Source organism: Podarcis melisellensis (assembly GCF_964234715.1).
Source record: "Podarcis melisellensis genome assembly, chromosome: 6".
Lineage (NCBI taxonomy): Eukaryota > Metazoa > Chordata > Lepidosauria > Squamata > Lacertidae > Podarcis > Podarcis melisellensis.
In genome coordinates this window covers 76,602,100-76,746,278 of record NC_138538.1, presented here as the reverse complement: position 1 = coordinate 76,746,278, position 144,179 = coordinate 76,602,100, and the positions used below count along the sequence as shown (strand labels likewise).

The 144,179-nt window shown below is 43.3% G+C and overlaps 1 protein-coding gene and 2 long non-coding RNA genes across 7 annotated transcripts in view; 2 read left to right on the top strand and 1 right to left on the bottom strand.

Moving 5' to 3' along the window:
* Nucleotides 1-14,860, top strand: part of COL11A1 (collagen type XI alpha 1 chain) — a 257,537-nt gene extending 242,677 nt beyond the window's left edge. For all 4 annotated transcript variants that reach the window (XM_081916017.1, XM_081916015.1, XM_081916016.1 and 1 more), the window contains 5 exons: nt 1,102-1,351; nt 4,476-4,588; nt 7,278-7,346; nt 10,806-11,039; nt 14,169-14,860. In XM_081916017.1, coding sequence (XP_081772143.1) covers nt 1,102-1,351; nt 4,476-4,588; nt 7,278-7,346; nt 10,806-11,039; nt 14,169-14,315 — 813 coding nt within the window. In that variant the 3' untranslated portion in view covers nt 14,316-14,860. The remainder of the gene's footprint in view (nt 1-1,101; nt 1,352-4,475; nt 4,589-7,277; nt 7,347-10,805; nt 11,040-14,168) is intronic.
* Nucleotides 14,861-68,181: 53,321 nt separating this feature from the next.
* LOC309372470 lies at nt 68,182-133,346 on the bottom strand. Of its 2 annotated transcripts, XR_014169515.1 has the most exons (4): nt 133,149-133,346; nt 128,913-129,028; nt 102,024-102,147; nt 68,182-68,895 (listed from the first exon to the last, which is right to left on the bottom strand). It is a non-coding gene; the product is annotated as an uncharacterized lncRNA (long non-coding RNA). The 2 variants fall into 2 exon arrangements; XR_014169516.1 differs by lacking the exons at nt 128,913-129,028; nt 133,149-133,346 and adding an exon at nt 102,493-102,570.
* LOC309372476 lies at nt 109,774-116,501 on the top strand. Its single transcript, XR_014169522.1, has 2 exons — nt 109,774-110,021; nt 116,019-116,501. It is a non-coding gene; the product is annotated as an uncharacterized lncRNA (long non-coding RNA).
* Nucleotides 133,347-144,179: the final 10,833 nt, after the last annotated feature.

Sequence of the window (144,179 nt, the reverse complement as noted above, 5' to 3'; positions counted from 1 at the left end):
CATGTGGAGCTTGCAGTCTCGGAAGATTTCTCCCTCTCCCTCTTTGCAATTATTGACATTTTAAACCCAACATTTAAATTGGCTTTTATAAGTTACACTAATAGGTAATCTGTCAATGTCCACATTTCCATGTGTGAATATTTGATCAGGCCTACTTGAAGCACATATTTCATAGTCAAATGCTGCAGCAGTAATATCAGGCTAAGTTATCAAATTGGTGTGAAATAAAGGATGCACTGATTTTCTGATACGCAGCATTGACTCTGGCCTGATTTTTAAGTGCAACTTGTTTGTAAATACAAAACAGCAATTACCCTCATCAGCTCTTTGTCTATGGAATTAATGTGTGACACAGACCAAATGCAACTCATCTGTCAGTTACAATAATTTTAATAATCATAAGTATTAGCTATGGAAGCCAAACAGTGACTTAGTAAAACTCCTGTCTGTCTGTCTGTCTGTCTGTCTGTCTGTCTCTGCAAATACAAGGGAGTTGCCAGGCCACAATATGTAGCTGTTGGGCTTTCCTTCTCCTCTTCCTCCTCCTTCTCCTATATTTATTTTTTACGCCACCTTTTTCCCGGATAGGACTGAAGGCAGCTCAGTGGGCCACAAGTATAAACGAGTGAGCCATTATATCTCGGAAATAAGCCAAAGCATTTTATTTTTTTAGTAGCAAGAAAAATAAACCACCAGAAAGTAGCTTGGTCCTGTTCTGAATGAGTCCATGTTGAAAACTGTACCCTCCAGCTATACAAAGCTGTTGACCAACAGAGAAAGTGGAGGTTTTGAGGCCTCCCCCTTCCCTTAGCTGTCAGAGGCTTAACATGAGACAAAGGTACTTCTTTTGCCACCTGAATGTGGAAGTTTGAAGGGCCAAAAATCAGAAGGGGGAAGCCAGTCCCCTGCAGAGAACCCCTGGGAACCCTCTGTGTGGCTTCCAACTGCCACCTTGATGCCGCAGTCTTGCTTTTAAGAGGATTTTGTTTTCACGCCCTGAATCCAAGTGAATAGCTCAATATCCCTTAGGCTTTTTACCCAATTTTGTGTGACTTTCTAAAAAAAGTGGCAGAGAAAGGTCATTGCTTTTGCTTTCCCCAGGGCCCTCCGGGCGAGGTGATTCAACCTTTGCCAATCCAGTCACCCAAAAAGACCAGAAGATCTCCAGATGCCATGATGTCCGATGCAGCCGACAGCATCCTGGATTACACCGACGGCATGGAGGAGATCTTTGGCTCACTTAACTCTCTGAAGCAGGACATTGAGCACATGAAATACCCAATGGGGACTCAGAACAACCCAGCCCGAACATGCAAGGATCTCCAGCTCTGTCACCCAGACTTCCCAGATGGTATGTTAATGTTACATGACAAAAGGCAAATGCGCTGAAGTTGTGATTTGCTAAACTATAATGTCAGGTCATTTATTCTAGTTATATGGCTAATAAAGCCTCTAAAAAGAACTAAATAAAATGCCTATTAAATCCATTCATGCAGGGTTTTTTTTTTAAAAAAAAAGCCCTTAGTACTTTAGCACCACCTGAAGAAACTTTGTTTTTGAGCGGGGGCACGGGGACTGTTAGCTTGTTTATTGGTGGACGAGGGAGGATGGCATCTCCCCTTATGAAATATTTGCTGAAGAAGTAAAAATAATTCACCTTTACTGTGCAGGAAAAGTGCTACGTGGTACTGTGAATATCAATTTGTTTTAAATAGCATGATCAAAGACAGACACTCCAAGTGTTCAGGGATTATAACTGCACACAATGGTGATAAAGGAGGAGAATGCAAAACTTGGTGGCATGGCTGAAGAGCAATTTCAGAAGAGGAAAGGGGATTGTGTACTTAGCAGGGATTGTTGCCATTGGTTGCCCAGACATTATCACGGGGCATCTGCAGAGAGGTCTTCCGAGACCAGCTAAAGGTGGGAGATGGTGGGAGCTTGGTGGTAGTGGTGGTGATGATGAGATAATTACCACATGAGTAATAATTATCAGCTTTGTTCCTGCTTCAGCTGAGGCAAAGGTTTTGTTGGGCCCATGAGAAAGGCATTAACAAACTCAATAGGGTGAGCAACCCCCTAAACTCAGCCTTGTAATTTCCCTGGAACCACTAAAATGGCTGAGTGGGAAGAATGGATAAGAAAGATGGTGGACTAACTTTGGCAAAGTTAGCAGGCCAAAATAAGAAAACCGAATGAGGATTGTTTTGTGGGAGAATGGAAGAATGATGATCTCGTAAGCAGGATTGCAACTATGAGAAACAGAAGGAATTAGAGATTATTAAATTGTTAAAACAAAAAAAATTCCTTCCAGTAGCACCTTAAAGACCAACTAAGTTAGTTCTTGGTATGAGCTTTCGTGTGTATCTGAAGAAGTGTGCATGCACACGAAAGCTCATACCAAGAACTAACTTAGTTGCTCTTTAAGGTGCTACTGGAAAGAATTTTTTTTTGTTTTGACTATGGCAGACCAACACGGCTATCTATCTGTAACTATTAAATTGTTGTTATGGTCCAAGAGACAGAAGATAGGGTGTGGCAAAGGGGGAGAAATGGAAAACACCATGGAAAACGGGATGGGAAGTCAACAAAAGAAAAGAAAAGAAATATTCTGTATTGGAGTGTATATGTGAAAATGTAATAAAATATAACAGAAAAAAACGGCTGAGTGGGCCAGGATTGACATGCAGGGGTTAGGCAGTGACCATAAGAAGACTTGGCATATGTCCCAAAGCAGCTTACAGAAAAAATAAAACATACTCAATTTAAAAAGCATAGTAGAACCATAGAGCAACATTCATGATGCAAAGGTTTCCTGAAACAATGCTGTTTTAAGCTGAGATCTGAAACTTAGCAGAGACGGTGTCTGCCTGATTTCTAGTGGGAAGGAATTGCAAAGAGTAGGGTCTCCTACACTGAAGGTATTGTATGTTTCCTTCTTGACATGAATCATACTTCTGGTTTATGAGGGACCAACTCATGGTTCTCCCCCAGATCATATCTGTGATTGACATGGGACAGTCAGGCAAGGCAGTCATTAAGATATCCTGAGCCCAAGTTGTTCAAGGCTTTGAACCTGGTCCAAGGAGCAGATTGGAAGCCGGTGCAGGTCTCTAACAGCAGTAAAATATGCTGGCAGTAGTCTGTTCCCATCACCGGTCCATCCTCAGATTTCTGCACCAGCTGTAGCTGAAGCTTCCAGACCCAACAACAGCCCCACATTAAACAGCAAATATATACAGTACTTGCATTTAAATAGCATTTATATCACTAATATTTACTACGTTCGGCTGCAGTAGGTTTTAGAGCAATAGAAAACAGGCCATGTTGTTCAAGAGGAATCTGATTTATAATTCTCTGTCTTAGCTGGAATTTTCTTTAACCCTATGGCAAGGCTTAAATGAAGAGACTAGCATTCACGCTGCCTTTCTGCTTTCATATCCCTTTTATCATGTGATGTTTCCCCCCTTTTATCAAGTATATTTTAGTTACTGTATAGAACATGTTCGTTTCATTGCAAAGAAAAAAGAGATGTGGTCTTGAGGAAGAATTAAGCAGGTCTTATGAGAAGCTGCATAAAGCGAACAGAGCTGGCAGTTCATAATAATCACCACACAAAAATTCAAACAGTTTTATTGCTTATTGACCCAGTTTTAGGTTTTGATAGCCTCAAAGGCAATATCGTTTTTATTGTGTCAAAGCTGCACTTGTACCTGAAGGGTGATATTTCCTTCAGACTCAGCTTCCCCCCTCTTCCACTTTACTCTTTGTACCTTTCTGTTGGATCTGCACCACTTCTTGTTAAGGATATCATATGGTTGCTTATTTACCCATGTCAAAAATCCCTTGTCCATAGAAAGCTAGCACATCAGGGAGCATCTAGCCTCCTTCCTGACATACAAGTTTTCTACATGCAGGGAGTATTCAAATACATGAGAACTATTCAAGAATGTGATTCCTCCTTTACATTCTAAAGAAGCACAGTCCTGGGAGAGCAAACCATATTTATAATTGTGTAAAGCAATTCTTGCTCATTACAGTGGTGCTGATTTATGCATGTATCGCAGATCTCCCTCCTCCTTCCCCCCTCAGGCTGTATGCCTGATAGAGGTTCGATTCTGGACCTGCTGTTCAACCTACTTAGCCGGTTTCTCACTTCACGGGTGCTGTGCCCCTGAGGAAAAAGTCTTTGTTGACCAGTATATTTGTCTGCTGTGGTTCTGACTCCCACGCAGTGTCGCTGTAAAGTCCTTCAAAAATGGTTGCCTATGTTTTCTGAAGCACAAGATAAATGTGCAAGCCTATATTGCGAGAACAGAAAATAATAGGGAGGGCATTTTATTCTGTTGAAAGGTACAAAATGTCTAATCTCATCACTGCATATTTTTTTTACAACCTCATTTAGATGGCAGTAAAGGCTGAACATCGGCTTAATGAATTATTGGAAGTAATTCCCCTTCTTCTTCATTTCACAGGAGAGTATTGGATTGATCCTAACCAGGGTTGTTCCGGGGACTCTTTCAAAGTGTACTGTAATTTCACAGCAGGAGGGGAAACTTGCATATATCCAGATAAGAAGTCAGAAGGAGTAAGTACCCATCTTCCCCGCATTTGTTGTTGACGGTTCCTACTGTGTTGCTTCAAGATTGTAACTAAAACGGGGGGGGGGGGGGAATCCTGTCACATTTTTGTTCATGTGCCTTTCCTTGCTGGATAATTACTCCATTACATTTACATAAATTTGAACAAAGCAGTGAAGTGATAATACTGTGTTAGCAGAGATCGGAGGCCCTCCCCAATCCCTCATGCAGCGCAGATGTAAGCTGACTGCACCTGCATGCCACAACATTTCTTTTCCTTCTCACACCACAGCTGTGTAGCCATTTCTAATGAGGGCATGAAGCTCAGGCTCCCTCCTGGAAAATAAAGTCATGTTTTTCTTTCAGTTTTTATTTTTCTTAACCCTTTCTGGAGGACCATTTCGGTGTGTGCATGCGAGCTGCTTCTTTGCTCCTTCTCACAGAAAGCGGGCGACAACTCTTCTTGCTCAGTCTCCTTGTCTGACTACAGTTTACATGGGGCATCTCCACACTCAAGCCCAAATCCTGCTGGAGGGATTCATGCACAGAATCAGATCTCTGCATTGCTTTGCTAAGGGTGGAAAGCTAATTTTATGTCTGGTCCAATGCGTTCACTCCTGGTTCTGTTCTGTTCCTACACTATTCCATAATTACTATTTTTTATTTTTTTAAATCTGCATGAAAGTTCACATTTTAATCTGTATTTAAATACAGAATTTTTAGTTTATCTCATAATCCACATTTTTATATATTATTATTTATTTTGACAAACTAATAACCATAAATAAATAAAAATGTGCACCACACCAATGAGGGCCATTCCATTGTAACTATCCAACCTCCCCAAATTTGAACACCTCTTGCAATGGCTTGACCCCTTTCTATTTTAACAGTACAAATTCTCTTAATGATAAATTAACACGTGTCATTAAGGTAAGATGGGGAATATGCAGGAGAAACGATTTTGAGGAGTTACATGTTTCTAAAGTTATCTTTTCTCCAAACATGATGTTCTTCTTGGATTGAGAGCCATGAGCACAAATTAAATGTGTGCCCAAAGGACTGTTGGGCAGGATAGACAACTTTGGCCATATCCAACAGGGCTGTTCTTCTCCTACTACGAAATATCAAGTATTGAAATCAGATTCTGTGGCTTCTCAAAATAAGATATCAAACATTGTCCAAAGCACACTCTGCTCCGTGAGCACAGGCTATGGGAAGTCTAGTTCTTCATTGGCAAAGCAACCAATTGCATCAGCTCTTAAGGCACAAGGGATCTACACCCTACTCCTGCTAATTAGCAAGCTAGACATCTACTTCTTCAGACTCAGACTTGTGCTCCAACTGGGACAGCTGGAGCAATAACGTGACCACACCCCTTCCAGCTCACTGAAACCCCCTCATCTGACATGGTGTGTGCAAGTAATAATAATAATAATAATAATAATTAATTAATAATTTATACCCTGCCCCTCTGGCTGGGTTTCCCCAGCCACTCTGGGCAGCTTCCAACAAAATAATAAAATACAATAATCTGTTAAACATTAAAAGCTTCCCTAAACAGGGCTGCCTTCAGGCGTCTTCTAAATGTTAGGTAATTGTTTATTTCCTTGACATCTGGTGGGAGGGCGTTCCACAGGGTGGGTGCCACTACCAAGAAGGGCCTCTGCCTAGTTCCCTGTAACTTGGCTTCTCGCAGTGAGGGAACCGCCAGAAGGCCCTTGGTGCTGGACCTCAGTGTGCAGGTAGAACGATGGGGGTGGAGACGCTCCTTCAGGTATACTGGACCGAGGCTGTTTAGGGCTTTAAAGGTCAGCACCAACACTTTGAATTGTACTCTTAAACCGTCAATTTCTGCTGTGTGGCAGCTCCAGCAGCTCCTGTGCTTTAAGCCCATCCTCGGAGACGGGGGGGGGGGGGGAGGATGGAGGAGATTCTAATGGCCCAACTTTCTTGGGGACTGTGCCTTCCAGCTCTGTGCTTTCCTACAGCTCTTCCCCCATCTCTGACTGCCTAGATTCTTCCTCTTATTCCACCTGCAGCCTCACGGGTGGCACAGAACCCCACATATTGCCGCCCCCTTCCCCTGGATCATCCTCCTGCTCCTTTGCCCACCCTTAGGACTCCTGCCTGTCCCTGATAAATATTCAGAGGATATGGGCAGTTCAATTCACAGAGGAGAAGTTGAAGGAGGAAATTCCATTGAAACTCCAAAGGGAAGCTCTAAGCATCTTCCATGAGGACCCAGGACATCTTCCCTAACAGGCACTGATCAGACTGAGACTGTACAGCTGAAATCTATGTTAGCTTTTAATGGTCCATCCCTCTACCTTGCAGGAAGACATAACTGTTTCAATTAGGATCACAAGACTATATAACATTTGAAGGGAGCCCAAGACCATCTGGGCAGACCCTCTGCCAAGAGACAAAGTACTTGCAACCGGTTTCCCACAGATCTGTCTGAACAATCCAATTAATGTATCTGGTTATTTAATATGTAATCTGAGAATTGGATATAAATTTCTATCTGCAGAACTGCAAATATGATTGGAACTAGGCACAGAGCCCAGGCGTTGTCGTCTTCTTTTTTTTAAAAAAAGGAGATTAATTTAGCAGTGTTTATGTAAAACTCTGTTAATTCCCACTCATTTCTTGCCGACATAATTAACACTTGCCGTATCTGATCTTCTCTTGCAGGTAAGGATTTCATCATGGCCAAAGGAGAATCCAGGAACCTGGTTTAGTGAATTTAAGAGAGGCAAGCTGGTAAGTCATAATTTCTTTACTCTGGAATTAATAGGCAACTGAGTCCATACTCGCGTGCCCAGATCCAGCAAAATCAGTCAGTGGGTGAAAAACATGCAGGTTTCCTTTACTGGGTCTGGCGCAAAAGACAATTGGCCATTTGCAACCACACCCAAGAATGAGACACAAAAAAATGAATTGAACTCAGGACACACAAACTCCAAACATCTCTCTGTGGAGGTGGGGCTCTGAAAGCACAGCACAAAATTAATCTCAATCAGTGTGCAAAAAACATGGTCTCTGCATGTAGGTTTACTTTTCTGGGAATTACACAAGATACAACACGCCAGGAACGTATTTGACATTTTGACTGCATCCCTTTTGATCCCCACCATGGGCAATCTACGTGCAAGTTTGTTCTGAGCGACTTTCATCGTCACATTCAGTCATTTGCCCGTAGTTTCCTTTCTGGTGCTCAGGGGTCAGGAGCAAAGTGTACGCAAGGAGCTCTCTGCTGCCTGCAAGGCCTCTTCTTTCCCTTGCTCGTAGTTGCAGCTGGTTTATATTATAGTCCACTCCATCTCCAGGACTTGGGGCAGATGACAGATCATCAGGCACAAGCTTTGCTGTATCTTTGGAGGAAACAAATTCCGCAGTTGAGGGACAGCTCCTGGGAGAATCTCTCTGTGCATCCTTGATATACAGATGGCAAAATCCAGAGCGTGTCTAACCTAGAGGCATTGAAAAAGAGCAGTGGGAAGGATTTCTTAATAAGCTGTTGCTGAGAACTTATCCAAAAATGCTGGCTTCCTGTTAGTGTTCTTGTGACAACTTAATGGAAGGGAGAGGAGTGAGGCAATGTGTAGGTGGGTCGCAGTGCAAGCATAGCAGTGGGAGCACTGGGTTGGAACTGCAGGCATGCCCACACCACACTAACTTCCCTGCCATGTTTGGCCTTCCACTACGCAGCAGCAACACTGCTGCAGAGAGACTCTAGCGTTGGAGCTTCAGTTTGCACTAAAGACACCCCTATACATTTTTTGCATGCAATGGCTCATATATTCAGTGTGCCCCCTGCATTTGTTTCCAGAAGAGTGCATTCCCAAAGCTTTCAGACTCAGGTATCAAGTGAATGAACCCTTTTTAGTGTTAGTCAGCACCTCATCGTGTTATCTGTGGACGCCTCAGTCTGCAAACCTGGTGGCGACTGCATGTAAACCCAAAGCTGACTGAATAAGGTTCCAGCTGGACCAATGCCGTATTTACATACAGTGGTACCTCGGGTTACAGACGCTTCAGGTTACAGAAACTTCAGGTTACAGAGTCCGCTAACCCAGAAAGAGTACCTCAGGTTAAGAACTTTGCTTCAGGATGAGAAATTGTGCAGCGGCAGCGGGAGGCCCCATTAGCTAAAGTGGTACCTCAGGTTAAGAACAATTTCAGGTTAAGAACAGACCTTCGGAATGAATTAAGTTCTTAACCAGAGGTACCACTGTATGAGCTAAACAAGCTATAGCCCCAAAAAATTTAAAGGGAAAAGAAACCTGGATGTACATTTCCAAAATATAAGATAAAAACAAACCTACATACAGAAGCAGTGTTTTGTGTTGTGTAGGCTCCTATGATGTAAGTAATGGGCCCCGCCTGCTAACCTGCTCCCTAAAATATCACTGTTTTGCTCATTTCTATATATATGGTGCCTACATTCTGCATGTGCAAATGGCTTTAGATACCTATTAGGTCCATAAATTACCATATAGCATGTATTCAACACAAAAAACAGTGACAATTTGTTGTTGACGAAGGACTGCTGGACATATAAAGGGCCCCATTACCTTCAGTAGCTTACCTCATCAAACCTAAATCCGGCCCTGAGCTGGACCTGTTCTTTAATATTATGTTGTGTAGTAGTAGGTTGAATTCTTGACAATGTTTTCATTGTTATGTCCTAAACAATTAATAGAAAAATGGACATATTTTACTAACTTCAGTAGCTACAAAGATGCATTCAAAGTTAGTTTCCAACACATGGTATACCGGTAAATCCTGAATTTAACAGTCAACTCTGAATGCAAATCTCAGTTGCTTAAATGGTAAGACGAAGCATATTTTAAAATGAAGGCAAATTTGGAGTTCTTTATTTCTTTTGGGGGGCGGCGAGACCAAAAATATTTTATATTGCATAAAACAATTTTCATCTTATTCCCAACAAAAAGCAACTGTTTTGTTTTCATGAGATTTTTTCCCACTTATTCTCTCAGCATAAGAAGCAATATTATTAAATTTCAAATAGGTATTCTGGTGAGGACTTTATTTTCACCATGTCCTTGCTGGAGAATGTATTGCTGGAGAATGTATTGCTGACTATCAAAACACATTCCCACTATAAAAGTTATTGAAAACATAGTACGGGTAAAAGAAATGCAGTACTAGTAAAACCTTTTTGCTTTTCTTCAGATGCTAAGTTCAGCTAAAGTGATGTACAAAAAACCTGCAACTGGTCTGAAGTGCTAATGAAAAAATTTTTTTGAGAACAAAACTATTTTATGATAAGCAGGAGTTTTGTGTGTGTGACACATACAGAACAGTATGTTGCTGAAGCTGAAATAGATGTTCAGATTTAAACTTCTTTGCAGCAGTTACTCCAACTTCAGGTTGCAAAACTTCAGTTAGCATGTTCAAGTATGTAATAATAATATTGTTATTTATACCCCAGCCACTCTGGAGGGTTTCCAGCACATATAAAAACATAATAAAACACCAGACATTAAAAGCTTTCAGATACAGGGAATGCAGAATGGCACTAGCAGGCACAAGTTAAGGTCTAAATAAATTTACCTCAGAATGTCCTTGCATGAAGAGAGCTAAAATGTCAAGGAGAAAGCAGGACCAATCAAAGGAGGTCCATTTCACCCAGGGCCTTAAACTAAGAGGAGAACCTAAGATTTTGAGACTTGTTAAGTTTCACAGCTTGTTTTCCTGCACATTGGACCCAAACGTGACACATTCTCACAGTTATAGAAGGCTAGAAAAGCATTATTACAAAATTCATTGTTGGAACCAACAATGGCATGACTGGTGTTTGAAGGAAGCACATAGCTGCACCTTTGACTTGGGGAAGCATCTAAACCAGGCCACAGAGTTGCAGCAAACCGAAGTTGTGTCTGTAGAATGACGTTTGTTTGTTTGTTGCAAGGTTGCAGGTCACCATTTGCATCGGTTTTCGGCTTCTGGTAATAGTTTGCGGCCCAAATGCGTAATCATGTAGCGCTGCCCAAAGAGGCTCTGTTTACTGATTCATAGCTTGACTGCATTCTTAATGGGACAGCAAACAGGATTGTGTCAGTTGATTTATAGGGAAGCCAGTTAATGTGTTTTTGTGTCAAGTGTAATCTTGTTTTGCACTTTAAAAGGAGAACCGACCACATGTTTATGCATCTGTTTCATGGGTCTGTATTTTCTTCTGTTTTTACTCCTCAGCTTTCCTATGTGGATGCTGAAGGCAATTCCATTAATATGGTCCAAATGACATTCCTTAAACTACTGAGTGCCTCTGCCCGACAGAACTTCACTTATAACTGCCATCAGTCAGTGGCATGGCATGACGTGTCTTCTGACAGCTATGACAAAGCACTGAGGTTCTTAGGCTCAAACGATGAAGAGATGTCTTATGACAACAATCCTTACATCAAAGTTCTTCACGATGGCTGTGCGGTAAGTATAAGCCCTCGATATGCTTTTCTGCTTCCCTAAGCTAACCTGCCACCTTAATCAGATGAGTTCAGTTTAATGCTATCATGCATGTCTCCCAAGACCTTTCTTTAAAAACAAAAACAAAACCATATTTCGTTTCTGTAGTTAGCTCTTCACCTGCGCAGTGTCGTCTCTTTTTAAAATAGCAATAATTAGAACACTTTTAAACTTGGGAAGACGGGAAAGTAATGTTAGCCCATAACTTAAGGAAAGACCAAAAGAATAAAATAAAATCAGACAGTAAGCTGTTCTATATGCACTGACAAGCCAAGTCACTGGAGAAAGAGGATTGAGATATAAGATAGTAATGGGAAAGCATTTGTACTCTACAGTGTGCTGCAGAAAAAGATGAATAAGAATAATGCTGCAAATGGAAGGCCCCCTTCTACCATTTTAATATAATTTCTCCCTAAAGCAGAAAATGCCAAGTGAAAGCAATACCAAAGCTTTCTTTCTTTTTTTATCTTATCCGATGAGCTGCCGTTTGAAGTGGCACTGAAATCTGATACGGATAGAATGGTATTAAGGAAAGTGTGTCTGAGAAGTTTCACAAGTATTGAGACGTTACTGACGTAACCTCAAGAAGCCTGTGGGTTTCATAACACTGGCTTGATGGCCATCCTTGTGATTCGCTTCTCCTTGACCCCTGGTTCTATTTATTCAGAACAATTTCCTTTTTAAATGTGTCCCTCCATTCTTTACCATCTCTGATGATCCCACAACCCACCCGCTTCACCAGTCTGCCCCCCTCACCCCATGGAAGAATGCCATTGCCCTAATGTTTGGCTTCTGGGCTTCACCCTAAGCATCTGGTTGGTCACTATGAGAAGAGAATGCTGGGCTAGATGGGCTCTTCCTTTGTCCTTACCCATGACTACACTGCCCCTGTCACCCACAGTCCTTCCTCTGCCCATCCTGTTTCCCCAGCTTCCATAATTTGCATTTTTAGCTGCAGCAGTGCCTGCATTTGGTGGGAACCGCAGACAGACATGGCAGCATGGTTCCTGGAGGAAGCAAGACGTCATCCTTCCTTTTCTGTCCCTCCACATTAGACCATGGTTGGGTGAGAAGGCAATTCATCTCCAGCACATTTGGCTTCCCCCACAAAATGAGTATAGCACATTATCTAACGTACCACATTGCTCAGAGAAAGACTGGGTGTGATAAATAGATACTAGTGATAGCCACTTGGAAATTTTTCCATAGTGGCAGTGTTTTTCAGTCAAAATGCAGGCTGTCATTTGAGCATTGGTTAAGATGTGCAAAAAAGTAGCATTTTTATGCATCAGCTTATTAAATGCATATGGGACACAGGTGGCGCTGTGGTCTAAACCACTGAGCCTAGGGCTTGCCGATCAGAAGGTCAGCAGTTTGAATCCTTGCGATGGGGTGAGCTCCCATTGCTCCGTCCCTGCTCCTGCCCACCTAGCAGTTTGAAAGCACGTCAAAGTGCAAGTAGATAAATAGGTACCGCTCCAGCGGGAAGGCAAACAGCGTTTCCATGCGCTGCTCTGGTTTCTCCAGAAGTGGCTTAGTCATGCTGGCCTCTTGACCCGGAAACTGTCTGCGGACAAATGCCGGCTCCCTCAGCCAGTAAAGTGAGATGAGCGCTGCAACACCAGAGTCATCCGCGACTGAAGCTAACAGTCTGACGCCCCTGAAAGTCCTATCTGCTTTTGCATTGCCAAGTTGCAGCTGTATCTCTTTGCCAGATGGTTAATGCCTACATTCTTGGTGTTGGTACTCTGTAACCCATAGCCTACTTGATTCTAGAGCATGGAAGTTGCCAGCTCATAGTGCCTTCAGATCCAGCCTTGGCAGCAATTAGGCTTGGGAGTGAGGTGGGGAAGCTCCCATTGGCAGTAAAGGAAGCTTTTCTGTAAGACTAATTACCATATGTGGAGCAATCTGAGGAGATCATAGTGCATGGGGAGGGGAGGTGTAATCCTTCCTTCCCCTGCTGTGACCCCCCCCCCCCTTTAAAAAGACCCACATGTACACAGCAGTTTGGTGCCATGGGAGCTTTTTTCCTAAGTCTCATCACCATTAATGCCTTGACTTACTTGGAATTCGAACGCCGCAAACCTGGAAGTAGGTGTTCCGGTTTGCGAAATTTTTCAGAATCCGAACTGTTCCATTTTGAGTGCCCCCGCTCCTGCTTGCACGGGAGTAAGAGCTGGATTGGGGCTTCTCACCTGGAGAGGTCCAGGCTCTGTCACACTTTTCCAGTCAGGGGTGTGTTCACCTCAACAGAGAAGTTTAAAGGAGCATCGGGTGGCGAAGGTGGAAACAACCTGACAGCTGCCTCAGCGGCGGTTTAGGGGCTCTCAGATGCAGCTGCCAGGCTGCCACCACCTTCGCCACCCCAGCAACTATTCCACCTGGCTGCCTTCAGGTGGTGCAGGTGCTCTGATACTGAGGCCCAGCCGCGAACCCCTCAATGGAAAGTGTGATGGAGCCTGCAGCTCCCCAGCTGAGCTGCCCCATCCAGCTCCTACTCGTGTGCAAGCAGGAGCAGGGGCGGGGATCTCTCAGCTGGGAAGCAGAGGCTTCGTGCTCCCCAGCTGAGCATTTAAAATTAAAACCGGAACTATCCAGGAAACCACAAAGCCAACAAACTTGCAACTCATGAAAGGGCAGCAACACAACAAATTGAAAAAAGGAAACCGGTAACCACAAATGAATCAAAATCACAAGAAAACACCACTGACCCGAACCCTAATTTTAATCCTTACCCTAACACCAACCCAATCCAAAAAGTTAACCCTAACCCTAACCCAGAAATGGTCCTGTTAGATAGTAAAATTCATGTTAAATTGCTGTTTTAGAGATTGTTTTTAAAAGTCTGGAACGGATTAATTCATTTTGCATTACTTTCTATGGAAAAGCACGCCTTGGTTTTGGAACGCTTTGGTTTTATAACGGACTTCTGAAACGGATTAAGTTTGAGAAGCAAGGTAGCACTGTATATAGCCCTTGACATAAGGAAGGTTCCCCAGCCCTATTACGGACAATCTAGGAGAAATTTACAGGTCTTTACTGCATTAAGTGACAACTTATTTTCATTTTGGTTTGTGTGTTTTTTTACAGACACGAAAAGGCTATGCAAAGACTGTTCTTGAAATTGATACTCCCAAAATTGACCAAGTGCCTATTTTTGATGTGATGATTAATGACTTTGGTGATCAGAATCAGAAGTTTGGATTTGAAATTGGCCCCGTCTGTTTCCTTGGTTAAGCTTAGAAACAAAGAGAAGATCGTCAACAAAGAAAAAATGCACCTTGGTGCTACCCACCAACCCCACTTGATGCCACATGCAAGTTTTGAATAAGAATGGAATAGAAAAATATGTCTCACTATGTATGTATGTCTTCTCTAGAAAACACCTGTTGCCCCAGTAGGACCAGATTCACATGACTTAAACTTGTTTGGCCCATTATGAAGGATCCTGCGGCAGAGACAGACAACGTGGGGTAAATTATCTGAAAATCCTCCAACATCCCATTCCGCCCCAACCCACCTGCCCCTCCCTTGATATTTTGGTGCTGTAAAATTGAATGTCATGGTGCTCCTTCCATTACAACATAAGAGGTGCTAAGAAGGTATGTTTAATAAACTGTAATTATTCTATGTACAGTACAACGCTGTCCTTTCTGTGTCCATTTCCAAAACTTGCATGTGTCCCTGAATCGCAACTGGCTCTTCTGTTATAATGATTTCAAAATTATGTTGTCAATACTACGTATGTATTATGAAAAAATAAAGTTGTAATTTCCAGTGAATCCAATCCCATTTTTTTTCTGATTAATAATATTAATATTAATAATAAAAAAAACCTTTGTATATATTGCTGTTCAAGAGCTCTGTTATTTGTAGTCACCAGGAAAAGCTCAGGTGGCAGAACTGGAAACATTTTAGTAACACACGTCTCTACTGTTACTGCTTTGTGAAAAAGAACTCCAAGAAGGAAAGTACCAATTGAGGTGCTGTTCCGTGGTGCTATACCTCAGACTTTTTTTCCTTTTCCTTTTCTGATGCCAGGGAATTTCAAGAATATATATATTGATATATGCCTAAAATAAGCAGGTTTTATGTTTGGGAATGGGAAACGTATGGTTAAAATGAAAATGTGATGCAGGGCCTCTTCTGATGCTACTTTTAGGGTGTGGGACAGCATTTCTCAACCTGTGGGTCCCCAGATGATGTTGAACTACAACTCCCATCACCCCTAGCTAGCAAGGCCAGAGCTCAGGGATGATGGGAGTTGTAGTCCAACAATATCTGGGGACCCACAGGTTGAGAACCACTGGTGTGGGAGCTGTTGGTGCATGAGATCTTCCTGTTCCTCTCTGGTAATATTGGGAGGCTGAGGCCATGTAGAAGGAGTCTATTCTGTGGCTCCTTGCTACATCAGTGTTACTGCTCATCCCCAAAACTGGAGCAACATGGCTATGTGGAGGAGCTGCCCCATGATCTCTCACGTGGAGAGATGTTACCAGAGCTAGGTGGAGAAGCATGCATGCTCTGCTTGCCATGCCCTACAGACAGCATCAAAAAGAGGCCCTCAAATAACCTGTCATGGGAGTCGTCTTCAGACATTCAGAAAAAAATATATGAGGCTCAAACTGGGGCAGGATGTGGGCATTAGGTGCATGTGGATCCACCTCCAAGCTTTCTGAAGGGGCCTTCTAAGTGTGTACATGCTTAGCAGACTCCTTGCAACGAGGAACCCTGAAAATGCAAGAAAGCTGAGAGGGGGAGCAGGTATTTCCAATGCACATAGAAACATCAGGGAAACAGCCAGTGTGCATGTCTAAAACACCCACCCACCCACCCCGACTGAGCCCACACGCATTATTTTTGAATACCCGGAGAAGCCTATGGCCATTCCGTTTCTTGTACCTCACCTGAATTTTGTCGCATACATACTGAAACCAGATTCTAAACCATTATTTATGGATTGTGTCCCCATCAGTTGTCTGATGGAATTACACCATTATATGTGAGCCAAGATTAATATTTCCTGCCCTGGACATCATTCAATATAAGAAGTCTCAGATTCTATCCTATCATCCCCATCAGTATTTATTTTCTTGAGTCCCAGTCGAGGAAAATTGGAGCCCAACAGAAAGCCGTATATCAAGAAAGTAAGATGGTGAGAGTCATCTACTCTCGGGTGTGTTTAGGATTGCCAATATTTATACCAGCTCCAGTAGATGTGTCTTTTAAGACGTTGATGAGCTTGATGAGCAGATATTAGCATGAAAAGCTTCACCTGTTGATTTCGGCAGACGCAGCTGCTTGTTAAAGGTGCTAGTAGACCAGGTCAAGTTATTGCTTGTGGGGTTGTTTTGGCCAATTGGTGCTGAATACTGTCAGTACTGATCATCCTTTCAGTGGTTTGCAGGAAGAGGAGGAGGAAGACCCCATGCACATGTTCCGTGTTCTGGATATGTATTCCTAGAATCTGTTACTCCCTCAGTAAAGGAGATGCAGGAGTAGAAATATGGGTCTACTCATGAATACCCTTTGCTGGATTGTGGCAAATTAAGTCCAGGTCATGTGATTCTACCTAGCTGCCAAGCAACCAACGAGGAAACAGCTAGCTATAGAACTTATTTTCTGGCCCAAACAGTCATAATTTGCTATGCATCCCCCACCCCACAACCACCCCGTGGCTAATTTACCCTGGCCTCAACACATTTTTCTCTCTCCAGGTAGTCAGACATAGATATTAACTTAAAAACGCAAATCCTTTTGTACTTATTTTTCATAATATATGTAAGACTTGAAAAATAAATGTTTGTTACTATTTCTTATATAAATTTGTTTAAATTAATTGATATCAGATTCAAGTAGCTCGTTTTCAGCTGTTTTTTTTAAATCATGCATACATTTTATATGTACAACAGATTTTAAAGTCAACAGTTTGCTGTTCAGAATTCCTTTTTTTAAAAAAAACCAAAGTTTGTAACTTTCACCTCAAAGAGGGAAAAATATACATTTTATCAATAAAATCAAGTCTTGTCTACCTGGACTGATCATTCTGTTTCTTAGACATATAGGAAACGTTATCTCTACTTCAGTAACACAGTGATATTCTGGTTCTACATAATCCATCACATGTACCAAGGAATACAGATCAAAAACATTCCTAAATATCACAGCAAAGGCAATTAAAAAAACAATAACCCTCAAAATCTCCAAATTCTCAGCTTCAAAACTGGAGTTTGGGTCTTTATTTTATTCCATCTGATTCTATCTGCTGTCTCCTCCTCACACCTGTCTCCCAAGTCAGTCAACATGGCCTACACAGATTCTCCCTCTTTAGCGGGTTGTGGCTTTTAAGCCATTTGTACACTGAGTAAAACTATACAATAAAATCATACAATTTTCTGCATGTAATTCACCTTCCAAGCCAAAAATGTGGGCTGTATGCACTGTTAGTCCTACAGAGTCAACCCATCGAGTATGGGTTGGTTTAGGGTTAATGAGCATGGCTAACTTAGGGTCATTATATTCAACAGGTCTACTCTGAGTACAGCTTTGTTGGCTACAACCCTCGATTTTCAGTGGTGCAGTTTCATTATGACAGCTACCAGCATACTTTCTGCAAGTACAGTGGTACCTCAGGTTAAGTACTTAATTCGTTCCAGAGGCTCGTACTTAAGCTGAAACTGTTCTTAACCTGAAGCACCACTTTAGCTAATGGGGCCTCCCACTGCTGCCGTGCCGCTGGAGCACGATTTCTGTTCTCATCCTGAAGCAAAGCTCTTAACTTGAAGCACTACTTCTGGGTTAGCAGAGTCCGTAACCTGAAGTATATGTAACCTGAAGTGTATGTAACCCCAGGTATAACTGTACAAGAGCTACATATTCTGATCCCATGATCCAGAGGTCTACCAGTGCTTAGATACACCTAGATTACTTAAAATCATAGAGGTGGAAAGGACCCTGGCGGTTATCTAGTCTAACCCCTGCAATGTAGGAATCTCATCTAAACAATCCATGACAGGTGGCCATCCAACCTCTACTTCACATTCATTCCACTGTTGAGGGGACAGCTTCCTAGATGCAAAAAGTTGCCGAGATAGTCTGGTCAAAATGCTGTGGAGATTAGACCAGCCTTCACCAACCTAGAGCCCTCTAGATGTTTTGGACAACAGCCCAAGCCAGCATGGGCAATAGCCAGGAATGATGGGAGTTGTAGTCGAAAAATATGGAAGGCAACAGGTTGGCAAAGACTGAACTAAATGGCCCATACACACACCCTCACCATTTTGTGGTACAGGTGACTGTGTTCTCCATCCACACACCTATATTAGTATGATACTTTTTCTCTGTTTAAGACCTAGACAAACCAATTAAACAATGTTCCTGGTCATGATGATAATCAACTGATTTTTTTAATTAAAAAAAACACAATTAATTGATTTTGTCCGCCATAAGGGTGGTCATCATTAAATTTCAGCAAGCTTGGTTGCTAACATAGCTTTTGGTCACAGTCTGGAAAACAAAATTGCATTGACTAAACCTGAAAGTGTCAGCAGAACTGTTTCACTTGCCAAAAAGAGATACTAGTTTGGGGTTTTTGGTTGTTTTTTTAAAGGCTTCAAAGTGGAATTGTTAATTCTTATTGAGAAATCCTGGCTTCATGAAATACTGTGTCAAAATTAAATTGACTTTTCCAGAGTTAGATGGAGCTTAATCCTTAACCTTTTCACAATGACTGGAATTAAGATTTTCACAATTATTAGAGGCGGCAGAGAAGCATTTTCAGCTGCGTAGCAGAAGAAAAATCATTAATGCTATTTTTATATCACCTTATATATTTTATTAACTCTCTCCGATTCAGAACCCTGTGCACTGCAATGTGTACCTGATGTTCTTCTGAAAGGATGGTTCTGGACTTGCTGCTGTGGGGGAGAAGGGTAGGAACAGATGAATCTATTTCACACTTTTATCCATAGCTCCTTTACATATGAGTAGCAAAGTAGCAATAAGTCAGGGTTCCATCATTACAAGCATTTCTGCTTGGGCAACAGGACCTCCTACCTCTCTCCCCACACCATGTGTGCAATCTCTTTTTTAGATGTCCTCTCAAACTTCCAGAGATGATTTGGGGAGAGTGGGGTGGTACTCAGGTGGGGAAAAGAGAGGGGGAAGTTATTTTACCCAAGCAGAAATTCCTTGGGCTGTTGGGATGCATTGCTTGGCTACTACCCTTCATTTCCACATAAATCTGCAAGGTTTTTTTTGGGGGGGGGAGGGAGGGGGTTACCAAAACACAGATTTAGGCTGCAGTCCTATTATGGGGGCAGGTGCAGAATCTGAAGATGGCCATGATATCCAAACCTTTGTCAGGTTCAAGATGGCAGAATGGGAGGTTCTAAGGGGGGGGGGAATCCATCCACTTCTAGGCTGGGTTTCTTCCCTCTACCCCCCAAAAAACATTTAGCCTTCCACTTAAAAATAGTAGGACAAAATGGGTAGAAAAAGAGAGATTTCGTTTGGGGGCATATCAGGGAATCAGGATAGCTTTGGATTCCAGCCATTTCCCACCCCTCCATGATGCTCCACCAAACTGTCCCAAACACACCTCCTTTGGGGATCTGCCCATGCCAAACATCTGCTGAGGCAATATTTTGGAGGTTAGTAGTTAAGAGGGGGAAAATCAGATATTGGATCTCCCTCTCCAGTGTGAGAATGTTGTTTCCAGTGCTGAAGAGGGGTGTCCAATTTATTCTATAGCTCCTGGAGTGACCCCACTGCCCTGGGAACATTGGCTTGCACTTCTGAGCTGGTCAGAAGATTCAGAGAAGTACAAAACAGCCATGGTCTGATCTGCAGATTCATCCAACAGGTAGAGAATGGGACATTTTGTATTGGGATTTTCAAAGTCTGAATCCCTGAACCATCCCCAAGGAGAGCATCTCCAAAGACACATCCCTAAAGCAACATTGAACGCTATTTTCCACTAAAGTGGGTGTAATGATCTTTCAGGGTAAAGGACCTCCATATTTACAATGGAGCTCCTCCCTGGGTAATGTTGATTTGGTCCAGATGATATGGTGACTGGCAAAGCTGAACCCAAGGCTGAAGTTCTATGTTTATATTTCTGATTAACATGTGTGTTTCCCATTTGAAACGAAAGTAGATATATACATATCGCTAGGTTACAAGATTGGCTTCAGTCTAATGGCTTTGAATTGTATACAGATCATCCTGTATATGGGGACTTCCTCTGCTCTTTTATGTATATGTTTCTGTTCCCTTCTAGAATCAAAGGGGACCTTGTAAACATGAGGATATCCTACTCAATGTTTGGAATATATTTGCAATACTCTAATTTTCATTTATTGCCCTGAAATGGTAAACCCCAGCTGAGACCAATATTTTAAGGATTAAACAATACCCCAGTTTGGAGTTTGGTTACAGTTCATTAAATTTAGATAGTAGCAAACACAGAGAGAGTAGAATTACAAAGCTTTACAAATTTAAACAAACCACAGAACGTCAAATGCAGAACACACTATGAAAACTCAAGAGACTAGAGGTAACTTTTCCTGTGCATTACAGAATGGTAATGATTATGACTACAAACAGCAAAAGATTCCAACATAAATAGGAGGGGGGATGGGACAAGAATGGGATGGATCCAAGTAAATCACATTAAGTTTACCCTGAGTACGATTTACAGTGGTAACTCGGGTTACAGACGCTTCAGCTTACAGTCTCCGCTAACCCAGAAATAGTACCTCAGGTTAAGAACTTTGCTTCAGGATGAGAACAGAAATCGCGTGGCGGTGGAGCGGCAGCAGCGGGAGGCCCCGTTAGCTAAAGTGATACCTCAGGTTAAGAACAGTTTCAGGTTAAGAATGGACCTCCAGAACGAATTAAGTTCTTAACCCAAGGTACCACTGTAAATGGCTTTGACCCAATATTGAAGCCCAATAGCTTAAGGGTGCTTAGGATTGGCTCAGTGGTGTCATATTAATAAATAGTTCATTGTTTAACTTGATACTCAGGGAATCTCAAGTACAGACTCCGCTAACTCAGAAATAATACCTTGGGTTAAGAACTTTGCTTCAGGGTGAGAACAGAAATCATGCTCCAGCGGCGCGGCAGCAGCAGGAGGCCCTATTAGCTAAAGTGGTGCTTCAGGTTAAGAACAGTTTCAGGTTAAGAACGGACCTCTGGAACGAATTAATACTTAACTCAAGGTACCACTGTATAGTTTTATTAGCATTGTATCCGGAAAGCATCCAGGAATTTAGGACCTGGGGCTCTTGTGGACCTAGGACTGGACTCCTCCCCTTTAGGGGCGATGGAGCTGTCCCTCAACACCAACCCTCAATTATCTATCTCCGTAAGAAACCACAGTGTATTGTGCTATCACCTATCTCAAACATCTTGGTGGGATGCCAGGGTTCCTAACTAACAGCCAAGGGTCTGGAAGGGTGGCGACTGACTCCTGTTGAACCGCAACAAACCAGACCCCCTCACCCATGATGTCCAAGCAAACAGTTACTAAATTGAGCAAGGCTTTCAACTACAGGAGATTTCTCCAAGTTCAGGTGGGGCTAGCCATTCAGACTGAGCCACAGCCCTAATTAAGAATCTATCTAGAGGTCTATCCTGCTGAAAACAGGTATGAGCTTCACGGGCTTGCATGTGAGTTGCCAGCCTGAGCTTCACTTGGAGCTGTCCAAGGTTCTGTCAAAATCAGAAGTCCTGCTGGAAAACTACGCTTGGGTTTGTCACACAGTTGTCACCACAGCCTGGAATTCAACACAGGTGCCTTAGGATAATTATAGTTAAGTTCAAACTACCTCCCACAAAATCACAAAGGATGGCTAGTTCTGACTGGTGATTATAGGGGTCCTTGATATAAGTGTGAAAAGAAATGAAAAATCATCCATAATAAAGAATCTCGCGTGGATTGGATGAGGGACTCCCCAAATTTATCTCCTTGCAAAACAGGGGGGGGAATGGGGGTGGGGGGATTCCCAATGTAATCCAAGGTCTGCCTCCCCACCCCCTTTAACCAGTGCCTAAACTAGGCAGAAACCACATTTTCTGGGAAAATAGCTCAGTGATAGAGCACATGCTTCACTGCGCACATAAGGTCCCTGGAAACTCTATTTTAAAGTAATAATCAGGAAGCAGATGGTGTCAAAGACCCCTCTTTGCCTGAGACCAGTCAGTCAGAATAGAGAATTCAGGGCTTGAGGGATCGATAGTCTGACCTAGTATTAGCAGCTTCTTATATTCCTATTTTATGAATATAAGTAGCTGCAGTAGTAGCAGCCATATTAAACAACAGCATCAATTTCCATTCATTTTAATCATTCATTTTAGTTTTCAGTGCAATCCTCTCACCTCTCCACACACAAACACTACGCCAGGCATTCCCAAACTGTTGTCCTCAACAAGGTGGTGTATCACATGTCTGAAGAACACTTTCAGCTTGAATTCAATTTGTAATACAATAAAGCACAACAGGAGAAATAAAACAAGCAATAAAAATATCATTATTATTTTTTAATCATACAGTGTCTAGCACATTACAATGGCTAAATCAGGCAGAAAAATCATTAAGTGGTCTGTCAAGACCCTCAGCAATTTTCAAATGGCCTATGGGGGGGAAATAAGTAGCACCGGATTACGTACATGTATACACAGGATCCTAAACAATCCTATTAAACAGCCAGGCCTATTGAGTTCAATGGGAATTACCTTAGCCGCAATCCTAACCAAGTCAGGAGTCCAACTTAATTCAGAGGCACTGAATTCAAGAGAGGGATTCAGCATTGCAGCTTTTGTCACATTCTGCGCAAGTGATTGATACTGACTAATGTCAAGCTTTGGAAAGCTCGGTTTATATTTCATGCAGTGTCACCATTTATATACTGACTTAGCTGCTTTTTAAAAAAATAACATTCTGATTGCCAGACATTACACTCCCTGGTGGCTGGGGGAAAAAAATGTTGCTCAGACTCATCTTGTATTTCCTCCATAGCGCCAAGCAGTGGGAGGATAATCATTCCAGCTACTTCGTGATTTTAAAACAAAAACATCTGTGCTGAGAAGCTGTAGTCAGATAACACAAAAATGAGAAATTAATCACTTGCCTAAGTATACTGTAAACAGAAGGCTGGGTAGAACATTTATCACCATTCTGCCTCCTGCTTACTTTAGGGGAGAGTGAGCTTAATTACTTTCCCAGTATTCCCTACCCCTTTCTAATAAAGAAAGAGAAGAAAGAAAAGTTTTCATTGGTTCTCAAATACTAGCCTTCCGTTTTGTCAATTAAATGTGGCAAGGGGAAATGATCCGGCTTTCTTTTGCTAAAATGATGCCCCTTGCTCTGGATACTGCAGTAGCCTGAACTACTTGGAGCACCCAGGAGTCATCAAATTGATGCTTCCTGCAGAAGGCAGCCAGCCTGGGTCCTTAAATAACAGTGAAAGCAGAGCTGTCACTGAGAGAGGAAGCTAAGGTATTACCATCTCAGTGGGGGAGGGACCAGGGCATGGAAAGTAAATTGCCTGCCAATTTAAAGAAGGAAGCTTGCTTGCTCCAAGTGCAAAATTGCCTAGAAATAGAAAGCTCTTTTAGATCATCCTTGCCAACAGTAGGGCTGTATTCCTAGGCACAGTTTTGGGAGAGCAGACTCATTGAATTCAGTGAGACTGACTCCTAGGACTCCACAAGAGTCTCGGATAGCTCAACAAAGGAATCACCACATGCCTCACCGATACAAAAATAAAATGATCCCAGGAGTATCCTAAAGAGATGGTAGGCTGGTGCAAAAGAGTGTGAATCAGGGTGCGTGTATGTGCACCCGCAAAGGTACATAACCTTTGGTAGCATGTGAAAGTTTGATAGCATGTGAACAAGAGTGATTGAATATTTATCACTGTTTTCTATGTTGCATGTGAAATGCCCAAAGGAAATTATCCAGAAACCACTAAATTAGACAAGAGTCCTCCTGAACTCAAATACAGATTTTCTTTTTTAAAAGCTTTAAATAATGCCTTAAAAACCACATCACAGCTTTCTTGATTATGTTATACAGACCAATTTGTATACTCATTTCCTCCCCACATTAAGCTAACTAATTATGGTCCCTGTGAGACATCCACAATCACGTACTCGTGAACCCATTGCCCAACCTGACTCCAGAGGCATACAATAGGACAAGGTCTGAGGGCCCTTGACCAGGGCCGGCCCTGCCATTGGGCAAAATGACGCAACAATCTCAAGTGGTGGGCATGGGGGTGAATTGGTGCCCCTCCCTCAATCCCACTGCTTGTCGCTCTGATGCCAGACCAGTACTCTGATCACAGGCAAGCCGGATGTGACGACACATTTTTATTCCCGTGACCTGAACCTAATAAGTGCCTTTCCGGATAAGGCAAATGCCAGCCTAGTCCAGAAATCTGTTCCCTCAGTGCCTATGGGAATGACATAAGCAGACAATGAGTAGGATAGCCCTCTCCACTCATGATCTCCAGCTCTTGCTATTCAGAGGGAAATTACTGGAGTACTGTGGTTGGACACATGGCCATCATGATTAGTGGCCTTTTATAGCAACCCCCCCCCCAAAAAAACACAATAAAAAGTGATGGTGCAATGGTCCATTACCTTCAGCCTTTCCTTCTCAACCACTTCAGACTGAGCTGGCCCACAGAATGGGAACGTTCAGAGTGAATAGTACATTCTCTGAAACTTACCCTGATAAGATAGCAATTACTGAGCTACAAGAGGCTTTGCAACCCCATCCTGCTACAGCTTCAGAAGCCTCATTCTTGTTAGATTAGATTTCTCAAAGACAGTTCATCTGAAAGTGTGGTTCAGCATTGCTTCGGTGTTGCTGAAAGGAATTCACAGACTCACACACCAGGAAGGCCTAAGTACATTTGTATGTGTATGGTTCAAAATGCACTTTCCTATTTATTTTAATATTTCAATACCCCTTTCTGTATTTATTTTGGTAAAGATTTCTAAAAGAAATACTGGCTGCTGCAGGCGTTCCTCTGCTCATATTCATTAAAACCGACAATTTGGTGTTATATTATTGCTTTTCTTCCATGTAATCCCCTCACATCCCAAACCTGCCTCTATCACAAGCGTCTAAGAGCTCATGAAAAATTACACTTAAAATTGCCCGTTCATTGTTTACTATGAGCAATTGCATTTTGCGGGAAACCTGATTCAATCAAACCAACGTGAAATACGAATACAATACTTTATCTAGTAACTGCTAAATGCCACCCCATGGCTTGATTTGGAATTGGGCTTGGGAAAAGGAGCTATCTTCCAAATAAATGCGAAAACAGCTTTATTTCTCCTGAGTCCAATTCCAAAATTTGGATCCTGCTGCTCTCCCAATTACATTATATGGAATATGACTGAGTCTAAAAACCTTAGGGGTGTTCAGGCCCCCAAAAAATTACCTTGTATTTGTGCTTGTGTAGTTTAAAAAAATTCTGATCTGCTCCCCACTGTTCTCTCCCCAATTTAATCTATGTCTCATTTTCTGAGCCATTACATATAAGATAAAGCTCTGTGTTCAATATATTGGGGAATCTAAACATGCTTTAACTTCCCCCTTTTTGGTCACAGTAGATGACATCTCCATAGAAGATTGACAATTTGAGCACAGCCAGATTGGTTTAAGCCTTCCAAATCCTCCCATTTTACAAAGGAGTTCTTTTTTAATAAAAAAAAGTGTACAAAAGATATGTATGCTAAAGGGGAGTGTACTTAAAACCCATACATTAGTGAAAAGAACATATAGTGCATTATATTAGGGAAATGTGTTTGCAAAAATCGTCTGAGGAGAAATACAAACTAAAGTAATGGATAAAGTACAGTGAGGTTAACTGGAAGTCAGTTTTACATTTCTTCTCTATAAGTTTTATAATTGTGTTCAGTATCAGGAGTATATATGATAATTATATTAATCTTGTTGTATCTTATAGTGTGGTGGTTTGTTTGATTTTTCTGTTATTTGTTTGATTGTATGTTTGTCTACTTGTATGTACATCTGTTTTCTCATACATGTATTTATTTTAAATTAATAAAGATATACTTTAAAAATAAAAAAATTAAAATAAAGTGATGGCAATTTTTTGTGAGGGCTTTTTATTTTAAAAATGAACTGATGCAGAAGTCTGGAGATTGTAACGTAAGATTGCAAAAAATGAGAAATTGAGAAAAATCAAAAGTTGCAGATCCACACATCTCTGTTGCACAATGGGCAGCGTGCAGTGGCGAGTCGTCCATGGGCTAGTGGGACGAGCCTAGTCCCCTTAATGCTCCTGGCAGGACACTTCCGTGTACCTGCTTAGTCAGTGTCTCCAGGCTCCATGTATGTGTGTGTGCACGCACCTCTCTCTCTCTCTCTCTCTCTCTCTCTCTCTCTCTCTCTCTCTCTCTCTCTCTGTGGCGTGGGGGGTGCAGGGGGGGCCAGCCGCACCGGGCGCAACATCTGGGGGTTAGGGTTAGGGGGCGCAAATCCATGGGTTAGGGGGTGCAAATCCATGGGTTAGGGGGCACAAATTACTTGCCTTGCCCCGGGTGCTGACAACCCATGCTACGCCACTGCGCTCTCTCTCTCTCTCTCTCTCTCTCTCTCTCTCTCTCTCTCTCTCTCTCTCTCCCCTCCTCCGCAAAACTGCAGGACCCTGTAGAGCAACACACACACATGAACAGGAAGTGGCTACTTCAATCAGAACTGCAGTCCCTTCATTTTTTTAAGGAAGAGCAGTCGGAAAGCCTAAAGTGCCTATGGGGTGGGGTGGAAAACAAGATCTGTGCAACCTGAATATCTCATTTCCTCCCTCCTCTCCTTCAGCCACTGTGTGCGAGTGTGAGTGTTTTGAAAGTGTGGTGTTTTAATATAAGAAACCCCCAGGCAGAGATGGGGAGGCCTGGGAAAAACTGAAAAAATTGGAGGAGGGACCCAGGTCCGCCCCTGTTTTTCCCCAAAGCAAATGGGGGGGGGGAATGTGTGGAATATTCAGACTATATCAAACTGTTTTTTTCCAATTTTTCTTGGGTGGAAACGGCTTTGGGAAAAATGAGAAAAATGGGGGGAAATCTGGTGTGTGTGTTTTTTCAATTTTCCTGAAGGATCAACAGCAATATGCAACAATCAACAACAACACAATCACAGAAAGGGAAATGGTGAAGAAAGGGAGGGGTGTTTAAAAATGGTTTTTTTAAATGGTGGGGGGGAATCCATACTTCTGCCTGGGGATGTCTTTTTCTAACAAACAAAAACAAAGCAAAGCCAAAGTTTCCTTCTTTTTGCAAGCTGCTAGGAACTGGTAAATTGACCGGCCGGGGAATGGACTTCCTTGATAGGCTGTGGATTCTCCTTCATTGAAGGCTTTTTGGCATCTGCAATAAATGCTTGAGTGGAGATTCCTGCCTTGCAGGCAGTTGGACTAGGTGATTCTTGGGGTTCCCAACTCTACATACAGTCCTAACTGTTGCCTTAAGAAAAAAATCACTGCATGCCGCTGGCAACATGCTGTGTGCCCCATGGGTGTACATTTCAAAGTTTGTGAACTAGACTGCCTTTATACTCCTGCCTTTAGCTGTTGTGATTTTTTTCCCCTGTTTGTTATTCTCCCTATGGCATGAGAACAGCATGACAACTCAGAGAAAGTGTGTATCTCCCACCTAGGGAGATGTACAAATTTCCGGCACCCCGCTCAATCGAGAATTCTCACATTTCCCAAGTAAGGAGAGATGGATGAATATGCCAGGAAACAGGAAGCAACACACATCCGTGCTTCCTGTTCCTTCCCCAGAATATTTACAGAGGGATGACAAAGGGAAGATTAAACTGCCAGACATAGCCTGGCCTTGATGCAATAATTTCCCAGCATTTCAGAGGATTAAATGTGTTTGGAAGTTTGCGCATGTGCCCTGCTTTTATGCTCTGCGTAATCTTTCTGGCGCCCGTGTCGTGAGAAGGTCTCGGTGAGAAAACAGCAGCTAGCTGGTGTGATTGCTCATTAAATTTAACGAGCAGGTTAGAATTAGCTACTATGGAAAATAAGATGAAAGCGAAATCACACCTTTGAAAACTGTGCTGGAAGTTGAATGAAACATATGCAAGACCAATTAGTCACATAATGACCTGTGAACAGTTTCATGGTGGCTAAAGACAAATTGGGGAATCCGCAGGAGACTTCCAGGCATGTTACTCAAGTGAAACACAATGGCAATTGTGGAAGAAATGATACATTTAACTCTAAAGCCATGAATATATTCTACTTCGTGGATTCACATATGTTTTGATGTTTCTTGTATGTGTTATCCTGGGTATCAGATAGCCATTCCTAGTTAATTACAGTCCTGATTTCGTCCGTATTTTCTCTTCTGCGAAGAGTTTGGGGCTGCGTATACACTATACTTTTAAAGCACATTTGAAACACATTTTCCCTTTCAAAGTACCCTGTGTACTATAGTTTGTTAAGGGTTGCTGGCAACTGTAATTCTGGGATGGATATACTACAGTGCCCAGAATTATTTAGGGGATAGATGTATTTCAAATGGGCTTTGAAAGGCGCAGTGTGTATGCAGCGTCAGCATGATTTTTTTAAAGGTTATTTATTTATTCATTCCAGTTATTTATCAATGGCTTCTCAGGGCTACACCCTCACAAGAGCAATGTACACGCAGAAATCAAAATGACATGAGGCAGAGTATGAAACACTGAAGGGATAGGGAAAAATAAACATGTAAGCAAGACTGAATTAGATCACCCAAACGCTTAAGAAATGGCAAAAGGTAAGCTTTTAAGGCCTTCCTGAATGCCAGCACTGAAGGGGCCAAAAGAACACCAACTGGGAGATAAATCCGCAGTTACAAACCCACCACTAAAAAGGCCCTGTCGCAGGATCTCTTTGATCAGTCTTTGCTGACCTGCTGCCTTCCAGACGTTTTGGAAAACAACAACTCTAAGAAACATCTATTTTCATTCTGTCTCCTTTTTCTCAGTTGATGGGTTTGGTAAGTTTAGATTCTGTACTTAACGGTTTTACATTTTCCCCTACCCACCATTTAAATCAGGGTCTCCCAAACTTTGGTCTCCAGCTGTTTTTAGACTACAACTCCCATCATCCCTAGCTAGCAGGACCAGTGATCAGAGATTATGGGGATTATAGTCCAAAAACAACTGGCGACCTAAGCTTGGGAAGCCCCGATTTAAATAATATTATACACAGCTGACTCTGGGCTTTTGTAGACACATTGGAAACAGGCCAATGGCCCATCTAGCAAAACATATTGTTCTCACAGTCACCAAACAGATGCCTTTGGGGTATCCTACTAGTACCTTCATTCCCACTCTGGTTTGGTTGGTGAGAAGCCCTGGTTGCTGAGAAGAAGCTTTTCATTTCCTCCTGATCCCTTATAGTACTTCTCTCTCTCTCCCTCTCTCTCTCTCTCTCTCTCTCTCTCTCTCTCTCTCTCTCTCTCATAAACATGCAAACTATTTTATGGTGGAACCACTTCCAGTGAATCTTTATCTCCAAACAGCTTTCCCTGAAGATTGGAGGTATACATAATATGGTATGGTAGAAGTTTAGTTCAGTAAACTTAATTTCCAAATTAATTGATGTTACAGCTCATCACCCATAGTAATGTTTCCAGAATCCTTCCCCCATTATCTTGCGCTGTCAAGTTAAATTTATCTTTTCGACATTGGAGTTGCTAAACAGTGTAAGAAGAGAAGAACAGGAGCTATATTAGCCAGAGGGAGGGAAGGGAGCCACACTATTACATTTAATGGTTCTGATTCTCTTTGCATTTCAGTCACTGTAGGTTGTTTTGCCATGAAAGCAGTCAATGGCTTCCCTGAAAATAAGAGTCAACTTTTTATTTGGCTAAGTGCTAATGAAATTTTAGGAGGAATTAACGATTCCCCAACTCGAACACACACAGACACAAGACATTTTGCTTCCAGAAATCACTTTAGAAACAACATGACAAGGGACTGCCGCCTAATACAAGAACTGAAACGACAGAACATGACCCTGCTAATATATGCCACATTTTGTATGTAACAGTTCCATCTCCCAGTGAAAATGAGGGTGACATCACCTGCCACAACCGTTCATCTCTAGTTGCGAGTTTAATTTGGGGTGATAGGGAGCTTGTGTAGACTTCCTCACCACCACAAAAAGCTAAAGTTTTGTTTCCTAGAAAAAGGAGCAGAATTAGTGTTGAGAAATGATAATGTTGAATTAAGAAACATGTGGGGTTTGAAGTCTAAGAGGGAGAAAGGTTTTGGGGAAAGGATATTAGAGCAGATGTGAAGCGCCATATTCTCAACCATAAAATTAAGCATACTTATTCTGGTAGCTTAAGAATAGGCATAGGCAAACTTGGCCCTCCAGAGGTTTTGAGACTACAATTCCCACCATCCCTGGTCACTGGTCCTGTTAGCTAGGGAAGATGGGAGATGTAGTCCCAAAACATCTGGAGGGTCAAGTTTGCCTATGCCTGTTTAAGAACAAAATCAAATGCATGGCAATAATCCCACACCCAACGAGCTGCACCTAGTAACATCCCCACCATTTGCCCAGCCTTCACCCTAAGGTCTCAGAATGGATTAAAACAATTAAAACACATTAGAAACAGTTTGAAACAACTGACAACCACAGAAATAAGGTGGGCAATAAAAATTTACAGCGTAGGTGTCAAAAGCCAGGGCATAGGGGTGCATCTTCAGCATTTACTGTACAATGAAGGTGCAGGGAGGCAGTTCCACAATTGAGCGGCTGTCACAGACAATGCTTCTTCAAAATCTGGCAGCTAGAGCTCTGATGGGAGCTAGGTTTTGGAAGCTTGTAACCATACTTGCTATAGCCTCTCTGGTTTCTAGTCTTTTTCTGGGCCCAATTCCAAATGTTGATATTTGCCTTTCAGTCCCTGAACAGCCAGGGACCAGGACATCTAAAGGACCGCACATGAGCCTGTGCACTCATTAGGGTTTGCTAGATAAGTTGTATCATAGCTAATTGGCTACGAAGCAGGAGAGAACCATCTCTGCAGCTATGTCTAGACCAGGGATTAGGAAGCTTTTGCCGTACAGTTGTGCTACAGCTGATCTAATGCTACTGATTTCATTTGTATTCTCCTCCACCATGGTTTCACTACAGAGTGCTTCATCCAATTTCTGAATAGTATTTTGAACATATTTTCCTTTCAAAATGTGCATTTATAAATGTATCTTTGAAAGTATGCATTTTAAAGCACAGTTTGAGACATTCCTTGAGCTGAGAACTGCTTGCAGCATGCAGAGGAAGGCAAAACATAATAAACAGCTGAGCTTTGATTTGCACCTGGGAGGTGTGGATCAGGCCAGTTCAAGCTGGAATCTGGAAAAATTGAACTCCTCAAGCACATTTAATGTATGTGCATGTGTGTATACACACAAGGAGAACATATTCTCTCTTTGAGAAAACCTGCTGTATTGAAAAGCAGGTTATATGTCCTCAAAACAATCCTAGCCTCACTTAAATGCCCTGTTGAATTCAATAGGACTTACTTGGTTAGGATTATGGAATTCAATAGGTAAACTTGGTTAGGATTATGCTGTCAATAAACAAAATGAGCCATGTGAGTACAGTGGTATGTCGGGTTACATACATTTCAGGCTACATACGCTTCAGGTTACAGACTCCGCTAACCCAGAAATAGTACCGCAGGTTAAGAACTTTGCTTCAGGATGAGAACAGAAATCGCGAGGTGGCGGCGCGACGGCAGTGGGAGGCCCCATTAGCTAAAGTGGTGCTTCAGGTTAAGAACAGTTTCAGGTTAAGAACGGACCTCCAGAACGAATTAAGTACTTAACCCGAGGTACCACTGTAAAGCCAATTACACTGATCTTTGTGACTGACAGTGTCAAATGACTGTGGGCTTTCACATGTTATAGCAGTTTCATCTGATGAACTCAGCAAAAGCTGCTCCCACAACACTCTTGCAGATATTAATATTGCGTAGTTTGAAGTGAATGGAAGCATAAGAACTGACTACTTTTGGAAACAAAGCATTATCCAGACCCATGAAATTATTATTCAAATTTTACAAGCAGAACTCTTCAAAATAAAACAGAAACATCAAATACCCATGCAATGTCTTGTGCTGTCCAGAACAGGCTCATCATCTTAGAAAATAATAAATAAGCCACAAGGTCTCTCTCTCCACAGCCTACATTCCGACCTCCAGGCTGCTCCCTCTCCCTTCAGGAGAGCTTCCTTTACATCCTCACTCCATGGAGTTTGGGAGCAAAAAAGGACAAAAGGCAACTAACTGCCTTTGGAAATGAAGATTTGCAACTCCATACCTTCACCACATGATCTAAGGTCACATGTTACATACCAGAGAACAACAATTAGATAATCACCAACAAGAGCTCAGAGTCTCTTAGAAAAACTGCTGTGGGAAAACCCCAATGTTAGCAACACACGTTTAGCCATTTTCCATTTTAAACCTTTATTAATACATATACGTTTTTCATTTCAATGTGAGTTAAATCAATTATGCTTAACAAACAGAATTGTGGTATGCAACTGAACCTCACTCCTTAATGGGGCTGGCTACTATTAAGGCTGTAACTCTGCACACACTTACTTGGGAGCAGCAGCTTCCCATGGAATCGCTCCCACAAAACATGAATAAAAACCAATACAGATAACAGACTGTGATAAGCACTTAAAAGGCTCTATGAAAAATATTGTGCTGGATGTTGTGCCTTTGAGCATATAGAGAGTATTTTGCTGTTCTGTGTTAAGCAAGAACAACTACATAGTCACTCATCTAGGATCAATGAGCAAGATTTCTCCCTGCGAGGGCGCTGCATCTAAGCACTTGTACCATGATATCTCTGTGTGCTTATATACATACACACTGGAGAAAAACCATGGTATCATTCTTGCTCATGCTCGTGTCTTCCAAGCTGAGACTTTACTAGACTGTCACTGAAAGAAGAATGATTTTGCTTTTTTAAACTTTCTGTGCATTGTCCTGGCAAACCTTACAGCAGGAGTTTCCCAAACTTGGGTCTCCAAGGCTGTTTTTGGACTACAACTCCCATCATCCCTAGCTAGCAGGACCAGTGGTCAGGGATGACAGGAATTGTAGTCCAGAAACAGCTGGAGACCCAGGTTTAGGAAACACTGCCTTACCACAATCCTTCAGGGTAGGTCAGTATTATCATCCCAGTTCTCCGTATTGGTGTGTGTGAAAGAGGACAAGCCTGAGAGGTCATGGATTACTGGTGGTTTATTTTTCTGACCCTCAAATTTTCGGTGCCTGTACAACCCCTCCAACAGGGAAATCCATATCAATGTGCAATAACAATGGAAAACAAAGCCATTTCCTTTTCTGGATGACTGTACTTGGTGCTGTGATTGTTCTTACAAATCACTTGCAAGGAGAACCATTGGGTGTAAATAAATAGACATTCTTTCCCCTCCGCAGGGCAATTTCAGGTGCTTAGAACAGCACAGGGTTTCAATGTTCTCTGGGAATCTCAGCTTATGCTGTTGTGCTTCCTCCACTTTGCTCCATCTTATGGGAAGCGGAGCATGAGGGGAGAATACGAGCCAGGCTGCTTATTTTGACAGTTGTGTCTCGGATGCACGCGGTGCCTTGACAGATGCTAATAAAGTCAATCAGCAGAACACATCTTCTTCCCAACCTTAAGGCTGTGGGCAATCAAAGAAACTCCAAACATCTGGCTCCCTTCTCCTGATTGCTGCGCCGGCTGATTTAGTGCACCAAACAGGCAACAATTAGTCAGTACAGCTTGTGTCAAAAGACCCATCACGTTCATTCAAATTAAGTCGGGATAAATTGAATCCAATTGGCATCCATGCATTCCTGTGTGCACTAATTTTAAAGAGGTTCCTGCTGCATCCCAAATTCCTGTTAGTTAAATGGAAGACAGATGCAACCTCTCACTCGATCTTTCTTTCAACACCTATAGATCGGAGGCACACATCCAAGAGACTAAGCCCCATAGATCTTATTGGGAATTGGCCCCAGAGGCTAAATAAAGCATTTGGACAAGCCTTCCTCCCGTGAGCCTGGAAGAGAAATGTTCTGGGCAGTCCTGTGTTTTTGTGGTCATGCACATTTAGCTCTCCAAGGATTAACTTTGGGGGCAGAAATGTCATCGTGAGGACAACAGTCGATGCTGTACATTTTAGGAGCTTAAGAGGGCACACCTTACATGCACTCACAAACATCCAACTTCAATATTTACACCGTATGCTGAACAGTAATAGAAAAGGGTTCATTTAAAAAGCAAACTTAATCACATGAGAATGGTACTGTTTCCCTAGCCCCAGTTTGGACATTGTTGTGGTTGGGCAACTGTCTGAAAACCACTTGCCATTTTGCAGATATGTGTGGGCATCAGTAGTCCTGGTTGTAGTTTGTGTGGCCTGTCTCTTTAAGAGGCATACCTGGTATGTCCCCTCTGTAGGAGTAGATGCTAGGAGATGATAAATTTATTAGATATTACCCTTCCTTCCTTCCTCACGTTTGTGAGTTCAGCAGAGTGCCATCCATTTGCAGCTTAAAAAGGGAAGTTTAGATAGGCTAGTTTTAGCCTTTTAGTTTAAGTAATCCAGGATTTGCTTTAAAGTAGACTGGATTTTCCTGGTGTTTTCCCCCCTTTTCTCTCTCCCCACCCCACAGTCAGTGTGGTAAAAGGTCAAAATGACATTTACTCACTCAGAATTTCTTGTTGAAGTGGAAAGAACAGACAACAGCAGCTTTGTTCAGGCAGGCTTAAAATGGCAATCTGGTTACAGAGCATACTTTAGACTAGTTTAAAATGGAGTCTGTGGCTCAGGCTTAGCAGATGTTCCGCGTTACTGAAATTAGGTGAAAGAGCAAAGAGCAAGTTCCTGGCCAGGTGAGGAAAATATATATGGCTACACACTCCCTGTCAGGGCAAAGCAGGAGTGGCTCTCAGAGTTCTCTCTAGAGAGGTTACCAGAAAAGTCTGTGAGCTTCAGCTCCTCTCATGTGCCTATCTAGCAGACATGCATTGTTGGTTTGACTGCATTGTAAATATCCCACATTTTCTCTGGATGTGATTCCTCCCTTAGTTAACTGGGAAGTACTTGTAGCCTTAGTCTTCTTTATGTAGCATGTCTTAACTACTTTGTTGCCTTGTGCATTGAAGATAACTTCTGAATAATAATAATAATAATAATAATAATAAATAAAGACAGTGGTGAGGAAACGCCTTATCTTTCCAGGTTGCCAGACACTCATCTCAGCTGAAGCTGATTCTATGTCATTAACTAAACAACAAAGGAGAAGTGGGCAGATATAGTGCTTTTCATGACCATAGCTCTGTGATGCTGCAGGAGGGCCAATATATTTAAGTTCTTTGGGGCAGGATCAGTCCTCTTGGACTCTTTAAAGGGCCATGCACACAGATGCTGTTAGCTACATGAATAAGTGATATTTATTTCTTCCTTCCATATTCCCTGGTGCTCCAATACCAAGAATTGGCCCTAGCACTGCAGTCTGGAAACTCCTGCCGCCAAAAGTCATAGGTAAGGAATGTCAAACAGGTTACAGAATCACAGAATTGTAGAGCTGAAAGGGACCGTGAGGGTCATTTAGCCCAAACCCCTGCAATGCAGGAATCTTTTTCACAAGGTGGGGCTCAAATCCATGAACCTGAGATTATGAGTCTCGTGCTGTACAGCGGTACCTCGGGTTAAGTACTTAATTCGTTCCAGAGGTCCGTACTTATCTCTGAAGCATCATTTTAGCTAATGGGGCCTCCTGCTGCTGCGCCGCCGCTGCACGATTTCTGTTCTCATCCTGAAGCAAAGTTTTTAACCTGAAGCACTATTTCTGGGTTAGCAGAGTCTGTAACCTGAAGTGTATGTAACCTGAAGCATATGTAACCCGAGGTACCACTGTACTGAGCGAGCTACTTGGGTACTTAGATTTTGTTGTTTCTTTCATTGGGGAATTTCATCCTCCCATTAAGACAGCATTTTTTCAGAGTGTTCCAGAAAACATATTCTGTTGTTGTTGTTGTTGTTGTTGTTGTTGTTGTTGTTGTTGTTGTTGTTGTTGTTGTTGTTGTTATATTTTATATGCCACTCATTTGACTAGGTTGTCCCAGCCATGCTGGGCAGCTCCCAACAGAATACAGTGGTACCTCGGGTTAAGTACTTAATTCATTCCGGAGGTCCGTTCTTAACCTGAAACTGTTCTTAACCTGAAGCACCACTTTAGCTAATGGGGCCTCCCACTGCTGCCACGCCGCCGGGGCACAATTTCTTTTCTCATCCTGAAGCAAAGTTCTTAATCCGAGATACTATTTCTGGGTTAGCGGAATCTGTAACCTGAAGTGCATGTAACCCGAGGTACCACTGTATTAAAAACACAAGAAAACATCAGCCATTAAAAACTTCCTTTGCTGCTCTCCTTGTCTCCATCTTTTTGTCTCCCTTTGTCTTCCCTCATCTCCCCAACTTGGAGGCCAGGAAGCTGCCTTGTCGGACCATTAGGCCAAGTCGGACCATTAGGCCATCCAACTTGGTATTACCCACACTGCCTGGTAGCATTTCTCCAGGGCTTCAGATAAGGGGCATTCCCAGCCCTGCCTGAAGATGGGGACTTTTTGCACGCAAAACAGATGCTCTACCATGGAGCTAAGGACTGCCTGCTGGCTGGGTTAGTGCCCTACTACATGAGTCTGCAGGCAGGAGGAGGAAACGGTCCAGGCAACCAGCAGAGCAACAGGAACCATGTCACCGGCATCTCCCACAATCACTTTTAAAGCGAAGCCGAGTATGTCCAGGAAGGGGCAATGGGTTGGTGTGTGAAGGGGCCCTTGTGGGGAATTCCAAAATCTGTTACAATCATTAGTTTGTGGGTTTGCCACAGTTCTCCATCATTAGCACATGTTGTACCCATTCTGAGTGTGTTGTCAAAGATGTCAAGAGGCAGCTGCTTGTTAGAAAGGGGGGGGGCACGCCGAGACTTGCATTCACTGTACAGAAGAAGCTAATGTGATGTTTTGTTTTTCCGAGGCAGCTTCTCGAGCCATACTAACAGCTTTGATTAGTTTTGTTTCTTTTAAACAACAGCAGCAGCAACAAAAACATTGACTCAGAAGCTATGAATCAGAAATTGGTTAGTGCTAGCAACAGGAACACAGTTCAGTTTCCCCCCCTTCTTTGTCATATTCGTTTTTTATAGCAAACCTGTCTAATTTGCACTTCTCAGTCAGTAGAGCATAAGATGGCTAATCTCAGGGTCGCGGGTTCAAGCCCTACCTTGGGCAAAAGATTCCTGCATTGCAGGGGGTGGACTAAATGGCCCTTAGGTTCCCTCCCACTACGATTCTATGATGCTAAACCAGTACACAAACTGAGATGCAGGTGGAATCTAGACACATTTTTTAAAATGTTTTTTTAAAGAAAAAAGTTTTTTAAAAATAGCTTGAATTTGCCATAAGCTCACCATCGCCATCTAGTGTCATGTTTGTATAATGCACTCAAAACGCGCTTAAAACGTTCTGTTTGCAGCTGTATAGCTGAGTCTGCAGTTATCCTTCCAAATTTGCACTTCAGCCAATTTTGTGAGACAGTTCTCCAAACACAGAATTTGTGTAAAAATAAAATAAAATCCAGACATCATGGGAAAGGGTACATGAAAATGCATATATTCATTAAGATAACTATTAAAGGGGAAATTGCTGATGCCAAAGTACAGGTGCTGAACTTGACAATAAATACAAAATTCAAATATATTTTCTTATCCTGTTTAAATGTTATGCTGTTTTCTTTACTCTTTCATAGCTGGCTTGCGGAGAAGTTGTGAAAACACAAATCCATCCCATTCTCCCACTTGCATCAGTTTCACCTCATACCCTGCCACCCACCCTTTGGCTTGTTTTTTATCACTGCACTGAGAAAAGGCTCCCCTTTTCCAGCACACATTCCATTCTGCAAATGAACAAACCATCTGTGCACCCAAGCAGTTGAGCTGCACACTTATCCAGTGATCCAGATGTAACAATTAATGAGGGTACCATCTGTCTACCTGTGTAAAAGGTAAAAAAAGGTAAAGAACCCCTGGACAGTTAAGTCCACTCAAAGGCGAGTATGGGGTGTGGAGCTCATCTTGCTTTTCAGGCCAAGGGAGCCAGCATTTGTCCACAGACAGCTTTCCGGGTCATGTGGCTAGCATGACTGAACCGCTTCTGGTGCTACAGAACACCATGACAGAAACCAGAGCGCACAAAAATGACATTTACCTTCCTGCCCCAGTGCTCTACTTGCTCTGGTGTGCTTTCGAACTGCTAGGTTGGCAGGAGCTGGGACTGAGCTCACCAGTCGTGGGGAATCAAACCGCCGACCTTCTGATCAGCAAGCCCAAGAGGCTCAGTGGTTTAGACCACAGCGCCACCCACATCCTTTTCTATGTACATTAGGGTTACTAGAGGTGCCCAGATTTGCAAATCTGTCCCCAGGAAACGTGGCAGTGGCAGCCTTAGCTGTCCGGAGCCAGCCTGGTAGCGCAGTTGGCTCTGGCTTGCTTCAGGAGCTGCCTGCCGCCGTGGCACCCACCATTTTTCCTTGCTGGAAGTTCCCATATGATGTGTTGTGCACAAGACACATTATATGGGACTTATGGTGAGGAAAAATGGCAGACGCCATGGCAGCAAGCAGCTCCTGAAGCTACCAGACTGGCACCGGGCTGCTGACTTGCTGCTGCCGCTGCCACTGCCAAAGGGGAACCAGGGATATCTGGCAGTACAGATCTCCTGCCCCCTTCCCCCTTTGTTTTCAATGATCGGGGGAGACTCGAGCGTTGCGGGTGGCTGGCCACTGCCCAATTTTTTATAAAACTCTGCGCATTTATGTTTCACAGGGTGCGAAAGAAGGGCTTTGCACCTTTAAACAATATGCATGTGTGCTTGGGCCCAGGGTCTTTTGCCTCACCATCCCCACTACTGACTCTGTTGCTACTCAGCTTAAAAAAAAAAAGTGTCCCAGGATACATTGGGGGGGGGGAACTGTTAACCATAATGTACATTGCAGGGGGTTGGACTAGATGATGTTTGGGGTCCCTTCCAACTCTACCATTCGATGACAACTTATACCTGTGTTTATTGGAACATCTGAACAAGGACATTGGGTTGTATTCACCACGGCACTAGGGAGAATGTTCCATCGCAGTACCTTGGATGTCTGGTGTGGGTGTGGCCCAAGAAAAGAAGCGCAGAAGCCGGTTTTCAGCCAGTGAAGAGGAATGAAACTCAAAAACAGAGGCCAGAAGCAACAAACTGAGAAACAGCGAAAGCAGCTGCTGCTGCTCTAATTGCACTAACTGACTATATGATGTAATTAACAGCAGTGAAACCTCCCCTCCCATTGCCGCTCTGATAATAAAACTGCCCCACCCTACTGTGCCTGGGATTTTTTTTAAAAAAGAAAAACCACACACAATGTGACAACTAATCACATCGTTAATATGTCCTGCGTAGGTTTACAACTTTAATGAATTTGTAGTGATGCAGGTTCCAAAATAAATAGATAAAACAGAGGCAGGGAATGAAACTAATTATTTCCTACCTATACTTCAGAAGGTAAGCAGATGTATTCCTTAACAGTGTTCCAAATCTCTTAGAATTACACTTGTGGAAATGAAGCGAGAGAGGCTATGGGCTTCGTAAAATCTTCCCCGGCCTATTTAGCTGAATCTTCCTTCTCTTATCTGCTATTTCTGCTTCTAGGGAATTCTGAGAGTCTGTTTTTTTAAAAAAATATTATTGGGAAGCCAATATTATTGGTCTACTCTAGGCCAAATGTGATGCTCACGCCATGTCCCCTCACTAAACATATGGCAATAAAATAAATTTGACTGAGTTGGTCTGAGTGATTACCCAAGAGTCAAATTAGGTTTTTACAGGCATGAGTGCTGTATAATGCTATTGGATGCAGTGAACCTTTCACTGTTTGGTTCTTAGGGAAGTAATGGTACGATAGGCAGCTCCGGCTAGCTCCTGTTCCTTCCTCAGAGTTCCTTTCTCAGAAGCAGAGTCTCGACTTCTAAGGAAGCCTTTTTTCCTTTGCCAAAGAACGACTTAACTGTAGACACTAAAGTGAAGACTTCAAACATGCCCACTGCAGCTTTTGACCTCTTCCATTTGAGCAGTATCTCCCGTGCTGTTCCACAAGGTGCTTCTGAAAGTCCCTTCCATTTCAGTAGTGAACTGTGGCAGAATGAGATGCTGTTCAAGAAACTGAAGGGATACTTTTACGGAGGCTTGGCTAGGCCATAGCTGTCAACTTTTCCCTTTTCTTGCAAGGAATCCTATTCGGAATAAGGGAATTTCCCTTAAAAAAAGGGAAATGTTGACAGCTATGGGCTAGGCTGGCTGTTAGTCATAATGGTAGCATGGAGTCAACATGTTCAATGGTGAAGTGTCACTGGGTATCAGATGATGGGAGAGCTACAGCCTCTGTCCCATTCCTGAGACATTATTGGAGGCTTGGAAAAGAGAATGCTGCACTAGATGACTCTTAAGTCTTCTCGTGAATGACTTCAGTAAAAGCCACTCTGTTACAAAGCTGGCCTGGGCTGGGTAGAGTGTGTAGGAGCATCTGGAGCTGTTGCCCATTGGTGTCTCAGCAGCATCAAGTTAACAGAATCAGAATAGGCATATTGGACTTCAGGTGTTCATGTGAGTCTACAGACATGGTGTGTATGAGACCTAGATACACTGGTATTCACACATGTGGGTTTTTGCAAACATGGGAGTTCAATGTGTGAATGTTGGGCAGGACCCAGAATGAATCTCAGTCCACCATTGGTGCCCCCCCCCCTATTTTTACAATGAAACAACCTCCCCAGCACCTCTTCTCTCCTAGCATGGTTTGGTAGTTAAGAGCGGTAGACTCGTAATCTGGTGAACTGGGTTCGTGTCCCCGCTCCTCCACATGCAGCTGCTGGGTGACCTTGGGCTAGTCACACTTCTCTGAAGTCTCTCAGACCCACTCACCTCACAGAGTGTTTGTTGTGGGGGAGGAAGGGAAAAGGAGAATGTTAGCTGCTTTGAGACTCCTTAGGGTAATGATAAAGAGGGATATCAAAACCAAATTCCTTCTCCTCCTCCGTAGTTTGCATAGTGCATTGTTTCCCAAGCTTGGGTCTCCAGCTGCTTTTGGACTACAGTTCCCACCATCCCTGACCACTGGTCTTGCTAGCTAGGGATCATGGGAGTTGTAGTCCAAAAACAGCCTTGGAGACCCAAGCTTGGGAAACACTGGAGTAGTAATTCCCCCCCAACCCAGCAAGCTACTTCTGTTGTAGCAGGGGGAAACTTTTTGAATATCCATCTTATGTTCTTAAACCCAAATGCAAATCTCCCTTGGATGCACAATGAATTAGTTGTGCAATCTATTGCATCCCTGCCAGTGGATGCTGCTGAATAACGGCAAAGGTGGCACTGCCCCACCAACCTCAGTCTTCCCCCATTTTCCTGCCTGCTTACTACCAGTCCAGAAGGTGGTGGCACTCCATATCAGCTTCCTCTTCTTCTTTAGTTCCTAACAGGAAGAAGGATGGAGATGAATCTAGCATTTGTCAGACATTGGTTTTGGCGCCGCCTACTGTTGGGACGCAGGTGGCGCTGTGGGTTAAAGCCTCAGCGCCTAGGACTTGCCGATCGAAAGGTCGGCGGTTCGAATCCCTGCGGCGGGGTGCGCTCCCGCTGCTCGGTCCCAGCGCCTGCCAACCTAGCAGTTCGAAAGCACCTCTGGGTGCAAGTAGATAAATAGGGACCGCTTACCAGCGGGAAGGTAAACGGCGTTTCCGTGTGCGGCTCTGGCTCACCAGAGCAGCGATGTCACGCTGGCCACGTGACCCGGAAGTGTCTCCGGACAGCGTTGGCCCCTGGCCTCTTAAGTGAGATGGGCGCACAACCCCAGAGTCTGTCAAGACTGGCCCTTACGGGCAGGGGTACTTTTACCTTTACCTTACTGTTGGGCTCCCTGCATTCCACCTTACCAATCCCAACCAGCATCAGTCTTTGTGTATAATCCAAGCAACCCTTGTGATCAGAGTGCCTGATGCATCTTAGGGTCTAGATCTGCAAGGCTGAATGGACCAGGTCAAAATCCAGCCTCTCTGAGCCAGCTGGCCTGCAGTATGTGTGGAAGGAGGACAGGTTCAAGCAAGAATTGGTAGCTGATTGGTGCAGCGAGACTATTTGTTTTCCCTTGTGCAGGTGGGCACCAACTGGGCAGAAAAAACCCCTCAGGTTGGAACCAGCCTTCTGAGTTGATGAGTTGTAGAGACTTTGGGGCTGCAACCTCTAAAAGAACTAACTGCCTTGAAACTGTACAGATGGTTAGCGCATCTGCTGCTGCCAAAATTGATTTAGAAAAAAAAATAGCTCCCTGAAAATGGATTTTTCCTTTTACTTTGTATCCCAGACTATCAGGCTTTTCCCTCCCAGGGCTTAAATCCTCTGGCTTTCCATCACAGAAGAGGGAGAGGAAGACCCATAGCTCGGTTTAAGAATACGTGTTCTGCTTACAGAAGATCTGGGGTCCAATCCTTGGTCTCTCTTGTGAAAACTTGAATAATAGGACTGTGCAAGACCTCAGCCCGAGACCTCAGAGAGTCCCTGTCAGTCATAAATAGAAAGTACTGGGTTGAGTCGATAGAAGGCAGTGTCAATATTCATAAGAACCACAGGCAACAGAAGCTGAAATGGCTCAGCTGAAAACAATTAACCTTTCAATCTGGATCTTCTACAAAACCTGTCTATTTTTAAAGCTAGATTGGCTCTGGTGAGTTAATGCAATAGGATGCATTCCAGACTCCTACATTTATTGAGAATCAGAAATAATGCCCCCCCCCAAAAAAAATCCCTCTTCCTTTCTAACAGTCAGAAGATCTTTTGTTTTATTACATTGTGTCATATCTCATATTTACTAAATCAGCTCCCTTCAATCAGCATACTTCAAATTACATCTCCATTGTGGCTTTTCAATATGTAGCCATATGGGATGTGGGTGGCACTGTGGGTTAAACCACAGAGCCTAGGACTTGCTGATCAGAAGGTTGGTGGTTCGAATCCCCACAACAGGGTGAGCTTCTGTTGTTTGGTCCCAGCTCCTGCCAACCTAGCAGTTCGAAAGCAAGTCAAAGTGCAAGTAGATAAATAGGTACCACTCCGGCGGGAAGGTAAACGGTGTTTCCGTGCGCTGCTCTGGTTCACCAGAAGCGGCCTAGTTATGCTGCCCACATGACCTGGAAGCTGTATGCCGGCTCCCTTGGCCAATAAAGCGAGATGAGTGCCACAACCCCAGAGTTGGCCATGACTGGACCTAATGGTCAGGGGTCCCTTTACCTTACTTAACCTAAATCAGTTAAAGGGCAAAGAAACAGATAAATGGTTTTTGTTGTTGGGGGCATCTGTATATTAATTTTCCTCCTTAACCCAGAAACAGTTTTCTGAGCATTTTGGACATTCCATATCTTTGGACACATATTTTCAGAATCTGCATTTTAAAATGTAATACAAGAGATCACCTTCTCATGAGCTGTTATTGAAAAAGTCCTCTTGATTCTCAAGTTGCCAAGAGTTGTATGGAAGACCCTGTGTTATACATGTCTGCAGGGACTCACCATGTATGCATACTTTGACATCTCCCATAACATTCAACAACATCTCCCATAATCCCTAGCCATTGGCCATGCTGACTGGGGCTGATGAGAGTTCCAACAACATCTGTAGGGCCACAAGTTCCCTATTCCTGCGGCAGACTCCTAATACAGGGATAGGCAAACTGGGCCCTCCAGATGTTTTTGGGACTACAATTCCCACCATCCCTAGCTAACAGGCCCAGTGGTCAGGGATGATGGGAATTACAGTCCCAAAACATCTGGAGGGCCTAGTTTGCCTATGCCTGATCTAATGAAACTGATTGGGAGAATGGACAAAACAAAGTACCATTTCACGTCAGGGATAATGAACTTGTAGACTTCACTTACCACACAAAACTGTCGGTCAACATTCACCCAGCTTTCATAGCTTTAACAGGTGATTAGACAAATGTATGGGTGATGGTTCTACCTGTGGCCAAGCAAAATGGATTCTCCAACTCTCCTTACCACGTCCAAAGAATGACAGTGGGCAATTGCTTTCAGGCTCTGCTTGTAAAGTTTCTCAGATACATGTGATTGACAGACAGAGTGCTGAACAAGATAGAGCAGTGGCGTAGTGTGGGGGTGCAGGGGGGGCCGGCCGCACCGGGCGCAACATCTGGGGGTTAGGGTTAGGGGGCGCAAATCCACGGGTTAGGGGCGCAAATCCATGGGTTAGGGGGCGCAAATTACTTGCCTTGCTGGCAACCCACGCTACGCCACTGAGATAGAGCAATCATCTGGATTCCCCTCGGTTTGTTTTAGGTTCTTACCGCAAGACAAATAGCGTGAAGGCATTAGAATTTTTTAAAATATATATCTAAAATTGGTATCCTGCTTTTGTATCCAAATGTTGCTCACTAGGATGAGTAACACAAGTGAGCAAATGATATGATGGAAAGGAGTTTCAATGAATACTCAGCATGTAATCAAGATTATTGTTGCAAAGGGGACAAGCTGTTTCAAAGAGTCTCTCCCCTAACATTCAGGAGTGTGGTGTGTGTGTGTGTTTTTTTTTTGGGGGGGAGAAGGGGACAAAAGCAAGCAGTGATAAAATGAAAGATGGGTGTGTTAATTATTTGGGGTGATTTCTATCACTGGTGATGATCCATACATGGAACACCACATGTAGTCCTATAGAGTCCAACCCTGTGCATTTTACTGAGGAAATTGGTGATTGATATGCATATTCATGCAGCGCGCACACACACACCTACATACAAGATTTTCAAGTGAAAAGCAACTCTAAAACAGCAAGGAATGCGTCTGAAATTTTCACAGCCAACGACTCATTCTCTGCTGGGGCTCTCAAGACGGGGATTATGTGACAGAGCCATTTAACTACATGAGCCTCTTAAAAGCTTGGGCAGTAAAGTTGTTCACTTGGCGGAGATACTAATAGGCCGAGAAGCCTTCGTGTTCAATTTTAGCACCTTCTGTCTCTCTCATTAGCACCTGACAAGGCCCTCTGCCACTCAGTGATTGCAGCAGGAACTGATTATAGCCACAGAAAGAGTATCCATCCTGCGCCTGCCTTTTCGTGGGCTAGTATGCTATATACTGCAGAAGTTGCTTTCTGATATGAACATCAAACAGCCGGAGCATAATCCCAAATTCCTGCAGTTATGCATTGACATCTTTAAAATCTCCTTTCTTCCATTGATCACACACAAACACACCGCCACCCTGGAATAAAGTCCTATGTCCTAATTCAGGGTTACTTGCATCAGAGTAAGACTAAGTTCATTATGCACATTGTACCCAGCTTTTCACAAATTTGTGGGATTGATTTGTAGAGTGTTCGATGACAGAATGGCTATAAGGAGGCATGGGGTCCAAGCATATTGCGGGTGTAGCAGTTTAGTCTGTTCTCTCTCATTGGGCACAGTGCTATTGTGGAAGGAAGCTTTACCTGATGGAGGGCAAATTTAATTGAAAGCAGCAACAACACAGAGGTAGGATATCTTTGGAGTAAATCGGAATCTTTTCATTGCATACTGTGCAAATAATTATCTGTCTTTTTGGAATGTTGTCTATGAGTTCTCTATGCATTGAGACGCCTCTTAAGAGATCCTAACCAAATCTGGTATGGTGGTTCCTGAGACTAAGGAGCAGGTTTTGGTCTATGTCTGGATAGAATCACGCACCATTTTGAATCAAGGTGGTGGGCCAAATCCGTCAAAGGAGCATTGATTTGGACACCTGTTAAGATGCCGTAACCCAATTCTGTATTGTGATTCCTGAGATGAAGAAGCAGGTTTTGGAATATGTTCACCTACCATTGGATACCATTTTGAATCAATATGGAAGACAAAATCTTTCAAAACGGCAGTGATTTTGACACCTGATTTCTGCACTGTTATACCAGGAATGCAAAATCTGGTAATATTAACCAATATAGGTAAAGGTGAAGGGACCCCTGACCGTTAGGTCCAGTCACAGACGACTCTGGGGTTGCAGCGCTCATATCGCTTTACTGGCTGAGGGAGTCGGTGTACAGCTTCCAGGTCATGTGGCCAGCATGACTAAGCCGCTTCTGGAGAACCAGAGCAGCGCACGGAAATGCCGTTTACCTTCCCGCTGGAGTGGTACCTATTTATCTACTTGCACTTTGATGTGCTTTCGAACTGCTAGGTTGGCAGGAGCTGGGACTGAGCAACGGGAGCTCACCCCATTGCCGACCTTCTGATCGGCAAGCCCTAGGCTCAGTGGCTTAGACCACAGCACCATCCGCGTCCCATTAACCAATATAGAATAGGTCAAATAAGTTCATGTAGAGTGAGATAAATATGTGTTTTGAGTTTTTTTAAAAAAGTTCTTTTTGTAAATAAATAATCTATTGTTCTGATTTAAATATTTACTTTAAAAAATAGTTGAAAAAAACAACTGCATATTTTCCCAGCATTTCTGTGATTGGAAAAGAAAAGAAAAAGAAACTGTTATAACCAAACGCATTTGTATGATCTGAAACTTGGAAAGGTGGAAACTGCTGTCCCAGGATCCCCAAAAGTTACCCTTGTTCTCTGCTCCTTCCCTGATAGCACTGCAATTGTATTTGTATAGCAGGAACAATTTTGGAATGGCGGGCCAGATCCATATCTGCCCTCAATTTCACGGTCAATCAGCTGGCATCATTCTTGCACCCGGTGATTGACAGGCACCTCATCCACCAGTCAAAGTCCACAGTGCTTCCCAAGCCCTATGCTTGGTGCTTCCTAAATGCTGAGCATAGGGCTGGCAAAGTTGCCCTCTTCAGTGACTGGTTGCCCAATTGAGTTCCCCATGGGGGACTCTGTCACACAGCTGATCTGGTAGCCTTGAAGACATTGCCCATCAGCTGGTGAGTGGTGACTTCAACCCTGCTTCCCACACAGATCTGTTATGCGATCTGTCATGGTAAACATGAAGCCCAACCCTTAATTGCCAGTCAAGCAAAAAGAGATGCTATCCCTGGCAAAATGTGGAAAGGTTTCCTGTTGGAGGATACTGCAAAACACACAGACAAGACCACCCATTCAATTCCTATCTGAATAAAGTTTGCATAAATTTGGCGTCCTGTTCATGGATAAACAAAGAACCATTCCAGAGATGTCAGTCAATAGTCTTTAAAAATGTTCTTTTATATATGAGAAAGGAACTGTTCTGTCTAGCGAAGGTGAAGATTTGCTTTGTGCCAAGTACTTTTGAGTCAGAGCTTCACCACATATGACAGGTAGAATTTTCCATCTTATTATCCTCAGCATTATAGAATCCATCAGAGAGAAAGAGATTTGACCTTCACCTCAAATGTGACAACCCTCAGCCGAATGGGATAAAATGTTATGTAATCTGAATATATATCTTCATTTTTGCTCGACAGATAAATGCCTTTTGTCCTTCCATCCAAGAATAATAATACTACAATCCATGTAAAATAAGATACAGGACTCCACTTTTTGTATTTTTCAACTATTTTTGAGTGCCATTCTTCTGCCGGGAAATATGATAAGTTAATGCCCTGGCAATTACTTATCAACCATGCAATCGTTACTGAATTGATGCCTAGATATTGCTAGACTTCAGCACTCATCAGCACCTGCTAGCATGACCAATGGTCAGGGATGTTGGGGGTTGTACTCCACAAACTAAAGAACTCTGTATGTGGTTTACAAAAATTCATTAACAGCAATGTACAAAAATTCAACACCTTCTGATACTTTAGTGTCTGAAATGATATTTACAATGCCAAAATAATGACAAACACAACTCCATATCTCAAAGCCAAACAGTCCAGATATTCCTGCAATGAGTCCAAGAGAATAACTCTCTATGTGTATAATGGAAAAGGTAAACGACCCCTGGATGGTTAAGTCCAGTCAAAGGCGACTATGGTTGCGGCACTCATCTCGCTTCCAGGCTGAGGGAGCCAGCATTTGTCCATAGACAGCTTTCTGGGTTATGTGGCCAGCATGACTAAACCGCTTCTGGAGCAACAGAACACTGTGAAAGAAACCAGAGCACATGGAAATACCATTTACCTTCCTGCTGCAGTGGTACCTATTTATCTACTCAAAGTAGCATGCTTTCGAACTGCTAGGTTGGCAGGAGCTGGGACAGAGCAATGGGAGCTCACCCTGTTGAAGGGATTCGAACCACCAACCTTGTGATCGGCAAGCCCAAGAGGCTCAGTGGTTTAGACCACAGCTTGTTGCTGGTGCGATTCTGATGGAACTCTGACAATGAGATAACTGGATTTCAATCTCTGTTTCGTGAATCTTCTTCTGGTTGGCCCCTGAAGGAACCATGCAATGACAATTCAATGCTCAACCAAATAGGTCAGCTCCAACCTTGAAAAGGCACTTCACTCTTTTTGAAAAGGCTGGTGGTCAGGGATGATGGGAATTGTACTCCAGCAGCTGCTGGAAGACCAGAAGTCTCCCATCTCTGGCTATCTCATCACCAGATTTGATTTTGGTCTGTGTTTGGAAACTATGGGACACCATTTTGAATCAAGATGGCAGGCCAAATTGTTTCAAGCTCTGCTGGTTTGGATACCTCTTAAGATACTGTAACTGTCATGCCCCTGCTTTAGGGATCATCTTCAAAGGATGAGAGTAAGACAGCACAGGGGGATTCAGAGCATTTGGGGGTCATGACAATCTCCTTCACGACACAGATGGCTTCTGTATGGAATTTTAGGTAGAGGCAGAGAAACATCTGACTCCAAGGGAGCAGCAGTGCAGGTCCAGTCAACTGCCTGATGATGAATGAGGGGGTAAGAGGAACCTGCTCCTCATGTGTAGACTAAACTCAGGCAATCCAGTTAGCCTGCAGTTAAGCTCTGCAGGCTCATAGGTAAAACATCAGTTTGGGAAGTGATTTTGAAATTGGCATGGTGAGAAACAGTGTCCCTCACCAGTGGCGAAGCTGCATGCTCTGGCACCGGGGACAGAGAGCAGGTGGGGGTGTGGCTGGCATGCATCCCGGGGGTGCGGCATGCTGCCCATGGGGCATGGTGTGCATCCCGTGGGCATGGTGTGCCTGTCGCAGGGGCTTGGCACCCGGGGACAGTGTGTGTGTGTGCGACGCATGTCCGGGGAGGCAGCTGTGATTGTACCCCCCGATGGTGCCAGGGGCGATGTGCTCCCCCGCCCCTGTTCCTCTGCCAGTGTCCCTCACTTTCTCTTTCTCTCCCTCACACACACCAACAGCTTCTTTTTTAAAAAAATGGAAGCCCTCCATCACTGCATTTCATTAAAAGAAAAAAAAAAGAAGGCATCAATCAATCCAGTCACAGATCTCCCATGTAATGTGTAATCAATGCCTGTATTTGAGCAGAGGTAGATACCTCACAACTCCAATATTTAGTATGGAGTACATCGTAGAATTTATTACTCACTGTCACATCAACTGATCTGTGATCTTTTTACTTAATCTATTTTAGCTGGCTTATGCCCGAAAGATAATAGAATTATAATATACTGAAAAAGGTCAAAGCTAATAAATATTGAGTTTAAGTTCTCCAGAAGTGGAAATTCTTAAGTACAAAACACCCAAGCATTGTTTGTTTGTTCACCAGATTTATAGACTGCCCTTCATTGCATAGTCATTGCAAAGTGCTTTCCAACGTAAACATACGAAACGTAATTCAGCCTGAAACCAAGCAATTGCAAATACCAAAGGGGAATCAAATATTAAACCTTTAGACGCAAAAAGGCAGCAGATCAGACACAGCTCAAACTTTAAGCATTGTTTAGAACCAGCGCAGGATCCATTCAGTGTTGACATACAAGTGTTCTGTACCACTGCACAATGAGTCGTGCCTGATGGTGGGACAATAATAAGGATAGGCCATCCAAATAGATATGCTTCATTTATCCATGTTCAAAATGGATTAGATTCCACATCAGGTTCATTCCGTGCATTTTCCTGCCGTCCTTTTACCCCTTGCTTGGCATTTTAGAAAAAACCCAACATTCAAATCAACAGAGCCGTATTTTTGAAGGCCTGTAGCAGCTTTCTTGCCAAAACTTTTTAAGTCTAATGGCTGTTTCCCAGCTGCTGAAAGAATTATCCCACCCCCTGTATTTATAGCCTTGTAAATATGCAGCCCTCTAGCAGACACACACCAAAGAACAATGAAGAGCAATTCACAAGGGCAGATCAACTCATCCTACCAGCCCCATAGGAATTCTTGTTGATGGATTTATCGCAACCATTTGTTAGTGTTGTTTTTGTATAACAACTGCATCTTCATACTAAAGAAACCCTGGAGAACAATACTGTACTGAAGACTACAGAATGAATGTTAATTGAGAGCTACTTATGAAGGTAGGTGTTTTTAATAGATCGGCTCTTTGAACATTTACTATCAATATGTCACATTAGGGGAAAGAATCAACTATAAGAAACATCTTATCATGAAGATCAATATTTCAGCATTTCCCCTCATCAGACTAGGCTTTTGTGATAATTAACATTCCACATGAGAATCTGCTCACTTTTTAGACTGCTGGGGTAGTAAATGAAAGTTGCTCACAAAATTTTGTACATAGGTTATATTTTTGTTGCCTTCTTCAATATGTATTATCCATCTCCTTCGAGTACGCAGACCAGCCAACTATTTGCATCTTGCCTGGTGGTAATGAAGCTACACTCTCTTAAAGCTGTCAAACTACAATTTATTAACAGGCTTGTGACAAAAGATTCCTAATTATCCAGGCTGAGTTAATTAAGAACGATGTGCTGCCCCGTATATCTTTATCTTTGTTCTACCTGTAAGACAAAAATGAGTTATTTAATCTCGATAATATATGGTTTGAAACTGAGGGAGTTGTAATCCATGTTGAGATGCTATAGAAAACAAGGGATCTACAATGCGGCGGGTAGGATAGGAGATGGATGGACTGTTATTGACTGTTGTGCTTTCCCCAACACTGGGATAATCACAATGGGATAAAACTGAGCAATGGCATGTGGTGAAATCTTTCATAGGGAAATAGGGCTAGAGGCACCAGCTTGCAAGGGTAATTGGACGGGAGAAGCTGGTGTGAGCATCGTGCCCCCTCCCCCAAGCCGGGCAGAGCTTCCCCAGCTTAGGAAAGAAGATGCTAGGGGAAGATTTAGGGTTCTAGCCTAGTCTGCCTAGTCCACTGACTGCACACCACTGAAACTGAGCATGAAAAACAAATGAGTGTCACTGGTACCTAACTCCTACTAAACTAGCAAAATGTAGAGAACTGTTACAGATACATGTTGGAAGTGTAAAGAGAAGGAAGGCACAATTTACCACATGTGGTGGAAGTGCAAAAAAAGCATATTGGGAAATGATTTATAATGAGTTGAAAACAATGTTTAAAATAACTTTTGTAAAAAAAAAAAAACCTGAAGCTTTCTTACTAGGAATTTTAGGTCCAGAAATACCTAAGGATCAGAAGAGACTATTTATGTATGCTACAACAGCTGCACGGATGCTACTTGCCCAAAGATGGAAGGAGAACAATTTACCTACAAAAAAAGAATGGCTGATAAAGATGATGGACTATGCCGAACAGGCGAAAATGACTTTGAAAATCAGAGATCAAGAGCACAATAAATTTAATAAAGAATGGAGAAATTTATTAAGTTACTTGAAAGGACACTGTACTGTAAACAATTGAAAACATTGGCAGGATTTTAAAAACACTTGTAATGAAGTGAGAATTATGATAAAAATTGAGATTTAAGAAAATATGGAGAATATGATACAATGCGGTTTGAAAAGAATATCTGGAGAAACCATGGAGAGGTAGAGGGAAGTTTGGCGATTCCGAGAATGAATTTTTAAAAATTAAAAAGGAAAGGAAAACAAATGAGTGTCTTTTTTCCAGTGACACAGTAGTAGTAAATTTGGCAGTGCATGAACACTTCATGACAACATCCCCGCTACCCCACCAAACAGCCATGCCCCGTTTAAGGCTGCACAGCAATGGGCAGATATGTATAATGCTTTGCCTTCTGTGGATCTGAAGCTGATAGAATTCTAGGTCAGTTTTGCTGGGTTAGGGCAACTAAAGTCATGTGTATACTTTCATTACCCTCCACACACATGGCCCAATTTAACAATCTCTGTTTTCATAATGGCTGCCTTTTCCAAATGCTGAGGAAAGAAAGAAAGAAAGAAAGAAAGAAAGAAAGAAAGAAAGAAAGAAAGAAAGAAAGAAAGAAAGAAAAGGTATTTCTCTCTGTTGCTGCTTTTGAGATGTCACCTACAATCATCGTCCCCTAACTTTGGCTTTGCTTTTACAAAATCTTCATAAATAACTAATACCCTTCCGCACATGTTTGCATTGCCTGAAGAAACTTTGTAACTGAAAGCGACACCGCCTTTGTTATGGATTCCTGATAATTATTTTATCAAAGTGCTTCGTCTTTATAATATCGGCTTCTCACACAATGGAGCACTGCTTGTTGTTTAACATAAATGAGTCCACGAGAGAGGCTGCGGAACAGTGAATGTTCCTCATTCGAAATTCTCTGGTTTGATATGAAAACACTGCAAACTAGTTGAAGACAAAATGAAAAATGCAGATCAGCAGAAGCTGCAGACTACAAAGATCAGGTTAAATAAGAACAATTTTTAAAAAACGCTATAAAATTGAAATGTATAAAACTTTGATCTAAGACCCTTGGAATTGTAATTCCCTTTTCACCTGTTGTTCACCCTTCTCCCTTTCACACAAGCCCCCCACGTCAGTGTTTGCCAGCATCTATGATGCTTTCACAGCTCTCTCACACAGGTGGGTTGCCCCTCTCAGTTCTGCAAGGAGAGGAAGAGCAGTGCCCACATCCCTTCCCACAATTATGATGTCCTCTTCCATTGAAGTGGAGACTTGCTGCCATGGAAGCATAGCCCAAGTTGCATAAGGGTGCAATTTCAAGCCCAGGTTGGGTACACTCTGGATTGAGAAAAGCAGGGTATGCATGGTCAGATTCACAAGAATCAGGTAGGGGGAAAAACAGCTCAAAGTCTGGAGGATTGTAAGGAAAAGAGCCCAGCAAATAGGTTCAGAGTTCCCTGGGTTCCTCATCAGGGAGATGAGACACGGAAGGCTTTGACAGGAGAGAGAGAAAGAAGGACATCATCAAATTGGATGATACATTCATCACCTCTTCAAAATTCCATGCAGAGCTAGCAAGAACACATAGCATCTTTTGGCAGCTGCTGGTGCCCTAACATCCCAGTATAGCCCGCCACTCTGTGGAGGCCCACCTGCTTCCCTCCATGTTCGCCCAATCATGTTAACTTTCCAAGAATGCCCCAGAACGCCACTATACTTGACACATTCTTGGAAATGTAAAAGGTTGCACTGATTGTAATGCTGGCTACTAACTGCTGCCACCAGCTAAGACTGCTGGAGGACCATCAGAGGATTGCCTCAAACCTGGAGCAGGCCCTGATCCACGCATGGGATTTTCCACTTCCTCACTTGTTTAAACTAACCACCCCTAGGGAGAGAACCCCCCTCCTCCATTTATGGAACAAAGAAAGATTTTCCTGCTGAAAATCACCCCCCACCACCACCAATTACTTATCCCTGTTATTTGCTGCAAATTCTTCATTGTAAGATTAAATTCAGACTTAGAATAGACCTGTTTGAAATCAGTGGGAATTAATTTATCCCCAGCTAAGTCCAATTCATTTCAGTGGGTCTCGTCTGTATATGAATGCTTGGATCCAAACCATGAAAAATAAATATAGGAAGTCTCTTATATTTCTATGATTATATTGTATATATTAAATAAGTAACTTCAAAGATGCAGTAGATAGATAGATAGATAGATAGATAGATAGATAGATAGATAAATAGATATGAATCCTCGATACAGGTGCATTTAGCATCATTGCTTAGTGTGACTCTTGGTCCTTGTCCTCGGTTCTTGAGACCCTGGAACGCTGTATATCCTGCCAAACTGGCCTCAGCCTCCATATTCCTTCTGCTCCAGAGTTGTCCTCACATTTCCAATGGGTTTTATTAATTTTTTTAAGGTTTCATTTTGAAGCTTTGTCAACACGTGCACTTTTATTTCTTCTAAAGCAGAAGGGCAACACTAAGTGAACAAATGAGGACACACGGGCCAGATGTGAAGTGGAAGTGAAGAGCAGAGGGAGAGAGCAGAATATTCATTGCGGGTCAAAGCAAGGGACGAGGAGAATTTGTCAAACTGGCCACAGCACGCAGCGGCATAAAACAAATGTGCTCCATCCAGCTGGTCTTTAGAAGAGCCACAAGTGTCGAGTGACAGCTGCTCTTCTGATTGAAGTGCTTGCTTTAAAAACGCCAGCTTCCACGCAATCATCCAGAAAAGAGTGGCCGTCAGGACAGAATGAGCCAGGAACTGCCAAACGCTAAACCTAAACTGGTGCCAGCCTGTAAACTCTTTACGGTAATTCCAAAAGGTCTAGTTCAAAATGGAATGTTCCACCTGGAAGCGTTTAGCATCATCTGGGCTGGCGTAATCCCATTGACTGTGCAAGTCGTTAGCTTTTTAAGTAGCGCTGCAGGTGGAAAGTCCGCTGTTTCTTGGACTCCCAACTAATCAATCACTATAAAGGAAAGGCAATAAATACTGAAAGAGAAATCTTCTTCCCCGGCCCTTACCTACAGTTGAGTAGACGACGGCACACGATCCCTAGGCCTGAAGACAAATGAAGGGGCTGCTTTGACAGAATTACAGCAATACCTCTTTGAAATGGATTTCTCTCTGACCTTGAGAATTTTGGCGTGACTAAGTTTTCTTTGTGTGTGTTTTTATTCCGTATCAAGACAGGCTTGTCTTAAACCTGTGATACTGAAAGGGGAGGAGAGATAAAAGGGAGTATGAGGCATATTTGAACATTAGAAGTGCGGGGGTGGGGAGGGAAGACTGCCAGGATGTGGAACAATCTGGCATCTCTTTGTTTAAATTTTGATGGCATTTGGCACCTTGGGGGGACGTCATCTGCTTTCCTGTGATGATGGCGAAACTGCCTCTCAAAGCTGGGGAGGGTTGTGACTCTTTTTGAAGCTTCTTTCCACCATGTCCACTCGTTTGAATGGCATCTTGGCATTTAATTATCTTCAGAAGTCGGAATCTCACACCTTGCCTCATTAATCAACAACCTGTGGTGGGTGATAAGAGCTCAGTTCTCCAAAAAGAAGCACCTCTGAGCTCAAGACAAGATCAATAGGTATCCTCCTCTCCCTTGGAAAGTGTGATGGGACGATGAGCTGCTTGTGCGTAAAATGCAAGTCCCTCAGAGTTTGATCAGGTTTTCAAACCTCTGCCTGTGACGGAGCCCCTCCAGCATGGCTGCGTCAATCACTAGTAGAATCCGAAAGTGGCTGCTTTCGGAATCTTTTCCAACATAAAAGCTCTTTAACGGAAACACGTCGTCTGGCCTCTCGGCGTGACAGTTTCCGGCGAGGTGTGGGTGTCCCTATAGGAGGTCCTGAGACCTCCCCACTGTTTTCGCTGGAAGTGTCTCTGAGCCATCCCTCCGACTCACTTTCCCTTGGAGTTCTTGCTCGCCCTCTACTGGTTCCCTCTTCCGCTGCTACTCCTCTCTCAACCTCAGTGAGCCTTTGCGCCCCCGGCGCTTTAGATGGCAGTTCCCTGACATCCACCTCCCCTCCAGGGCCCCCTTCACCCCCTCCCGTCTCCTCCCCTACTGGCGGTGAGGAGGTAAAACCCCTGAAAGAACCTCCCTCATCTTCCGACGTCGCGAACACTTCCCTCCACTTGTTGCTGTTCCTACTCTCTCGGTAATCTTCGTCATCGGAGTCCACTCCCTCTTCCAACTCCGACTCCGCGAACCCTTCCATTTCCTCTTCCTCATCGGTGGTGCCGAAATACTCCCTCCTAAACCTTGCTATCGGCTGAGGTTTCCTCGGGAACCTTTGGTGGAACGTTTCTGTTAAAACCTCGTCATTGACTTCCTCTGCACTTACCCAGGTGTTTTCTGACTCCGGTTCCCCTTCCCACGCCACCAAATACTCCACCTGATTTCCCTTCCACCTGGAATCGATGATTTCCGCTACATGGTTGCGGCGTTCCCTCTCTTCCAAGGCTGGTCCCCTGACGTACTCCCCTTCACGTCCCCCCCTGTATGGTGACAGTAACGACCTGTGGAACACTGGGTGCAATTTCATGTGGTTGGGTAATCGGAGTTTGAAAGCTACCGGGTTGACCTGCTGAATGACCTCAAAGGGTCCCAATCTTCTGGGCCTCAATTTCTTACAACCCCCTTTGAACGGCAACCCTTGGGTTGACAACCACACTTGATCCCCCACCCTTATGGTTTCACCTTCCCTTCTGTTCTTGTCTGCCTGCTTCTTATATTGTGCCTTAGCCCTTTCTAAGTTGAGCTGGAGCTGATGATGGATCGCTTCCATCTCTTCTACAAAATGTTCAGCCGCTGGGACGCTCCATCTCTCCCCTCCTTCCCCTGGAAATGCCCTGGGGTGACACCCGTAATTAGCCAAAAAGGGACTCATCCCTGTGGACACATTCTCCGCATTATTGTAGGCAAATTCTGCCAACGCCAACTTTTCGACCCAATCGTTCTCTCTGTCATTGACATAACACCTCAGATATTGTTGAAGAATGCCATTTGCTCTTTCCGCCTGCCCGTTGGTTTCAGGGTGCCGGGCAGTTGAAAAATTGACTTCCACGTGCAGCAAGCTCATGAGCTTCCTCCAGAACCTGGAAGTAAATTGTTTGCCGCGATCTGAGATCACCCTCAAGGGAGCCCCGTGCAACCTAAAGATGTGTTCTACAAACAACTTCGCTGTTTCTTCCGCTGTGACTGCATGTGAGCATGCTACAAAGTGGCACATCTTAGTTAACAGGTCTACTACTACCATGATGGCTGTTTTCCCCTTGGACTTTGGCAGATCCGTCATAAAATCTATTGATATCGCTTCCCAAGGCCGTTCTGGTGTGGGTAATGGTTCTAATAACCCTGCCGGCGCCCTTCTTTCCCCTTTGGCTCGCTGACATTGGTCACACCCTCTTACATACTCCCTTACATCTTCCCTCACCTTAGGCCACCAAAATTCCCTGGTAACCAACCACATGGTCTTGTGTTGTCCAAAATGTCCCGCCGTGGGGCTATCATGCAACTGCTTGAGTACTCTCCCCCTCAATTCACCTTCGGGTATATACAGTGCCCCTTTGTAATACAATGCCCCATTTCTTTCCTCAAAACCTCCGGGACTCTCGCCCTCCCCCCTGAGACCTCTGAGCTTATCCTGGGCATATTCATCATTTTCCGTTTCCTCTACCAGTTCTCGTTGCCCCACCAGCGCCGCCCCACACACCCAGCGGTCCTCAGGGATGACATGTCTCTCTTCGATCACCCCCTCCCCTTCCCAATACTCTGGTTTGCGTGAGAGCGCGTCCGCCCTGACGTTTTCTGGGCCTGGCACATAACAAATTTCAAAGTTGAATTTGGAGAATTCCTGTGCCCATCTCACTTGTCGTTGGTTGAGCACTCGAGCTGTTCTCCAATACTCTAAATTCTTGTGGTCGGTGCACACTTGCACCTTGTGTTGTGCCCCAATTAATAAATGTCTCCACCTCCGGAATGCTTCGTGAATGGCAAGTAGTTCCCTGTCATACACCGTGTAATTCCTCTCGGATTTATTCAGCTTCCGCGAGAAGAAGGCACACGGTCTCCACTCCGACACACTCCTCCCCGGTTGAAGAAGGACCGCCCCTACCGCCCGGTCGGATGCATCGGTTTCCACTCTCATGGGTTTTCGTAAATCCACATGCAGAAGTTGTTCTTCCGAGGCGAAAGCCCTTTTCAGTTCTTCAAAGGCTCGATCCGCCTCTACCGTCCAAACAAATTTCTTCTTGCTGCTGAGGCAGTCGGTGATGGGCGCCGTCAAGTGGGCAAAGTTCTTGATGAACTTCCGATAAAAGTTCCCAAACCCCAAGAATCTTTGCACGTCCTTCTTGGTCTTCGGTGTCTTCCATTCCAGTACCGCTTGGACCTTGCCTGGATCCATGGCCAATCCCTTGTCTGACAAGCGGTACCCCAGGAATTCCACCTCCTTGGTATGAAACTGGCACTTCTCCAGTTTCACCCACAGCTGGTTGGCTTGCAGCCTGCCCAACACTTCTCGAACGTCCCTCACATGCTGTTCCTCATCTTCCGAATACACCAACACGTCGTCTAAAAAGGCCACACAATTCTTGTAGAGCAAAGGTCCCAGAACGTGGTTTATAAAAGCTTGAAAACACGCGGAGCCCCCTTGTAGACCGAAGGGCATAACGAGGTATTCAAAGGCTCCCAAAGGGGTAAACATGGTGGTCTTCCATTCATCTCCCTTCCTTATGCGTATCAGATTGTACGCCCCCCGCAGGTCCAGCTTTGTAAAAATCTTTCCCTTCCTTACTCTGGTCAAAATGTCATCAATTCGGGGCATAGGGAAAGCCAGGGGCTCCGACACTGCATTGAGGGCCCTAAAGTCACACACCAGTCTCGGTTTGTCTGTGTTCTTTTTGTCCACAAAAAACACTGGGCTGCCCCCCACCGCTCGGGACTCTCTGATGAAACCTCGCTTCAGGTTTTTGTCAATGAACTCCCTCAGCTCCTGCATCTCCCTGTCTGACATGGCGTACAGCTTGCCTACTGGGAGTTGGGCCCCAGGGAGTAGGTTGATTTGACAGTCAAAGGGTCTATGCGGTGGCAGTTTGTCTGCTTCCCTTTCGCTGAATACGTTGCTCAGATCTGCGTATTGCGGGGGCACCTTCCCTTTGTCCATTACTTCCATCCCGGCTAGGGTGACTCTGTCTCCTCCCGAAACCTTCCCCTCCTTGCAGTGTTCTAGGCAATGCGCTGACCCAAAGGAGACCACCCTCTGATGCCAGCCCACTAGCGGATCGTGTAGCGCCAGCCAGCTCATCCCCAAAATGATGGGCGCTCCTCCCAGGATGGCCACATTAAACGCTATCTGTTCGGTGTGCCTTGCCACCCTCATTATCATCGGGACAGTCTGTTGGCTAACTTCTCCCCCCAACAGCTCTCTGCCGTCAATCGTAGTCACCTGCAAGGGGTTACTTAAAGGGATGGTCTGTATCTGATGCTCGGCTGCAAACTCCTTACTCATGAAATTACAGGAGCTGCCTGAATCCAAAAGCGCCTTGATCTTTAGTGGGTGTCCGTTTGGCAGTTCTAGTAACACCTCTATCACTAAAGCGGGTCTGGGAGGTTCCGGCGTGGGCACTTTCACTGCTCTTTGGCCTGGCTGCTGTGCCCCGACGGTGGCAGCCAGGCGTTGGCTTTTACTTGCTCCTTGCCTTCCTCTTCCTTTCCCCCAACAGCTCCTGCCATCCCTTGCCATTCCTTTCTTTGTGGGCAGACTCTGGCAAAGTGCCCTGGCTGTTGGCAGAGATAACATCTCTTGGCGCTCTTTCCCTCCTTCTTCCGCCCTTCACTGGGATTTGAAACTGCGCGCGCCCGCGCTGTTCCAACTTCCATCGGCTCTGCCGGCGGGAAAGGTGGCTCTGGAATGTCTGGAATGCGGAACTCCCTCCAACGGTCTCCTTTCCCTTCCCGCTTTTCCAAAGCCCTCGCCTCCTGGCGCGCTCCTATGGACAGCGCAGATTTGGTTAACTGATCCATAGACTCCGCCCTGGGCCCCCGGGAAAGCTCATCTTTGACGGTTGAAGAAAGCCCCTCTTCGAAAAGCATTTGGATGGGCTCCGCCGATAGGTCCCACCCCAATTTATGAATCAGCATAGTAAATTCAGTCCAGTACTCACGGACAGATCTGCTTCCTTGCTGGCAAGCCATTAACTGCCTTCGCACCACCCCCTGCTCAATATCGCTGGAAAACATCAGGTCCATGGCACGAAAAAACTTCCTCGTGTCCTTTAGGATCTCATTATTCGCTGCCATCAGGGGTCTAACCCAATCTTTCGCCCCGGATTCGAGATGGCCAATCACAAAAGCCACTCGCGATTCCTCGTCGGGGAAGTCATCAAACTGCAAGTTTAGAGCGTATTGCATCTCTGTTCTAAAGGCATGATAGTTCCTGGGATCCCCCCCGAATTTCTGCACCAATCCTGGTACCTTTCTGGCGAGCGGGGTGGTTTTCTCCTTTCCCTTTTCTGCATCCTGAGCCCTCCTCTCCTCAAGCCTCGCCGTTTGCAGCGCCAACTGGATCTCCAACGCCCTGTACCTTTCTTCCAGGCTTGGACCCCCTCCAGCTGCTCCTGCTCCTCCGGTTCCGGCTGGGTTGCTCATGATGCTTCTCCCTGCACAAGCTGGCTTTCGGTGACTTTCGGATTGCTGTGATGGGACGATGAGCTGCTTGTGCGTAAAATGCAAGTCCCTCAGAGTTTGATCAGGTTTTCAAACCTCTGCCTGTGACGGAGCCCCTCCAGCATGGCTGCGTCAATCACTAGTAGAATCCGAAAGTGGCTGCTTTCGGAATCTTTTCCAACATAAAAGCTCTTTAACGGAAACACGTCGTCTGGCCTCTCGGCGTGACAGTTTCCGGCGAGGTGTGGGTGTCCCTATAGGAGGTCCTGAGACCTCCCCACTGTTTTCGCTGGAAGTGTCTCTGAGCCATCCCTCCGACTCACTTTCCCTTGGAGTTCTTGCTCGCCCTCTACTGGTTCCCTCTTCCGCTGCTACTCCTCTCTCAACCTCAGTGAGCCTTTGCGCCCCCGGCGCTTTAGATGGCAGTTCCCTGACAGAAAGCTTCCAGAAGTTATTATGAAAAGTTATCAGGTTTAGCGTCTCATATTAGCAGTTAATTACAACTCACTGGGTGCGGCCTAGGGTTGCCATATTTCAAAAGGCAAAATGCTGGACACAAAAAGCTGTTGAGCTTTTTTAAGGCAATTGTCTGATAGCCATGCCGCTGCCACAAAGCCCGAGCCTAAGTCACAGCGTTAGTCACCAGAGCCTGAACCAGAGCCACCTGTGTGCATGCACACACACAAAAAAATTATAAACCCCAAACCCTGGACATTTGCTTGTAAAATTCCCCCCAGACGGGCATGTAGTACTCCCAAAAGAGGACATGTCCGGGAATTCCCAGACATATGGCGACTCATAGCAGAGCCACTATGCTAGCTTCCCAGCAGGCGGGTGTCAAGTACAGGAGTTTGCCTCTCCCTTCTGGTAGCTCACCAATAAGAATTAATGAGCATCTGGTAGATTTATAGACTTTTTATTACAGTATTGTGAACACAGATTGGCATCTCTCTCCAAGGATCGGGGTTGCTCATTCTGACTCCTCCCCCCCCCCCACAGCAAGTAGCACGCCAATGGGATGTCTCTCCTCCCCTGCGTCTCTTTGTTCTCTGATATGCTCAGACCTCCTAGTTCGGGGGGAGAGGGTTCCCCCCCACTCTATTGATGTATCGCCCAGCTGCTCCCTCCCTTCTGGTTGCTCAGCAACTAACTCAAAGCTGGGTAACTCTGTGTCTGCCTGTCTCTCTGCTTCTGGAAATGCTGAAAGCAAGGGGGGCAAATTGTCCCCCTCCTCTTCTGTTAGAAGCTGATCTCCCTGCCTTCCCCAATCCCCGTCTTCATAGTATTCTCTGACAGCGGGTCACTGTTGCTTACTGGGAAAGATGGGGAGGATTGGTAAGGTGGTGGTGGGGAGTTTGGCATGGTGCAAACACTCCAGTGGCACCAATGTGGTGTTCCTGCTGGTTCGTTTGCACCACACTGACCTGCCTGCTACCTGTTAGAATTCCTTCTCCATGATTGCAGTCATGGGATTGTTGTCTTTCACATGACGGTGTATGTTTTGACATAGTGGGAAGTGATGGAGACAGGATGTTTGTGTTGCTGTGTTCTGTGAAGTGGGACTATTGTCCTTTGTCCTTTCTCTTTGCTGTCTGATGCTAGAGAGAGAGGGAGCCATGTTGCAGTGCTCTGTGTGTGTTTATATGTAAATAAAGTAGATTAGCCAAAATGCTGAGTTGCTGAGGTCTGTTATGCAAGCTGAAAAGATTCTGCAGATCCCTAAGTGTGCTGATGTCAGTTGGCATCGGTCGCTGTGATGTTCGGGCGGAAGAAAGCTTTCGAAGCTTCCAAAAGACCAGGAGGGAGAGAACATGCCAGCCAGCCATGTGACTCCACCAGGGTCCCACTCGGGTGTAGGATGAGCTCCTTGCCCCTCACCCTCCCAGTAAGCAACAGCAAACAACCTACCAGGCAGCTAGTCTTGTGCAGCCCACCACCTGCTGAGCCTCTTCTGCTTCCATATTTGAAGCAAGTGCAGAGGCAATGGGTTGGATCCAGACTCAATAACACCAAATGTGAAATCAAAGTGAAATCAATGGGGCCTAACTTAGTCTAAAACTGTATATATGGGGGGAAAGTGAACACACAAATGCAAATATTACTGAAAATTGCATGCAAAAGTGCATTATATTAGAGGAAGTTGCTTTTGAAAAATAGATTGGGCCAAAGTGCATACACAAATATGTATACTAGGAGAAATGTGCATTTTTTTTTTCAAAAAATGCTGATTGGTTTTCTTTTTCCCCAATCTGTATCTATGTTGAATTTCAAACTGTTTTATACGTTTGCATTGTTGATCTTTTTTTTTTTACGGTTGTTGCATGGGTAGCAATAAATGAATAAATATATATAAGGACTTTTTTAAAAATTGCAAAATTGATGTGGAAATATGAAGAATGGAATTTAAGATTGGAAAAATAACAAATTGGCAGACTCATCCCTCCCTCCTTGGCAACCTCAAATATATTTGGTCCATCTACTGTATTGGGAGTAAGGCAAGAGGCTAAGGTGGAAACTCCTCTCTGATTCAGCAGGCTATGGAGTGTGGGAACGGAAGAGGAGGTTCAGCTTAATAATTTTCTTTCCCCCTCTTCCTCTCTCAAGACGGCTGACTTATCTGGGATCTCCTGAGGGAACTTCAAAGGTGGCTACCATGACATGTAACTTGAGAATGATACAGATTCACAACACAATTGTCGGTACCATAGCAAGAATCCTTATTTTACTTTACTTTTTAAAAAAGAAGTGCTTAGAAAGTTCTTAACAAAAAGTTCAAAAATCTTCATAAAGCAAACACAAACAAAAATATATCTATCTTTTCTGAAAACTGGACAGTTTTATCAGCCTTAATATTTTGGGTGCACAGCAAGATGATTTATTGGCATACAATGCTAGGAAAGATATGATCTGAATCCTTTTCATTTTGATGAAATTTACTTCCTCGTTGTTTCCTTTTCCATTTGTAAACTTAAATCTGTTTGCTTCCTGCTTACATTGGACAGAAAACATTCCTCACCATTGATACTGCTCATTTATGGTATACACACTCTTTCTCCCCCCAAAACCCAAAAGCAGTTTGATGCAACAATCTCTTAGTTGCATGACTTTTCACTACTCAGACCCTGTAAACTTTTGCGCATACAATCTCTGCAAAGCTGAAATAGATTGTAACTTCACAGAATTGCTTTCCTCCACCTTCCTTAACAGCAATATTACCAGAGACTTGCAGGGTAGATGAACGATTCTATTTCTTTCATGAGATTGCTTCACCGCAGAGGTAAATTTCCATTTTCAAGCATATGAAGACTTCCTATGCCACTGCCAGAGCTTGCAAAGGTCACTAGTGACACAGGAAAATCCCCAAATGCAGTTAGAAATAATGACTTGTCATGAATTAAATGAGAACAAGTGTAGTTCATGTTTAGGGGTGCAAGAAGGAATCCATTTCCATTCCAACCCATGTTTGCTGCATGTAGTGCTGTTTCTGTTCTGCTGCAGTTCTGCTTCCAACAAAAAACCCTGTTATTTGTACTGATGTTTGCTGTGGCAGAATCTTATATAATTAGTTACATAATAACTTTATTACTGTGCATTTCTAGGCAGAGCTGAGTTGACATGAGGCACAAAATGTTGAAGTGGAACCAGCATTTCCTTCCACGTGTTCTATCATCTGAAAAACAGGACTTAAATGTGGACCCAATTACTGTCTAGATCAGGGTTTCCCAAACTTGGGTGGATCTCCAGCTGTTTTTGGACTAAAGTTCCCTTTATTCCTGACAACTGGTCCTGTTAGCTAGGGGTGGTGGAAGTTATTGTCCAAAAACAGCTGGAGATCCAACCAAGTTTGGGAACTCTGGTCTCGATAGAGACCAGAAAAGGATGACAACATTATCATGTTTGGATAGGAGTCAAGAATGGAGTAATGAAGACCTTCAAATACCACAATATATTTTCAATACAGTGGTACCTCGGGTTACATATGCTTCAGGTTACATACGCTTCAGGTTACAGACTCCGCTAATCCAGAAATAGTGCTTCAGGTTAAGAACTTTGCTTCAGGATGAGAACAGAAATCGTGCTCCGGCAGCGCGGCAGCAGGAGGCCCCATTGGCTAAAGTGATGCTTCAGGTTAAGAACAGTTTCAGGTTAAGTACGGACCTCCGGAACGAATTAAGTACTTAACCTGAGGTACCACTGTACTGCAAAAGAATGGTTGGCTATCTGCTACCTAGCAAAAAACAAAACAAAACAAACATTCCAAACTATCAACCAACACCATCCCAAAACATTCAATACAACCATCTGGTAGTTATTCCTTCCCTGAATCTTAACTGCACTGTTGTGGGGAATCTCTTCATGATACAAAAAGTTCTGCAAGCTTCATAAACAAGACTCAACAGCCCTTGGGAGTGACCCCAAGAGCTAAGCAATAGGTGTTTGTAACCATCAGCAGGCTGGCTATTGAACGCCAGCTCACTAATTGACACACAGATGTTTTTGCCATCATACTGCCGAATGCCTTATTTCCCGGGATCTGCTGAAACAAACGCAATGTTCTGCAGTCACATAGGCAGTAGATACAGGAAGCTTTTTAATGAGGCTCCATTGGACCCTGGGCTTGCTGGTCATTAGGTCCAAAATCCCTCATGATCAATACTCTCTCTTCCAGTGTTTGCCTGGAGCTCTCTTGGTGAAGCTTGAGACACAGAAGTCTACTGCAGGACTGAGAAATTTTCATTTGTACATCAAGGGATATTGCCTAAGGATGTGCTTTTCAGTATATGAAGAAAGACTGAAGACGTAGGGAGGCCTCGTACCAGCAGGAGAGGATACTTGCACCTCCTGGGACAACAGCTGAACTAAAACCTTCTTAAGAAAACCTGCATCCATTAAATTTATCTCACTGATGTTTCCAGAACGAAGGAAACAATGTGTTGATTTGCTTGCGTTTGGAATTACTTTACTGTTGCTTTTCCTCTTATTTTCAGGTCTATATAATCTATGTGAAACACACAGAGGCTTCCTTTATACTTCAAGGCAATTATTTTACAACGGAACTACAGAGGAACTGGTCACAGTTATTTATTTTCCCCCACCACATGATGCTTCAAACTATTTTGCCACTCCAAAGGGAGACAGCTATATTTAAAATTGTGGCAACCACAGCTAGGAAGTTTCTGCTGCTATTCAAAAGAGCTGCATCCACTATTTCCTTTATTATTACAATACTTGTTGCTACACAGGGTTGAGGACGATTCTCAGGTCCACTTTGATACTGACAACCCCGAAGATTTCATCCAAATATTTGATGCTGGTGAATTTTGATGGCCATGCTACTATCAAAATTAAGAAGCTAGACCAATTTACACCCTTTCCCCCTCAAAAGTTTCCAGCCAGGGTCATACCTTAACAGAAACTATACCTAGAGTTGCCATGTTCTTTACTGCTGCTATTAATCCCCGTGGAAATGAATGGAATTTATGGCAGAAGGGGCAGAAGGATCTTATCGGCAAAAAGTCTCTAACCAAACCCGATTTATAATTACAAGCGGGTCTACCCTTGCAGCCATCTAAAGAATATTATTTATTAATTAAGAAATTAATTTTATCTTCCATTCAAAAGGCAATATCATGTTTCTAGATCTAATGAGCATTTTCTTTGCTACTGGCTACACTTTTATATACGTTTCCACCCTCCCACCTCTTCTCCACCTCTGGCAGGTAAATTAAACTTCTTTTTCTGTGTGCTAATCATTTTCATTTCCCTGGTACAAAGATTTCTTTCTCATTGTGTGCTTATTTTAACTACTGACATGTCTCCTTCTATTCATAAACCTCAAGATATTAGCTCTTCCTTGTCCTATCTGCTCCATTTCTCTATCCTTTTAGCTGGTCTAATAAGATTTCCAGTCTATCCGTGCAATAGTTATTTTTCCGTCTCTCTCTCTTTCTCCTCTAGAGATCTCACCCACTTCCTTTTGCCCAACTTTACGATGAACCTGCTTGCTAGTCATGTGGTCTGCTGTCTTGTCGCTAAGCCTTAGTTCCTGTTTTCTTTGTAAAAAAGGATTTCTTATCACGGTTTCAACTTCACTTTGATTTCTTCCTCTTTATGATAAAACTCCCCAAAATAATTTCCTGCTCCCTGCTCATCTTAAAACAAAATGCATAAAGAAACAAGTTCAAAGATATTACAGTGGTACCTTGGGTTACAGACACTTCGGGTTACAAACTCTGCTAACCAGGAAGTGGTTGCTCCAGGTTAAGAACTTTGCTCCAGGATAAGAATGGAAATTGTGCGCCAGCGGTGCAGCAGCAGCAGGAGGCCCCATTAGCGAAAGCACGCCTCAGGTTAAGAACCATTTCAGGTTAAAAATGGACCTTTGGAATGAATTAAGTTCATAACCTGAGGTACCACTGTAATAGAATAGATTCACTTAGAGCAGGGATGGAAACGCTCTGTGAGCCTATGGATATTGCTGGACTCCAAGCCCCATCAGCCCCTGCCAGCAGAGCAAATAGGAAGAGGTCATGTGACTTCCTATCCAGCTACATATGAAGGTCCACAACTTCCTCACCCCAAACTGAGATCTTATGCAGTAGGCATTTATACAAATTCTAGTTCTACAGGGCAATGTGCCAAGTGCACATTATGCTAACAAGACCATTCACTGTGTTTTACTTCCCTATATTAGAGCTTGTTTTCCTCTTAGTGGCCCATGTTCATCCACATCATGGACAGGAACCACATATCTTGACTGGTAGTGGCAGCTCCAGGAGTGGCAGGAGTGGCTGGCACAGGAGGTCTCTGCCATGCTGATGGTCCCTGACAGCGGTGGCACCGCCACTAACTGAGATGGGGCAATATGGTAGCAACATCAAGGCTGTGTGGTCTCCCAATGTGGTATTCCTGCCCATGTGACCACACAGCTGCAACCCTGTCTCCACCCTGCCCCCTCTATCCTGATAAGTGGCAGCATCGCCACTGTGAGGAGGGCATGTCACAATGGAGGACATGACCCTGTTACTTTAGCCATCTTGCTTAACAATTGGCATTGTTCCCCTTAACATTCATTTCTCAAATATATATTTCAGTGAGTTAAGCAGTTTTATTCAATTTATTTAGAAAAGATCTAGAACTGGCTTCATCCAGCACGGTGCATTTCTGGACAGGACAGGAAACACCTTGCAAACACACACACTTTTCAACATGGCAGGGTCACCAAGGGAAAACACTTCTGGCCTAGACTATGACTGCTTCCTCCCCCCCCCCACTTAATAGTTAAAAATAACCCCTCTCAACACCCTGTAGTAATCTGTACAGTGTTATGATGGACCACCCAAACATATTATTATTATTATTATTATTATTATTATTATTATTATTATTATTATTATTATTAAAATTGTACACTGACATCTATCTGTAGATCTCAGAACGGTTCACAACACAAAAATACAAGATAAAAACAACACAAAATACATAACAACAACAACAACAACAAACCAGTTATCTGCTCCTAGTGCATGTCTTTCTTTGACACATGTGGATTTTAGGAGTTTTGTGAGCGTTCAAGTAAATATGCTTGCAAAAGTGATGGTCCACACTTGAATGCTTGTGAGCAGGACTGAGATAAGTGGGCTATGTGCTTGCATGCTCCTCAGAATGCCACCACAAGTGCTTCTTCCTTTCCCTTCCCCAGGGTTCAGTAGCTTACCTTGAGGCACGGGGAAGAGGCAAGGAGGCCCCAGCAGAGCGTCATTCCCTTCCAAGGATGCAAATGGGACAACAACTCCCACAGTCCCTCATAGGGAACTGTGCTGCATGTGTCACTTTTACTAGGAGGAGAAAACCAGGGGCCCAATTCTTCACCAGTATTCCAAAAATCCAAAATAACAGTAAACCAGGAGGAGTCTAATTTGACAGACTACTCAGATGGTGTCTATAAAAAGTCTACAATCTATCTTTAAAATATAGGAATACAGTCAGAGACTGGGAATTGTTACAGAATGCCTTTCCTATGGAACGCTCTTGCTTTCTCTTGATAAGATAGAAACTTGCCTTCTTCTGAGACAGGTGGCTCACTCACCTTGAGCTTTTATTTTTCTCCATGTTTCGCTTCTGTGATATTTCAGTGCACAGGGGCATCTCAGGGCTTGCAGATCAGTTGAAGCAGCTAATCACAGTAGTGTTAAATCCGTTTGGCTTAGATCCTCCAGGTTATATGGAAGAGCCATGGCTCAGGTTCATCCTGTAGCTGTTCCAGGTAGAGCTGATGTCTGAAATCCTGGGAGCTCCTCTAGTCTGTGTAAACAATTTTGCATTGCTTATTCCATCTTGGCATGAAGTAGTGTCTTATGTAGAATAAGTAACCCTTACTTTCATCGTTCCCTTAGAAGAAATACTTTATTTCCAGCAGCATTTATACTTTAATCTCCCTTGGCTTTCTTATTCTTTCTCTTTTTTCCTTACAATTTCTTATATTCCCCCCCCCCCTTACCAGGAGCTGGCGAGAATTCACATTTAATTTGATTGATATGTGATTTTACTACTTGGGGGTATTTTTTTAAAAAAAACACAACATTTTTTCAATCCATCATGTGACTCTTCTGGCAAATACAAAGTTAGATAAAACTATATTAGATAATAAGAAACTCACATTCATCATACAGACTGATTTTTCAAAACACTGAGCTCTAACAAAAGCAAGCGCTATCCATCTTTGCCTGCTCTATAAATCTTCTCCCAAACATTGCCTCTCCCAGAGTAATTTTAAATGGAATCTAGCTAATTTCTCTTTCCTATCATCGTAGTGCTCTTATTGTCATGGCAACTAATAAGTGCTCAAACTTCAGGTCAAGGTTGATTGCTGAAGATGCTGTTTTGCAACCTGCTGAGCTGCTTTCCAACAGACTTCAAGTACAGACTCTCCATCTTGTTAATGATGTATGCATTCATTAACCAATATTTGGCAATATTAGTTAATCAAGGAACACATTACCCATGATTAAAGGAGTATCTGAATGTGTAATTATTGATGTGCAGAGTCAAGCCTGTATATCTGTTTTATGGAAAACCTTGAGCTAGACTAGACAGACCGCTTCTAAGTACTTAAGATTTTCCCCTTCCCCTCAAAGAAATAATTTGGGTTGCCTTGCCTAGCTAACTCCTAACCAAACTTCTTTCCAGGCCGTGATTTAATCCCTATCTGGCAGTCAAGCCCTGTTTGACAGTTTAACTTGAAATTCTCCACTCTCACCCAATTGGATGTTGCACCACCCAGCTATGGTTGGCTTCTGCATCTCCAGGAGGTTGACCCAAGGTCCGCCCGTCACACCTCGGCTTTTCCTGAGCCCACTTCACTTCCACTTGCTATGTGAATTGGTTACAAGAAGGGGCCAAACTGTGGGTTAAAGGAAGCTCTTGGAAATGGGTCTTGGAGACAGAATAAAGCAATTCTATAAGAACCTCTGCTTGTACCAAGACTGGGTATAATTCACAATTGCTGGGGCAATTCACTAAACAACTATTGATCCACTATTGGGGGGAGGGGTGTCAGTTGAATTAACAGAACAATCTGAACCACCCTGAGACCTTTGGGTATAGGGCAGTATAGAAAACAAACAAACCACAAATAGCGTTTTTTTAAAAAAAAAATCTTGAAAATTCAAAAAGTACATAATTATATGTTCATTAAACATGGTGAGATGTAAATAAGAGAGAGAGAAAGAAAAGGAGAAACAGAACCCATGTAGAAGGGAAAATAAAGGGGGAAACCCCAAAACTATATTTTACAAGGTTGATGTGACAGGTGTGTGTGTGTGTGTGTGTGTGTGTGTGTGTGTAGGCTCTGCTTACTCATATTTCTTATTAATTTGAGGACAGCGATATTCATTCAATGATAAGTGGTTTCCTAACGCTGCAAAGACAGTTTCTCAGAAGATCACAAACTCAATCATAAAAGCACCTTCTAATGGTCCCTTGTCATGTATCTAGTTGGTGTTTAACAGCCCCAGGAGTGGCCAAAGGAGAAAATACAGAAATAGTGCATTGAAAACAGTCTTGTGGAACAAATTATCTTTTAATTTACTAAGCAAGAGAGATCACAAACAGATAAAGCAGTTTGTAACTGACAGAAAGAAGTTCAAGGCAACTGACTGAGAATTGAGAATAAAAGGAAGTTAGGGTGGGGGAGGACAGAACAGGAAAGGACAAAAAGAACACATCACGTTTCCTTTGGCATCTATCCTTTCCAGACTGTTGGTTTTTCTACTCTGTTTAACCTGTACAGACCCAGGAAAATACAAGATAAGATCTCCTTAGCTCTGCGATCATTCTGGCACTGGGGAAGTTTCACTCAGGTTCAGCTTTCCAATCCACAGGTAGCTCTGCTGGTGGCTGCTAAGTCTGAAGGCCAATTTGGCCTTAGCCAAACGCATTTTTGCATTTAACTGTGCAAATTGCTGAAGATGCAAATGGCCTCAGCTAAGAAGCTTATCTCTATTGGAATCAGAACAAGTGTGGTAGGAGAATTTAATCCATTCCTCCCCTGTTGTGGTCCTGAAGGAAATCGCTCCCCTGTAGCTGGAATTTGCACTGGAAGCAAATCCCTTGTTGGTACCCGTAGAGGATTTTCTTCCAAGGCAAATAACTAGTTTCAGAGGAACAGTTTATCCCAGGACCACACCTGGAAGAGAAAAGGTTAATTTTAGGGTTGCTTTGGGGAGGGGGCAAAGTTGTTGAGTTGTGTTTTTTTTTTAGTTATGGGTTGCCATACGCCTGGATTTTCCCAGATATTTCAGTGGCCCGGACACTGTTTTCAACTATCGTATTCTGGCAACCCTGGTTAATTTACTCCTCCACACCCACTGTGAGCCTCATAATTATCAGCTGGTGCTCTCTGAGTATTCAAAAACTTGCATGTTAAAAACAAGGATGCATTTTACGTTGTATCTCATTTGGCCCATATTAGCTACAGTTAAACTTAGCCTAAATGATAAATCCATAGGGATTAAAGTGATCTATTTATGGGAAGGGCTAGTGTGCAAATTTGAGCAATTTCATGCTCTAAATTTTCTGCATGAACAGTGAACGTGTGGGTGGGGACAGGGGTACAGATGCAAGCCGAACCCACAACATCCTCTTAGGTGTTGCATCTGCCTCCGTTTGTGACCTTTCCTGTGTGGTGCTGGAAAGGTCTGCAGGGGAACTACATGTGTTTCCTTCCATGTGTAAAGAACTCTACTTTCATTTATGTGAACGTAAGTAGAAGCTGCCTGCAGACCTCCCCTCATTTGCGCTGCATGTCCCTGACCTTTCTTGTGTTGTGCAAGAATGGTCTGCAAGGTGCTTACTCAACACAGGAGAGGAAGAGGACTGAGGTGTGCATGCAGTGTAGATCAGGACATAAGGGGTGGATCCTGCTTGAGCACCCCAGCCCAGGCCCACATTTCCTGCATTCATCTGAAGACATCTAAAGTTTGATGCTAAAATGTGGCTGTCACCAAGCTTAGAAAGAATCTCTGAGAGCTCCCCTGACTTGGTTGAGTAGCCTTGGGATTGCAACTAGCCACATGCCCCCATACTGAAGCAAAGTTCTCTGGCCATAACTGGCTAGAATACCCTTTTTAAAAAAGGTGCCCATTTATTTCTGTATATTCGTTGCAAAGTTATATTTATACCCATTTTAAGGACTTGAAACGCTGCCTTCTTATTCCTCAACCGGCAAATTCTCTGCCCCCACCAGGAGTACATCGTACCAGGGTTTGTTTCAGGGGTCAGCAAACTTTTTCATCAGGGGGCTGGTCCACTGTCCCTCAGACCTTGTGGGGGGCTGGACTATATTTTTTTTTGGGGGGGGGTGAATGAATTCCTATGCCCCACAAATAACCCAGAGATGCATTTTAAATAAAAGGACACATTCTACTCATGTGAAAACACGCTGATTCCCGGACCATCCACGGGCCGGATTTAGAAGGCAATTGGGCCGGATCCGGCCCCCGGGCCTTAGTTTGCCTACCCATGGGTTATTTCATGAATCCCAGAGCTGAAACTGAAACTAGAGTCCGTCTCCTCCATAAAGGGTTGTGTTCTTTGCAGAATCCCTTGACTTTTTGCTCTTCAGCTCTCTGTTGGAGGGAACCAACTCCACAGAGACAGGATATTTACACTGCATTCTTAAACACACTTAGCTGGCGATAACTCTCTCTAAACTCAAGAAGACTTCTGAACAGACAGACATAGGATCATGTTATTAAAGATGGTAAAGGTAAAGGTAAAGGATCCCTGGATGGTTAAGTCCAGTCAAAGGTGACTATGGGGTTGCGGCACTCATCTCACTTTCAGCCGAGGGAGCCAGCATTAGTCCACAGACAGCTTTCCAAGTCATGTGGCCAGAATGACTAAACCACTTCTGGTGCAACGAAACACCGTGGCAGAAACCAGAGCGCACGGAAACGCTGTTTACCTTCCCGCAGCAGCAGTACCTATTTATCTACTTGCACTGGTGTGCTTTCAAACTGCTAGGTTGGGACAGAGCAATGGGAGCTCACCCCATCACGGAATTCAAACCACCGACCTGATTAGCAAGCCCAAGAGGCTCAGTGGTTTAGACCACAGTGCCACCCACATCATCATCATTTCATTCTGTATGGGACAATGACAATAAAGATTATCATATCGTATCATCATCATCATCATCATCATCATTATAAATGGCACCACACTGGCCACCCCATACACATATACGCAGACACACCTTCTGTTTTTCTCTCCATCAGGAGCCCTTGGTAGGTGGTTCTCTTGTGAATGCAATACAATATTTTGCAAGTGCTACAAAAACTAAATGGAACTTGGGGATCCCTTGTTCTAGGGTGGTAGCTCCGGGATCTGCTGCAGCCCCTTCCAAAGCTGCAGGAAGAGTGTTATGATAAAATTGCAGGTTGCAATGCTGACAAGCTAATGCCAACTGGAAGAAAACAAAACCAAGCAAAACTCCGTCCAACTGTGCGGGGGAAATATGTTGCAAAAATAACATCTGGCAACTTGATCTGGCAGGTGTTATGCATGGAGGCGCGAAGCCTTCCAGCTGCTCTACCTCCTGAAATACAACTCAAGACAATTTCTAGCACTGTTTTTAAAAGAAAGGTTTGGGTAGTAATTTATGAGCCAAGTGTAACTGGAGGGATACTAATTCCGAGATACCCAGGTCATACTTTATTTCCCTCAGGAAAGCAAAACTACTTGGGACAGTTTTATGGAATGTCATAATAACTAGTCCACAACGTTAATACATTCCACCTGGCTGGCTTCAAATCATGTTCAATGCTTCATGATTGCATCTTTATACTGGGCTGAGCCTATTGATGGCCTCAAAAGGCATATAAAACAGTAAGTAGATTTACCTGGGACTTTTTATTGTGCTGTACTTCACCTAGATCCATTTTTTCTATTTGTGGGCAGTTCCTTATGTGGACGTCAGTCAACTTGACACCCATAATAATACTTGATACTTTGTTAAATTCTCACGCGATCCTTTGATTTCTTGCCCACGTCATTCTTCAGACACCTCACCATAATATTCTTTGCTTGTTTCTGTAACTGCCGTAAGTGGGACTGACTACATATCTTCTGCACTCTGCTTGCAACAGTTAGGACTCAATTGATATTCAAGGGGTTTGCTTTCTTTCACTGCACTGAAATATCGCTATTTAACGATGACATGTGGGAACTGGCTCGTTTTTATTTTTTACTTTACAAAAGCAGGGAACCACCATGCTAATTTACACTGCCTTAACACAAGTTCTTTTTTTAAAAAACTTCGCTCTATTTCTTTGCCATGATAAGTTATTAAAAGCAAGCAAACTCATTTCTCTTTTGTGGCAGAGAAACATGTTAATGTGAAGCTATACTTCATTTGGCTTAAAAGATAATAAGAAACTCACTTCCAAAGCATTTTCTTTCTTTATGTCACAAAACTTCTACGCTCTAACTATGTCATCTTTGTCCTAAAACATCATTAGGCATCCGAGGTAACAGAAGAAAAGAAAGAAAGATGAATTGTTGGGCTGGCATTTTTTGGTGTGTGTGTGTGTGTGTGTGTGTGTGTGACTAAAAACTAGATTATTCTCGAAAAATTGGAATTTATCCAAACCCAATTCCTCAGGGCCATACTCAGGATCCCCCCTCCGTGGCAGGTGCGATCATGAGATTGGAAACCGGCAAGCCTTTAGGTATGTGGCCCTAAAAGCGAAGTTATGGCTATGGCTCAAGCTCTGTTTCAGACCGGTGGGTTTGGCCCCCTTGATTCTGAGGGATAACTTTAAATCTCCATGGGAAGGGGAGATAGTGGAGGAAGTGCAGAAGTGCGGGTTGTCCTCCCTTTATATAGAGTCCATGACGTATAGCCACGCAAAGGCGGTGATCGCTCAAAGATTAAGGGATATTGCCAGACAGGAGGACATAGCCCGTGTGAAACCTGGGTTGTTTCTGGGGGAGCAGTTGTATCTACCTGGAATACCGCAGACTATTTACTGCGGCTAGGCTGAATGTTCTTGACTCGGCGGTTCTGAAGGGAAGATATGGAGGAGTCCCATATGACCAGAGATTATGCCACTGTGCGTTGGGTGAGGTAGAATCCACAGAGCACATTTTACTGAGCTGTCCCTTCTACAACGATTTAAGACAGTATCTTATAACTCCATACTTACCGCAGCTCAGTTCCCGACAATGAGGAAAGCAAACAGCATATCTGCTAAATAAGTCTTCTGGGAAAACAACTTTGTCAGTGGCTAAATTCCTTTTCCTGGCACTCAAGTGTCGGAAACGTATAACTGAATGCTTTGATGTGGGTTATCTGTGAGAGGTCTAGTACTGTGGCCCTACCTTATTTATGTACCCCTATGATGTTTTAGTTTATAATTCTGTATTGTGTAATGTTTATTTCTGACCATCGGTCGAATAAAGGAAATTGAATTGATTGATTATTCTCAGTAGCAGAAGGCATGGTGTGGCACTCACCTGACCTCCTGACAGCTGAGTCACTGCTGCTGACCAGGAAGGAGAGGGGGAAGATTGAGATAGCAAGGAGCTCAACATAGTGAAAACACATTGCAGGACCACTGGATTGGCTCTACCAGTGTGTTTGCACCATCTTGACTTCCCTGCTGCCCCCTCACTCCCCATCTCCTTCCTGGTCAGCAGCAGTGACTCAGCTATCAGGAGCACTTGCCACATCATCATGTCATCTAATACTGGTTCTTCTATCAATGCTAATATGTGAACATAGCCTCTGACCTCGTTGATATACGTAGTTGCTATTTTAGGCCTTCATTCTACATACATCTAACTGACCCGATCAGTGACCACAGAGATTTTAGCAAGGCTTTAAGGTTTATTTTTGGTGTGTATTGGGAGCTAGGTCTAAAACAGTGGCAGAAAACTTAATTAGCATGACTTTCTGAGTTGCCTCGTGCTACCTGACTGGAATAGGACAAAATCCCCCTTGAATTTCCACAGAAGTCTTTTTTTTAAAAAAATAAATAAATATGCAATTGCAGGACAAGAGAAGGATCAGTAGCAGCATATTATCTCAAGAACACACTGTAATATTGTCAAATAGGAGTAATGAATTAAACAAATGCATTTGTGACAGCCATACGAAACCCCTGTGGAATGCTGAAAAGTCGTGACTGTATTTAGAGCCTCAGAGAACCCCTCTGCAAATTGCTCATCATCTTATCCAACTTCTGCTTGTTTTCTGTGAAATTGTTTGGCTAAACTGAAAGAGGCAGTGGAAGACAGGAGTGCCTGGCATGCTCTGGTCCATGGGGTCACGAAGAGTCGGACACGACTAAACGACTAAACAGCAACAACAAAATTTCACTCAAAGTGAAGCCTCCAGTTTGGAGTTGTGAGGTTTCACTTTTGAGAACAGAACTTGTTCCAGGCCTCTTCAGCTTTGTCCATCACAGTTTTTTGGGGAAGCTGAATCCCAACATACTTTGGAAGAAGGTATTTATTCATCTATTTTATTTATAAAAGGTAAAGGTAAAGGGACTCCTGACCATTACAGATAGGTAGCCGTGTTGGTCACGGCTGGAACCATTAGTTCCAGTCGTGACCAACTCTGGGATTGCGGCGCTCATCTCGCTTTTTTGGCCAATGGAGCTGGCGTACAGCTTCCGGGTCATGTGGCCAGCATGACTAAGCCGCTTCTGGCAAACCAGAGCAGTGCACGGAAACACCGTTTACCTTCCCACCGGAGCAGTACCTATTTATCTACTTGCACTTTGACGTGCTTTTGAACTGCTAGGTTGGCAGGAGCTGGATTACTTACACCACTGTAAATTCCACCAGCCTAAGTTCCACCAGCTGAGCCCTGATTGAGCTAGGGTCAGAAGCTTATGCCACCATATTTCTGGCTCATTCAGGGTGAGGGGCTTAGATAGGTATAGAATAAACCAGGAAAGCACAAGATCCACCCAATCCAAACTCTCTCATACTCGAAAATCTTGGCTTTGCCTTGTGCTGCTGTCCACAGCTGAGAACCACCACTCTGTTTTCACATTGTCTTTGGGAAAGGTTTGTGCAATCAATCTGTTTAATGTGCAAAGCAATGTAGAAAAGGAAACAAAAACTTGTTGATACTGTTCCAGTGCTTAGGCATTTCAATATTCAGTGTTGGCACACAATTGAGATTATCCCAGAATACAATATTTAGTCACTGATTCCAAAATACATTAATATGAGAATTAACTGAGTTTTCCCAGGCTATTTTCAGAGGGCTAACTTAATTTCTAATGAATTGCTTAAAAGAGCCTTTGTCCACAGGCAAAAATGATCTAAAATGAACTTGGGTGGGGAATGAAGGAGGGAGAATCAAGTTTTGTTTTTGCTTTTTTTTAAAAAAAAGCATCATCATTTTTTTGGAGGGAGGAATTTTGAAATGATTTTAAAATAGAGCAGATTTTCATCTATGTTTGCATGGCTCCTAACTCTCTAAACTCTTGTTGTAGAAAGAGACTGCTAAAGAGGTCAAACTGGTGCAACAAGCAGGCTCATGAATGCCCCTTTGTTGGGCCTTTGCATAACTAACATGATGGCCTAGGACAGATGAAGTATTGTCGTAGGAGCTAATGGTTGGAGAGCCTTCTGAAAGACAATATGTCATTCTCCCCACTCCATTCCCTGGCTGGAAGTGATGTCATCAAAGGGGGTCTCTGTGTGGAAGAGGATGAATGAATGACTGGTAGTGTTGGAGCTTGAGTCTGAAAGAGACAATTAGGCCTTACTTGCTCTATGGTACTGTTGGTTTTCCATATACAGTGGTACCTCGGGTTACAGACGCTTCAGGTTACAGACTCCGCTAACCCAGAAATAGTACCTCAGGTTAAGAACTTTGCTTCAGGATGAGAACAGAAATCGCATGGCGGTGGCACGGCAGCAGCAGCAGGCCCCATTAGCTAAAGTAGTACCTCAGGTTAAGAAAGGTTCTTAACCCGAGGCACCACTCTGTGTGTGTGTGTGTGTGTGTGTGTGTGTGTGTGACAACCTATTAAAACTACTCAGCCTGACAGTGAAAATGTCTGCTAGACCTTCTGCCATATGTCTTAATCACATGGCAGAAAGTCAAGGGAGAAGGGAGCGACTAGACTACGTAGGAAAGTGAATTCCATTCTTTGGACACGTCTACTGAGAAAGCCCTATCCTGCATCCCAACCAATCATTCCCCCATGACCGTCAAGCCTCCTCTGAAGATCCTCTGAAGTGAAGTCTCCTCTAAGTGGAGCAAAATATAAAAACAACATTGTAGCTCTGTATAGCATTTCAAAGTAGCAGCCACCAAGCTTTGCTGCGGCCATCACGATACATGGCGGAAAATTCATTTCAGTTGCACCATTAAAGATATTGAATCTTTTTTATCCCTAATTCAACAAATCCTGGCTGATTCCCCTGGGAAGGAGATAACAGAGTAGCGTGTGAACCTAGAACATGGCACCTAATTAAAAGACCACTGCTCTCAATTCAGCATTAACTGTCAACTTCAGAATGTAATTGGAACCACTGCAGTGTTGACATTATTAAACACAGGCACTTTGATTCCTTTCCTCTGCCCGCTTTAAAAATCAAAGAGAAGAATTAAGCACTAAGACCCACATGAATGTTTAATAGATGGTGTTAATGGTCTTAAGAGTCAGCCAAGGAAAGTGCAGCTTGCTCTGAGATGTCAATCCAGGCACCATTATTTAACAGGTTTATTCACAATAAACAGGTTTATTGTTATTTAGCATATTTATTAAGGATTGGGAACAGAGGGACATAGGTGCCATAATGGGGATAAGTCATAATGTGGACTGCATAGCCAGTTTAAAGGGGTTGTAAAAAGAAGCTCAGGAAAGATGAGAAAAAACTAATGGAGCAAGGAACAGTCAAACAGACAAGTTGGATTCGGGGACTGTATATTTTTAGGGAAGGTTGGGGCAGAGGAAAGGGAAAGGGAAAGGGAAAGGGAAAGGGAAAGGGAAGGGAAGGGAAAGGAAAGGAAAGGAAAGGAAAGGAAAGGAAAGGAAAGGAAAGATCAAACCTGCAGGTTCAAGGTACACCCTTAAGGTGAAGCACAGCTAATGAGTTCTAAACTGATGGTGTTGACCAACCTGCAAATAGTTACTGTATTTTTCGCTCTATAAGACGCACCAGACCACAAGATGCACCTAGTTTTTGGAGGTGGGAAAAAAAAAATATTTTGAATCTCAGAAGCCAGAACAGCAAGAGGGATTGCTTGTGAAAGCAGCAATCCCTCTTGCTGTTCTGGCTTCTGGGATAGCTGCGCAGCCTGCATTCGCTCCATAAGACGCACACACATTTTCCCTTAAGTTTTAGGAGGGAAAAAGTGAGTCTTACAGAGCAAAAAATACGGTATTTCCTGTTTCCTTCGGGAGGGTCTGCTGGGAGACTGAAACATAAGAGAAAGCACATTGTCTCAATCGTTGCAGGTGTTCTTTCACTGAATACATACCTGGAGACTTCAGGTAGTCTTTGTGTCAGCCAGTAAGAAGTCATGAAGTCATATATCCTTGAGATGAACCATACAGAAAAGCTAAGGGCTGCATCTCACATGGTTGCAATCTCTGTCTACAGACCAGGATGGCTTGACCTAGGCAGACCATTTTAATGGCCAGTATATTAAAGGTATTTCACCAGTTGTGCTGGGCCTGGACTCAGCATTTGTCATTTCATGTTAGGGATGGAGTTTGATGATGCATTTTTTTATCGTGTTATTGTAACGGAAACCCAGTTGCCGTTCGCATTTCATTAAACTTACACGATCTCCACCTGATTACCATTTGTGAAAATAGTGTTATTGTTTTCAATCCTCCTGACAGTGCTGCACTTACCCAGTGGATATGGCTCTTTAAAATACTGCCACTTTTAATCACTGCCCGTCACCAAGTTTCTATTTGCATGCCTCCAGGGGTACTGTAATTTGTATGTCTTGTGGTGTCACATTAATGAGGCTTGCATATGCAGCTGAAAAAAGGACTTTGTTTTACTGTTTTGCTATTACTCAATCACTACTCCTCAATTGTTTAATAGACATGATAATATCATGACAGTCCCTGCTTCCATGGACAGTCCTGGATTAACAGAATTCATCCCAGTTTCTGATTTGATCCTGGAATGTCCCACTTTTCCTTGAAGGTAAAGGGTAAAGGGACCCCTGACCGTTAGGTCCAGTCGCGGATGACTCTGGGGTTGCGGCGCTCATCTCACTTTATTGGTCGAGGGAGCCAGCGTACAGCTTCTGGGTCAAGTAGCCAGCATGACTAAGCTGCTTCTGGTGAACCAGAGCAGCACATGGATACGCTGTTTACCTTCCCGCCGGAGTGGTACCTATTTATCTACTTGCACTTTGACATGCTTTCGAACTGCTAGGTTGGCAGGAGCAGGGACCGAGCAATGGGAGCTCACCCCGTTGCGGGGATTCAAACCGCCAACCTTCTGATCGGCAAGTGCTAGGCTCTGTGGTTTAGACGTCCTCAGAATGTCCCCATTTTCATGGTAGAAATGTTGAACGGTATAGAGTTATGTGACCTCCAAGCCAAGGAGATAAGGAGATAAGTAACTATACAACCTTTAGAAGACATCTGAAGGCAGCCCTGTATAGTGATGTTCTTTAATATTTAATTAATTATGTTTTATATATGTTAGAAGCTGCCCAGTCAGATGGGTGGGGTATAGATAGGTAGGTAAATAGATAGATAATTGAAATTGTCCCTATTTTCATTGGGAAATGGTTGGAGTGTATAGCATACTGGTGTTCATTAGGAACCAAGGTGAAATTTTGAGAGGAATGCAGATCAGTTTGTTTCTGAAGCACCTCCATACCCAATTACAAACTTATTTTGCATCCCCGTAAGAATAACACAGAGGTATCTTCCAAGGTTGTTCTGAAGGCAAGCACAATAATTGTTCCAGATGAATGACAGAAATCCTGGAAACAGGTTTCCACATCTGAATTTCCCTGGCAGTTTCAAAATATATCTTTGTGATGACTGTATTGAGTGAAGTGGCCATGAGATTATGCTGTTAACCATGGATGAAACAGCCTTAGATGGACAGCTTCAATTTCATGATGGTATTTATAAAATGTAAAACATCAACTGAAAACACTAGCCATATACCCCCATTAATGTTTTCATTTTCTAGCATGTGGTTTATATTTAAAGAGCTTGGGGTTTTTTAAGTGCAGTCAGTTGTCTTCTTTTATTCAAAATATATCCCCCACCCATTTGTGTGTGTGTGATGAACTGAAAAATTATTACAAGTCTGTCACAGACTTTACAAAAGGAACCTGCTTTGTGGCATTTAGAAAGAGAAAAAAATATCACCCAGAGATCATTACTGAAGGTGTAAGGCTAGAATCAAGCCGTCTTTTGTCAGATCATTTCAAAACGTGTTTCACAGTGGCAAAGGGCACTTTCCGCAGGCTTAATGGTACATTATGCAAGAATAAATAATTTAAGAAGAAAATTGGCATTCTATTCTGTAACTAGAAAGTAAAGTTTGAAATGCTGCTAATTTAGACATTAGAGACATGACGGATTCATAAAATAATACTGAAGCGAGTTGGGATGGGAATGTGTTATCTAGATAGCCAGACTTTTCTGATGAAGCCCATTAAAAAAAGGCAGAGCCTATAGGGAGTTTTCTCATTATTATTCCTTTATTTCATATACCAACCCCCTTTTCTTGTTTAAAGATGTTCATTGGGTTTGAGTGAAGATGATTGCGTTCCACTTTTGCTAGCCTCTTTATCTCCCAAACCTATCCCTCATTCTGTGCCGGCGTAATTTAGTCAGGGTCTGTTCTCATGTGAATGAGCTTAGACTCCCTCCCAATGCTTTGTCTAAATAACCCACAGGGGGCCTGGCAACTTCTTCAATGGGAGGAAATACTTACTGACCTCCAGTCCCCTCTTTAATTAAAAGACATTAATTTTTAGATCTTGGTGGCAGATGGAACAAGCTGGGTTGTTGTTAGGCCAGAAATATATTAATAGACTTGGGGCCTGCTGGTTTACTTTTCTGCCTGAATTAAATCCCACAGCTAAGCAAAGTCTAGTTGTTGATTTGGTCTTGTATTAACATGTTTAGTGCTTTAGAAGCCTTTCTTGGCAGAAAAAAAAAACGGGAGGGACTCCTCAGATTATCAGTATCAGTGACTGGAAAGTTGCCTGGTTTCTTCTTTTAAGTAATAGTGATTTATAGTACACTTCTGTGGTCTGCTAAGAGGGAATCCTAGGACAAGGGAAAACACTCCTCTTCAAATTTGGAGACAGAACTCCTACACTGGAGAAGAGATGTGATGTAAGGTTCTTCACTGAAGCTTCTGTACTCCTTGCCCAACTAATGTTGCAAATGTAGCATTTGTATGGCAAATAACAGGTGTGTGCTGGGTGCAACTGGGAAATGTGCCAAGGTGGACCACAAAATGGGCAAGATCTAAACCAGGAAGAAATTTGGATATGCTTCTTAGCATGTCTAAGCCTTTTTCTTCCATTTTCTTCTCATGGTTTTCATTAGGAGGTAAAATGTGTTGTTTATGAATCACTTTCCATGAGGCATCCTGAAGCATTTTGCAATATAATAGAAGCATATCAACAACCTCAGATATGCAGATGAAACAACCTTGATGGCAGAAAGTGAGGAGGAATTGAAGCTCAACATCAAAAAAACTAAGATCATAGCCACTGGTCCCATCACCTCCTGGCAAATAGAAGGGGAAGAAATGGAGGCAGTGAGAGATTTTACTTTCTTGGGCTCCATGATCACTGCAGATGGTGACAGCAGCCACGAAATTAAAAGATGCCTGCTTCTTGGGAGAAAAGCAATGACAAACCTAGACAGCATCTTAAAAAGCAGAGACATCACCTTGCCAAAAAAGATCCGTATGGTTAAAGCTATGGCTTTTCCCGTAGCGATGTATGGAAGTGAGAGCTGGACCATAAAGAAGGCTGATCGCTGAAGAATTGATGCTTTTGAATTATGGTGCTGGAGGAGATTCTTGAGAGTCCCATGGACTGCAAGAAGATCAAACCTATTCATTCTTAAGAAAATCAGCCCTGAGTGCTCACTGGAAGGACAGATCATGAAGCTGAGGCTCCAATACTTTGGCCACCTCATGAGAAGAGAAGACTCCTTGGAAAAGACCCTGATGTTGGGGAAGATTGAGGGCACAAGGAGAAGGGGATGACAGAGGGCGAGATGGTTGGACAGTGTTCTCGAAGCTACCAACAAGTGAATTCAAGTGAAGCTACCAACAAGTGAAGCTACCAACAAGTGACCAAGCTGTGGGAGGCAGTGGGAGACAGGAGTGCCTGGCATGCTCTGGTCCATGGGGTCACAAAGAGTCGGACACGACTAAACGACAGCATGAGCATATGTTTAAAATTTACACACATACTTGTATATAAAAAACAATACACACACATACACATATATACGCACATACACAAAAGTGCACACATAAAAGCAGTTCAAATCTGATGCAGATGTCAACTGGGATAAAGATCTCCATTTAGACGGCTTACTGAAAGAAGACCATCTTTAGCAGGTGCTGGGGGGGGGAGAAGGTGTCCATATGTTATGCGGTGGTGGCAGTAGAAGTGGTAACAACAAAACAACAACAGCAAGGAAATGGAAGAACTCAAGATGGTTTCCCAGCCCTCACTTCTGCCCTGCTTGCTGTGCTGGAATTGTGTTGGAAAGTGGAGGCATAAGAAGAAATAAGCTAAAGCAGAAAAAATAGTTTCTTTTCTCGCTTTAAGAAAGCACCTTAGGCTAAATCTAGGACCTATTTCTAGGAAATGCAGTAATGTTTGCTTGTAAGCTGCTAGCAGTTTTATCTCTGAACACCTTGTTCCGGGCGACAACAGGACACTTGCTTAACCACAAGGTAAGGCATCAAGCTTGCGGGTGAGCTAGGCATTAAGTAGATTGTGCTAATGACAAGTTACAAGAACAAAAGAAGATAGGGAAAACTAAGTGGGAGCAGGGAGGAGTAATGGAAAGTCCCCCGAATGCATAGGTAAGGTTACTTATAACTACTTCAAGTCGGGGGTGGGGACACTTGCCATGGGGTGAAATGGGGGCTGCTAGAATAAGTGACGCAGCTATCAGGCTGCTTGTAGAGAACTATAAAGGTATCTGCTTAACTTGGCTCTTGTCTGCACCATGAGGTGAATGAGACATCAGTCTTTACAAAAATAAATCCTTTTCTTGCTTTGCTACCTGTTGCCTGGTTATTGTTTTCCACTACACAACAAATGTCAAAGTGGAGAGTTCCACAACATTGCTCCAAGCCAACGAGGGCTTTGAATCTGATGATTAAACCACCTCCACCTTACTTTACCTCATGACTGTAGCATTTAGTGTTTAACTATACAGTGGTACCTCCGGTTGTGGAAGGGATCCGTTCCAGAGGTCCGGCCAGATCCTGAGATTTTTGCAACTGAAGAGACCACTTCTGCACATGCACGTACGGCAAAAACCCAGAAAAATACTTCCAGTATTTGCAACTTATGTATCCCAAAGTTTCCGTAAGCGGAGGTACCACTGTATCTTGATTGCTTTGAATGGCTTTTTAAAAACAAACAAACAGAAAACAGCAGCAGCAACAACTCCACGTACTGTATTCCTTTCTCATGGTTAGCTGCCTTGAACTTTTTGGAAAGGTGGGATATAAATGTTTTAGGTAAGTAAATAATAAATGAAATAAAGAACTGGGGTCGGCTTGTTCCGGGGCTCTTCACCTCATCAAGAAGGTGGCCCAGCTTGGAAGGTGGCAGGGAAGACTTTTTCAGCAACAGCAGAATCCGAGTGGGCCTTAAAGGCTGCACACTCCTCCCAAGAGCAGTGTTGTCAAAATCTCCCTGCAAAGGTATTGACATTTTTATGTATTCACTCTGATTTGAGCTGTTAGGTCTGCTGTGCTCTTGTACGAAAGCCTGTGGCAGGCGACTTCCCCCCTCTCTTCTCCTCCAACCTGTGTTCAGTTGAATAATTTATTTAAACAGGGACTTGCCCTATTTGGGGGTTCAGATTACTTATGTCCAAACACTCACACCAGGGAGGGTGTGTGTGTTGCCAGTTAGAAACATTTAACATGAAGAATACTGAAAGACAGGAAGGAAAAGGCTCTCTTAGCATAAAAGGCTATATCCCCATATCTCCACTAAGACTACCAGGCACATTGTACAGGGAAAAATATGGCTGCCAGCATAAGTAAAGGGGAACAGCCAACTTGTTATCTGTAAAGTTCCTAGGAACAGACTGCAGACCCGCCAAGTGTCCCTATTTTCAAGGGACAGTCTCAAATTTACAGAAGCCATCCTGGTTTCTCATTTGATCCTGGAAAGTCCCGCTTTTCCTTAGGACATCCCTATTTTCATCGGAGAAATGTTGGAGGGCATAGAGTTACGTGACCCCCGAGCCAAGGAAATAAGTAACTATACGACTTTTAGAAGACATCTGAAGTTAGCCCTGTAGAGAGAAGTTTTTTAAAAATGTTGCATGTTTTCTTATGTTTTTATATATGTTGGAAGCTGTGTAGAGTCGCTGGGGCAACCCAGTTGGGTGGGGTATAATTACGATGGTGGTGGTAGTGGTGGAATAGGACTCCCCTATTAACATTAGAGAAATATTGGAGGGTGTGGGATCATAAAGAAGAGAGGTGGACCATAAAGAAGGCTGACTGCCAAAGAATTGATGCTTTTGAATTATGGTGCTGGAGGAGACTCTTGAGAGTCCCATGGACTGCAAGAAGATCAAACCTATCCATTCTTAAGGAAATCAGCCCTGAGTGCTCACTGGAAGGACAGATCCTGAAGCTGAGGCTACAATACTTTGGCCACCTCATGAGAAGAGAAGACTCCCTGATGTTGGGAAAGATTGAGGGCACAAGGAGAAAGGGATGACGAAGGACGAGATGGTTGGACAGTGTTCTCAAAGCTACCAGCATGAGTTTGACCAAACTGTGGGAGGCAGTGGAAGACAGGAGTGCCTGGCGTGCTCTGGTCCATGGGGTAACGAAGAATCGGACATGACTAAACAACAACAACATGGGACTGTACACTACAGCATACAATCACTTTCTGGTGTATCTTGAAAGAGATTTATTTTTATTTATTTTTTACTGGGTGGCCATGGAGCTGCTCTAAGGAGCTTAACATCTTTAAAGGAAGAAAGAGCTAGCCCTCTGACCACCTCATAAGCACAGTTAATGTGTGTCAGTTATTGATCATGTATTTCACCCTGCAGATTTGCATTCTAATCTGTGCATGGCTCGGGGATGGGCAGGGATGCGATCCTTTGCTCCAAAATACAGAGCAGAGTGGAATCCTCCCCAACCCTAAACAATGGCATCACGTTTCACAAAGGGAAAACATGAGAAACTGAAGGGCCCATTTCAGCAAAACAATAGTGGAAAGTGGGGGTCATATCCTTCTGCAATTTTTCTTTTTCTGGGATTTACAGCTGACTAACTGCTCCCCTTTTGGCTTCTTTACCGCAAACATCCATTAGCTCAAGAGTGGGGAACCTCAGGACTGAATATGCACACCCTCCAAGTGAAACCTGGACTGCCATTTTCCAGGACCACACTCCTGCATGAGTCATGTGACCCATGTGTGAGATTGTAACCCCGAAAAAGTACTTTTGGGGGGCACAGCACCCAAAAACGCACACTATTGGGTAGGGTGAGAGATCATGCCCCCCCTAGCGCTTCTTACAGGGTGAGTACACGTCTTGAAACCGTGTGAGAGCACGGTATCCAAAATGGCTGCTGTGATCTCACAGGGGGAAACCGGGATGTCCCGTTTTTTCTTGGACAGTTGCAAGGTATGAATATGGCCTCCCATATGTCTCTGTATGGCCCTTGGTAGTCTCCCCAGTCTCTTCATCAGCCTTGCTTTACACCCAAAATGTTTTTGCTTGACTGGAATGTTTCCTTGAGGACTTCCGGAGGCGGCGCGAACGGCAATGGCGGTCCTCTTCTAACACTGAAGGGGAAGCTCCACGGAAAAGGGTCGTCCGCTACGGCGAAGCGGAGACCATCTTGGAAACCCGCAGGCAGCAAGAGCCTGCGGTCTTGAGGCTCGGTGGGCGCCAGAAGCGACCCCCAAATCGCTGAAGGAACCCCGTAAGGGGCTCCGGAACGTGGAGGGGGTTGCGGCGCTGTGAGCCGTTTCGCGATCCGAGGAGTGAAGCCGCGCTGCTGCTGCCGGTGAGCGCTGACCTTTTTTCCTGCAAACTACTGATTTGAAAGAAAGCTACAACCCGTGAGTAAAGACTGACTATTAAAAATTCGGGACTAAAATAGTGAATTTGGCTGAACGCGGAGAGACGTGGAAAAAGGAAGTCCGTCTTCCGCTGCTATTGAACTTGAACGCGAAGAGCAGGAGGAGTGGAGGCTTAGAACAGATCTTTTTAAAATGACAGATTTGAGCACCCATTGAACTTTTTAAGTAAAGTAAGGACTTAAAGCTTATGAACTTGCCTTTTATTTGAGCTGTGGCAACATTCTTCTATTGGAATTACAAATTAAATGAGAATCCCAGGGATTGGAGCTGCCTGAGAGACTGAGAGACTGTCAGTTTTACAGATTTGGCTATTGTGTATCAGAGCCTGCATTTATGTGAGGTGCTTGACTTGAAACTTTGAAACATCATTTGCAACACCAGTGTGCACTGCTAGAAACAATGTGGCTGCCAACATTGACTCTGCTTAATACCTGCCATTGAAGGTTCCTGGATATAAAATTTGATTTTTAACTTTAACAGAATTGGACTCTTCCCTAAAGACATTTTATGCTCCCTCTAGAGGATTGTGTAGAAACTAGCCTATGGAACGTAAGTAACATTTAGCTACTTCTGCCCATATTGGCCTCTGGTCCACCCACTATTGGCATGTGGCCCTCAGAAGGTTCCCTAGAAAGGAATGTTGCCCTCAAGCTGGGACATGTTCCTCATGCCTGCATTAGCAGATAAAACTCTTGGCGTGTCATTGGCAGCGTCAAAGATTCCTGACATGACAGAGAAGATCAGAAAGCAGCTGTCCTTACTGTCTTGGGTAAATGACATCTGATTTTATTTTTTTTAAAAAATGGGTTTCTGACGGCTGCCGCCTGTTATATTGTGGTTGTATTCTGCCCTTATGTACAGTAATTGTATCTGCATCTGCAACATTCCTAATCTTGGTCTATAGACTGCTGCAGCAGGTCAAACAACCTGTGTTTTGGGCATTGCTTTTAAGAACGTGATTTCAGTCTATGTCAAAAGCCACAGTAGGACTACAGCAATAGTTCAAATGTCTAGTAATCAGACCAGTATTAAAATAAATGAAAATGTGTTTTAGAAATCCCAATATTTATGGAAACATCCATATCAGGAGGGCTCAATGTACAACTCAGCAAATTACTACTTTTTAGTTCAAAATCAAACAGCATATTTTTAAGGTCTCTGGGAAATGTCTAAAGCAAACTTCAGACTTCATTTGGGCTGCTTTCTTTCAGTATCAACATCATGGTTGTTATGGCTGTTAGTTTTGTCCTTGGAAACACCTTACCCTTAGGGCCGTTAGTTTTTCAGGAAGGAGTGTGCTAGACTTCAACAATATTTACATCAATCTAGTGAGTATTTCACTAATACAATAGAAAGGGTGTGGCCTCTCACAAATGTTGGCCTTTCACAAATATAGCCTTGCATGTGGCTACAACGGTTACTTTTAAAAAGCTTGCATTGGTGTAGGGGAAAGTATCATAGAGTTGGAAGGGATAACATGGGTCATCTAGTCTAACCCCCTCTAATGTGGGAATCTCAACCAAGGCATTCATGAGAGATGGCCATCCAACCTTTGCTTAAAAATCTCCAAGTAAGGAGAGTCCACAGCTTCCTGGGGGAGTCCATTCCACTGTCAAACTCTCACTGTCAAAAAGTTCTTCCTGATATTTAGTTGGAATCTCTTTTCCTTGTAACTTGAATCCGTTGGTTCGGGTCCTACCCTCTGGAGCAGGAGAAAACAAACTTGCTCCATCTTCCATGTGAGAGCTCTTTAGATATCTGAGTATGGTTATCATTTCTCCTCTCAGTTTTCTCTTTTCCAGGCTAAACATTCCCAAGTCCCTCAACTGTTCCTCATAAGGCTGGGTTTCCAGATTCTTGATCATCTTGATCACCCTCCTCAACACATGTTCCAGCTTATCAAAATCCTTCTTAAACTGTGGTGCCAGAACTGGACACAGTACTCCAGATGTGGTCTAACCAAGGCAGAATAGAGTAGTACTATGACTTCCCTTGATCTGGACCCTGTACTTCTGTTGGTGCAGCCTTGAATAGCATTAGCTATTTCTGCTGCTGTATCACATTGTTGACTCATGTTTCCTTTTCATATGTACTACTGGCAAGCCAGGTGTCCTCTGTTTTATATTTGTGCAGCTGGTCATTCCTGCCCAAGGAATTTGTCTCTATTTAAATTCATTTTGTTGGTTTGGGCCCAGTTCTCCATCCTGTTACATTCTGTCTTCTGCAGCATTAGCTACCCCTACCAGTTTGATGTCATCTGCAGATTTGATGAGCATCCCCTCAATTCCTTCTTCCTTGTTGTTCATAAAGACTTTGAACAACAGTCTGGCTTGAAAGTCTATAGCAGACACCCACAATAAGGTCACTGTTCTTTCCCTATTCTACAGTTTTTATCCATATACTCTTAATCTGCCCTCCATGCTCCAAGTCATGGATCTCCTCACATATTATGCTACTTCTCCCCCCTTCCTGTTTGGTCTATCCCTCAGTTTCTACATTCTAGTCAGGAGTCTCATCCTACCAGGTTTCAGTAATGCCTATTACGTCATATTTGTCACCCTGTATTAAAAGCTCCACTTCATCTTGCTTGTTTCCCATACTGTGCGCATTAGTTTAGAGACAACTGAAACCTCCAGCTGCTTTCTTCTTGTAGTTTCTGCCCTTTAGCAGGTTTCCGTAGCACTACCTCAGTTTCCTGTGCATCAATGAAGCTATTATTCCCAGTATCAGGGAGTGAAAAGTAGCGCATATTGTCGCCCCCCCCCCAAAAAAAAATGTGGCCAGGATGTGGTGCACCCATAAGACAAAACAATTTTGCCACAATCCTTAGTACTTTGTCAAGAGTCTGACTGATCAAGACTCAACTGGGCTAAACTTCAGAAACTTGCCTCTTATCCTTGGCCTTATTCAGTTGTCCATTTTGCCCTCTCTTCTGTCTTCCTTATCTTATTTACACCGTCTCCATCTACTATATACAGTACCAATACACAACTGCATTTTGACTTCACCATAAGTTTCTTTTGTAGGGATTAAAGTTTGCTTTTGGCTGTAGTGTCCTTATATCCAATGACTTCAAAGAAGATGTCAAAAATGAGCACTGCAACAGGAGGGGAAGATGTGCAATATATATCTATCAGGGAAAGCACATCATTCAGGAGAGAACCTACTTAAGGTAAGCTGGCTTTTTATTTTTGTCACTCTTAAGACGCTTTTGCAGCATAAAACCTACAGCACTAAGACTTGAGGTGGAGAAAGCTCAGATTTCACCTTTATCTAATCCTATTGTCTGCATCATTCAGAGAAACTTGGTTTTCAATTAAATCATATATTCTCCGACTTCTTTAAATCTTCAGGTATAGATGAATGCCAAAATATTCTTAGCGATTTGCCCACAGTCAGACTGCTTAAATCTATTTGGACTGAATGGGGATTTAAAAAAACAGATCAAAGGTGCATAGAAAAAGGGCATCTTTTGTCGAAACCAAAAACTGCAATTGTTGCTCTGCTACCACAAATGATCGATTTTTCTTGTTTGTCATAATGGTATTTCTTAATGAGAATTAAAATTGGACTCTGAAGTATTTATTTATTTTTAGAAGGGCATGTTAGCAAGTCAATTAATTAAGTCCTTCCACCAATGTATCTTCTATACATATGCAGCATAATAAGGTCTGATATTGAGCTATGTGCCCAATTTCAGAAGCATTGCCAGGAATCAACCTTTGAGAAATAGCCTCATGTATTCTTGGGGTTCAAATCTGAATCATGCAATTAACAAATCAAAAGGAGAAGGTTAAGCCAAAAATAATGTACTTTGAGCTTAAAATATGAAACTTGACACACTCCTATATTAATCCATGCTGGACATTTATATATATATATATATTGATCCCAGTAAGCAATGCCCCCTGGTGGGCATGAGACTAATAAATATTTGTGGCATACACTTTTGTACCATTCTAATCATAGAATTAATCCTAGAATCATAGTTGGAAGGAACCACGAAGGTTATTTAGTTCATTCCTCTGCAACCCAACACAGGGCTCAAACTCATCAGCCTGAGATTAAGAGTTTCATGCTCTACCAACTGAGAATTCCTCTGTGCTGTGGTTACATGAGGATGCTGTGAAGTGGGAGTGTCAATCCAAATTTCAAACTCTGTGTTAATATGTAGCTAGGATTGCAGACTTTATGGTTCAGGGATATGCAACATACCCTCCAACATTTCTCCAATGAAAATAGGGATGTCCCATTCCATAATGATATTTTTACTACAGTATCTATATCCTACACATTTTACTGGGATGCCCCAGCCACTCTGGGCGGCTTCCAACATATATAAAACAATAATAAAACATTAAACATTTTAAAAAACTTACCTATACAGGATTGCCTTCTGACGGCACGGGGGTTGGAGAACACCATACCCTCCAACATTTCTACAATGAAAATAGGGACATCCTAAGGAACAGCGGCACATTCTGGGATCAAATCAGAAACCAGGAAAGTTTCTCTAAAATCTGGAAAATAGGGACACTTGGAGGGTCTATTGCAAGCACCCTTCCTGGTCTGCAGAGGCTGTAGCACACTGTCCAGAAAGGACCACCCATTCTACCTCTCATCCCTCTCATCAACCAGTGTTCTGTCCAGCATCACGTCTTGTGGTGGCGGCAGGAGGAGGAGGAGAGTCCAATTGTGGAGTTGAGCAGAGTATAATAATAATAATAATAATTTTATACCCTGCCTGGTGGCTAACACCATAAAAACATAATGGGGGGGAGGGGGAAAAACAATTTAAAATACGGGTTAAATTTAAAATGCAACCTCACTTTAATAGTAGCCCATAGAGCAAAACCATAAGGGGAGAGAAACATAAGGGTCAGACTGAGTCCAAACCAAAGGCCAGGCAGAACAGCTCTGTTTTGCAGGCCCTGCGGAAAGATGTCAAGTCCCGGAGGGCCCTAGTCTCTTGTGACAGAGCGTTCCACCAAGTCGGGGCCAGTACTGAAAAGGCCCTGGCCCTAGTTGAGACCAATCTAACCACCTTGTGACTTGGGACCTCCAAAGTGTTGTCATTTGACACAGTTTCAGCAGCCAATGGCTCCTCTGCCTCCTGCTGTGTAAGGGAAAGACAGAGGAAGCAGTCCCTGGTCAGTGGCAGTGGCAGGACGAGGAGGAAGCTGAGCACCAGAGAGAGGGAACCAACAGCCATTGAAGCCACACTGCCACCAGTCCTCATGGCCATTTGTGATTCTTCCTATTAGTGCCAGTGACCTTCAGGTAATGGGGAGAAATCACATGATGAGCAGCTCTTTCAAGTTCCTGTTTACAGTATGGACACATTGAACATAAGGAGATATGAACCCTGGTGGATGAAGACAAACGCCGATCCAGTTTAGCGTCCTGTTCTCACAGTGGCCATCCTGATGCCTATGGAAGCCCTAATAATAATAATAATAATAATAATAATAATAATAATAATATGCCACCCCAGCCACTCTGGGCAGCTCCCAACAGAATATTAAAACACAATATAACACCAAACGCTAAAAGCCTCCCTATACAGAGTTGCCTTCAGATGTCTTCTAAAAGTCAGATAGCTGTTTATTTCCTTGACATCTGATGGGAGGGTGTTACACAGGGTGGGTGCCACTACTGAGAAGTCCCTCTGCCTGGTTCCCTGTAACCTCACTTCTCACAGCGAGGGAACCACCAGAAGGCCTTTGGAACTGGACCTCAGAGTCCACTAAACTGAAGCACTTCTAGTGGCCTCAAACATGCAGGTTAGAACATGAGAATGGGATAGAAGGCCACACTGTCATAGTGTGCCAAGTTTTTGATTTCTGGAAGAAAAACACCATTCCAATCTCTACCAATTACTTTCAGAGTTGTGTGGCAGTCATTTGACAAACACTTCTGGTTTCAAGTTAGTGCTTGCAGAAATGAGTGGCGATCTAATTAGAAGTCCAGTGTGGTTTTCCATTCTGAATGCCGGGGGGAGGGGCTGCAGTGCATTTTGGACAAGAACGAACTGGTGGTGTGAAAATAATGTGCCGTGTGCGTCTAGCTTGACGGGATACAAAGAAGTCATAGCAACAGGGTGCCTCTCTTTCTCTTATGAGAAATCTAGATAGTAAACATGCCACACATACTACTATTTCCCTTTTATCTTTGACATATCCCTTCTACTTCTTGCAAACTTCATGACAATGGGATGATTTACTCATTAACTGCTACAGCAACTAGAAACAATGGCAACCCTGTAAGGTGCCTGAACTCTTTTTCTCCTTGCAGATTTTACTTAGAGGCGTCATATTGATTTCCTCCACAAAATGGGAGGTGCCATTGCCTATTTGGCAGCTTAAAAAACTGAGCCATTCAAACAGTTGTGGGTCTTTTGGGTCCTTTGCTATGAAACGTTTTCTTTATTCTCATCAAACTGATTTTTGTGCTCAGTTAGATATTGCAACTCTACTGTGTAAACGTAAATTTTGTCTATTCACAGATGAACACATAGATCATATACACCAGGAACATGTGGCCTTCCAGATGTTGACGAACTACAATACCCAGCATCCCTACCCACTAGACATGCTGGCTTGGGTAGATGGTGGAGTCCAACAACAGCTAAAGGTAAAGGGACCCCTGACCATTAGGTCCAGTCGTGACCAACTCTGGGGTTGCACGCTCATCTCGGTCTATAGGCCGAGGGAGCCGGCGTTTGTCCGCAGACAGCTTCTGGGTCATGTGGCCAGCATGACTAAGCCGCTTCTGGCGAACCAGAGCAGCACACGGAAATGCCGTTTACCTTCCCGCCAGAGTGGTCCCTATTTATCTACTTGCACTTTGATGTGCTTTCGAACTGCTAGGTGGGCAGGAGCTGGGACCAAGCAACGGGAGCTCACCCTCTGTGGGTTTACCCCACATCGCCACCCGCGTCCCTCCAACAACAGCTAGAAGACCACAAATTCACAACCCCAATATACACAGTCCTCAGCAATTTGGAGAAAACCTCCATCATGATTTGATGGTGTGGTGTGCACAGCAGCCTGACACTCCTTTATAGATGGAAAAGAATTCATTTGGGTTGCATTTTAATGAAAACCCACCTAAAGTGTATTTCCTCAATTAACCCATCAATAAAAATCCAGCCATCATTTGCCATTTGTACTCCTATGCATTTCACGTTTTAAAAGATATGTATTAGGAGAAAGGGTATATACCAGTGAAAATAGCATACAAAAAGGCACTGTATTATGGACATTAGTTCGGCAAAAAAGAAATTATAGGCTATGAAGGCATACTAATTGTATATATTAGGAGAAATGTTGCTGAAATGCATGCAAATATTCATGTGGGCTTTTAAACCTCATCCCCAGAAGCTGATACGGAAATGAGGCCAACTGAATGAAAGACTGGGGAAGCAAGTGAGAGAACCCAAAATTTACCTTTTTGTCCCTCCCTACTTTTAATGGGCATATTCTTCCACTCTGAAAGCCAGAGGTTTCCACAGCAACCATAATATGTCTGAATCTTCTCTTTCGCCGCCCATATTTTCAATGGGTACCTATCAATGATTGTGGCTTTCAACACTGGGGAAATTCTTCTTCTTACTCCTTAGCTATAATTTGGTCTCAGCGTTAGATGCCAATATAATTTGTTTGCCCCATTGAAAAGGCAGTTGTTGTTTTCTGCCTGATGCATTTATTCTTAAAGGACATGCCTGCAGTAATTGAGAGCCACTGCATGATGTTAGGCATTTGTAGCATTGTTGAAGATATTTGAAGCAAACACAGCTTCCTGTGTTAAATTATGCTGTTATGTGTCCAAGAAAGACTTGCCAGGATGAGGCTATGGTTGTCACCCGTCTGTCTTGGGAGGCAATGGAAGAATATACCTTCAAGAGTGAAGTTAAACCTTTGGAGGGTGACAGTGTCTGCTGTGGTTGCAGAGACTGGACCATGGCGTTTCCTCTTTCTGCCCTCCTCCCAGTGGTCATTCGTCCTCTGATCACTGCTATGGATACACAGCCTGACTGATTGTCTTCAAGCACTGCAGTCATCTGCAAGGGATTCCCACAGCTTTGTAATGCAGAGTTGGTCTGCCAATGACTCTGGTGCCTGAAGCCAGCTCTCCATAGAGCTCCTTGGCAACATAATGGACCAGGATGTTAGTCTTCATCTGGCTGATGCTAAGGCCAAACTCCATGCAGACTTGGGCAAAATGGCTGATGAGTCTCTGTAGAGTTTCCTTGGAGTACACTGTCAATACTACATCATCTGCAAACAACATCTCACACACTTTTTGTCTTGGCGTGGAAAAGTGTCAGGTTGAATAGACCCCATACAACATGATCAACTGCTTTCCCCACCCCATAAACACCTCAGTCATTGCTCCCAAACCATTCTGAAGAGCCCAGTGTCCCATTCAAAACTCTACGTTTCAGTTTGAAAATGGACAGTAGCAACACAAAGACAATGTCACTAAGTCCCAAAGCTTTCCTTAGGCATGTGATCTGCCTTGCTATTCCCACATGAGCCAAAACCAAAAGACCCATTAAGCGCAATTCACAATTCAAACTGACTTACTGCTGGCAAGCACCCAGCCACATGTATACTTTTATTCCGACTACTCCAGCCCCAGCCAATCACACTGTCTAACTGAATATTCTAAAACTGCACCCACCAATCAAAATATGCATACCTTCTATCTTCCTTTTGCATACTGAGAATTCTAACTCACCTCCACCAGTTAAAGCTCCGCATGACAGTTAAACCAACTTTCGCCTGACCAGAGAGAAAACTTTGCCCATCAAATACACCATGATATACATTACAACACAGGTGTCAGAATGCGTTACCCATTACCCATTAAAGCTCAGTTCAAATAAGCAGGATGTCTTCATTGGGAGTTTCATTAAACTCAAAGTGGGGGCAACTTTGAGTTTAATGGAACTCCCAGCATACTCAGGCAAAGTGGGGGCACTTGAATAGGCATGTATAAAATTTGCCCTGTATGGAATTATACTGGCGGGCACTAGTAAAAGGAGGGCAGAACTTATCCTCTACCCTTGGGACGCTTCACTATCCCTGGCAAGAGATTTCACAGTGGGTATTAGTTCATAGCATCGTTCCAAGGGATGCCTCAATGTCAGATGGTTCAATCTCTGGCAAATTTAGTTTTAAAAGATCCTGCAGCAAATGATGCAAAAAAACAAAACAAACAACAACCCTAAAACAAACTCCTCCTTGCAATTCTGGCGTGCCTCTGATAGCCTGGCCTCAAACTGGACAGTTTCCCATTTTCCCTTCCAATATGCAACTCCTCTTTCCTGACAGTCTACCTGTCGTAACGGCTGGCATTTTGCCGTGTCACAATAAAATATGCTTCTGAATGCCAGTGCCAAACATTTGAACATATCAGTATTTAAATGCATGTGCGCCTGCCTCTCCTGATATTCGGGTTTTTATTACTTGGCTGTAAAAACGTCTAGTAAACAAAATCCCATTTTATCAGCAGAAAGGTATATTGACATTGGAAGCTTCTGAAAGCCCTAAAATAGAAAAATACAACAACTTTTAAATAAAGATAAGTATTCTCTTCCTTACTTTGGCCTCCCCCCACAAATAAACCCAGCCACTCAAGCATCAACAAAGATATGTGTTTCTAGAAGGAAAAATCGACAAAACAGGATATATATATAGGGGTTCTGCACGTGGAAAGCAAATGCTAATTTTAATTGAGGGCTGGAAAAATGATAATGAGTTTTGAACTTTGACTTGTGTTTTCTTCCCGTGATGATATTTTCAAGTCTTATTTGCTAAATTATGATGACCAGATAAAAATGTAATTACATGCATAATTTATTTGTGGTTTTTTCATTGCAGTTCGTTTTACTGGGACGCTAAAGGGCGGGGGAGAGAGATTTATTGCACATTTAAATGGAACATCGCATAGCAGTTTCTGGCAAATGTATTAGGACATGATTCAGCCAGGGTTAAGCACTTTTAAGTTGCATTGATTTCAGCAGAAAAGATTTAAACATGTACTTAATTCTCCCATTGGAATCAATGGGACTGCAAAGTGCTTAATTTCAGTGAGTTCGTCCCCTTAATTTTCATTCTCTCATCAATGCAAAGTTACAGATTCTTACAAGTGTGAACATGACAGTACCTTGGAAGATGTTTACACTATTCTACAGATTTCCCCTTGTAATACATTAGAAGCAGCTCACCAAGTGAGGCAGAGCTCCTATGCTAGTTTTCCAGCAATTCGGTCACTGTTGCTTACTGGTAGGAAGGGGGAAAGGGGCGAGGGGGTGGGGAGGTTGTCAAGGTGCAAATGCATTGGCAGGAATGCCGGATCAGGCGTCTGGTGTGTTTACACCATGCCAACTTCCCCACCACTTTACTCTCATGGTAAATTACAGTTCCACCTGCCAGAAAGCTAGTGCAGCAGCTCTGCCCAACCTGGTAAGAAGAGTTTGGATTTGATATCCCGCTTTATCACTACCCGAAGGAGTCTCAAAGCGGCTAACGTTCTCCTTTCCCTTCCTCCCCCACAACAAACACTCTGTGAGGTGAGTGGGGCTGAGAGACTTCACAGAAGTGTGACTAGCCCAAGGTCAGCCAGCAGCTGCATGTGGAGGAGCGGAGACGCGAACCCGGTTCACCAGATTACGAGTCCACCGCTCTTAACCACTACACCACACTGGCTCTGGTAAACCACTTTTGTATATCATGTAGGTTTGAAATAGATTCTTTCATTTAAAAGATTTATAATACTGGACAAGGCATAACAAAAAATAAACTACGAAGTAAAAGAACCAACTTTGTACATAAAGAGTAATGCCACACATAAATAAACAGAAATAGAGGCAGCTAAAAAAGAACCCAGCTGGCTCTAACCATTTCAAAGGTGTGGTGTTGCTCTTAATATGCTTGCCCTTGTGCTTGATCACACACCCTGTGATAATCATTTGTAAATAAGCAGATTTTTGCAAAGGCAATACAGTGCCCTGATGGTCCTCTTCCAAAGAAACTACAGTGGTGCCTCGCAAGACGAAAATAATCTGTTCCGTGAGTCTCTTCGTCTAGTGTTTTTTTTGACTTGCGAAGCAACCCTATTAGCGGATTAGCGCTATTAGCGGCTTAGCGGCTATTAAAGGCTTAGTGGCTTAGCGGCTAAAAGGCTATTAGCGGCTTAGAAAAAGGGGGGAGCAAAAAAAATTGCAAGACTCGCAAGATGTTTTCATCTTGCGAAGCAAGCCCATAGGGAAATTCGTCTTGCGAAGCGCATCGAAAAACGGAAAACCCTTTCGTCTAGAAGGTTTTTCGTCTTGCGAGGCATTCGTCTTGTGGGGCACCACTGTAACACCATAAGGGCTGTTGGAGTTTCTTACGTGAGGAATCTGAAAATGTGAAAAAGAAATAATCACCGGGAAAGCCAGGAGATGCCTAACAGTCAGAACCTTCAAAAGCTCTGATTCTGCTGTCCTTTCACACATACAAAGGCTTACCTGGACACAGAGCATCCTGAATGCGTAACGGCTACGCAATTAAATTGAGGAAAAACTCTGTTCTCACAGATGTTGAAAAACTCCAGGCGAACAATGTTGGTAGAGTAGCTAAATCGTAGTTGGGAAGCCAAATCATGTGCAATGCTGACTCTTTTCTTGAAATTAAAAGAATGTTCAAACACTTGTTAAGATATTCAGAAAGCTTTTGCTTGCAGAACATATAGATAAAGAAGAATATATGCAAAGTCTTCACATTCACATGCTCATCCAAGCATGGGCTTAGTTGAAGATTACAGCTTCTTCCTTAAACATTCAAACAAACTGTGTTTTTCTCTCAGTACTTGCACTCAGCCTTCTGTGAAATACCCAGCTGGGCCATGCAATTCTTTCAGAGTAGTTTCCACTTTCTCTTTCCAGTGGACTTCTCCTTACTGCTTCTTTGGGAGATCATTGACTTTTGTGCTTCTTTCTGCCACACACATTCACACAGCAACATTAGCACTCCTCTCCTCTATTGAATTTAGAGAGTGACTTAACTAACAGCGTCTCTTCATCAGTGCTTGTGGAGATGCAGCCATTACGGCCAAGTCACTTGCACACAAAACAAAATGGAGAATGTAATAAGATACTTGTCATGTGACCAAAGCTAACCAATCGCGTGAGAGTTACTGGAGAACATTCCAGAATTAAACACACAGTAATGCATTTCAGCATTCCCAGTTTCAGTAAAGTAAATCACTATACTTAACAAGTACTGGAAGCCTTTGGATCATGGCCAGTATGCTACCCAAAAGAAAACCATAAGGTGTTTGTGCTTTTCTGTCGCAGGCCCTTGGGCTTTAGGCTCCTCCAGGAACTTTCCTCATTGCATTATGAAACTCCTAATCTCTTCAATTATTAACTGTCACTCCCCTCGCTGAGCATCCTCTTCTACAGATACAGAAGACCTTCCTCGTCACATTCCTTCCCCATGTCCTTGCTTTTAAATCATTAATCTTTCATCCTCGTTCTGCTGAGTTGGTATAAAATCCCAGCCGTCTGCTCACAGTCGCTTCACCTACTTTATTTCGCCTCTTTGATGCAGAGGACTTGTTTTCCCACGGCTGTTCCCAGAGATGTGTCACCATGCAGTTGAACCAAACCAGTTTCCCCCCTCAAGCTGTCCTTCGATCTTCCTTCATCAGTGAATGCTCTCTCGAGTCAGTCAATGACCTTGAATGTGCACCATTTCTCTTATGCTGGACCAGCTTTCTCTGTGTGTTCCCATTTCCTGTTGTCTCTGACATGCGTGTGGGTCCCGGGGCTTCCCAGTACCATAGCTGTCAGCTTACAGATTTGAAAATAAGGGACCAGCAGCCTCGAAAATACGGGATCAGCAGCCAAAAGAAGGGATCAACAATTACTTTGATAAAATACATATTTTGTTGTGTGCAAATAGCTTTATATACCTATTAGGTCCATAAATTACCATATAGCATATATTCAACACAAAAAAACAGTAACAATTTGTTGTTGACAAAGGACAGCTGGACAAAGAAAGGGCCCATTACCTTCAGTAGCTTATTTAAGGGACATCATCAATAAGGGACAGCAGCGGGACATGGCGCTGGGATAAGGGACTGTCCCACCAAATAAGGGATGCTTGACAGCTATGCCCAGTACTCCCTTTGCTGGTGAATGTAGATCAAGTGTACTTTTGCGATGATGCCACAGAAATGGGGCTCATTTCCTTGCATCTGATAGTTTTCATAACCTCTTCTTTTGTCCCAACAAGCAAAAAGATATATTCCTCTGAGTCTCCCATTTTTAGAATTAAAGAAGACAGCAGTTATTTCTCCACAATATACCGAAAGTGACATTTCCACTCCTAAGTTTTATAGCAGTACACATTTCTTTCTGATGGCAGTGATAATTTCTGTTTATGTTTTGCTGCTACATCTTACCTAACACCATTGTCTTTGATGTAGTAATGGAAACGATAAGATACATTTTTTTTAACAAAAGAAAGAAGATAAAATACTATTATCAGGCAAGCACAAGGCAAGCACAATTAAAGCTGCAGCTTGGAAGTAGTGTTGTACTGATCCCTGTCTGCCAGTTTTCCAACATTTCCCCTCATAAAGGAACATTTTGTTTTTCTGCCTCATTCACAAGGAGCTCTAGAATTTATTTAGAATTTCTGAGGGTGCAGGATTCAGCTTAACTTGTGATGTGGCCAAGGGTTTACGGGCATTTTTGTTTAATTCTCAGTCATGAATGGAGAGATGGGTGGATTCTGACCTGAACTGGCAACCCTATGAAGATGCTCTAACACATGGGTAGGCAAACTAAGGCCCGGGGGCCAGATCCGGCCCAATCACCTTCTAAATCCGGCCCGCGGATGGTCCAGGAATCAGCATGTTTTTACATGAGTCGAATGTGTCCTTTTATTTAAAATGCATTTCTGGGTTATTTGTGGGGCATAGGAATTCATTCTTTTTTATTTTTTTTTCAAAATATATTCTGGCCCCAACAAGGTCTGAGGGACAGTGGACCGGCCCCGTTTGCTGACCCCTACTCTAACATTCAAGGTGTTGTGGCTTTAAGTTGTCACAACACTTTCCTATTGCTTCAGCAAGTGTATTACAGTATCTTCATAGAGATTGTTACTGAAACAACAAGAAAATTAAGAAGAAAAGAAAAATAATTCTCATCTTCCTTCTTACAAAGGCATCCCTCCAAAATTTTCTTGAATCAGAGAACTGCCTCCTTCTTATCCAAGTAGTGAGATTCTCACTGGCCTCACAATAATTCTCCCTCAGCAGAGGACATTTGCTCAGCTGAATTATCTGATGAAGTTACATACATCATACAAATAGCATGGTTTATGTATGCCACCTTTCCATAATTGAAACCATGCTCAAGGCCGCAGATAACATGAAAAATACTTACTTAGAAACATAACAGAAGTAGTCGTGAACAATAAATTAAACAACAAAAAGTACACAACCAAACTGAACAATTTCCACCCTCTCAGGCCAGATAGGAAAGGCCTAAAAAACAGGAAGCAGGACTCACAGTCAAGAAGTTGTGTCCATCCTCTGGTCACCAGGTCTTGGATACTTTGATTTCTGGTTCCTTCTTGGAAGCCAAGGGATAGACTTTGCATTGCCTGCAGCATATCCTGAACTGACTGTGTATCCTTTTCAACCAAAGATAGAATGGGGAAAAGTTAAAAAAACTGGATTTAGGGCCCCTGACACTTCCAAGATAAAGATGAATTTGTTGCCATAAGCACCTTGTGGACAGGAGTAGGTCTCAACAAGAAAATCTTGCCAAAAGACCCTTCAAAACATGGAGATGGCCTTGCTGTAATTATAGCCACAAAGTAAAAAGGCAAGTCTGAAGCATTTAAACTGTCCCAGCGCACAATCATTTGGGAATAATCCAGCCATGACTGGAGGGTTCTAAATCTTGATGGTTAATTATAGAACTGAATCCTATAACCCCTAACCAATAAAATGTCTCCCTAGCTAATAAAACACACTTTTCTTGCTTTCCTTCTCTCATCTCCCTCTCTCCCCTTGTCTTACACTTCCCACAAATACTTGCACTTGCCAAAGTTCCCTGGTAACTAACCCAGCAGGGGGACGTGTCACAATGCCAGGCATGTCACTGTTACCATAGCAGTTTTGGTCAACAGTGCACATTGTTCTTCTTCATGCTAATTTTTATAGCTCTCAATAAATTAAATTTTAAAATTATGATTTAAACACATTCTAGAACACTTCATCTAAAGACTTCCAGTGTATTGTCTGTTACAAAAACACAATGTAACAATGCAGTATCCTTAAGATGACAACAAAATTGAGAGGCAACAACAATACGAAATAATGAAGCAGGCCAGAGGCCACACAATTCCTGTGCAATTTTTTTAAGTGTAACTTATTGTCAGAAGGAGTGTTGTATATTTGTAATGGATGAGAGGGTAGATTTGAATTACTTAGGATAACTGAAAACACAAAACTGGGCATGAGCCCAGGTTGGAAGTTAAAAACAAACAAACCATGAACAGTAAAGAATTTCCAGTGCTTTGATTGCGCTTTGGAAACTGGATAGTTAGGCACACTGACATCTCCAGGGACAGAGAATTTTTTGGAGGGAAATCTTTATCTATAGATGACCATAGGAAGTTTGGAGGGGGTGGGAAGAAGGGTGGGGTGGGGAAACGATTCCGTAAATCTATTCCTTGTGATACTAGGTCATACTAGATATAAAATGTCAAAAGTTTTCTCACTATCACACATTAAAAGAAAGCAATTTTAGCAGGCTCTGAAGAAACACCTGTCAGTAACAGTACTGCAGAGAAAATAGGATTGTGATGCAGTCAGGCTGCAGTAATAATACCCTTGATCTGAAGGATGCAGGTTTGCTAAGCATGCAGCCTTGTTTTTTAATACTGTATGGCTAAGTATCTTTGTGAAGGAGCACATTAGAAATAGGAGAATGATAGAAAGTGCAAATGCTTTGCATTCTAGAACATATATGTCAGGGAACTGCCATCTAAAGCGCCGGGGGCGCAAAGGCTCACTGAGGTTGAGAGAGGAGTAGCAGCGGAAGAGGGAACCAGTAGAGGGCGAGCAAGAACTCCAAGGGAAAGTGAGGCGGAGGGATGGCTCAGAGACGCTTCAAGCGAAAACAGTGGGGAGGTCTCAGGACCTCCTATAGGGACACCCACACCTCGCCGGAAACTGTCACGCCGAGAGGCCAGACGACGTGTTTCCGTTAAAGAGCTTTTATGTTGGAAAAGATTCCGAAAGCAGCCACTTTCGGATTCTACTAGTGATTGACGCAGCCATGCTGGAGGGGCTCCGTCACAGGCAGAGGTTTGAAAACCTGATCAAACTCTGAGGGACTTGCATTTTACGCACAAGCAGCTCATCGTCCCATCACAATATACATTATAATAAAGGGTTGCCTAAGAGTAATATCAAAACTAGTCAAGGTTGTGTCGATTGGAGCGGGGCGGATATTATCACATAGAAAGTTGGACTAGTAAAGGGTTCCCTGGATTGCAGGGAGAAGCAAATTTACACTCAACGCATATTAAATAAGTGAAAAGGTCAACAGGTTGCACTGAGCACCCAGCATTTTAAAATGAAAATTGTCAACTCGATAAGAATACACCAGACATGTAGCTAGACTAAGGGCGCCTCAACAGTTTTACATTGCAAATGGATCATTCATCTCTGGTTTTTCTCTGCGCACGGTTCATACTCAGTCATCCACAAACTCTGTTTATTAGCTTTAAATTGTTCAAAGGTACTCCAGTTATTCCCCATCCACATCACTGGACAGTCCTTGATGGAATGTTCCTGTCCTGTGTTTTCTGCCTCTCCCATCAATCACTACTCAACCGCCCTCCACTCTCTTTCCCCCAATCTGGACCAAGCACACAGGTATTTCTATACCTCTGCAGGCACATCTTTTAAAATGTTTTCTTCTTCCCCCACAGGAAGGGATACAAGAGTTCAAGAGCACTACCAGTGTCTGGTTATCATGTATGACAATGGGCAAACAGAGGTTTGTGCTTTCGGAGAGGCTCTTTGAAAACAGCGCCACCAGAAAGGCCATTGATATATAGGCTATTGGGCAAAAATGTATGGTTTTTTTCCCCAGCAACCTTTAGCCGTTTGTTCTCATCCTCAGCATATTCCTTTCAGTCCAGATCCTGCTATCCAGAAGGCTGCGTGTACTTACTTGATACACATTGAAAAACCTCTCCTTGCTTAGGTTATCCCTGCCTTTCCCCCTTCGCATGCCCCAGGTGAATGATTCTTGTGATCTTGGTATATGACCACCCACAATGTCTTTGGTCAGGTGTGGATACTGTTAGAATTCCTGCTCCGTGATTGCAGTCATGGGATTTTTGTCTATCACATGATGGTGTATGTTTTGACTCCACAGAGTGGGAAGTGACGGAGATAGAATGTTTGTGTTACTGTGTTCCGTGAAGTGGGACTATTGTCCTTTGTTCTTTCTCTTTGCTGTCTGATGCTAGAGAGAGAGGGAGCCATTTGCAGTGTTCCATGTGTGTTTATATGTAAATAAAGTGGATTAGCCAAAATGCTGAGTTGCTGAGGTCTGTTACACAAGCTGCGCAAACTCTGTGGATCCCTAAGTGTGCCGATGTCTGTTGGAATTGGTCGCTGTAATGTTCGGGCTGAAGAAAGCTTTTGAAGCTCCCGAACGATCGACCAGGAGGGAGAGGACATGCCAGTCAGGCATGTGTCTCTGCCAGCGTCCTACTCAAGAGTAGGATGAGCTCCTGACAGATACAGCCCTCATTACTAGGACCACCTACACCAGTTTTCATCTGTTTTTAAAGAGACACACTGTGGGATAATGCAGAATCAATCAGCTAAGATATTTTGCTTTTTGAATTAAACCAGTTTCTCAAGAAGCACTTTTCAGGGGCAGAAAAAATATGCAATAGATCTAGCTTCTCTGTGGATGACATAGGCTCCATTGGCTCTAGAATAAAATGCTATGTGTGCACAACCTTAGGTATACCAAAATTAAAATAAAGAGGTATTGTGAAAGCCTTTTGCATTTTTATTTCAGTCTGGATGGAATTTCATGGTAATTCTCCACATGCTTTGAGATCTTAAGGGGAAATCTGCTCCAAACTGGCTTGTTGAAATCACCTCCCCCCCCCCAAAAAAAGTGTTATTGAGCTTCCACACAGCAATGACTCCATAGGCTTAAGAGTTTTATTTTTACTTAATAGTTTTTCTATAGAAAGAGGAAATCAGGATTTTAAAATTATTATTTAAATTAAGTGTGAGTAGGCATTTTGATGATCACGACATCATGTGGCTGGTATGAAAGGCTTTCCTGCAAGAGCAGCACTGATTCCACAATAAACCTCCATCTGGAAGTACTCCTGTGGTTCACAGCGGATAGCTACCGTCATACTTCTCTGTGTTAGCACCATGATGCTATGATGTGCAAATTTGTTTTGATTTTTACAATTCTCCATCTGTGAAAAGAGGAGGGCCGCTTTGGCATTGTTTGAACACTGGGCAGGTGCAGCACTGAGGTCCACGGGGTGTTCTGGATCAAAATGCTCTAGCAGCTGAAGAACAAGAGTTCTGAAGAAGGTTCCAAATAAGGGCAAAGGGGGGAGAAATTGGCTCCTCTCTTTCCCAGCATCATCTGATGATTGTGGGTTGGAGAGTGGCATCAGCAATGCTCTAGGACCTGCAGATATTGTAACTTCTTCAAGTGTCAGGGGCTGGACTGAGGAGGAATGGTGGAACCGCCCCCCTTCTCCTGAACCTTCCTGAGAACAGGAGGACAGGATAGATTTAGAACAGTGGTTTGCAGAAGGTCATAGTTCAGAAGCTGCAGAGGGGAGAAGCTGGGAAAAATTGGGAGAGGAACAGCAGGAAGAAGAATCACCAGGAGAGAGACAGCTGACAGACTCAGTGTCTTTGGAAAGCATTCCTGACCCGCCCCCTCTCAGGACCAGGCAGGCATTGAAAGTAGTAGAACAGAGAGCTCAGAATCAGAAAGCTCAGATCAGCCAATGCAGGGATGACCTAGAATACAAGAGACAGAGGGGATGGGACTTTACTCAGAGCAACGCCATTATTTAATAGAGACTACATTCCTTCGTCTCTGTGAATACTGAATAAACTACTTGGTAAGAACTCTTCTTGTTTATCTGCTTCTTGGCAGTCACCATGGGAGAGATCGGATTCTTTGAATCCTGACATCAAGAGGCAGATCCGGAGCTACTAAACATGCGCTCCTCCACTGTTAAGCTAAATTGGACTGTTGTGTTGGCATCATTATGAGAGCTCAGGAACGATCTGGTTCCTGGTCTTCATATTCAAGACTAGCAGTGGCACATGTGGTTGGGCACAGCTGCAGAGCCACCCCCTCACCACTGGTGACACTGCTGCTTACCTGGGTCCATACCATTATTTGTGTTTGCACCCCATTACCAGGGGGAGTGCTGGACTGACGGTGGTGGTTCTATAGGAAGGTAAAGGTAAAGGACCCCTGGATGGTTAAGTCCAGTCAAAGGCGACTATGAGGTTGCGGCACTCATCTTGCTTGCAGGCCGAGGGAGACGGCGTTTGTCCAAAGACAGCTTTCCGGATCATGTGGCCAGCATGACCAAACTGCTTCTGGCACAACAGAACACTGTGACGGAAACCAGAGCGCATTCCTGCCACAGTGGTACCTATTTATCTACTTGCACTGGTGTGCTTTTGAACTGCTAGGTTGGCAGGAGCTGGGACACAGCAATGGGAGATCACCCCATTGCGTGAACCACCAACCTTCTGATCAGCAAGCCACTGAGCCACCCGCTCCCCTAGGTCCTATAGATACATCCACACTGCTCAGGTTTCTTACCATCCAGGTAAGCAGCAATGGCACCAGGACTGGGAGAGCAGCTTGAACCCATGTTACTGAGAAATAGTACAGTGGTACCTCGGGTTAAGAACTTAATTCATTCTGGAGGTTCATTCTTAACCTGAAATTGTTTTTAACCTGAGGTACCACTTTATCTAATGGGGCCTCCCGCTGCTGCCACACAATTTCTGTTCTCATCCTGAAGCAACGTTCTTAACCTGAGGTACTATTTCTGGGTTAGCGGAGTCTGTAACCTGAAGCGTCTGTAACCCAAGGTACCACTTTAGATGGTAACCAATGATGCCCCCTCTACTGAATGAAGGGACCCATCAGGGAAACTGGAAGGGGGGCCATTTTCAGGAACATATCCTCCCCGCTGCAGCTCACCAAACCACAATCTTTTCCACTATGTGTGTGTAGATACAGAAATGCACATATGTGTATATTGAAATGAATAAGTGGTGTGATGAGTGCCAATGAGTCACACCGAAATACAAACTCCAACTCTTCCATTAGTGCAATGAATATTGTTACTGCCACACCAGACTCTTTACAGTCATGCTCTCTCGGCAGCTGTAAAGATGACATGTGGGGTCATTCCAGCTGATAAGTTCTTTCATACAACAATCAAATGGGTATTGCATTCTCTGGGACATTATTGGCCATCAGTCCTTCAGCTATCAATTTCTGCGGGGAATGATTGCTAATTGAAGAAGCAGAAATTCTATAGCATGGTGAGAAGCATACAGAACATCCAGAACATTAGCCTTTTCAACCGAATTTTCTTGCTTTAATGATGGCTGCTTGTGAATGTGAATCCTGTATGGATTACAGGAAAAGGCCTGTTATTTTGAATAGGAAGGAACATATCCCCTGGGTAGCTGCAGTGGAAGAATCTACTGTAGCTTTTACTTTGCAAAAGCAATACTGGGGAGAGAGAAGAGCAAAACATACACAAGAGTGCAATTAATATGAGCATTAGGCGAATTTCCATGCACCCAGAGAATATTCAGAAAATATTCGTCCACTAATTTTTAAAAGGGGGGATTTCATGGTGAACGTTTTAGGAACTTCAGTTTGAACAGGAAGCACATCTACAGCTTTTGCTAAGTCCAACAGGAAAACCACCCAGTGCCATAGATTTCCCACTAATACTGCTTTGAGTCTAAGGCTAAGATAAGGAAACTATGGCCTCCAGATCTTTATAGACTCCAACTGCTATCATCCCCAGCCAGCATGGCCTGTGGTCAGAGAAGATGGGAGCTGTAGTCCAGTAACATCTGAAGGGCAACAGTTTATCCATCCCTTGCTTTCATTGCAGAAGACCTCTCCATGTGATATACCCCCATCTGAAACCCAGGTGGGCTTTTAAGATAGGCAACACGGCATTGGATGGACTAATGGCTGGTTCTTGTGTTTTCGTATGAGGAAAAATATTCTGCAATATTTTTTTCATGTTGCTGATCTGATATTTCTAAGCTTGTAACTGTGAAAAGAATCCAGTTTACCTGAATTACGTTGTAATGGGTATTGTGCAATGTGTTGTGACATATGAATTATAATGTGTGTTGCAATGTGTTTGATGAGGAACATTTTCTGTTTGGTTTGTTGAGAGGCAGTTTAACTGTTAATGTGGGGCTGTAACTGGCAGGGGTGAGTTAGAATTCTCAGTATGCCAAAGAGAGACAGACAATATGCATATTTTGATTGGTGGGTACAGGTTTAGAATGCTTGGTTAGACAATGTGATTGGCTAGAGCTGGATTAGTGGGGCCAGAAGAAGTGGTGCTGATTGGGTGCTGGTCATCAGAGGAGTGTTGGAGTTGGCTAGTTGATTGGAATGAATTAGAGTTGTTGGTATTCTGACAGCAGAATACCAGAAGGAAGATTTCCAGGCCAGGACAGGAAGGCAAACTTGCACTGCAGTGGACCAGCAAAGGGTTGGAACAAGGGGCTTCAGCATAGTTCTCAGTTATAGTGTTGATGAACCTTAACTGAGACAGAGAGAATAAAAAGGGCAATTTGGTTAAAGGGTTTTAATTAACTGCTTCATTAAAGCTCCTTTAGTATAATAGTATATGCAGATGTTGATGTGTTTTAGTCTTGTTTACTGTTAATATTAATTATGTTTTTTTGCTATTTTTATCGCCAATTTCAATATATCTTTTAAACCACCTAAACAGTTTACTACCATCAAGCAGTATATAAATTTTGTAAAATAATAAACAGTGACAGTCACAAGTTGATAAAGTGCACACTCATTTAAGGATATGTTGCTATTTTAAAGTAGCCAGATAAGCTTACACACTTAATTATCTTGTCATAAATAAATGTAAGCACCATTATTAGATATAATACCTGTATCTGACTGACTTTGTACCACTTCTATACCCCACAGTTACCAGGATATTGGAAAATTAGTGCTTTAAAAGGAAAAAGTGAGATTTAAAGATGGCCCTGACATGGATTTAGGAAAAGCAGTGGCGTGGAAGTTGGATTTTCTTATTATAGATACTGTACTGTAAGTAAATACCTCCCTTACCTTCACATTAGCAGAATAAATATTTGATTGTATATTTCAGGCTACAGCGATACATTCACACAGCTGCAAAGCAAATACAACTCAGGATCTGGTAGGAATCAAGCTCTAGTGAGTAACTCTATAAAGAAGAGCTAGCCATTGAGAGGTATTGCTCTCTCAGTGTTGTTGGACTACAACTCCCACTGCCCCTGGCCATTAGTCATGCTGACTGGGGCTGATGGGAGTTGGAGTCCAACAACGTCTTGGGGACACCATGTTGACTATGCCTGCTATAATATATTTACCAGAATATGTAAGTGAAGTTATTATCTATTCACCCTGATGGAGCTAGGGAGCAATATGCAATTATTATCCACCATCATAAGTAGGCCTTGTGTATACAAAATGGCTGCTGTCACTGAGATTCTCAGCAGTGTGGTGCAAATATACGCCCAGTCAGAGCCTCTGAGTAGCACCAATCAGCTGTCTGAAAGAGGGTGCTGCATTTATTCCTTACCTGCTGCCCCCTGCCTGTCAAACAGATGGTGTGCTCAGTAGGTGCTCCAGGGAAGGCTTAGCTATGTAGCTTTGAACCAAGGACATTGGCTGCTGAAGGAGTAAGACGTCCTATCAAGCAGTAAACCAATCATTTGAGAATGCACTGTGCTACCTTTTAATGTAATGAAGCACCATATAACTCTTTCAAAATCTGCTTTGTAGTTGATTCGAGTGCTTCAACCCCCCTCCTCATTAAGGCTATCAGTGCGATTTTCTGGGTTTTCCATCAAAACTGCCGAATATGCTTTTAGAAGTATTTGCCTTTCAGAGCCTCACAGGCAAAAACTTCAAGGCGAACTTTAAAAAACCTGATCATAGCAGCAGATGAAGCGATGCAGAAAAGCCCTGGAGCAATCTGCAGGGTTTTGCTGTCAGCAACCTGAGAGAGTGTCAGCAGTGTCCGAGGGGACTTCTAACAAAGCTTTAGTCAAGTTCATGCAGGCTCAAATGGAGGAGCTCCCACTGTAGGAGGAAAGGTTTACTTAGGATAGATGAATTCCCTCGTCAGATCCGGAGTTGAAATGTCAGGTCCAACTACGTTCCATCTGCAGGCTTTTTTTATTCTGCCTTAATCATTAGGAGCACACAAAGCACAACAAGCTGGCTTGCAGGGCTTCCAAGTGTCTAAAGGGCAAATATGAGCAATGCAAAAAAGAAAAAGAGAGAAATCCCCCAAGGGAAATAATTTAAAATGTATTTGCTTTGTAGTTGGCTTAGGCTGCTGTACCATGCATGCATTGGATGGAACAGACATTAAGGAGATTGTGAGGCCGCTGCTGAAAGTATCTCCCTCCTCCCCCAGTAATATCTACCGTATTTTTCACTCTATAGGACGCACTTTCCCCCCTCTGAAAATGAAGGGGAAATGTGTGTGCGTCCTATGGAGCGAATGCAGGCTTCAGGCAGCTATCCGCAAGCCTTCGGAGCGCAGCAGGAGGTCCCGCTGGGCTCCAAAGGCTTGCAAATAGCAGCCTGCAGCCTGAATCCCGGGGAGCGCAGCGCCAACTCCCACTGCACACCCTGGGCTTCAGGCAGCTATCCGCAAGCCTTCGGAGCCCAGCGGGAGTTCCCGCCAGGTTCAGAAGGCTTGCGGATAGCAGCAAGCTCCGGGAGCAAAGGCGAGGTTGCGTGGAACCTCACCGCCGCTCCCGGACCCGTTCTGGGGGCTAGGGGCGGGGGAAGCTCGGGCTTCCCCCGCCCCAGCCCCGTGGCTAAAAACGAAGCCAAGACAGTGAGTGGGATCCATCCCGCTTGCTGCCTTGGCTTCTGCCAAAGCCGCACGCAGCCTCTCCCGGCTGGAGAGGTTGCGCGCGGCTAAAGAAGAAGCCAAGACAGCCAGCGGGATGGATCTCGCTCGCTGTCTTGGCTTCTTTGCTCTTTGGGGCTGGGGGGGGGAAATAATTTTTTTCTTTAACCCCCCCCCCCTAAAAACTAGGTGTGCCCTATGGTCCGGTGGAGCAAAAAATTCTGTAATAGAGGGAAATATTGGATACTGTTGCACATGGTAGCCAATGGAGTGGTACTGAGTCAGATTACTTGATACTGGAGGGGCTGGGAGGGAAGAAGAGAAGATATGAAACTGCTGCTTTTGGTGCAAACCAGTGTTTCCCAAACTTGGGTCTCCAGCTGTTTTTGGACTACAATTCCCATCATCCCTGACCACTGGTCTTGCTTAAGTAGGGATGATGGGAGTTGTAGTCAAAAAAACAGCAGCTGGAGACCCAAGTTTGGGAAACACTAGTGTTTGACCAAAACACCTTGTTTCAGCCTTACTTGGAAGAGGGTTTTAATGAAACAAATGCTTTCTCCCCCCTCCCCCAATTGCAGATTTCACTATTGGCTAAGCCATGTTACGTTTGAGGTCTTGAATCCCCTATGAACCTGTGCTAATTCTCATGATGAAAAAATGTTTCCAGCAAGCACTGTTGCCTTGTCAACAGTAAACGTTCTAAGTAATTGGAACTTTTTGTTTATTGATTTTATTCAGTACATTCAAGGACATAAGACGAGCCCTGCCAGAGCATACCCAAGGCCCATCAAATTTAGCATTCGAACCTTGCAATAGCCAAGCAGATGTCTATTGGCAGCTCAACAGCAGAAATGAATGCAACAGCACCCTTCGCGCTTGAAATCCGCAGGAATTGGTATTCAGAGGCATGTGGATATTGGAGGTAATACAGTGGTACCTCGGGTTAAGTACTTAATTTGTTCCGGAGGTCCATTCCTAACCTGAAACTGTTCTTAACCTGAAGCACCACTTTAGCTAATGGGGCCTCCTGCTGCCACCGCGCCACCAGAGCACGATTTCTGTTCTCATCCTGAAGCAAAGTTCTTAACCCGAGGTACTATTTCTGGGTTAGCGGAGTCTGTAACCTGAAGCGTCTGTAACCCGAAGCGTATGTAACCCGAGGTACCACTGTACAGCCATCATGACTATAAGCCATTGCTTGCCTTTTCCTCCTAATTAGTCTAATTCCCTCCAAAAGCCATTCAGTTTGGTGGTCATCCTTACATCTTTTGGGAATGAATTTTATAGTTCAGCTATAAAATTGGAGAAGCACTTTCTTTTGCCCTTCCTGAAACTTCCAACATTCAGATTCATTGGATAAGTCCAGATTCTAGTATTTTGAGAGGGAGGAACGCATTTATTTATCCACTTTCGGAGTTACTTTATACGGCTCTACTTTCATCCTCTTATTTGCCTTTTTAAAAACTGAAACACCCTATACATCTGAATTAGAAATCCTCAAATGTTTCTGGCCAATCTTTGTAGGAAAGGTTCTCCATTTCAGTCAATTCCTTCCTCCTCCTGTTATATGGTATGTCTTGATCACGTGTGGCAAGCCCTACAATCAGTTTTAAGAAGGGCATTGCAATGCTGAGGTCTGGGCTAAAGATGGATAAATCTGTCCATTTTTGGCTTCCCTCTATTTTTCACTTTTCTAGTCTTCTGTTTGTTCCATTTTTAGATCATGTAATAGAATTGTTTAATGACTTTCAAAGTCTCCGTAAAAATTCACATACATGTTTGTTTGCATTTCTCCAAACATGCATTTTCACAAACAATTTCCCCTAATATAATGGATTTGTGTACATTATTTTCACTTTGCATATTTTGTGCACACTGTCTCCCTAACATATGCTTTTCCTACACTTTTTTTCGTCAGAGAACTGCATTGCAAAATTCATGCAAAGTGCAAATTTCAAATAATACCTGAATTTTCAGTTCACATACTCAGTAAAGAACTAAGTATGTCTGCATTAAAGTGAAGTAAGCAAATCTCTCCCTCATTCTTACTCTGAGCTTTGCCCAATCATCTGCTTTTTACTAATGCAAATGTTCATTCCACTACAGGCTTATAAATACCAGTTACACAGTTTTATTTTTTTTATTTTTGTTGTTGCAGGTAAGTGCTTCATTCTTGAAGAAGTCACAGCATCAAAAGAAAAACCCACATTATTAGCATTATTAACTATGGCAATTAGCAGAATTCAGCCAATTAAGGTTCATGCACTTTCCTGGGGTAAATGAGCCTCGCCATGTGGTAGATAGCATGCTCACAAAACGTCTATAATTGTCTTTTGAGATTTCAGTGCATATTGTCCATTAGAAGGTGCTTTCAGTGTTTGTTTGTTTTTAGTATTGAAGGTCAGGCCAAGGGCTGCCAATGGGATCAATAGGTTGCTTGCTTGTTTAACTTCACTCCAAAATTTGCATTTGTTGCTGACAGAGAGCCCTTCCTTACATGATCAGAAAACCAAGGAGAATCTCACTTCATAGTGAACTGAGCACAGCTGAGGTTTCTAGAGGAAATGCAGAATTGTTTTGGAAGAGAATTTCAACATAATAACACAAGAGATGGAAAATTGTTGCCATGCATGTAATTTAAACAAGCTGGCAAGAGGAGCAGGGGCTCACTTAATGCTTTCTTAGATTTAAATCTGCTGTCCTGAACAATTTTAAACAATGTAAATCATGGCTTGTGATCCAAGTAAACTCTTTTAACAAAGGATTCCATTAACACTGTTCCCACTGAAAGAACCTGGCACCACTAAATCAGTTCATAAGTATCAATGCCAATAAGTAATATTTTGTTTCAGCACATCCCATTTTTAATTAGTGTATTTTAATAAATGTATGCCATTTTCCAGAGCAGGTACTGAAGCTCTGGGAAAATGTCAAAAAGCATTGAAGAAAGCCTCCTCAGGGCCTGTTTCTGCAAGAGTTTCCTGTCCTCCCACCCATAGGGGGAGCTGCCATCAACTGTCCTGTGGGATGGATTCCAGGAGAAAATGGGAGGCAAGCAGAGACCACCTCAGAGTCTGCACTACTGGGACTATCCCTTCCCCACCAGAGTGTTATTATTCCACCAACAGCCTTGTGTTAAGGATCCCGGTGGCTTTATTTATGTGGGAAGAGTTTAGAAAATGTGGTTTAGTGTTTCTTGTAAGGTACCATGGAGATATTTGTATCCTGAAAGGCAGGTTAAAAAGAAGTTGAAGGAATAAATAATAAAATAAGCATGGTCCTGAAACTGCTCACAGTTTTTCACAAATGCTTTTGGCAACACTGATACCTCACTGGCTTCAAGTTATTAAAATACACTCGTAAAAATATTGATACTCGCGAACTGATCTACGGCAATTTAGTGGTGCTATGCTCCTTCTTTTTGACAATTTCCCAGCATTTCACATCTATTCGGGTGCAGAGGTCCCTTCCTGAATTAGCCAATTCATCTTACTGCTGTATGTAGGTTATATATTTTGTCTGATTTTAGCAGCAACCCTTATAAGCATGTATGGTGGAATGAAATGAATTATTTTTAATGATAAACATTATTTTAAAGGTATAAAAATGAGGCTCCATTTTTATAGGTTCTGAAGCAGGGGACTTTTTTCCAGTTTGAAAGCTGTGTTCCCTCGTGGGGAACCAACCAGGGCCACAGGGCAGTGTTGGATCAGGCCACAGGCAAAAGTGGGTGGAATAACTGCAGACCCTCCAAGTGTCCCTGTTTTCCAAGGACATCCCCGGATTTACAGAAGCCACCCCTGTTTCTGATTTGATCCCGGAATTTCCACTTTTCCTTAGGCTGTCCCTATTTTCATCGGATAAATGTTGGAGGGTATGGAGTTATGCTACCCTTGATCCAAGAAGATAACTACCTATACAGTCTTTAGAAGACATCTGAAGGCTGCCCTGTATAGGAAAGATTTTTTTATGTTTAACCTTTTTAAATGTTTTTATATAGGTTGGAAGCTACCCAGAGTCAGATGGGCAGGGTATAAATTATAAAACGGTGATGATGGAATAGGATGTCTCTATTTTCATTGAAGAAATGTTGGAGGGTATGCATTTGCTATGATTCTTACCTTTGCACATTCCAGCCACAGACAAATTTTTGTGTGTGAGAGAGATGGTACAGTACCATCACCTCTCTTTTTTTCTGGTGGCCATTTTGTGCTGGAACCCATGGCAGTTTTAGCACATTATGAGTCCTGGCACCTCATCTTCTTACCATTTGTTTATCTCATACACCCCGTACATGCAAACATCTCTCTATCTTTCAGGTCACTTTTCATCAGGTAACAGCACTCAAGGAGAGCATGGACAAAGGTGGCCTGGAGAGGCCTAGTACAGCCTGGGAAGGGAGTGAGGTTTAGTGAGGGACCTGAGGTACAAACTGGGAGGTCTGAAGATCCACATTTCACCATGGGAGCTGAGGATCACCGCCCATGTCAGTACATTGTACAACGAAATTACTTCTAGGAAAAATGTCTTGTAATAATATTGGTAGATAGTTCCACACAGAAGGCATTTGAAAACTCATAATATGCACGTTCCATTTCTAATTTTGCTCGCCTTTTATTGTGTGTTCTATAGAATAGTTTTGAAATGTTCTAATTATGTGTTGAATATGTATATAATGGAAATGGGCTAATCAGAAGGCATGTTGGTTCCCACAATTTTATAAGGAAGGAATTCAAAATGGAGCCACAGATGTGCTAAAGGCTTAGCAGCGCTGATAATAATAAAAACCCATATTTATTCTTTGCAGAGACTTTGTGCTTAATTGCACTGACATGAGTTCATTAGAAATGATGTTTTAAATATTTCAACAGTTATGTAAATCTGAATGTTTATGATTTAACCTTGTCTCCTTAGAATTGTTCTTGACTTACTTTATCATTTATTAATTTTTTTGAAGTTAATCAAAAGCCAAAAAAGAATAAAGTGGATATTATGGGCATGAATGACCTGAACATGAATATTAGATTAGGGTATAACCCACCCGCTCTGATTTATGAGGCTATGATCCTAAGCATGTGAAGCTACTGAAAAATAAGCATGTATTCATCACTCCCTTTAGCGGTGAACTCAGGTGGAGAGAGGAAGGGTGGAAATGGTGCCAGCAAAAAGCAAGGGAAAGGAATCAGCATGCCTGGGGGATCACCAAGGTTTGCAAAAGTACTGTCATAGGATTCAGGGGTTGATTTGTATGATGCCTATAGCTTCCAGCCAGTAGTTTTCCCAGTAGTGATGTATGGAAGTGAGAGCTGGACCATAAAGAAGGCTGATCACCGAAGAATTGATGCTTTTGAATTATGGTGCTGGAGAAGACTCTTGAGAGTCCCATGGACTGCAAGAAGAACAAACCTATCCATTCTTAAGGAAATCAGCCCTGAGTGCTCAGTGGAAGGACAGATCCTGAAGCTGAAGCTCCAATACTTTGGCCACCTCATGAGAAGAGAAGACTCCCTGGAAAAGACCCTGATGTTGGGAAAGATTGAGGGCACAAGGAGAAGGGGATGACAGAGGACGAGATGGTTGGAGAGTGTTCTCGAAGCTACCAGCATGAGTTTGACCAAACTGCGAGAGGCAGTGGAAGACAGGAGTGCCTGGCGTGCTCTGGTCCATGGGGTCACGAAGAGTTGGACATGACTAAACGATTGAGCAACAACATAGCTTCCAAGCCTGTGATTTAGTATCTGTAAATTTGTAGTGTGCAGTAAAAGGAGCTGCTGAAATGGTCAGATCACTTTCTTTGTTAAATTAATGGACCCAGCTGGGTCTGTTAAGCACCCTATTTACATGTCTAAAAGGTTGGCTGATGTCAGGGGGTGGGCAGAGGAGCAATGGTGGAGACTGCCTCCCCATCCTGACCCTTCCAGGGAGGACGAAGAGGAAGGCAGTATAGATTTACAACAGGGCTTTGAGGGAGGTCGCAGCTCAGAGGCAGATGAGGGGGAAAGCTGGGAAATCATGGAAGAGCCAGAGTGACACCTGACTGATACATTGTCATTAGAAAGCATTCAAGACCCTCCATCTCCCAGAACCTGGTGAGCATTAAAAGTAGGAGAGCAAAGAGCTTGAAGACAGAGCATCCTTAGAGGAGACAAATGAGGAAGTGGGAGAGTTGGGGGTGGGATTCACTTGGGACAACACCATTACCCAAGAGGCTGAGTTCTATAGCCTCCCTCTGTAAATATTGAAATAAAAAAAAGGATTGTAAGAAACTTTTGTCTTTTTAATTTCCTGGGCAACCAGATGGAAGCCTCTGACAGCATCCTGACAACCAACTGGTTGGTGGCTGGTGAGAACAACTGGCTGGTGACCACATCATCTTGTAGGTAGGTAGAGCTAGTCTTGGTTTTTAGTATGAGATGAAGCCGGAAGGGGACACCGAGGCTTGAATCCAAAGCAATTGAAGGACCACCCCATTAGAAACCTAATGGGAAGCAAAAGCTGTTGGAGTGTTAATGCTGTGAGCCCTTCCATCCTGTGCTGTGGTTGAACATATGTGTGCATAAAGCCCTATATCCAAAAGACACCACATTCTCCAATGACCTTCATTCCAAGAAAAGTGAACCCTGGGTAAGCGCTGGTACCCCTGGAGTCTCTTATGGCTTGGAGGTTGGGGTGCATACGACACTACATTAAAAAACAACACACACCTTAAAAATAAAAATAAAGAACAGCCCAATGAGGATAAAAAAATGGAAAACTCTTGGCTATATCCAACGCTGCAGCTCCACTCACTCAGCAGACTTCTATGTGCACAACTTCCTTTCCCCTTCCTTCTCTCCTTTCCCCTCTAGCCCTCTACTGCACCCTCAAAACTAAGCCCTGGGCGACCCTCTAGAGAAGATTTTTGGGGTGTGAGGGGAGAAGAAGTCCCATTACACAAATAGAATTCTGCTTTTGCAGTGTTGGATGCAACCCTTTGTGTTTGTGCTCCTTTTAAAGGGATCTTGAGAATCTTTCGGGACTTAACATCTTTCCACAGGGCCTGCAAGACAGAGCTGTTCCACCAGGCCTTTGGTCAGGGCACAGCCTGACTCACTCCTTTGGCAATCTTCACAGAACTCTAGCCCAATGGTTGACATTAATTTGAATTGAATTAATTTTATAATGAAATGATTTTAGAATGTTGTACTATTTTATTGTTGTTAGCCGCCCTGAGCCTGGCTTCGGCTGGGAGGGCGGGAGATAAATAAAAATTATTATTATTATTATTATTATTATTATTATTATTATTATTATTATTATTCTGGATAAGAGATCCCTCAGGCGTTCCCTGTACCACTCCCGGTAACATTTGTAAACTTCCATTCATAGGATTAAGTTAGATTGTTTGTTTAGGTACCATGATAACTGGCTACCCAATTTGGAAATGTGTCACTGACATGAGTGCAAAGTGGGGAGTGAGAGAAGGATGGAATGTTGCTGTGTGTCTTATGTGTTGTATGCTGATTGGCTGAGGGTGGAATGTGACAGGTAGAACACCTGTTTTGTGTGTGTGTGTGTGTGTGTGTGTGTGCAATGTGACAGCTGGGTTCTGGAGGGTGATGCTATTTTCCCATGGTAAACCCTGCTCTGTTTGACTCACAATAAAAGTTTATATATAATTCACTAACATAACAAAAAGTCATATAAACCATAGGTGAATGACAACATCTCTTAATAAATGTACAATAGAATGAAGCCATCCACTGATGATGACGAAGATGACGATAATGATAAAAATAACAATATTGCCATCTTCGTTGGTGGATTGCATATTTATTAACAAGTGATGTTTTCTTTATACTATTATTTTCATTCTTATAAGTTAGATTCCCTGCCACCCTTCACAACCCCACTCCAGGGTGGTTTACAACAATTTAAAAATGCAGTATCAAAAATAAGTAAAACAGGTCTAACCATACAAGAACATATTCGAGGTATCAGAGAGAGAAAATACTGCATCTCTGAAACTAAATCTTGATATCAGGATTTCTTGAATGAAGCCAAGCTTCTGTCAATTGACCATACTGCAAAAGGGAGAATGTGTTTCAAAGCATGACCCAGCCATCATTCAATGGATGAAAAGACAGTACAGTTAAGGTTTAAATAAAAAGCACTTCTTAGGCCATGAATCTTCCCAGAACTACATTCCATCATCCCGACAAAAAGAAGGATCTGGCTTCCAATTTCAAAACATTCTGCTCTTTGTTATTTAACTTTAAAAAGGTAAAGCAGCCCTGACAGTTAAGTCCAGTTGAGAACGACTCTGGGGTTGCGGCGCTCATCTCACTTTACTGGCTGAGGGAGCAGACGTTTGTCCGCAGACAGTTTTTCTGGGTCATGTGGCCAGCATGACTAAGCCGCATCTGGCGAAACCAGAGCAGCGCACAGAAACGCTGTTTACCTTCCCGCCGGAGCGGTACCTATTTATCTATTTGCACTTTGCCGTGCTTTCGAACTGCTAGGTTGGCAGTAGCTGGGACTGAGCAATGGGAGCTCACTCTATTGTGGGGATTCGAATCACTGACCTTCCGATCAGCAAGCCCTTGGCTCAGTGGTTTAGACCACAGCACCACCCACGCTTTACGTGAACCAAATTGTCATACTTTTTTCTTCCTATCACCTTGCCCACCGGGTATTTTACTGTAGCCACCATTACATTTGACTGCTGCTTTTATTCACTACAGTCAATGAGATGTTCTCCCCTGCCTTTAATGTCCTGGTGCAGACATAACATTGCTCAGTTGCTTAACCATCCATGGTTAAGGGATAGGGAGTATCCCATGGGAACAGAGCCTCCCTGGGAACACAAAATGGCCGCTGAAGATATGGCACAGAAATCGTGCAAGGAATAAATTGTGTGGGCATTTCTCGCTCTTTTTCAGTTTTGGAGCTAACTATGGTTACAGTGTATCTGAAGAAGTGTGCATGCACACGAAAGCTCATACCAAGAACTAACTTAGTTGGTCTTTAAGGTGCTACTGGAAGGAATTTTTTGTTTGTTTGTTTTGACTATGGCAGACCAACACGGCTACCTATCTGTATATGGTTACTATAGACAGCATCTTTAAAAGCAGAGACATCACCTTTTAAGGTGCTAGACAGCATCTTAAAAAGCAGAGATCACCTTGCCAACAAAGGTCCGTATAGTTAAAGCTATGGTTTTCCCAGTAGTGATGTATGGAAGTGAGAGCTGGACCATAAAGAAGGCTGATCGCCGAAGAATTGATGCTTTTGAATTATGGTGCTGGAAGAGACTCTTGAGAGTCCCATGGACTGCAAGAAGATCAAACCTCTCCATTCTTAAGGAAATCAGCTCTGGGTGCTCACTGGAAGGTCAGATCCTGAAGCTGAGGCTCCAATAATTTGGCCACCTCATGAGAAGAGAAGACTCCCTGGAAAAGACCCTGATGTTGGGAAAGATGGAGGGCACAAGGAGAAGGGGATGACAGAGGACCAGATGGTTGGACAGTGTTCTCGAATCTACCAGCATGAGTTTAACCAAACTGTGGGAGGCAGTGGAAGACAGAAGTGCCTGGCGTGCTCTGGTCCACGGGGTCACGAAGTCGGACACGACTAAACGTCTAAACAACAACAATGGTTACTATAACACGTGGGCCATTTAACCCTCAAGCAAGGCACAATAGGCAAACCCATTTCAAACCATGGTAGCAGCCTTTCATGTGATCCCAAGTACGCTTGGTGAAAACACAGTGGCACATGTAGTACTAACCCTAGTTTGTTTTGAAACTATTTTGAAATACCTGTGTGACATTATGGTGTGGGGAAACACGTAAGCTCACTGATACCCACAGTCTTAAGCATGGTTATCTAAGAAGGAGACAAAAGTTTATGTGCCCACTATTAGGTCAAACGTATCGGCTGCCTCTGGCAGCTGATTTTATGTGTTGCTGTAGAACAGGATGTTGCTAGTTATTTAATTTATTGATTAAAAAGGGATGAGACATTTGTAAGATTTTCAGCCTCGGGTGCCAAAATAATATGCTCAGTCTTTAGTTCCATGCATTCTGATGGGGGAGGGGGTGTCATTTGCTCTTCTGCCTTAGGTGGCAAAATGTCTAGAGCCAGCCTTGCATGTCTGTAATAGTGCCATTTAAAAATCTCATCCCAGAGATGAACAACTGCAAACAGATACAGATAGGTAGCTGTGTTGGTCTGCCATAGTCAAAACAAAACAAAAAAAATTCCTTCCAGTAGCACCTTAAAGACCAACTAAGTTAGTTCTTGGTATGAGCTTTCGTGTGCATGCACACTTCTTCAGATACACTGAAACAGAAGTCACCAGACCCTTCTATATAGTGAGAAGTTGGGCAGGGGTATTACTCAGAAGGGTGGTGGGAATGGGTGATTGGCAGATAGCTGTGATGAGCCTGTTGACGACTCTTAACGACTGCAATAGGTCTTACAGGAAAAAGCAAGGGGTGAGAAGGTGAAAAATGGCTTTGTCATGTATAATGAGATAAGAATCCAATGTCTTTGTTCAGACCAGGTCTCTCCATGGTTTTAAGTTTGGTAATAAGTTGCAATTCAGCAGCTTCTCTTTCCAGTCTTTGTAAAGGAATTTCAGAAATAGACTGGAAAGAGAAGCTGCTGAATTGCAACTTATTACCAACTTGGATAGTGTTTTCGAGGCTACCAGCATGAGTTTGACCAAACTGTGGGAGGCAGTAGAGGACAGAGGTGCCTGGCGTTCTCTGGTCCATGGGGTCACGAAGAGTCGGACACGACTAAACGACTAAACAACAACAACAACCAACTTAAAACCATGGTGTCAGTGTGTGATGCAAAAAGAACAGGTGCTTCACTCCTCCCATTTCTTCTGTCACTGCACTGCTAGGGACCAAACCATGGTCTGACACAGCATTAAGTCCAAACCAAGACTTGTGGATCGCCCCCCCCCCCACAACCAAACCATAGCGATGAGCCAGTGCTCTAAGCTTGGTATTTTATTGGTGACAGAAATAAGCCAGGGGCCAGAGTTAGGACATAATGCAGCAGCAGGAGCAGGGCAGGGGTGAAGCATTCACAAATTAACAGTTAAACCATGGTTAACCATGGTATTTATGGTCTAAAAAGACACATGACTGTATGAATCACCACAGAAAAATCCACAGGTGTTAGGAGCCCAGTTGGTAGGCTGGGTTGCCTGTAGATGTGGTGGCACAGATGACCCCTTTGCTCTCTTTGACATTAAGTTCTGCACCCCTTGCCCATTCTGGTACCTTAACGTGGCACTGAATTTAAATTAAGGTGCATATCTGCCTGAGCATAGGCCACCTTACTTAAGAGGTCATTAGATGATTAGATGCATAATGCATGAAATGCATAATACATACAATCTACTTGGGGCTGTATATATTAGACTTTAACTTATCATAAACCGCATTGAAAACTCTTTCAGAATTGAACAATTAATTTAATAACACATGAAGCTCCCTTATACTGAATCAAGAAAGGGATATAAAGGAGGTAGCACCAAAAGACCAGAGGGAACAGAAGAACAGGCCACACCTCAGAAAGGTGCTGAAAGATATCTCTGTCCGTAACTATAGTCTAAGTGGGAGAAAAGTGCTCAGTGCATTTTGGTTGACCAAAACCTGCACCAGAGACACAAGATTCAGGTTTCTCCTAAGGTTGCAGGACTGTGCTTCCTGCTGTTCTCCAAGCCTCCATCAGGTCTTGGCTGAAGGTGAGGCCCGAATTGCACTATACACTTAAAGCAGCATCAAACAGTTATGGCTTTCCCCAAAGAATCCTGGGAACTATAGCTTGTTAAGGGTGCTGAAAGTTGTTGAGCAGACATAGGCAAACTCAGCCCTCCAGATGTTTTGGGACTACAACTACCATCATCCCTAGCTAACAGGATCAGTGGTCAGGGATAATGGGAGCTGTAGTCCCTAAACATCCGGAGGGCCGAGTTTGCCTATGCCTGTTGTTGAGAAACCTCTATTCCCCCCACACACTGAGCTAAAATTATTACAGTAGTTTTTAACAACCAATCCCTCTTTCCAGGGAACTCTGATCAGGGGTGTAGCGTGGGGGATGCCAGTGGGCAACCCAGCCAGATGGGCAGGATATTATTATTATTATTATTATTATTATTATTATTATTATTATACACTTCAATCTCTAATCCTCCTGACCCACAGAATCATGCAGCTCATATGTGATCACAGGTTCTCATTAGGTAATATTCTACTGCATTATTTGCAAGTTTTGTACTGGGCCAATATGTTCTAGGTTAACTCTGCCCTAAATATAATTTATTTCAGGGTTGAGAATGAATTTCAGCCAGAGGTCCGAATTCCCTTGTGGCCAGTATCCTAGGGAGAGGGGGGCACATTTCAGTGGTTGGCAGGGCCAGATGCAAAAAAAGTAGATGGAACCAATTGGTGTTGCTCTTACCTTTTTATAGTGGTCTACTTTCAGAAATGGATATGTAACTAAATGAATATTTAATTTTGGCAAAATTAACTGCTATAATAAGAAATTAGTCGAATCAAAAATTTAAAAAGGAGTGGAAATGTTTTGATGAATATATGGCAAAATATTGCTCAAAAAACGATACGCTGATATGCCTAGATTAAAATGTGAAGTACTGGATGGAAGAAAGTTAGTAAGGAAAGCTAATAAGAACATATAGATGATTTGAGAAGATTGTGGAATGCAAAGATTATTGTAAATTGTATAATGTAGAGGAAATCGGGTGGGGGCGGAGGGAAGTGGGAGAGAGGAGAAAAGAATAATATGATGGATTGAGAAAATATAAATGTAAACGTATGGAGGGATGGGGAAGAAATGGTGTTGGCTTCGGTACATCTGTATTGTAATGTAATATGTGAAAACCGATTGATTAAATAAATAAATAAATAAATAAATAAATAAAGTGGTCTACCTTCCGCCCACGTGAAATTCAGAGGTTCCTGCGTGCGCGCACACACATAGCTCTGTATATTCCATCTAGGAAAGCATTATCCCAAAGACATGTTCCAGCCAGATGAAAGAAGCTAAGAAGGGAGCAGAGCAGGATGAATAAGGGGTGTGGCCTGGAGAGGGAGCTTCACTTAGTGAGAGTTTCAAGCTCCAAATACAGAGGTGTCTGGTTGTGGGGCTCATTGGTCCCCCATGCTAGAGTGTCCTGGATTCATTCCTTTATAGATGCTTTGTGATGCCTTTGGATGTTTCAGCGAAGAACTGCCTCCATCGATTAATGCTTCTGTAATGTTCCGAGGGGATCTAGCTTTTATTGGGAAAGCACAACACAGAAGAAAACCTAATGGCTTCTTTTAGTGATGCCCATTTCTACTGGTCCTGAAGGACGAACTTAAGTGATGGGAGGAAGACATTTCGGCGGGGGTATATGCTAAAGAATATGATTACTTAATTAGCGGCATCTATTAACTCCCTGCTATATGTAAGCTGATGTGGAGCTTAACAGCGGTGTTATTAATCATGTCTTAATGTAAAAGCGTAACGCACACGCTGCTTTGTAATGTTCTTTCCAAATAGTCCCTGTGGGAATCACAACTTTATTTCATTAAAATGCCTCCCTGCTGTTAATTGATCTTAGGAAAATGTGAACAAATTAACTATGCTTTGAGAGGCTCGGGTGTAAATTTTCTAAGCTCGCGCACTTCGGTGCTGCGGATTAAGAATGCTATGGATCACTCTTCCCCACTGCGATGAACAGCGGGCAGTGCTCTGGCGTTGCTGACCTGGTTTAATTAATAACACTTGGGTAATACGTTTTGCGTGCCAAAGGTTAAAGAAAGGGAAAAGATTGTTTGCAAACTGTAGTGTTTTTCGTGCCAGCTGGGACACAGTAGGAATTTGGGTCACGGGCAATTAATTGCAAGTTTTAATGACTCCTCTTGTGTGAAACAAATGCTATTCTTTAGCAGGGATGATTGATGAATATTAAGCTCAGTTGATTTTAGAAAGATTAAAGTGCTCAGTATTTTGTTTAAAAGTGCACAAAAGACCCACGGTAGTAATATATATAATTTTCTCTCTATATTAACAGATATTATGGGGGGAGGGAACCATATATTTTCTCCCCTTCATGTGGTTTTCTGTGAGTAAGTACATTAAAGAAAGCATCATCAATAAAAGGAGGAAAAAAGATTTGGTCGCATTAAGTAGTTATCGCTATCCTCAGGGAAGTGCATTTGTGTAGTCTGAGAGTACACTTTTTAAACACCTTTTAAGAAACCTCTAACTAGTATAATTATTGGTCAGTTGACACAAAGCAATAAAGTTCACCAATGTAACAAAATAGCATCTAAATTTAAACCCATGACCCTGATTCAGCTATGCTGAGCCTGTTCCTTAGATACCGTAAATGAAAAACTTCATGTGTGGGTCATCCTCAGCCCTGTCTGGCTGTTGGGGCTATGCACATAGAAACCCAGTTATAAAATTAACCGTAGCTTCAACCAGCTTTCAGAGGAGAGAATGGGGAAGCAGCACTAATCATTCCTCCCAATTCTTTCCGCCTCCAAGAAGTAGACTGATGCTATTTGCGTGGGGGGCCAGGGGGCAATGGCCTCAAGCACAAAATTCTGAGGTTGTGCAACCAGGCACCCCCATGCAGGAGCCAGCTTCCATGGCGATGCCTGCCCCACCCTGGCAAAGGTGGCAGAACAGCCCAGGCCCACAGTGAACAAGCGTATAGAGAGGTAGGTGGGCAAGGAGCAACCCCAGCACAGCATGGAATGGTGCTCCTCTTTGTGGGCATGGGGGGGGGATTTGCCCACCAAGGGTTGTGTCAGCTGGCCAGGCTCCTCCCTGCGCAGGCAGGTGGTGTAACATGGCCCCACTTGGCTCTTGTGGTGGTGGAGCACTCCAGTCGTGTCAGCAGCTTGCCAGCGTATCACATAGGGCTGGGTCTTGGTGGCAGGAACCTCTCTTCCTCCTTGCCCACTCTCCAGCAGCTGCTATGAACTGCCCAAGGGAGGAGGCCAACAGCAGCAGCCATGGAGAGGCAATGGGATGCTTCTTAGCAGTCACATCTGCAGCTCAGAACAAGCACCTCCTCCTCCCCGAGGTTAGTAGTGGCAGCCCTGGCAGGGGAAATAGGGACATTTCAGGATCAAATCAGAAGCTGGGATAGCTTTCATAATTCCAGGACTGTTCCTGGAAAGTCGGGACACTTGGAGAGTATGCAAGTATCTTACTGAGGTTATAAGCATGCAGCTCTTTCTGTTCTTTGCCCTGGAATGGGCATTCCAGTTCTTACCATATGGATGCTAATATAAATCCCAAAAGTGAACAGAGACCATTTCATATAGATTAGATAATATATCTTTCATACTTCTCTAAATCTAATTAAATTTGTCAATTTCTTTGGTACATAACTGAATCATTTTTATTATTTTTAAATTTTTTGGAATCAAATATGACTCCTGTCCAGACTTTCCCATTTACTAGTCATTTCAATCCTGGCAATCTTATGGCAATAAAACCTGCTACAAGCCCATGTTTTTCTCCTTTAAGCAATCCCTCATTCCAGTTAAGCAATGCTCAGTTGGTAGAGCGTGAGACTCAATCTCAAAGTCATGAGTTCAAGCCCCACGTTGGGCAAAAAGATTCTTGCATGGCAGGGGGTTGGACCAGATGACCCTCACAGTCCCTTCAACTCTCCAGTTCTGTGATTCTATGAATGATAGCTCTGGATTTAACAGCATATCATATGACCCAAGGTTAGATTAAACTACGGTGCTTACTTCCAGAAGATCACAACCTTCACATGTAAGAAATACTTACATATGGGTGTATTAATTACAGAGCTGAAAGAAAAAACTGGGAAAGAAAGCCACACACATTCAAATTCACAAACATTCAGCCACAGCATCTCTTTCTCTGAAATAGTCATTTGGAACTGAGTCTTGGCCTTGGTCCAGTGAAACCCAAATCCAACTGTGTGGCTTTAGGCATGTCAGATCAGAATATGATTGCTCCTCCCAATTGTGGCCTCCACCTTTCTAAATTAATTACTTATTACACATCTGTATCTAGACACCCCTAAAGACCACAGGGTTGAGTATATCAGCTTATTTAGATTTTTCTTTTTGAGAGGCTGAGTGTGCTGTGCAGGTGGCAGGCAAACATTTGCATGGGATGTGCAGGTTGGAAGTGGTACCCTGCTTTCAGTTTAACAGCTAGACTGCTATATGAAGCAGAGCTGGACAGCCTGTGGCTCTAGGGCCTTCAGCAACCGTCAGCCTAATTTTCTGTAGCCTGTGGCTTAATTTCAAAAGCCTTCTACATGTGATCACTTCAGACTTGAGGCCAGAGCAGCATGTGCCTCCCATGGCAGGCTACTGGAAAGGGAAAGAGAGAGAAAGAGAAAGAGAAAGGTGGAGCTGATGGGAACCGTAATCTAACATCATCTGAAAGGCCCTCTATGATTGCTTTACCTGGAATGAAAGCATACTCAAAAGGGTCTTCCATTTTTTGAGAGGCCTCTCAGGTCTGTTCTCACTTCCTGTGTGCTCTCAAAACTGCAGTCTGAATCTCCACACCAGACTCACAGTTCTGACTTTATCTTTCAATGCTCTACAGAATTTTAAAGTCTGCTTTCCTTTCTGTCCATTGCCGACAAGCCTACTGCTGCAGGAGTTTCAGTGAAAAAAACAACAATCAATTATGAAGGCCATGGATAAAAGGGTTTTGCATGGTGACAGAACAAACAGATTGGAATAGTTTGCTTTAGACGGAGGGAGGAGAGGAGGAGGAGATGTGATCAAAGTGCACACAAAGCAGCAAATGACATTAAGAAGGTGGATCAGGAACTTTTGATATCGGGGAAAAGCCAACATTAAATAATGTCAAAAGTGTCGGATTCAAAACAGATGAAAGGACATTTTGATTTGAGCCTGTTGTGGCAGCCATCGCCATTGGCCATCCTTTCTGTTTCCCTGACTTCACAGAGCAGAGGGTAAGTCACGTATTGTTATATGTGTTGTACCTTTTTCAAAAGGTGTTTCAATGGGAACATCACGAAGGCTGATCGTGTTTTGCTGTGGATCTGTCCGTGTCAGTTATGACTACCAATGAACTCATGGGATTTCTTCAGTAAACATGCCATGTGTTTTCACCCTGGTGATATTAACCAACCAATCAAAATTGGGGTAAACCAACCAATACTTCCTCACCTTTACTCTTCTGAAGCCCGGCCTGGTCAGCTGTGTTGTGAGCTTTGCAGAGGGATGAAGAAATCATGCTCAGAGACTTGTTGAATCTGTGACCACTTTGGACTGGGATATGTGTGCTAGAGAATGGAGAACAGAGAATTATGTGGAGCGGTTCAGGGGTCTGTTAAAAGAGAAGTATCAAATGTAGCATGAAATAACTCATTCCATCAGCTTATGCAATGGAGCCGGCCCCTCCTGTCCCTGTGTATTCCCCTCTTCAAATCTGCTCCAGAGCACTGGACCGGGGGGGGGGGGGAATGGACCCAGAACTGATTATGTGGGTGTTCATAGGAAGCAGAAGGGTAAAAGTTGGGTGGATAGTGCCCTAACAATCCAGTCACCATAGACAGTGGCATTATGAGGATGGTCACTGCAGTCATTCAAGTGGCTAAAATGACATGGGGTTAGAGCTGCACACCTTAAGCCTATTCATGTACGCGACGACAGCAGCGAGGATACTACTCTGGCCCAAAGATGGAAAGAAGACAAGGTTCCAACAGGAGACGAATGGCTAATGAAGATGATGGACTATGCCGAAATGGTGAAATCGACTGCAAAAATCGGAGACCAGGAAGAGAAGAATTTTAAGCAGGAATGGGGAAAATTTATAATGTATTTAAGAGAACACTGTAAACAGCTAAAAACTTTGGCAGGATTTGAGTCATGCTTGTAATGTATGAAAAACCATGGGAAAATGGATTACTTTTTCTTTCTTTTTTTACAGATTAGAGAAAATAAGATAAGCAGTGGGGGGGGGGATTGATAATGGTAACCCTGGAAGGGCAGAGGGAGGTCAAAGGATTTGGAGAATCCTAAATAAAGAGGTGATTGGTGTGTTTGAATTTAAATTTGTTACGTAAAACACACACACACACACACAAACACACACACACATATAGTAAAGAGCTACACACCTTCCCCCAAAAAACTTTGAAAACCCTTATTCTTAACTATTCTGGTTCCTGGCACTCAAAGCCCATTCTTGCAAACTGTTCATGCCCTTCAACATATGCAAGGCTGGGAGAGAGAAATGCTGGCTGCAACAGAACCCCCAGTTTGGCATTGGTTGGATCTCTATGCAAGTACATGGCTTTCAGTCTTTATGGTCCTCAACCATAAGATCTGCTGTTTCAAAATGGAGGAAGATAAGAATGAGACCATATCTGGGGAGCAGGACAAGGACAAGTAGAGAAGTTGATACTGGGCTGCTTCAACATCCAATGAATATCCAGAGTTTCTCCCAAGATAGTGAGAAGAGGCCAAGAGAAGAAAAACCAACAACAAAAGTAAGTGTGCATAGATTTGCAGATGAATAAAGCCATTGAAATTTTTGGCTGGCTCAAGCCTACAAGCAGTAGAAGACTCATGGCAAAGCTGGAAGCAGTGTCTGATAGAACACCCACCACAGCTATTTCAGAGAAAACACAATAATTAATGTATAATGTCAATGTTACAAGTTTCTTGGGGGGAAATGATGGAAAGCAAAATTAATCTGCTTCCCATGGGGGGGGGGAATAAACAGAAAGGAGGCAAGTTAGCTCTGTTAGTTTATATTTTCTTTTTTATCAAACTGCACAAAGTTTGAGGGATTTCTCTCTCTCAAAATTAAGTTTGCCATTCTGGGCATCTTCCTATCTGTGGCACATGCTGTTCCTTCTACAGAGAAGCTGGCTCTATAACTAAAAGAAGGAAGAAGGAAGCCAAGCGGGCAAGCCAAGAGCTTGCAAAGAGCTCTGGCACCTCCAGGCTTTCCAAAGCACCGTTAATGTCTTGCTTTCCGCCCAAAAGTGCACTGTAGAGGAAATAAATGTGTAATTATATTTCCAAGACAATCCACTTGTAGGTGAATTTATTGGGTGCAATATAAATCAAAGTGAGCGTCTTTAACAAGCATTTTCGTTACCGACTTGTGGCTAAAAGAGATAAACAAATATGCTAATGGCCCTTCTGAGGTGCATTTTGATCAAATGTTTCTGGAAGCAAAGCATGCGCTCCTCGGATATTGAGCGATGGGTCCCGTCCTCCCATGAGATGTGTGGCTGCTGCATTGAAAGGGGTTCAGGAGAAGGTCACGAGACATTCCTGGTGGAGGAAAATGAGGGGGTTTGCCATCTTTTGCTATCCCCTGCAGCAAAGCTACTCTGGAAGGTTGTGGGACCATCCAGAAGGGAGGGCTATAGGGAAAAGGAGGAACTGATTAAAATCACCCCTCCTTCCCTATGACAGGGGCGTCTGCAGGATTTCAGTTCCTTCTCTGAATGAAAGGAACACTGGAGCCATCCCATTATCTGTAATAATAATAATAATAATAATAATAATAATAATAATAATAATAATATTTTTTTATTTATACCCCGCCCTCCCCAGCCAAGGCCAGGCTCAGAGCGGCTTACAAGCAATAATAAAAACAAGATGGATTATTACAATTTAAAAACAGAAATATAATACAACATTAAAATAACGGAACATTAAAATATTAAAATGTAGCCTCATCGCAGGAGGAGAAGGAAAAGAAAAAAGAAAGAGAGGGAGGGAATCAAATTGGCTCCAAGCCAAAGGCCAGGTGGAACAACTCTGTCTTACAGGCCCTGCGGAAAGAAATCAGATCCTGCAGGGCCCTGGTCTCATGAGACAGAGCGTTCCACCAGGCCGGAGCCAGAGTTGAAAAGGCCCTGGCTCTAGTTGAAGCCAATCTAACTTCCTTATCTGTAGGAAGGTATTGTTAGCTATTTGTGAGGAACCTTGTCAGGGACACGTCCAGCAGAGAGGAATCTCCAGAGGAAGAGGAATTGGCTGCTGTCAGGTGTGCGTGCAGGAGCCAGGCCCTGTGACCAATAGGACTTTGCAGGACTGGGGCCTTCCTAAGTTTGTTCTGAAGAGGCAAGGCGCAGCCTCACAGGTGAGGCCGATTGGTAACTCACAGCACCTGCTGGCAAGAGCTGGGAAGGGATATAAGGTCAGCATTTCCCTTGGGCTCTTTGCCACAGCAACTTGTTTCCTGCCTTGCTGCGTTTGGCTTCTTGCTTCCTGATCCTTGAACCTCGGCTTCATGACTCCTTGCTTCTTGATCCTCAGACCCTTGACTTCCTGACTCCTGGCTTCTGGACCCCCGTTCCTGCTCCCACCCCGCCATCTTGCCCCCGGTCATGACGTCCCCTGTCCGGACTTTGATCGCCCGTGAACCGGACCGTGACATCTGCACCTGAGTCTCCAAGAAGTAGGCGGTGATCACACAGGGTCCCTGGACGTTTGGCGGTCTACTGACCCTGTGCCACCACTGTAATTGCGTTCTTCGCTGCCACCAACCCGTTTCTCACGGGTACACATGGAGTCCAGCCAGTTGGTAACATTAACAAATAATCGAGTTTTTTATAGGCATGAACAAGCTTATGGTTTCAGTTAATTTTTCTTGGCAGTTTATTAATCTTAGTTCCTTAACTGTCTTATTTGTTCCTAACAACTTCAAACTGCTTATCCCAACTATCTATCTATCTGACTCCACCTAACCATTCCTCTCACTCTCTCATCACACAACTCGACCAACCCACAGACTATTCCTCCCTCCTCCTCCTTCAACTCCCAACTCTCAACTGACTCTCACACAACTCCTCCTATCAGTTTCCACTGGCCAATCACATCACACTCATTTTAACCCTTTCCTTATGACCCACCTAGGAGGCAAACGCCACACGGAGCAAGTGATTAGAGCAGAGGTGGGGGAAGATGTGGTGTATATCTGGTCTTGGGAGGGGTCAGAAGCCAGTCCAGTCAACTGACTGGCGGCAAAGGATGAGTTGTGGAAGCTTGCTGTAAGTCTGTTATTGAGAAATAAACCTCAGCTACTTAAACTGCCAGCATTCCGTGTCTTGTTTAGAAGAAGCGCTAAACCTGACAAACATATATGCCTTACAGAAATAGTTTTCTGTTTACTTGTCAGGCTGGCAACAGGTGTTATTTACAAGCTCCTCCATACAGCATCTGCAGGAAGTCCCCACACCTCTCACATTAGCAGTCAAGGTAGAAAGCACAGAATATAGCCAGCCAACCACAGGAGCCAACTCTTAAGGGCTGAGAGGACTTCAGCCCCCCAATAAAATATCTGAGGGGGCTGGGCTCCCCAAAGTTGGTGGGCATTGCTATTTAAATGGTGTGTGTGTGCACTGTGTCATGTGATCAATTATGTAGGGTGGGTCTTACCTGGCCCTACAGAGGGGATGTGGATGGCGCTGAGCTTCTTGGGATTGCCAATCGGAAGGTCGGTGATTCGAATCCATGTGATGGGGTGAGCTCCTGTTGCTCTGTCCCAACTCCTGCCAACCAAGCAGTTCGAAAGCTCACCAGTGCAAGTAGATAATTAGGCAGCGCTGTGGCGGGAAGGTAAGCAGCATTTCCGTGCGCTCTGGTTTCCGTTACGGTGTTCCGTTGTGCCAGAAGCAGTTTAGTCATGTTGGCCACATGAGTCATGCTGGCCACATGACCCGGAAAGCTGTCTGTGGACAAACGCTGGCTCCTTTGGCCTGAAAGCGAGATGAGCACCACAACCCCATAGTCACCTTTGACTGGACATAACCGTCCAGGGGTCCTTTACCTTTTGTTTTTTAACCTGGGCCTCCCCAATATTTTATTCCTGTTGGCACCCCTGCAACCAACTCCTAACTGTCAATTGTCAACTGCCCCCTCTTTTCCCTAATGCCATCTATTCTACAGATACTAACAGGTATATGTAGTACTGTTGCTTACGTTTGCCCTCCCAGCATTCTACCTGGTTTCTTAGAGTATTTTTTATTCAGAAAATTTCTCAAAGTTCCTTCCCGCTCCCTCGAGATGTTTGTGCATATTGTATATGTAAGACAACCTACACTTGGGCTCCAATTCATCATTCGTGGCATTCATGTGATGTAGGTATAATTGGTTTAATTAAGGCTAATGATCATCTACCATTGCTGAATAGGTACCCCACTTCTTCAAGTATCTGAAGAAGTGTGCATGCACACGAAAGCTCATACCAAGAACTAACTTAGTTGGTCTTTAAGGTGCTACTGGAAGGAAAAAAAATTTTGTTTTGACTATGGCAGACCAACACGGCTACCTATCTGTAACTTTAAAAAATCTAATATAGATGGTTGCGTTTCAGGTTTTCTCTAATAACCAGCAGGTCAGTCATAAAGTCTGCATGTAGTTTTTTCTCTAATAACAACAGATATGCACAAACCCCAAAAATGTATTATTTTTGCCTCACCTAGCTGTCTAGTCACTGAAATTTTATTTCCCCTTTAAAGTAGCGGCATGTCAGAAGAACATACACTCATTCAAACAAGCGTATCAGAAAAGCCTGGGGAAAGAGTGGAGGGAAACCATTTGTAGGAGCAGGGGACATAATGTTCAATATCAAACATAAAAAATAGTCAGAAGCAACCTTGCTTAAGAATTCATCAATGTTTGTCAGCAGGAAAAAGAGGTGATTAATTTTTTTGTTCATTTTGCTAAGAGATGTATATAATTATTTTTTCCCCTGTAGCTTTGCAAGCTCATAAATATCTCCAGGCTGGTTCTCTCCCCGTTTTTGTTTCTAACCCTTTCTGATAGAAGAATTGTTTGTCGAAGCAATGCAAACTTGTGCAAATATGCATGAACTTCAATCATGCTCGTGGGTTTTAGTAAGATTTAACCAACCAAGGGAGAAATGGGTTCACTAGTCTAGAACTCATGTATTTGAAGCTTTGGGGCTTGTGATCTCAAGCCTTTCTTTTCTCAGCCGCACCACACAACTGCACAACCCCACCGTGCCTGAAGCGGGAGAAAAAGGGAAGCGGGAGGGTTACAAAGCAAGAGACAGAAGCAGGCATGGGATGTTCTGGCCAGACATAATTCTCTCCACCTGGAAAGGTGCAGTATGGTTGTAAAGGTAAAGGGACCCCTGACCATTAGGTCCAGTCGTGGACGACTCTGGGGTTGCGGCACTCATCTCGCTCTATAGGCCAAGGGAGCCGGTGTTTGTCCACAGACAGCTTCCAGGTCATGTGGCCAGCATGACTAAGCCGCTTCTGGTGAACCAGAGCAATGCATGGAAACACCATTTACCTTCCCGCCAGAGTGGTACCTATTTATCTACTTGCACTTTGACATGCTTTTGAACTGCTAGGTTGGCAGGAGCTGGGACCGAGCAACGGGAGCTCACCCCATCAAGGGGATTTGTACTGCCGACCTTCTGATTGGCAAGCCCTAGGCTCTGTGGTTTAGACCACAGCGCCACCTGCGTCCCTCTAATATGGTTGTAGGTATACCTGAAAATAATTGGGGTGGCATCCAACCCAACCTCAAGCCCTGCATCTTCACTCAGTGGAAAGGTGTATTGTAGGATAATGTTTGTTGCTCTCAGGGGAAGCTATCCCAATGGCAGCACCACTGCCACTTAACTGGACAGTGCATGGAGGGAGCAGGGTGATGGTTAGTTCAGAGGTGTGTCTATGTGCTTGTGGCAGTGCCAGACTGGCTCTGCGAGTGAACCTGGGCAAGCTTAGATTTGCCACTTTCCCACCACGTCCTTGCAGTGTCAAGGTAAGCAGCAGCAACACCGCTCTTGGGAGGACATCTCCCACCACACTGCCCGCTCTTGAATGAGCCCCATTCCTTCTAAGTAAACGGCTTGTTTTCTTTTCTAGATGTGTACCTCTTTCTGCATCCCAAGCCCTTATTCTCCATCCTCACATAGATGGAAGTTGCTTATTTGAGTAGTGCACTTCTATTTGTTTTAATCCGCTTTCGGTGGTGGCTGGTGCCCTTTGGGACTACAGGGTCAGAAGGTGGAGTCAGAGCCAATGAAAGGCAGAAACTATTTCTAGTTTTGTCCCCATCTTCCTCCTTGCTAAGTGGTACCAGGGCAAGACCTCAGACTAAGGAGAAGGAAGCTGACAGACATTCTCCCTGCCTGGACTAGTTGTCATTAAGAAGACAGGCACATGGGGGCTGGCCGAGGCCAGACTGATGTTGGTGGGGCAGTGCCCCATTTGCCTGAATCAAGAAATCTCCACAGCTCGTTTCCTTACAAAACCTCAAGGAGACTCACCACAAGAACCATAAAATACAACAAAACCACAAGACGAAACAAGAGAGCAGACCAAGAAATAAAAACAATTAAGAAACCAGCAATCAATATTTCCTAAATCATTGTCGTCGTCATTCTCCAAGGGAGTGACATAAGCTAGGTGGTAAAGTCCAGTCTTTAATGCCTTTCAAAACAAAAGGTTTTTGGCACCACAATGGAAGGTCAAAAAGGGTGAGTCCAAAGTTGAGCAGGTCAACAGAAAAGACCCTCTTCCTCAGACTAACCAGAAATTGGTTCCAATCTGTGAGGACAACCTCCATAGATCATCTTCATATGCTGGCAGCTCATATGGGGTAAGGGTGTCCTTCAAGCCATTAAACTCTTTAAAGGTCAAAACCAGCACTTTGAATTGGGTCCAGAAACAAATAGGTTGTGTTGTTCCAGCCACAAAGTGACATGTTCCTGGTTGAATGGACCATGCCAGGATTAGATTGAAAAACTGTCTTCTGCTCTGCCATTTGGAGCTTGTCATCATTAATTAAATAGCCCAGAAAGCATTTACAAATAACTCACTCTTATTTTGAGGGCAGAAGGAGGAAGTTCTAAATTCAAATAATAGCACAAAACAAGGAACTTCCAGCCTTTGTTCCTCATCCTCATCCAATTGTTACCTCAGTTCTTCCAGGGTTTCCCTGGGCCCTCCTTTCATTGCTCTCCTTCCAGCAGGCATCTCTCTGCTGGGTCATCCTTTTCTTGATTCTTGCCAAAACTCATGTGGTTCTTCCTATTATTGTCATCAGTTGAAGCAGCATGGGGATGTCCTTTAAAAGTTAATTTTAGATTTAAATAAACATGTGGTTTAGCACAAAGATATGCTTCAGTTCCTAAAGACCTACAGCTTCCCAGTACTATAATTGATTGTTTGCCCACTTGGGGACCGAAGGTATCATATTTTCCCTTATTGAAGTGCTTTTGTGGGCATTTGTCTTCGATTAAAGCTTGATGCTATCACTTTGCTTCTACATACTTATTAGTTTCAATACAAACGCCTTCCTTGATAGGTCAGACTAGCAGCCTTCAGGTTTGCTTGTGGCTTCAACTTGTGGTGAGCTCCAGAGCTGCACCTTGCAGCATCTATCTAAGGCTCGAGACCGGGCCACCTGTAAGGCAAGGTGAAGTGACTGCCTCAGGTGGCAGGTTCCACACAGGCAGAAGATTAGGCTTCCAAGGAATGCATTACTGTTGTGGTGGCAGTGACAACCGCAATGCCTCCTTGGCAGCTCTCATAATGTCGCCTCTACAGTGGCCTCTCAGTGAATTGGGGGTGCTGTTGCTCACCTCTCACCCCTAGGGAGGAAATAATGGGGGCTGCCCTCAGGGGTCTCCTGGGCTCTGAACCTGCCCAGTGTGTTTCAAAGCAGGCCCTTTCCCCTCCTATGAGAGCGTTTGATTCCCACTGGGAAATCAAGTATGGTGATGTCCTGTGTGTCACACACTGTGTAGCATTAACTATTATGGGATGTCAAGGGGAGAGGAAGAAGAGACACTGCTGCTTCATGTTAGCAGTCATGTAGATCCTAGAATGTCTACCTCCAGTCTTTGAGGGAGAGAATAAATAACTTTTATTTGTTCTCAATTTATCTTCTTTCTTAAATTTTGCATTTGTGCTTTTAAATAAAATAAAAAATACTCTAAACAGGTTGTGGGGTGTGCATGTGGGTGTGTCCATGTCTCTCTATGTGTTCCAGTTCAAATAATAAAATCCTCAGCCCGAGTTTCCTGTTGGGTTCTTCTTCTTCTTCTTCTTCTTCTTCTTCTTCTTCTTCTTCTTCTTCTTCTTCTTCTTCTTCTTCTTCTTCTTCTTCTTCTTCTTCTTCTTCTTCTTCTAGCATCCATCAGTGCCTGCAGCCTGGTGTTACTTACGAGCTGCTTGTGTTTTCTATTGATTTGGAGGTCATTTTTAATTTAACAGAAGAAGAGGAGTCTTTAAAAATTGGCACCACTTAACCAAACTTAAGCACTTTTTAAGTCTAAGCATTTTAGTGGGGGGATATTGAAGAAATTTGAAATCAATGGGAAAATGTTTACTCAGAAATAAGTCCCATTAAGTTCAATGGGGTTTAGTCCCAATTATGCTGGTGTAGTATTGTGGCATGAAATATTTACATCACAACATAATAAGAGCCCTGCTGTATCACTCATCTAATCCATCATCCTTTTCTCATAGTGACCAACCAGATGTGTATGGGAAACTCAAAAAGAGCAGGTGAATGGTCCCAGATTCTAATATTATGAAAGAGGGAGAAAAATTCTGGCACTTTCTTCACAATATGTATAATCATATACCCTTCTAAGATGTCCCCTTTCACTCCACTTTTCCCCCAAACCACAAAGCCTTGAATGTTGTAAGCTTTCCTCATTAGGGATGGTGACAAAGTTCATTAAAAGTGAGCAAAAGAGCAAACTCCATCAAAGCCTGCAGGCTCATGCAGAAACCAATCCCCTGTCTTACATGCAAGGGATCACAGTCTTTGATACCAACCTTTTGATAAACTTTACATCCTGAACTTATCGCTGTTCTCAGTCTCCGAGCTGAAGCTCGCAGCTTGGCTCACTGTCATTGTCTTTGTAGTTTCTCTCCGATCTGATGTGATTAAACGGGTATTTGAACTGCATGCACACTTGGTCTGTTATATTTAGATGATGGTTTTTTATTGCCCTATGCCTGGCCTTGGCATCACACAGCAAACTTAATGAAGATCTATATCTATATCTATCTATCTATCTATCTATCTATCTATCTATCTATCTATCTATCTATCATCTATCATCTATCTATCTATCTATCTATCTATCTATCAATCTATCTATCTATCTATCTATCATCTATCTATATCTATCTATCTATCTATCTATCTATCTATCTATCATCTATCTATCTATCTATCATCTATCTATCTATATCTATCATCTATCTATCTATATCTATCATCTATCATCTATCTATCTATCATCTATCATCTATCATCTATCATCTATCTATCTATCTATCTATCTATCTATCTATCTATCTATATCTATCTATCTATCATCTATCTATCATCTATGTATCTATCATCTATCTATCATCTATCTATCATCTATCTACGTATCATCTCTCTATCTACACATATACATATACATATATTCTCTCTCTCTCCACTCCTGATATGACTGTCAGCAATCAGAAGTATGAACTTCCAAACACAGCAAAGAGAAGAAATAAACAATCTTTAATTTCTTATATGAAGATGTCATGATGCCATATATTTATTTCTTCCATTATTCCCATTAACCCACTCAGTGATTTAATCTTAGAAATTAAACAAGCACAATCAAGTTAAAGTGTGTATTGTTGACATTGCCCAGGAGCCAAAGAATTGTGAAACTGGTTCCATGAGTCCAATAAGGCCTTGGATGTGGCAGCAACCACACACCCCTACAAAATGTTGTGCGATATGCTCCATGAAACTGGAGAATTCTTCAAAAGCTGTTTGGGAGGTGACAGAGGGCTCCTCTGTTAAACAAAACAAATAAGTTCAAGATGTAATACTCTAATATGAGCCTAAGTAGCTCCTTGCATCCCAGTCATTAGCTTGTGCCAGTTTGTAAATCACCTAAGTGTAACATGATTAAGTCCATGTTTCTGGTGGTGTTATTACAGCTGAAAACCTCTAATGCCCTCTGTTGTGACTGTAAGCATAACTCACTAGTTTTCCGTTTCCTCACGCATATGACAACTAAGAAGGTATGGAAGCATTCCGACAAATTCCACTAGTAAATCACCTTAGCGCTTTTGCTGAAGTAGGAACCTCTAACATTCAAATTGAATTTTGCTTTCAGGACAATTCAGTGGCAGCCTAAGTTTGAAAACCCACTTTGTTTTCAAATCCTGCCCCCATATTTAGCTTCCTTCATAATTCCTTTGGAATGTTGTCCAGCCAGGACCCTGCAAATTTACCTCAAATTTCATGTTAGGTGGAAATTGATTGCAATCCTAATGGAAGATGATGGATTAATACCCTTTTCCCATATACTCCTTCAGTTCAAGGGCATCTATTATGCTTCATTCTATAACTGGGAAGCCTTACGTGATAGGAAGAGGAAGATAAGTAAGTAAAATATAGGCTTCCTCCTTGTATCAATATTTTATATAGCCTCCCTTCCCACCTAGGCCTTTGTTCTTCTCAGTTGGCCATAAGTTAAAAGTTCCCTCCCCCACCCCCAAATCCGAACTGCTCAGCAACAACGTCTTTCACCTTTCATCTTCCAACCAATCATGTCAAAGCACTGTTGCACACAAAAGCCATCCATTTATGTCACCAACAGATGCTTAACTATTGCCATGGAGAACAAAAAGGAAGAGAAGGGATAGCGGATTGTATGTTATAGTTTTCTATTGTTTCCAAAAGCCCATGTCTTTTCTATTTTTGCTAAAGTAAAATAAATGTGGGTCAGTGCAAGCAGGAGCTGCTATAGATATTTCAAGACGTTCCAAAAGAAAACTCAACCTAAAACGGCCCAGTGATCAAAATCCTGCGAGCCAACTTGGTTACATTGATAACCATGTGTGTGCTTTAGATTGATTCATTACTCACAGACTCAGCATCAGTACCTAAAAGTTAGGATGGCAAATACCAAATGCCATGGGTCCTGCAGGGCCCATAGCTGCCAGTGCCAGCCTTCTTCTTGTAATGGTCCAGCATTCCAAAGAAAAGAACCAGGCAAGATGGCAGTGATGCCACCTTGATTTTCCCACAATTCCTCTGGGCCTCTCTTCAGAGTGCCATACTGTGCACCTCCACCTGTTCTGACTGCTGCTCACTGTAGTGGCACTGCCCATGCCTGGGAGACTCACAAGGGTGGCATTGCCCAGGTTTCCCTCAAAACAGGCACCTGTTGGTAGGTGTGGTTGTTTGTCAGTTTAGCAAGTCAACAATTTGTGTTGATGGCAAGCCACTTGAAGCCCCCTAATTTCAATTAGGTTACTTCTTACGTTTTCGTCGTAATAGTCCTTTCTGTGTACTTTACTGTGTACAGTACATATAATTACTAAGATAAGGCCAATTTGGGACAGTTAACCTGGGCAAATGGTTCAGCAGGGGCAAATGAGGCATCATATGACAGCATGGAACAAGGAGTCTTTCCAGGGGCAAAAATTGGTTGTAAATCAGGAACAATAACAACCAAGAACATTTGGTGCTTCCTTATACATCACAACTGCAGCGTACTGTACCTGACATGTTTTAGATGTTTCAAGCACTTTACACAAAAGAGTTGAATTGTGTAGTCCCACCTTCTGTTTTGTACCTCAAAGTGGCAGGACTTTTGGAGGGCAACCTGAGAGCAAGTTCTTCTGACATCAGTTGGCTCTGAAAAATCTAAATGTATCCATTCTCCTCGTGTGATTTTAACAAATGCAATTGGACTACTTTTTTTGTTCCTGACTCATTTAACATAGCAGCTCCACAGAAATCAGCAAACACATTTGATTATGGACAGTGGCGTAGCGTGGGGGGTGCAGGGGGGGCCGGCCGCACCGGGCGCAACATCTGGGGGTTAGGGTTAGGGGTCGCAAATCCACGGGTTAGGGGGCACAAGTTACTTGCCTTGCCCCGGGTGCTGACAACCCACGCTACGCCACTGATTATGGAAGGATGTCACATTCTGTGTTTATTCATCAAATGACAAGCATTTACTGTTACAAAAGTAACATTTTCAGATTTCATTCCCAATCTGTGATGCCCCCCTTCTTTGAGAACTGCAGTGGACTGAACCGGTTTGTGTGAAAGCGTAAGGCAGACAGTATATTAGCTTCACATTTAAATCTATGACCTTGGGCATTTGAGCTAGTGATTAAGTCCCCGCAAATCCAATCAGCTGCACATTAACTCTTATTTATTTATTTTTAATGTATTACAATGATCTTCATCTTCTTATTCAGAAGAAAATAAACTTGCATTGTTAATTCTTTTAAATCACCTGGAAAATGAAAAGAGCCATATTTTAATCATCTGGGTATACAGACCTCATATATAGCCAGAGCAATTTAATAAGCTCATAAAATGAATGCCCCTCTGTAGGTGTAGAAAACTAATAAATGTTTGATGTGTAGTATAAACACATTTTCCTATATTCCATCCATATCAGACACCTTTTACCCTTCCTTTTTCTTTCTTTCTCTGAGCGTCACTTTTTGTGCTCCTCTATCACCCACGCGGGTGGCGCTGTGGGTAAAAGCCTCAGCGCCTAGGGCTTGCTGATCGAAAGGTCGCGGTTCGAATCCCCGCGGCGGGGTGCGCTCCCGTTGGTCGGTCCCAGCGCCTGCCAACCTAGCAGTTCGAAAGCACCCTCGGGTGCAAGTAGATAAATAGGGACCGCTTTCTAGCGGGAAGGTAAACGGCGTTTCCGTGTGCAGCTCTGGCTCGCCAGAGCAGCGATGTCACGCTGGCCACGTGACCCGGAAGTGTCTTCGGACAGCGCTGGCCCCTGGCCTCTTGAGTGAGATGGGCGCACAACCCCAGAGTCTGGCAAGACTGGCCCGTACGGGCAGGGGTACCTTTACCTTTACCTTTTTATCACCTCTGGATTTTCCCCAAACTATCTTGAAAGCTCATTTTTGAGTTGCTATCAGCTCCACACCTGGATAGACCAACCTGAGTCCTCTTTGCAGGGTTTATTGCAGTGTGTAGTGTTTTCAAGAGTATTTAGGTCACGGTGCTGTGCCACTAATACAGCTATCATTATTATTACTACCAGTAGTCATTGTTAATAGTATTCAGATCACTACAATTATCATCAGTATTATCATCACTATTGATACAACTAGTAGCATCCTTTTTTGGTTTTTGATAATAATGTTTATTTGTTTTCAATTACAGTCCAATAACAGCCTCATTATAGCAATGCCAAATTATAACACAATTACAAATACCAATCATTCAGATACCAAATTATATAATTTAGGTGACCCCCCCCACACACACACCGCATCCTAGAATTGATGGTTTGATTATTTTATTTCTGCATTCCAAAATCTTATTCATTTCAATTACACTCCAGTCAAGATAACAATTCCTTATACAACAACTGCAATATTAACAACATCCATTCGTATTAACACATTAAATCATTCACAAAACTACAGGTGAGGCACTCAAACTATATCCTTATTCTTCCTATGTGTGGCAATTATTCTTTCCGTGATCTTTTTTCCTGTCCCTGTAAAATGTTATGTCTATCTTTGTTGCTGTTCTCCATAATACATTAGGCGGAGCTAATATCCCATTGTTGTTCCAGAAATTCTCCTTTGCTCTGCCCCATGCTTCTTTGTTTTGCAGCTGCAAAAATCACACTGTTCCAATAAATAACCTCTTTTTGCAATTTCCCCTCTCAGCCTGGAAAGGAGAGTGATCAAATGACACTGCAAATGACTCAGTAATGAAGTCATTAAGCACCCTTAAACCACATGTAATATTTCCATCTTTCTTTTCTTTTATTTTATTACTTAAAATATTTGTAGACTCCTTCCCCACCTGTTTGAAATGGTGTATGCTATTCAAAGTCAACATATTAAGATAATACAATAGAACAAAACATCCAGCATTAGTTATGAAAATGCTCCCCATGCTATTAATGCAATCAAATCCCTGCTGAAATATAGAAAGAAATAGCCCTCATGGAAAATAGGCAGAGACGGGCTCCATCTAATGTTGGAAGGCAAGCTGTTCCCAAGCATGGGGGCCACCGGCCTAAACTCTTGCCATTGTTGTTGTTGTTTAATCGTTTAGTCGTGTCCGACTCTTCGTGACCCCATGGACCAGAGCATGCCAGGCACTCCTATCTTCTACTGCCTCCCGCACTTTGGTCAAACTCATGCCGGTATGTGATGGCCTGGGATTCCGATTCAGAGGATGAACCAGAGGAATCCCAGCCTGCACTGGAGTCCCCGCCTCCAGGGCCGGCTGAACTGGGGCAAGGCCTAGATGCTGAAGAGCCTGCACCTGTGACAGAGCTTCAGGAGCTGGCCCCAGGTGAAGCCCTTCTGGCCCCAGAGGGGCTTGACGACTCAGTGGCCACAGGTGAGCCTCCTCCAGGGCCCAGTAACCCTTCGGCCTCTCCTGATCTGCAGAGGCTTAGGGCAG